At 40.7% G+C, this 144179-nt stretch overlaps 3 protein-coding genes across 3 annotated transcripts; 2 read left to right on the forward strand and 1 right to left on the reverse strand.

Moving 5' to 3' along the window:
• The first annotated feature begins 3726 nt into the window (after positions 1-3726).
• Positions 3727-51865, forward strand: tubgcp6 (tubulin gamma complex component 6). The gene is made up of 25 exons (XM_074634155.1): positions 3727-4034; positions 5693-6499; positions 6680-6843; positions 7465-7678; positions 11539-11697; positions 13084-13205; positions 13353-13416; positions 13519-13628; positions 13762-13853; positions 16024-16163; positions 20406-20555; positions 22003-22084; positions 24474-24562; positions 25971-26086; positions 28146-28284; positions 28403-28501; positions 28602-30780; positions 31885-32046; positions 41021-41189; positions 41977-42118; positions 44330-44524; positions 45079-45211; positions 46334-46547; positions 49216-49409; positions 51334-51865. The coding sequence occupies exons 2-25, from the start codon at positions 5705-5707 to the stop codon at positions 51423-51425; spliced, it is 6015 nt and encodes a 2004-aa protein (XP_074490256.1). The 5' UTR covers positions 3727-4034; positions 5693-5704; the 3' UTR covers positions 51426-51865.
• Positions 51866-51921: 56 nt separating this feature from the next.
• Positions 51922-79952, reverse strand: appl2 (adaptor protein, phosphotyrosine interaction, PH domain and leucine zipper containing 2). The gene is made up of 21 exons (XM_074634216.1): positions 79780-79952; positions 76372-76470; positions 74828-74887; positions 73322-73393; positions 72247-72334; positions 69908-69949; positions 69757-69815; positions 69200-69346; positions 68311-68393; positions 65679-65831; positions 62543-62731; positions 62398-62440; positions 62087-62143; positions 59908-60002; positions 58714-58869; positions 58424-58476; positions 58030-58204; positions 57523-57559; positions 57241-57396; positions 55901-55948; positions 51922-55658 (listed from the first exon to the last, which is right to left on the reverse strand). Exons 1-21 carry the CDS (start codon positions 79834-79836, stop codon positions 55530-55532), a joined length of 1998 nt encoding a protein of 665 aa, XP_074490317.1. The 5' UTR covers positions 79837-79952; the 3' UTR covers positions 51922-55529.
• A 4126-nt stretch (positions 79953-84078) lies between these two features.
• Positions 84079-98548, forward strand: c25h12orf75 (chromosome 25 C12orf75 homolog). Its single transcript, XM_074634294.1, has 6 exons — positions 84079-84522; positions 89901-89925; positions 93747-93782; positions 94658-94737; positions 96307-96337; positions 96419-98548. Exons 1-5 carry the CDS (start codon positions 84480-84482, stop codon positions 96309-96311), a joined length of 189 nt encoding a protein of 62 aa, XP_074490395.1. The 5' UTR covers positions 84079-84479; the 3' UTR covers positions 96312-96337; positions 96419-98548.
• Positions 98549-144179: the final 45631 nt, after the last annotated feature.

Here is a 144179-nt window from a genome sequence, read left to right on the forward strand (position 1 = left end):
AGGGGGCCAAGTGCTCGAACATGACAGCTTTCTTCAGATATTCCTGCATATTATGACCTCAAAGTGCTTTCTTGATAGCATCAGTGCTCGTATGTAGCGTACCCTATGATGATGATGGCTGACGCCTTTTTCCCAAATGCCACATCAGGTTCCTGTCAGAATACAGACTAGAAGCTAAAGGTCTGGCTTCATGAAACGAGTCGGTAATGTAAATAGCCTGCATGGCATCTCTGTCATCGGCACCGAAGGTTGAAAAATTGCTGCAAAAACATTAATTAAGTACTGACAGCTAAAAAATGAAATTGGAGAAAAGAAAGATGAAAGGCAAAATTGCCTCATCTGACTGCTTAACAAACCCCGACGCAGAGGGTTGGGGGATATCAAAGACAGACCAGAGGCCTGCGCAGGCCGTCGTCTAACCGAGCAGATCGTTGATGCAGCAACAGATAGAACAACTTCAAGGGGCTGCTGCCAAAGCAAGAGTGATTACACTTGATTATTGCAAGCACTGCATCTTGTACACTATCCTTGGATCACTGGTGGAAAATCAAAGGCAATACTGTACTTTATATTTCTATTAAGACTCGCAGCTTACATCATTTTGGGAGCAGACGTTATTTGGCGAGCACTCTGCACTTAATGTGATAAGATTTCAGAATGCCCTTGTATGTCTAGAAATCAATGAAATAATGATTTTAAGTCTGCGGGGTCTCTGACAAGAAATTGGGTTAAAATCTGCATGTTGCTGGCTTCTGTTCTCCTGCCTGGGATGCTCGGCACACAGCAGCCAGCCTCTCCTTCAGCAGGAGATGCTTGTGTTTACCAGCAGGTTGCGTTTCCCTCACATGTTTCAAACCATCTAATGAGATTTGGCTTTGATTTCCTCCGCCTCAGGGAGGAAGCGAGGAGGAAGCGAGGAGGAGGAGGAGGAGGAGGACTTGGTGAAAATAAAAACAATGATGGCGTGGTGTCATTTTTAAACAGTTGTTCCGATGAATAATTTAAAAGCTAACAACAACTGATTCTAGGGCTCGCTAAGCTCCGTAATAACCCCGGAGCAAAATGAAACACCCAGTTAGGTTAGCTCGCATTTTTTAACAGACTTGGAGCTACATGATTTGAGAGCGGTGTGAATTTGAAGTTCTTTAAACCGGAGCAGCCAAAGCAGACAGTTAAATCAGCTGAGTTTAATAATGGGCTGGGAGGAGAGAGAGAGCAGGCAGACATGTCGAAAGAAAAACTCTCTGGGAGGTTTCAGAGTTACAAACACAGAACCCCAAATATTAAAATGATAGAATATTCTGTCCATGTGTTGTGATTGTTGTGCTTTGGAAGAACAATATATCTGTCCGCTTTGGCTACAGCTATAGTAAGTAGCCCAAGTAACTTGTCGTACAATAAAAAAAATATCTCCACTATTAATCTGCTGTCTGTTTCCTTTAGTTTCCTTTAGTTCATCATTTATTTTAATAGGTAGAATCACAAGCTCTCTCTTTTCCAAAGAGACCTGTGCGCAAAAAGATTGGTGAGGAAAAACGGTCATGGTCATTTTCAAAGGGGTCCCTTGACCTCTGACCTCCAGATCAGTGAATGTAAATGGGTTCTATGGGTACCCACGAATCTCCCCTTTACAGACATGCCCACTTTATGATAATCACATGCAGTTTGGGGTCAAGTCATAGTCAGGTCAGCACACTGACACACAGACAGCTGTTGTTGCCTGTTGGGCTGCAGTTTGACATGTTATGATTGGAGCATATTGTTTTATGCTAAATGCAGTACCTGTGAGGGTTTCTGGATCAATACCTGTCATTGTTTTGTGTTCATTGATTTCCAATAATAAATATATACATACATTTACCTAAAGCAAGCATATTTGCCCACTCCCATGTTAATAAGAGTATTAAATACTTGACAAATCTCCCTTTAAGGAACATTTTGAACAGATAAAAACCGTGCAATGAATTTGCATGAATTGCGATTAACTATGGACGATCATGCGATTAATCCCGATTAAGTATTTTAATCGATTGACAGCCCTGATATACATATTAGTTCTACATTAAATTACAATCACAAGTTGAATTCGGAATGCTGGAGAGTACCCAATGGTATGAAATATTAAAAAGAAATACTGTTTTTGTAACTGTTCATATTTAAAAATAATTGTATTTAAGGCCAGTTCCTAGCTCGTTTTGAAAATGCAGTATGGTTAAATTAAAATGTGATAAACTATTCATGTATTGGTATTTATTGAGACCATACTCCCCATAATAATCCTGCAGTGACCCCAGAGGAAATAGTGTTTGTATGAGGGGGAAAACAAATTTTTGGTTGAGACTGAGAAAGCCTTTAACTTCACACAATGTATAAATAAACAGCAGGTTGTGTACACAGCTTGTTAGACAATGGTGCTGTGGAAAGATATAAGGATAGGTTAACTTTAAGTCTGTTTTGCAACAATATTCACATGCTGAGCTACACTGAAGAGTTATTGTTTGCCTTAATCATTCCTCCTGTTCCTACCTACTGGCCAGGAGGAGATCCCATACCTGATGCAACTCCAATGTAAGAGATGAAAGACGAAATCCACTTTGAAACTCTTTCATTTTGGCTTCGCCTGAACTTTGTAATAGGGTGCTGTTTTTGCACTGAACAAAGACTATCATGGCCAGTATGGACAGGAGGAACATATACAGCGACCAGTAACTCTTTCAAAGTGCATATGGACATACTGCAGTAAGATAAACTTGAAAAAAGTTGAACCCATCCTCTAATTCAATGTGCCAAACCAATGCTGTATGGAGTGCTGTCATTCCTGCCTGATGATGACTAATTACAGGTATTTAATCAACAGAAATTGAGTGACCATATTCTACGAGCAGGTGTGTATTAGCTTTTAGAGCCACGTGAAACACAGTGTCTGTCTGTTTTTGTGTGTGAACCCCATGACCTTACAGTAGAAAGCAGCAGGTAGGTCTAGTCTATAGGTTTCTCAATACTCTTCTGCTGCATTCAAGTCCACCGAAGCGACGGCGCTCTATATGTTAACAGACTGACTGAGTTCAGTCAATGTTGGTTGTTTTTGTTGATTGTTTTGCCTACTCACAGCTACTCCTATTCCTATGGAATATACTATATATATATATGGAATATACTATATATATATACATATATATATATATATATATAAATATATATATATATATGGAATATACTATATATATATATATATATATATATGGAATATACTATATATATATATATATATATATATATATATATACTATATATATATATATAATTATTATTGTATTTTGACATGGTCATGGAGCATATATACTGTATATTTTTATTCTGGGGGTATCGTTCCTATGCAGAGGGTAGTTTAGTGTATTTATTGTGTTGAGTTGAATGTGCTACTTATTTTGTACTGTAATTACCTTGTGCCTTTTCTACCTTTTTTCTTTTCTTAAAGCTGACTTGGTGTAAACTGCTCATGCTTCACATGTTCTTCTATAAAGGTGGAAATGGCAAATAAAACTCTTGAATCTTGAATCTTGGATATATAATTTTTTTCTTGTAGCACCTGAATGCAGCATAGCACATTAGCAAATGACATCATCAGCCTGTGATTGACTGACACTACTGGCCAATCAGCGTGGCTTTGAAACAGCCAATCAGAGGAGTCTGAACATTCTCTCGTCCAATCACATTCAAGGGGGCGGATCTTAATAGCCCCGCGGTAGCTGAAGGAAGATGAATGGAGCGACTAGCTAACAAGCTAACAACAACATTACAGCTCATTAACATTAACCGGCTCTAATGAGCTCAGAACAAGAAAACACTCAATAATTAACACATTTAGGAGCTTCTGTAGCGGATCCAACTGCTGGGGTTCAGATGATAGTTGGAACAGAAGCTGAGCAGGACAGATAGCTGATGCTAACTGATGCTAACAACAACATTAGCATGCTGGAAGGAGCCTCTCTGCATCTGTGACTCTGAACTCAGGAAACAAACATCTGGAGAAGGTACATGATGTCAAGAAGCACTGTTTTAACTCTGAATGGAAACCTGCTGGTTATTTCAACATGCAGCTTGATATATATGTAGAACTTTAAACATGCAACCATCTTGGACTCTACACTTTACACTTTACATCCTATATACCACTTTATAGACTGCACATATGTACATATTACATTTATTCATTGACGCACTGAACACACTATTTATTTATTTAAAAAGGATCCCCATTAGCTGATACCAATGGCACCAGCTAGTCTTCCTGGGGTCCGAAATCAAGTACATTAAATGTATGACATACATCCTATATATATATACAACATCATATGTGTGTTACACTAATATCATTCAAATATTCCAAACATATATACATTTCACATTCATTCATTCATTTAGCCTCAAGGCCCATCATCAGGGAACAAAAGAAAATCCATACATGACCAACACTGGACTATCGATCAGCTGCTTCAGTAGTTTATTCTTAGATGGTATTTGAATGAGGAATCTTATATATGGTAGTAAACGTTAGCTAGCATTGGTGCATTTCATCTAACACTGTGTATAACTAACGTTACTGTCTAAGATAAGATAAGATATGATGAACCTTTATTAATCCCCAGAGGGAAATTCAGGTGTCAAAGCAGCAACATCAGCAAACAGAGTGAAACACAGGAGAGGTAAAGGTATACACACATTATAAAAACAATAATAGAGATATAAAAGATACAGAGTGAATGGGTGAACATAGTGTGTGCAGTCCATCAATAAATAAATGTAGTATGTGCAATGAATAAATGTAATATGTGCAGTCTATAAAGTCTAGTTTACTAATTTATTTTGGTATAAATTACGAGTTTATTTTGGTTGAAATGTGAGCATGTTTTAGCCTGATATCAGTAAAACTGGTTACACTCCGTTTCCATCAGTCAACACACTGGAGTGAGCAGATTTAAAGGTCTGGACCCAGGAAAAGCAGGTCTGGTTCCTTAAATCTAGCTAAAGATAAGATAAGATCAGATATTCCTTTATTAGTCCCGCAGTGGGGAAATGTGCAGTGTACAGCAGCAAAGGGGATCGTGCAAAAAACAAGATACATCAGCTAACACAGTTAAAAAAAGAGCTAAACAAAGTGTAACAAAAATATAAAAATAGGAGCAGTATATACAGGATTGACAATAAACAGACTATTAACTAAATTGCACAAGTGGAAAATGATATTGCACAGTGAGAATGAATGAATGAATGAATGAAATTCCACCTGAAAATATCAGGTTATGTCAGTTTTTGGTGTGTAAGTGGTCTACTGGGAGCAGTGCTGGTTGTGGAGTCTGACAGCTGCAGGAAGGAAGGACATGCGATACGATCCTTCATACACTTTGGGTGGAGCAGCCTGTCGCTGAAGGAGCTCTCCAGTGCTGAGATGGTGTCCTGCATGGGGTGGGAGTCTTTCTCCATCATGGATGACAGCTTAGCCATCATCCTCCTCTCCTCCACCACCTCCACTGTGTCGAGGGGGCATCCCAGGACAGAGCTGGCCTTCCTAAACGTTTACTATCATATTATTCTCTCAGCTGTGCACTGTGAATCCCTGTTCTGATTTTCTTGTTAACATGAAGCAGAGTAAACTATACCATTTAACCCCATTTTGTTCCCCCTCATACAGGCTGAGTTAACCATGTACTCGAGGCCCAACAACCACATGAAGTCCAGCTGCGACAACAACAACAGCAGCATCACTGGGCTGCTGGGTGCCCTGTGTGACAGCAGCCTGTCCGGGGTGTCGTGGAAGCGCCGTGCCCTGGGTGGAGTCTCCAGAGAAGGTTTCCGCAGAGCTCTCAAGAAGTGTGCCTACGGCGCCCTGCTGTCGAAGCTATTTCAAGATGACACCAAAGGGTCCGCCTCGGGACCGAGTGCCATGGCTAACACGCCGGCCAAAAACAAAGTCCTGATGATATGTTTTGACTTGCGGGTGGCCGGGTGCCGAGAGGAAGCAGAGAGGTTGGAGGAGCAGCTGGGGATGCTGCCGGAGGGAGCATCCCCAGCTGGCCTGAAGGAAGTAGACGCAGTTCTTGAGCTCTTGGTACATCTCGCTGGTTCGGCACCTCCACCTCCTACCTCTTTCAGCCAGGACTACATGAGACGAGAGAGACCCGTGCTGCGGAGTCCTCGGCCCTGGGGCTACCAGAGCGAGGAGCTTCAGAGGCTGGAGGCCCGGGCGTGGGGTCTAGTGTGTGGGGAGGAATGGGGGACTTTAGAGAGTCTGTGTGGAACTCAGAGGCTGATGGATGCCCCTCCAGGCACAGGACTGCTGGCTCTGAGAACTAAATTGGAAACGGAAGAAAGATTTGAGAGGGAGACCAGGATGACGCTGTTTGGCGCACTGCAACACACTCGCACCTCAGACATAGACATAAGACTGGACCTGCCTCCTGTTCCCAGTAATGTTGATGTAACTGGGCTGGCTATAAGGGTATGACATAATGCTTTAGTCTACTATCTAATGCATGTTGTTAAGTTTGAGTTGTTTTGTCATGTGGTCAGTTCAAATTGATTTTATCCCAGTGGGTCAATTTTCCAAAAGTGTTTTATATATGTTTAAACCCCAGTGTTGCAATAGTGTCATCATGAGGATTAATTGTTGTCTGTGCAGGTTCCCTCGTGTTTAGATCAGTCTGAGGATGAGGGCTTCCAGTCAGCTTCCAACATGACCCCAGACTCCCAGTCGGAGACCAGCCCCGTTCCAGACATTGATATATGGGAGGCTCTCCGCACGTTCGTGCCTGGAAGACGTCGCTGCTGGGAGTCTATTGGCTGGTAAGTGACATGTCAGTTGCACCGTTGAAAGTTTGATCATCAGAGAAACTTTTACATAGATGTATCCAATCAACCAAAGTTATTTAACATGACGGGGGCCACAACTCCCAATTATTTTCATGATGTTTTTGGTCAATTATTTTTGATTAACGATTAATCATTTATTCTGTAAAATGTCAGAAAATGGTGAATACCCATCACAAGTTCCAAGAGTTTAAGGTGATGTCTTCAAATTGTTTGTTTTGTCAGACCAACAGTCCAAAACCCAAAGATATTTAATTTACAACAATCTAATATGGAGAAAAGCAAACATTGCATTTTTGTTTGATTGAGATCAAAAAGTTATCAAAGTTGTTGGAGAGAATTTTTTTTGTAGTAAATATGATTAGATGATTATTTTCATTATTAATTAATCTGCCGATTAATTTCTAAATTAATGAATTAGTTGTTTGGTCTAAAGAAATGTCAGAAAATAGTGAAAGAACTAAGGCAAAAGAAGAGCATAACTTACAAAGTCAACAATGTATTACAGAGCTCCACTTCTAATTACTTGTATGTTTTCAGTTTTGCTCTCCCTCTCTGGAACACAACACTAAATTTTACAAAATATTTTCCTGCCAGCCCGCCGGGGACGAGAGAGTCACTCTATCTAACGGAGGGAGGCAGGGAGGCCTTTGACCAGCTCTACCGTCTCTGGGAGGGGGAGATGAGGGTGGTCAGCACGGCTACACCCTCTCCTCTCATCCCGCTGCCCCTGGACTCTCAGGCACAGCTGGTATTTGACCTCCTCAACGTCTTGATCGGAGTGGCGTCCACGACCTTCCCTCTCAACCAGGTGCATTTCATTATCCTTATTTATCAGTCTCTTAAAGGTACAGTGTGTAGGATTTGGTGGCATCTAGTGGTGTGGTTGCAGATTGCAACCAATTGAGTACCCCTCCGCTCACTCCTCCCTTTCCAAGACTGCGGTACCGTGAGCTGCCGAGTGCAAAACCGTGGTAACACCGTTCTCCTCTCTCAGAGGCCATCCTCACCATTATAACACTACTTTAGGAGCAAAGGAAGTCAGACGGCGGCTGGCGGTACCATGGTTTTACACTCTGCAGCTCACGTTACCGCTGTTTCACAAGCGTTGGAGAACTGCGTTGGCTTCGCTAGAGCCAGAGTTTGGTTTGTCCGTTCTGGGCTACTGTAGAAACATGGTGGACTCCGTGAAGAGGGCCCGCTCCATATGTAGATATGAAGGGCTCATTCTAAGCTAACGAATACACAATGATTCTTAGTTTCAGGTGAGTATACACTAATGAAAACATAGTTATGAATATTATATTAAATCTCTACTAATAGATCCCCCGAAATGTTACACACTGTTCCTTTAAATACAATAAAATGCAGTTTCTGTTTTAGGGGTCTGTCAGACTGAAGTGATAAAAGCACTGTGACAGCAGACAATTACTAAAAAACACAGCGAGGAGGGGAAATGAGAGAAATCAATGGGCAATCTGTGCATGTGTGAAATAAACAACAAACCCAGTGGACTTATAAAAGCATATTACCTCAAAACTAGAAAAGAAATAAAGTGACAGTGTCAAGCTCAGTCAGTCGCCTGACAAGATACATTAAATGATGAAGGAATAAATGAAACTATTTCTAACGCCAAAAACAAAACCACAGGAGAGCTCTTCTGTTGCTTTATTGTTTCCCATTAAGTTTTTTTTTATTATATCTCCAGACGATTATAGTTATTTACTACATAAATTGAATCCTTATTCTCTTTTTTTTGCTCCCTTGTGTTCTCGCTCCCGAACAGACTTTATCATTAACATGCAGGCTGGTAGAAGAGGTGACACAGTTATATCACGATGTACAATCTAATGTAATCTAATAGTTTTTAGGGATGGGGCGGTTGACACAGCATGGTATCGCGATATTTTGCATAAATGTATCGACACACGGACGTCAAGTATCGATCTTTTATTACATAAACTATTAATATTGCAAATACAATGTAGACTCTAATACAAACAGTTCAGTTTGTCAGGTGCATGATGCAACATTTATGTTTTTATGACGGTGTGTTCCTATTTTGCTAAAAATTATTTGGCAGAAATGGAATAAAATATTCATAACTATGTTTTCTTTAGTGTTTAATCACCTGAAAATAAGAATAGTTGTGTTTTCGTTACCTTAGAATGAGCCGTTTATATCTACATAGGGAGCGGGTCGTCTCTCTGAGGAGTCCGCCTTGTAGCACCGCCATGTTTCAGCGCGGGCTTTGCTCCAAATGACTCTAGAGAGGGCCATTCGCATTTTTGCGTCGGCCACCGTAGTTCTCCCAACACGCTTGGCACGTGGGAGAGGCTTCAGTTTAGGGCTGGGCGATACAGCCTAAAAATAATATTGCGACATTTTTTGTCTGTATCGCGATACACAACATATATCGTGATAGTTTCAAATATCCTCTAAGCACTTCATAAATGCTCGATTTAACCCTTTGATGCATACAATCAACAATACAATCACACCATTATGATGATTCTTGTAGTCCCTGCAGCATATGTCTGCATTAAAACATTCTTAAGTGTGAAGTAACTTATTGTTATGTTTACCGGGAAGCTGTTATAACATTGCTGATAATAAAAATGATTATTTTCCCACTAGTGTGGAAAGACTCACCAATCGCGAGATGACATGAGAGCATCCTTTAAACCTTGCACGATTATCTCGCCCGTGTGATCAAACGAGAAGAAGCTTGTTTGAAAGCAATTACTCTTCAACTCCCAGTTGGCTGATACTCAGCCAGGTATGGCTCACACGTTCTGCTAGACCACAGATCGGTAGATGTAGAGAAGTGGGTCACCTCTATTAGGTGGTTGGCCAACTTTTCTGTCACTGAAATGTAGAACTCCGGTAGAGCTTTCTCCGCAAAAACATTGCGACCAGGCAGTTCATATTTTGGATCAAGTGTCTGAATGAGTCTTTTGAATCCAAGCTTTTCAACTACGCTAACCGGCGTTGCGATGTAGTTGTTTACAGCGGCCGTGATTTCTTTCCATTTTGCACTTTTTTTGTCTTATGGGGTTGCTTTGGAAAGCGAGGAAGCCTGGTTCTGGTTGCTTTAGTCGTGTCTTTCGCTTTCTCCGGGCCGACTCCTTCTCTCTTCGCTGCGGCTGCTTCCGTCCAGACCAAAACACGCCGGCCGCATACGTCACACACACACATTTGCCCAGGAGAGAAGTCTGGATGGGCGCGGAGTCTGTGACGTATGTGTGTGTGTGTGTGTGTGTGTGTGTGTGTGCAGCCATAGGAGAGAAGGAGATGCCGAAGCGAGTCTCATGCCGGCGGGGTGGCCTAAAAACATTACATGACAATTTGTAGTCGATGTTATAGTCATTTTATACACCGCGCGTGGGACAAGCCGTGATACAGCGACTATATTCGATGTATCGCCCACCCCTACTTCTGTTGGTTGCAATCTCCCACTAGATACTGCCAGATTCTACACACTGCTCCTTTAAGTTGAGCTATATTGTAGACTGTAATACAAACAGTTCAGTTTGTCAGGTGCTTCATGCAACATTTATCTTGGTCAGTCTGTTTGCTTGTCTGACAATCCCATTTTGCTGCAATAAAAATGATTGAAGTGAGACTGAAGTGGAAACTGTATTTTATTGTCATGCACTTTGGTGTAATGTTTCTTCCGTGCTTTCAATTTGTTGGTGACCTGTTTTTGTGTACGAGAGATGCCTCTCTTGTTAAGCAGCCTTGCTATATTCGCATACACTACGCTGTCCCTCACCGTCCCGATCATCTGCCGCTTGATTCTTCCTCTCCGCGGATGGCCAGGAGCTCCCGCACCTCGAAATCTTGCCACATATCCATAATAAAACTGTTAGTTGTTCTCTTCCAGTGTAACGTAGCTGAAAACATTCCTGTCCTGCCCCGTGCACAATTCACATTGAAATCGACCCTGGTCTGACACACCTCTCGACCTGGGTCATGAAGGCGAGTTGATCAACGCGGGTTAACCCTTTCATACACACAATCAACCCTGGTTCAACCCTGGTTGAGTCCTATGTGTGAAAGGGGTATTAGATAAAACAGATGTTGACAAACTGCATAATTTGCAGTTGAAAAAAGGTAATAAATCGCTATATATCTTATCGCAATACTCAGCATATTGCAATAAGATCGTATCTTGACTTAAGTATCGGGATAATATCGTATCATGAGGCCTCTGGTGATTCCCATCCCTTGTAGTTCTGCATCAGATGCAACTTCTGCGAGGCTTATAATGTAAAAAGTTTGGCTGTCAGAGAGGTGTTTATTAAACTCAAAGGTAATCTTTGAGGCTGTGCTTTGTGCTAGTGTTGTGCTATTGTCTGTGTTATTTCTGTCCCCCCAGAAGGATCCTGTCTAGGACATTTGTATCCAGTTCTCATAAAACAACCACGGGAAGGACAACATAACAAACACCTGATTATGTATTGCGGTCTAATATAATAACAGCACAAACCGTGCCTTCAGAAATCACCATGGAGGTGACTCTCCGACAGCCTCCACAAAAATTCGATATTGTAAGCTTTAAAAAGCCGGTCTTTGCTGCAGGGCTATTTTATTGGATGTTATTAGACTGTACAGTTAGTCATTGTATTTTGTCCACCATCTGTAAATATGTAATCTTCTCCTTCGCAGAGCGTTCAGTTTGACGTCAGACCTGGTGTGTGCGTGTCGGGAGCCTCTCCAGAGAGCGTGTCTCGTCTCCTGGGGGAGCTGGCCCAGTACGGCACCCACTACCTGAGGCTCAGTCGCTTTTCTCTGCAGAGCGCTGACAAAAAAGGCCTCGTCTTCCAGGTGTGTTTGCATAATCATCGTTAATGCCGTTGAGACTGCACATTTTACCGTCCCTTCTCAACCCGTACCCTGCATGGGACTTCTGTTGTTACCATTGTTGTGGTCTTCAATTCAGTTTGTTTTATTCGTCCCTCAAGGGGCAATTTGAGACAAGTGAGTTTGCAAACACAAATACACATAAAAAATTCATTCGCACAAACAGTCTAAAAGCACAAATATGATCATAATGATAATGATAATTTTAATAAACGAGGGTTAATGGCAGTGGGAAATCTGTAGCCACAATATCTTAAGGGGCCGTGTCCACCGAAGCGTTTTTTTCCTGAGCATATATTTTTAATGCTTTGCAATAGGAGCGCTGTGTATTTATGCTGTGGTCAAAACACCATCAGCGTGACGAGGCGCTGAGCATCTTTTCTGCGGAGAGTGCTGCACGTTTGCCGTTTTTTTCAGGTCGCTGATGTGTGTTCAACTTTGGGTAAAACGCTGCGCTCGTCACTGTCACTTTTTACTCCGACATCCAATCACAGTAGAGGAGGGGCGGGACAAATATCTTACCACAAATACGTGATCAAATGTGTTATTATGAGTATGTTGTGGTCTTATTGTGTATGTTATGTTTTTATTAGGGCTGTTAATCGATTAAAATATTCAATCACGATTAATCACACAATTTTTATCCATTCAAAATGTACCTTAAAGGGAGTTTTGTCAAGTATTTAATACTCTTATCAACATGGGAATGGGACAATGTACTTTCTTTATTTAAATGTATGTATATATTTATTTCTGTAAATCCATTAACAACACAAAACAATGACAGATATTGATCCAGAAACCCTCACAGGTACTGCATTTAGCATAAATAAATATGCTCAAATCATAACATGGCAAACTGCAGCCCAACAGGCAACAACAGCTGTCAGTGTGTCAGTGTGCTGACTTGACTATGACTTGCCCCAAACTGCATGTGATTATCATAAAGTGGGCATGTCTGTAAAGGGGAGACTCGTGGGTACCCATAGAACCCATTTACATTCACTGATCTGGAGGTCAGAGGTCAAGGGACCCCTTTGAACCAAACGACCTCGCCAAGATGTTTCCTCGCCCAAAAAAATGAACATGACCTACGGATCCATCCTCTCTCCCTATGTGCTTCAGCCTCCCTTCATCCAGAGCAAACACTCTACCTCATGCTGACATGAGTACTTCGGCAGATATTCTGTATCATAGCAACTCAGCTTTGTTGGACACGGGCCCTAACACCGTAAAGGCACATTAAGTCAGAGTGCTAAAGTACAAGTGCATTAAAGTGGCTATTTCTGTGGTTCTACACCTTCATAGATGATGAAATAAAATAAAAAAAACATTGTGTTTCTCTCCAAGGCTTTTACAGGCGGTCTGCGGAAGTATCTGCATTACTACAGAGCCTGTGTTCTCAGCACTCCGCCCACCCTCAGCCTGTTGACTATTGGCTTCCTCTTCCGTAAAGTGGGCCGCCAGCTAAGGTGAGGCCAAACCCACTTTCATGTGTCTGGTGTTGATTTTACACTTTTGAATCTCAACCTCAACCCAGTCGACAGTTTGTTTGTCCGAGAGCACCTTGATGTAAATATCATCAGATCAAAAAGATGTCTGCTTTCTTTTAATCCGAGGTACCTGTCAGAGCTGTGCTGTGTAGACGGGCCTTTGGGTGCAGGCCAGGCTACCTTCCCTGTGGTGAGTGCTCTTTTTATCTGCAAACTGCAATGTGTCATCCATCATGGCTGTGTTTAGCCTATCAGATGGGGTGTCAGCTCAGTGCCATGTGGCTCTCCTCAGGGTGTTAAACTGATGTCCTACCTGTACAATGAAGCCCAGAATAACTGCAGCAACGAGAACTATCCGGTCCTGCTGTCGCTGCTGAAGAGCAGCTGTGAACCGTATACACGGTCAGTCACTGTGCTCCTCATACACACATAGTAATAGAACCCAAGGACATTTCAGTGATATGCAGAACTTGCTATATTGATATTTTTTCCAGGGATTGTCAGGTCTGACTCTTGTTACTGTGCTTCACTTTAGGTTTGTGTCTGACTGGGTGTACAGCGGCGTGTTTCGGGATGTTTATGGAGAATTCATGATCCAGGTCAATCAGGACTATCTCGGCTGCAGAGGTGAGACGACACACGCACTCTCCTGCCGTCTTCAGTCAGCAGGTTCTGAAAATGAAAAGCCTGCCCGACAGATTGTCTTGCAGAAAAAAAAAATAGATTTCATTACAGCCTTTATTGCCTAGTTGGATTTGTCCTTGTGTCTATAAAGGATGTCATGAAGTTATTGGATGATAATCAGTGGGAAACAAAATCAGCTCCCACAGCTTTAGAGACCAGAGCCGTCTCCGCTCTGTAAGCCACAGGGACGGACACAAATAAGTAATGTTTCTTTTATTCTATTCAGCCGGTACTACGTGCTGGCTGGAACATTCTCTTACATTTCTTCTCTTGTATTAATTGCCCTTGACAAATCTGGACAAGCTGACTTATTTAAATCCAATTAATGTCTTTGCGCTTTAGGAGAGCAGAAGAGTAGAGTTGAGACAGGAGGAGATGATCCTCGCAGGGCAGATAAATACAGACCCGTCTGTACTCTGCAGGAACCGGCTGGCTCAAGATTTAAAGGGATAGTTCTGGTGTTTTGAAGTTGGGTTGTATGAGGTACTTATGCATAATAAGAGCAATGCTCAAGGGGGATCTCTTGTTGGGTCTCTAAACTATGGAGTACGGTCTAGACCTGCTCTATATAAAAAGCGTCTCGAGATAACTTCTGTTATGATTTGACGCTATATAGAATTAAATTGAATTGAATAATCAGTGTATTACCTACAGTAGATGACGGTCGGCACGCCCCTAGTTTGGAGAAACAGACAGGGGTATGGACACAGAACAGAAGCAATGGACTGCTGTGCTTCTCTGATTCCAGCTTCTTAAATGTGAATATTTTCTGGTTTCTTTCCTCCTCTATGACAGTAAACTGAATATCTTTGAGTTGTGGACAAAACAAGACATTTGAGGACGTCATCTTTGGCTTTGGGGAACACTAATCGACAATTTTCACCATTTTCTGACATTTTATAGACCAAACAACTAATCAATTAATAATATAAATTAATCGACAGATTAATCGACAATATAAATAATCGTAGGTTGCAGCCTTAAACGGACTGTTTGTAAGAATCAGAAATGTCTTGTTAACAGCGACACCTGTGTCCGTTAAGTCAACTAAAGTCAGCGTCCTGTTGCTGGCGCTTGTGCTCGCTCTACATAGACATGAAGGAGCATCGCTCAACACAGTGAGGAGACACACGTCAGCTAAAAGCACAATATCACTCTATATTTCAGCTGCTTGGCAGTAATGTTAGCTGACCAGACCAAGGTCTCTCCATGAATCAATGCTGATCCTAGTGTTGGCTTTTCCTGCCTCAGAAGAGATTAGATTTTGTGTATTTTGTGAAAACGAGATATGAACATATTATGCTAGAGCTGAAATGATTTATCAATCGGCAGAAAAATAAGAAGCAACTATTTTTTGCTAATCGATTAACCATTTAAAGTAATTTTTTTAATAAAAATGCTCAACTTTCCGCCTTTCGTCACATTAATCGATAGCGTAAAATAATGGTTAGTTGCAGCCCTGTATTAGGGAATTGTTTGTAAGCAAATAATAATTTGATGAAAGCCTGTTCCTTAAACGAGTACACGCTGTAATTGCTTCATTTTGACAGTACTCCATAAATAAGGTTTTATATGAATCATTACAGCCTGTCCAAATATTGTATGTCATGCAACACCCCATTCAAGGTCAGACCATCACCTCGGCTTTGTCTGGCTAAGAGGTTCATTTGCTCATCGGCTACACCTCATCAACTTCTGCAGTGAACCTCTGCACTTCTCGCTCCTGCTTTTTGGAGGACACACAAATGTCATTGTTCTCCTCCAAGTCCGTCGGCCAGGGAAGCAATCAGCGGCTAAGCTTTCTTGGCAAGCCGCGGGCTTTCTGTAAAGAGTCCTGGAAGCTCAGTGCATTCATGTTCTCTTATGCTTTTTGCTTAGGATCACTGAGCTAAGCGCCAACAATTTCCAAGTGTTAATTCAAGCGGCCAGAGTTTTGCCATGCCCCGTAAGTCATACTAATAAGGAAAAAGTTTTAGGCCTAGTGTTACTCCACCACTGTTTTGACTTCAGTTGTGAGGGTGCTGTTCTGTTATCAGAGGCATAATGGAGCAGGAAAACGACTTGGTCTAAACAGTAGAGCAGCATGTAATAGGCATCTTTACATTTTGTGCAGACAAACACTTCTGGGTCCAAGGCTACACGCTGATCACACAGGATGTGGAGGATTGCGTGCCCGTCTTCCTGAGACACATCGGCAATGATGTGTATGTCTGTGGGAAGACTATCAACCTCCTCAAGATCTGCTGCCCGCAGGTTTGTTTTGCACGTTTAACACATTCATATATGCAGACGGGGGGGGATTTCATGCACATGAATGTTGTGTAAAGATATCGGTGCATATAACCTAATTAAATCTTAAATGTATTCAGTACAAAGACAATCTTTGACTGTTGTTTGCTGTGAATAAATTAGGCGTATAAAATGTTAAGATTACCCCACCGTATTTATGTGATCTGTTCTTCTTGCTGTTCAATTGTATTGGCTCTGAGATCGGCTCTGCTGTCCACAAAATCCACATGCACTCCACAATTATCTACCTGCCACAACATGCTTCTACCCATTTGGAAATCCATGCTGCCCAAAGGGGATGGGACAAATAATCAATACTGCAACATATGGGGACACAGGCTTCTGCAAAGCGGTACCAATACACATGCATCAGTAGTATGATGAATTGTCTTGTGGTACTGAGGCAGAGCTGTTTTCATCATCAGCTCTGAACTGTTACGCTCTCATGTCTCTCACTGCAGACTTTTGCCAGTTTTTGTAATAAAAAACCCCAAATATTGCCATTTTAGATATATATACTGTCCTCTTTTGTGTCAGCTGCGCTATCGTGATGTATCCAAGGGTGAAACGATAAGTCGATTAATCCATTAGTCTAGGGGTCAGCAACCTGCGTCTCTTCAGCTCCTCTCCAGTGGCTCCCTGTGGATTTATAAAAATGGAAATGAATAACTGTTTTTTGTTTACATTTGCATTTTTATTAATCATTGTTGTAGGTCTATGGTACGACGGTACGACGGTACGACGGAGTATTAGGGCCACATTGAGGGGAAAAAAATTAAATCTGAGATTTCGAAAATAAAGTCATAAGTTTACGAGAAAAAAGTCGTAATATTATGAGAATTAAGTCATAATATTATAAAGTAGTATCTTACGTGTTATTTTCTTTATTTCTTTTAAAGTTATGACTTTACTCTCCTAATATTCTGACTTTTTTTCTCTTAAAGTTATGACTGCTTTCTGGAAATGTCCGTGGCCTCTCAATGTGGTCCTAATACTCTGTAGTATATTTTCTCTATACTTTATACTTAGACTATAAACTGTGTTACCTTCATCACAATATTTAAATGTTTCTTATTTCCCTAAAATGGCTCTTTAGATAGTAAAGGATGCTGACCCCTGCATTAGTCGATCTACGGAAAAATAAATGGGCTACTATTTTTTTTAACTTAGTTTTTATTGCAGTTTCAGCAACTTATACAATCATCAATTGGCTACTATTTTAAAATGCTTACCATTCCCTATCTCAATTCCTACAATGTGAGCATTTGCTGCGTTTCTCTGTATTATATCAGTGTAAACTGAATATCTTTGGGGGTTTGGACCGTTGGTCAGGCAAAACGAGACATTTGAAGACGTCACATTGGACATTAAGAAGTTATGATGAGCATGTTTCAGTCTTTTTGATATTTTACAGACAAAACAAATAATTATATTAAAAGCAGTGTTGACGATGTTCTCCAGTATACACTATTTGTTATAATGGTTAAAGTGGTCTTTACACCCCGATCCTCACATTTTTGAAGCAGGAAATGTTTGAAATTTTTGTTTTAATAGTTGTCGACACATTTCCTGTCAATGGACTCAATCCAACAAATTGTTCAAATCCAGATGGTATTCTTGATATATCTGAGATATCTCAGAATTGCCTGTATTGTGAAACCGATGCTATTGTGCACTAAATATAGTCAACGTATCATTATGTATTCTCAGCACTACAGCCTTTAGAGCACCTTTATAAAAGCCTCGTCCCTGTATATGAATGGCATGATGACAGGAAGCTTAGCATGTCAGACGAATGGAAAGCTTCAGCGAAGCGTTGGAAGTTTTTATGTAATCTAATTGTATCTAATTTCCTCTCTCCTCTGTGACCCGCCTGCTGATTCCCCAGCTCATGATGTTTTTTCATGACTCGACCTACCTGACCTAAACCGCAGGGCCCGTGCTCCTGACTAATTGGCATTCTGTAACTACAGTGTTTCTCTGTATGCTAATTTCCACCAGTGTTATTTCTGGAAATAAATTACAGGATGGCTTTGGAACACATGTGAAATTATGTGTATCGAGAAAATACAAGTGAAAAGATTGTCTAACTAACGGCTATCCAGTCGGGTTGATGTGGATAAAGATGACATATTATTTTAGGAAAAAAGTACTTTATGGCTACGGATGTTTTGAAGGAGACATCCAATGCACTGCTGTTTTTTCACTGTGTGGGTTCAGCTGGAGACATTACTTAGTCCTCTAGGGACGGCTGTTGTAAATTAGCATTAGCTATAAACCCTGATACATTGCATTGGACAGCTGGTTTCAGTTTGTCTGTGTATTTTGTATCTGTTCCTACCAAATATACCATAATAGTTATTGCAAAGACAAAACACTACAAGCCACATTGCTTTCTTCTGCAGCTGATGGTACATTGTTTGTAACAAAAGCAGTCAACAATGAAAGTAATCGTTAGTTTCAGCCCTATAATTAGTTGATCAACAGAAAATTAATTGGATTATTTGGTTAATTGATTAATTGTAATTTTTCAAGCAGAAAAGCCAACATTTGCTGATCCCAGCTGCTCCACTGTTTCTTTGTCTTATATGATAATAAAGGCACTTTTCACTCCTTCCTGAGGTTTAATAGACCAACCAATTGATCAAAAAAGCAGATTAATGGGCGCCTGGGTTAGCTCAGTTGGTAGAGCGGGCGTCCATGTATTAAGGCTTGGTCCTGACCGCGGCAGCCCGGGTTCGAATCCAGCCTGTGGCCCTTTCCGCATCCACTCTCTCTCTCTCCCCCCTTTCAAGACTCTATCCACTGTCCTGTCATAAAAATGGAAAATGCCCCCAAAAAAATAACTTTAAAAAAAAAAAAAAAAAGCAGATTAATTAACGGTGAAAATAATTGCGAGTCCAAAAAGGAACTTTGTGGTCGAAGATATGAAAACACATGATTTCACTAAGACGTCACGATGAACACTTAAAACAATGAGCCTCCTTTTTAGTACAGTGATCAACCGCTTGGATCAAAAACTGTGGGACAGAATCATTCCTATATAAATGCTGTTTAAATGATTTGTTTATAGTAGTCGAGTAGTCCACTTACAGTGTTCATTTTGGGTCTTTTCATACATGATAAACTACGGTAAATGTTATTTTTCCTTTACTCTCTTGATACTTTGCCTCGCGGTAACCCATCTGCTTCCTGCTCGCTACCTGAGGCTGCTGCACATTGAAATCATGACGGGGAAAAAGTCATTTAGTCTCAAATGAAAAACATAGTCACCTCGAAGCGTATGACAAACTGCCAAAAACGAGATACAGCAGCGAAACCTCCTCAGGCTACCTCGTGTGTAGTCTGCTCAAACAACGAGAAACAGCCACGGCTGCTAGAGATGGAGGCAGAAAACGAATGTGCAAGGGGAAAACACCTGTGGTGGAAACAGTCAACAAAATTCAGTAAACAGTGAAGCTGTCTGTTTCACTACTTTATGTTCATGTAATAAATATACAAATGTCAAGTAGATGGTGATATATTTGATAGACGTGATCAGTATAAGACAGGTGTCTGCAACCTGCGTCTCTTCAGCCCCTCTCCAGTGGCTCCCTGTGGATTTTTTAAAAAAAATTGTTTTTTTGTTTACATTTGTATTTATCATTGTTGTAGTTCTATGGTACGACGGAGTATTAGGGCCACATTGAGGAAAAAAGATTTCAAGGATAAAGTCATAGTATTATACAGTAGTAATTTTACGTGTTATTTTCTCGTAATATGACTTTTTTTTCGTAAAGTTCTGACTTTATTTTTGTAATATTACTTTTTTTCTCGTAACATTACGACTTTATTCTCGTAATATGATTTTTTTCTCGTAAAGTTATGACTTTATTCTCGTTATATTACGACTTTTTTTTTCGTAAAGTTATGACTTTATTCTCGTAATATTACGACTTTTTTTTTCGTAAAGTTATGACTTTATTCTCGTAATATTACTTTTTTTCTCGTAACATTACGACTTTTTTCTCGTAATATTATGACTTTATTCTTATTATCCCTAAATGTGGCCCTAATACTCCGTAGTACATTTCTTTGTCCCACACTGCATTAGACTTATATACTATATACTTAGACTATAAGCTAAAATGGCTCTTTTGATCGTAAAGGTTGCTGACCCCTGGTATAAGAGGTTTACATATTTTCTCTTACCTGTTGTGTCCACAGCACTACATCTGCGGGTCGGAGCTGCCGGTGCCTCGCATCTCCGTCACCTTCTCCCTCCAGGAGGTGGAGGAGATCGAGAGGGACTGCGCTGTGTATCGCGGACGCATGGAGCGGGTTGCTAAGCACAGCGCCATCAGCAGGGAGGAGCAAGTAATGATACTCATGCATATTGTTCCCATGCAGTAGCATCTCGCCTGTGATGTATATGTTTTACAATTATTCTTCTGAAGTCTGAGCTTTTGTTAATAATGCTCCTCCTCCGATGTATCTGACAAGAGCTTTGGTCAAATTAGCATAAAGAAAGATATAAGAATGTGTGTTCCCATGTTAGTAGTAGGGCTGTCAATCGATTAAAATATTTAATCGCATAATTGTCCATAATTAATGGGGATTAATCACAAATCAAACACACGAAAATGTGCCTTAAAGGGAGATTTGTCAAGTATTTAATCCTCTTATCAACATGGGAGTGGGCAAATATGTTGCTTTATGTAAATGTAAATATATATTTATTATTGGAAATCCATTAACAATACAAAACAATGACAGATATTGATCCAGAAACCCTCACAGGTACTGCATTTAGCATAAAACAATATGCTCAAATCATAACATGGCAAACTGCAGCCCAACAGACAACAACAGCTGTCAGTGTGTCAGTGTGCTGACTTGACTATGACTTGCCCCAAACTGCATGTGATTATCATAAAGTGGGCATGTCTGTAAAGGGGAGACTCGTGGGTACCCATAGAACCCATTTACATTCACTGATCTGGAGGTCAGAGGTCAAGGGACCCCTTTGAACATGGACATGCCAGTTTTTCCTTGCCAAAATTGAGTGCAAATTTGGAGCATTATTTAACCTCATTCGCGACAAGTTTGTATGACATGGTTGGTACCGATGGATTCATTAGGTTTTCTAGTTTCATATGATGCCAGTATCTTCACTCTAGCTTTAAAACTGAGCCTGTTACAACCTAAAAATCGCGAGTTGCATTAATGTGTTAAAGAAATTAGTGGTATTAAAACGAATTTGCGTTCTTATCACGTTGATTTTGACAGCCCTAATATTTTTAAACACATTTTCTTCTGAAGTCTGGGGTTTTGTTAATATTGCTCCTCATCAGTTATGTCTGACGAGAGAAAGATATCAGAATGTGTCCCCATGTTACTCGTCAACATGGTGTATTACCTTCATAAAGACACCTTTATGTCTCTGCTAGCTGACTTAAATGGATTCTTAAAAATCAAGGGGAAGCCTCAACTTCAGGGAGAGAAGGCAAACCTGCAGTTAGACAAGTCATTACACAGGTATTGTCCCTTAAGACAGAGAGAGGGTTTTTTACATAACATGATCCATGATGGTGACACTGCCCCTCAAGTACTGAGAGTTTCAGCAGCGAGTCATTATAATGATGCAGCTGAAGTCTGGGGCTTGCACGCTGCTTGATTTAGTGTATCACCCTGGTGTGTGTGACCTATATCGTCTATGTGTGCTGGTGGTGCTGACTGGCAGAGGTGTGGGGGAGGAGAGGTGAGCTACGGGGCAGCCGGATAGATATTTGTTAATGATGATTTCTTGTCTCTCTATTGTAAGGCGCTGCGAACAGAGCAGGCACGCCAGGAGCTGATCAATCAGGTCAGAGAGTCAGCGGCCAAAACCCTGGAGAGCATCCGCGGTCAGTGTTACACACACACACACACACACACACACACACATACACTGCGAGTTTAATTTTATATGCTGCTTGATGTATATGCACACCCCCGTATAACCCACACTCACTTCTTGACTCTTGACTGTGAGAGTTTCCTTCAGCTCCAGTCATTCCTCTCAGGAGAGCAGCAGAGATGCACAGGGGCGCAATAGCAGTGAGGAGTGCTCCAAATGGCTTTCAGCACTATGGGCTGTGAAATCTAATCATCGCTCGCACAGTTTTGCGAACTCCTCACATCATGTATTGCTTCAGAAGATTTGTGGAGGAGAAGAAGTTTGGGAGCACTGGGCATGTCTTCACTTAGGCCTGTTTGTGTTTGTTTGCGTGAGGCTGATGTAGGACTGAACGACTTTATTGCAAATGCGATATGATTTGCAATATTAGAAGGAATGATCGTTTTTACTCTCATTTTCTTTAATTTTCAGTGGACAACTCAGATTGTATAGAAGTCTATGAGAAAATGAGCTTCTACATCTCACTTGATTTATTACCTCTGTAAACATTGTAAACATGAGTTTATGGTCTCAATCACTAGTTTCAAGTCTTCTTCAATACAGCATGATGTTCAGTTAGTAAATGATGGTCCCATTTAGAGTGACATGGACAATAAAGTAGGGGATGCTTTAAAGGTCCCATATTGTAAAAATTTTGATTTTCATGTCTTTTATATTATAAAGCAGGTTTAATTGCTTTATATAAATACTGTGAAAGTATCGAAACGTTCAATATACGGAGAAATACACAGCAGCCAACAGCCCATATTCAGAAATTGTGCGTTTGAAACAAGCCGTCAGGATTTCTGTCCATTTGTGATGTCACAAATATACAATATTTAGACCATCACACGGTTTTAAATGTAAACATTCTAAATGTGTCCCAGTTTATTTCCTGTTGCAGTGTATGTAAATAACATCAGCTGACAGGAAGTAAGCATGGACCCAAACTGTTGCCTAGCAACGCAATTCCGTTGAAATGCACTAAAACGGAGCGTTTCAGACAGAGGGTGAATACAGGTATATTCAGACAGACAGTATGAGGAAAATAAAGATAATTAAAGAAACATTACAGCATGTTCTAGTAGAAACTCAAAATACAAGTTTGAACCTGGAAATGAGCACGATATGGGACCTTTAAGGTCCTGACACACCAAGCCGACAGTCGGCCGTCGGACAGTTTGGGGCCGCCGGTGAGCGTCCGTCGTTCTAGTATTTTCGGTGTGTATCCCGCACCGTCGGATCTAGTCTGCCTGTGTCAGAGTTTTTTCAGCCAATTCAGCATGTTTTTAAATCAGCGGCAGAGCTCGGAGAGGAATCACTCTGATTGGCTGTTAGTTCAGCTTAAACAAATCAGTGCAAGAGAAGAGAAACGGATGTGAGGAAAGCAAGCAAACGCGTAAAGTCAAGAGGAAAACACAGAAGGCTCTTCTCATTTTACATCTTCATCTCATCTGATTGTTCCAACACACGGATAGTTTCACAACGACATGAACATCTGGAATGAGGCTAAGTGGTGAGTGAGAGTGGCGGCGACGTGAGGCGACGCAACAGGCGGCTTTTGTTGCTGCTAGTTCTTCGATGTCGGCTTTGTGTGTCCTCAGCTTCAGGGCGGGGCTATCTTGTGATTGACAGGTCGCTACCACGGTGTTGTCCGGTCTGGGAGTTGTCCGTGTTATTGTCTTACAACTTCAACCCTTTCACAGCGTGTTTTCAGTTCATTATAATCAGTAATTATAACCTTTTTGGTCGCCTCAAAATGTCTGTACTTCTGGTTGGCAAAAACTAAGATGCCGACGGACAAAATGCTGAACTTGAGGCTTCAAAACGTCAGACCACAACCCAGTGGGTGACGTCACGGTGACTACGTTGCTCCACTGAGCATCTCATGTTTTAAATGTTTTCCTAAATCTGTAGAATATGATGTATAGGTCAGGACATCTCTGCAGCACCATAATATTTTATTTAAAATGGTGTTTTGACACATTTCACCTTTAACAAATATTGCGATTTCGGTAATATTTCGATTAATTGTGCAGCCCTAGGCAGATGGTGATGCTGTGTGTGTGTGTGTGTGTGTGTGTGTGTGTGTGTGTGTGTGTGTGTGTGTGTGTGTGTGTGTGTGTGTGTGTGTGTGTGTGTGTGTGTGTGTGTGTGTGTGTGTGTGTGTGTGTGTGTGTGTGTGTGTGTGTGTGTGTGTGTGTGTGTGTGTGTGTGTGTGTGTAAGAGTGAAAGAGTGAAAGAGTGAAAGAGTGAAAGAGTGAAAGAGTGAAAGAGTGAAAGAGAGACAGAGATGTTATGTACTTGTCTATGCGGGGGGGTAAGCAGCCCACTGTTATTTCTCTCGGCTCCTGTAGGGCGCCAGGTGTCACAACGTCTGGCTGAGGAGGCCGAGAAGAGGGAGCGTTTTGAGGAGATGAAGCACGACCTGGACCAGGAGCAAGAGGTAGTAATATGTGTGTGTGTGTGTGTGTGTGTGTGTGTGAGACTTAAATATGTGTGTGAATAAGAGTAACAGATTTAAAAATGTTCATGTGTTGAGAAATGTGTGAGAAAGTAAGATGGTGAGCATGTGTCTGCAAGACGGTAAGAAAAGTGGGTTAGAGGGAGAGCGTCTCTTATTTCTTTTCTTTTTGAATCATGCTTTTTATTGTTTTCTTAAGAAAAATAACCTAAACCATAACAAATAAAATAATATGTACGTACAATAACAGACTGTCACTGTAAATTGAAAAACAAATGGAGAAAAAATGGTAAAATAAAATGATAATAATATTAAAATAAAAAATAAAATAAAAACAAATTAAAACATTTTAAATAAATAGATAAATAATAATAATAAGGAAATATTAATTATTAAAAATAAATGAAAATAAATTCTGATTCTACTTATATCCCTGTGGTCCCGCCTCACGTTACACAGGACAGATACAGAGTACATACTGTGTCTTTAAGGCACGTTTACAAAAGAATAAATAAAACAATATAAAAATACATAAGTAATACAAAAATGATAAATAAAATAAAGAAGCAAAATTCATTAAATAAAGGTTGCACAAGTCTCTTTCTTTATAAGTTAAACCTGCAATAACAGATTTTTTTTGGGCCACTTTGAGGCAGCGGAAACACGTTGTGAGCTCAAAATCACCTTTTAAGTTGCTACCGCGAAGTTGTTGGCAAACACAGCCAGCAGACACAGAGCAACATCATTATTTTGTAGTTGTGTTGTCTCTTCCAACTCCTGGGGGAACTATTTGACTCTTTAGCTGCTAAACTCACCGCTATGTTCACCAGCTTGTCGGTAACAGTGTCTGTCTGCCGTTTGGTGCTGAGTATGTGTTGTACAGTGTGTTTTTACAGCGTTTTTTTTGCGGAAAACAGCTGTCTGCTGTGGCCAACTAATGATGCCATGAGAGTGAACCAAAAGAGTAGAAGTTGCGGGCTGTGTGGCTAAATAATGAGCTGATACTCACTATAAAACTCTGTAAAACAGAGGGGAGCTGCAGGTCATAACTCTCTGTAGGTTCATCACTACGGGGGAGCTCTTTCACATTGTCATAGAGAGGCGAAGTCCCGCCCCTTCCGGTGGACCACCACGGGACCTTATTTTGGAAAATAAGGACCCGTGTTGGCCCACCGAAAGGGGAGGAGCTTCGCCTCTCTATTTGATACGTTGTTATTATAAAAATATTGATTATAGTCGCTTTAAAATCAACACATCTGTCAGATCATAAATGTACGCTTGGGAGAGAATAATGTGAAAAGAAATTTGGCTTCTTACACTCCACCCACAGCTTGTGATGCCCATTATAGAGGCTGAAAGCAATGATGTGTTTGTGTGTGTTTGTCACCAGTGGCGAAGTGTAGCCAAGAAGAGGCAGGAGGAGGATGACTTCGGCTTTGCCAGAGAGCTGAGGGACCGAGAAAAGAGACTACAAGCCCTGGAGGAGCAACTGGAGCAGAGAGCCAGGTCTGAATGCTTTTTACAGCCGCTACTAGACATTTAAATGTTTTATTGATGATTGATTAATCTCCGTTAAGATTTTATTTGATCTAGAATATATTAACGGACTATGTGCAAACATGGTGGGGACATCAAGTCCATCTGTGCGGGATATTTCAGCAGCTGGGCTTGTGCCGAATGCCCATGCAGTTTTGGATAATGGCAGTATGGCGCAGCATGAACAAACGTGATCAGAGGCTGTAATGCGAGCAAGTGGATTTCCATAAGATGGTTAAAAGTTGTTAGACGAGGAGTTTACCTGCGCCTGTCCCCCTGCAGCTTTTCACCTAACCAATTCACACTGGCTTGCACGAGTATTTGATGCAAAGATTCAAGATTTAAGTATCTTGTTATTCGGGATGTGCTGTGAAAATATTCCATATAAGCTGTGAAAATAAATCGTATAGTTCATCTTTTACAGGCCTTTACTGATAAATCAATTATAGGTCATTGAAGTGGCTGATAATTGGTTCAGGAAATTGCTCATAATTGAAGTCAGAGCCATCACAGAGCCTGAAAGCACATATTCACACACGGGCGTATTGCAGACCAATATGCTTATCAGAGTCGCTCATGAGCACATGCACACGAAAGCTTATCATCGCAGAGTAGAAAGAACACTGATTGCTGGATGATATCCACTCATATTTGAATATAAATTACTCACTATTCAAATAAGACATATTATTTATAGTGTGATGGGATATATCAGAACTTGTCTGCAGAAAAAGAAATCAGCCAATCTGTGTTTAGGAAGTGAAGCAAATATTAATATTTTGTTATCCTTATCTGTTAAGTTGAGTACTATGACCCGGTGGAGAAAAAGGACAATCCCATAAATTAGAGTTTGATCCTCAACAGCCATGTTTCACAACATCAGAACATAGCAAAACAGTTTGAAGACATCCCCGTTGACTCTGGGATATTGTAATAGGCATTTTGATAATGAAAATGATAGAAAATAAAGCAGTGAAAAATATTTTAGTAAACTGAAACTAAATAAAAACGATATCCTTTAAGAAAAACTAAACCTGAAAATACAATAAAAATGAATGTAAATCATTTCAGTTTTAGTTTTTAAATATAATATATCACTACAGAAAAAAAGCATTAATTTCGATCAACTCTTGTGACATTGAACCACAAAAAGGAATTGGACGAGACCTTACAGGAGACGGCGCTATGCTGCAATTTGCTTCACATCAGACACTAAAATAACGCGAAGATTAAACATTAAACATTATGGCCATTCCTACACAGTTCTCCAACCATGTACTTTGTGTGTTTATGTAGCTACATACTTCTGAAACATAATACCTGGCCCTAAGAAAAACAAACTAAAACTATATATATAAAAACTAAAACGAAACCTTTCTGAAAAATTTAAACTAAACTAAAACTACAAAACACGCTCTGAAAACGAACTAAAACTAAAATGAAATGAAATTGAAAAGCCAAAACTAAAATAACATAACAAATAATTTAGAATTTAAAACTATTGTAACGCGATAACGCATTAATGCAAATTAATTTTAACACCACTAATTTCTTTAAACGCAATCGATATTTCGGAGGTTGTAACAGGCTCAGTTTTAAAGCTAGAGTGAAGATACTGGCATCATATGAAACTATAAACCCTGATGAATCCATTGGTACCAACCAACTGACAAGCTATGTCATACTAGCTTGTCAGAAAGGAGACTAAATAAAGCTCCAAACTTAAGCTAAAATTTGGCGAGGAAAAACTGTCATGGCCATTTTCAAAGCGGTCCCTTGACCTCTGACCTTCAGATATATGAATGAAAATGGGTTCTATGGGTACCCACGATTAGTTATGGACAATCATGTGATTAATCGCGATTAAATATTTAAATCGATTATAAATCTTATTATAACCTTCCTTGGTTGCGACTCTACATGACATAAACCTTTTCCTAGACATGCGTTTACTTCAACTTGCTCTGGATGAAACCCCTCAGCCACATTATTTACCTGTAACTTGTGTGTTACTACTCTCACATTGTAGGAAGGAGCTGATAGCTCAGTACAGCCGTCTGTCAGAGGAGGCGGCTCGCAGAGAGAGGCGAGCCATGTGGCGAGTGCAGCGAATGAGACTTGACGATGCCCGGGCTCAGTTCTTCATGCACGACAGCCAGCAGACTCAGGTTTGTACTGAATCAACATAGAAAACGCACACAAGAGGATGAGGAGAAGATATTAAAGAGATTATTTAAGGAAAGGGAAGTCATTTTAACCAAAGCTCTTGTGACTTTTTTATTCCAGGCAATGCTAAAGAAATATCCTTTAGGCCAGGAGAGACCTCCCATGGAAGTGTTGCCACCTGTTCCCTCAGCTCAACAGACTGCACCACAACCAGCACCTGTATGACAACACACTGGTTTTTCATACATAAATCCCCATTTAATTATGCTCTCTTTTGGAAGTGTGTGTGTGTGCGCTCATTAGCATCTTCTCTTAACAGGAATCTCCCACTCAGGATCCGTCTGCACAGCAGCCAGCGGAGACTCAAGAACCTGATGCTGTATCACCACCCAGCCTCACCCACCTCACAGTAGACCCCATCCTCATCTCTGAGCACATCGACGTCGATGATTTTCTCCCCAAGTCACCGAATCCTGGCAGTCAGCAGGTGGACGTCGCCCTGCAGGAGATCGGCTCTGACCTACCTGAAGCGTGTCCTACAGCACAACTAGTAGACTATGACTTCAGTGCCCCCTTTAGTCCACTTGAGGGTATCACGGGCCAAACCTTGGTCCAGCCCCGGCCTCGCTGGGGACCTGCAGTCCAGCCTGACATGCTCCAAAACCACCCCTCTTTTTCTCACATCCCCATAGGAGAGAACATGTCTCAAGTCCAGGAAAGTCTCCCAAAAGCCAACCCCTTCAGCCAAGCCTCCAAATCCAGCTTTCCTCTAGGCCAGTACACCCCAGAGGAGTTTCAAAATACATCTAAAGCAAGCGTTTATGGACATCCTTCTCAAGCCTCAGTGCAGCTAGTAGATGGGAGTGGCTCAATGGCGGAAAACAAGCAGACAGAAGTTGCATCTGTGATAGAACAGAAGACTGAAATGGGGAATTTAGAAAGTAAAGTAGAGGCAAAGAGTAAATCTGTTGAGGGTGTAAAAGACAATGATGCCCCGTCCACCACGCCAGAGCAAAGTGCCGGGGATAATCGTCATCACAAAGCAGTGACAAGCCTTTCTGACTGTGGTGGCATTGATCCACCTGATGCACGTACTCAAGATAACGTTGGTGATAATATTTCTTTGCCAAACATTCATGTCTCCAGTGTTCAACTAAAACCCGGAGAGCTGGTTTCAGATGCAGTTGCCCAGCAGCCTTCGCTCAGCGTCCACGGTCATTCCTCTGATGCTCACATAAAGGTCGGACAGCTTGTGTCGGAGATAACTGCTCCTCTTCCATCCCCCAACGTCCACGGCCATGCCTCAGATTCACACATCAAGATTGGAGAGCATGTTTCGGACGTTGACGCTCTTCTACCTTCCTCCGGCGTTCACGGCCACTCTTCCGATGCTCACATTAAAGTCGGGGAAAATGTTTCAGAGTTCGTCGCTCCTCTTCCTGCTCCAAATGTCCACGGTCACAGTGCAGATGCCCACATTAAAGTTGGAGAAAATATCTCAGATGTTGCCTCGACGCTTCCTGCTCCCGGCATCCACGGCCACTCCTCTGACGCTAATATAAAAGTGGGCGAGTTTGTGTCTAACATAGCTGAAGCAAGACCCCGTTGGAGCGAACACGGGCACGCCTCAGACGGCACGCTTCAATCAGGCTGCGTGGTGTCCGGAGCTGAACCCACCTTGTCTGCTCTACCTGGAAGCTCATACGGTCACTCCTCAGACTCGGGGTTGGTTACCGGATGTGTCGTTACGGGAGACGAACCCAAACGTTCTCTTCTACCTGGCAGTGCCCATGGTCACTCCTCAGACTCAGGGATGGTTCCCGGATGTGTCGTATCGGGAGATGAACCCAAACGTTCTCCTCTACCCGGCAGTGCCCACGGTCACTCCTCAGACTCAGGGATGGTTCCCGGATGTGTCGTATCGGGAGACGAACCCAAACGTTCTCCTCTACCCGGCAGTGCCCACGGTCACTCCTCAGACTCAGGGATGGTTCCCGGATGTGTCGTTACAGGAGACGAACCCAAACGTTCTCCTCTACCCGGCAGTGCACACGGTCACTCCTCAGACTCAGGGTTGGTTCTCGGATGTGTCGTATCGGGAGACGAACCCAAACATTCCCCTCTACCCGGCAGTGCCCACGGTCACTCCTCAGACTCAGGGATGGTTCCCGGATGTGTCGTTACAGGAGACGAACCCAAACGTTCTCCTCTACCCGGCAGTGCCCACGGTCACTCCTCAGACTCAGGGATGGTTCCCGGATGTGTCGTTACAGGAGACGAACCCAAACGTTCTCCTCTACCCGGCAGTGCCCACGGTCATTCCTCAGACTCAGGGATGGTTCCCGGATGTGTCGTTACAGGAGACGAACCCAAACGTTCTCCATTACCCGGCAGCGCTTACGGCCACTCATCAGATTCTTCGCTTGCAGTTGGGTGCGTGGTGAAGGGCATAGGCATCTTAAATCAGCAGAAGACAGAAGACAACGAAGATGGTAAAGGTAGGTAGTGAATTGTATTTAAGTAATAAACCTTCTGCAGTTGTAAGGCACGCTTAAGTGCCACTTAGTAAGCTTGAGGTAGTATAAGATGTCTAGATCAATAAACTCACTCTTGTATTTTCACTTTATTTTTAATGCATCAACTCAAGACACAACAGAACAACTCGCATACGTAGAGGAGATGATCTTGACAAGTAGAAATTAAGATAGAAATTAATGAAATTGAAGACAGGGGAAAAAAAGATAGAACTGACCTAGTCCTTCATAAATACTTGCTGTAATCTTCTCCTCGACATAAACTAAATTTATTCTTTCTCTCCACATGCAATATTTTAGAGTTTGTGGCTTTGTCCAGGAGACTGATTTTTTTTTTTCTATTAAAAGCAAATCCTTTCCGAATAGTTTAGGACCTCATGCCTTAAAGGTCCCATATTGTAAAAAGTGAGATTTTCATGTCTTTTATATTATAAAGCAGGTTTAAGTGTTTTATAAATACTGTTAAACTATCAAAACGCTCAATATACGGAGAAATACACACATTTTTGAAACAAGCCGTCAGGATTTCTGTCCGTTTGTGATGTCACAAATATACAATATTTAGACCATTACGCGGTTTTAAATGAAACATTCTAAATGTGTCCCAGTTTATTTCCTGTTGCAGTGGATGTGAATAACATCGGCTGACAGGAAGTAAACATGTACCCAAGCTGTTGCCTAGCAACGCAATTCCATTGAAGTAACAGAGGGTAAATACAGGTATATCCAGGCAGACAGTATGAGGAAAATAAAGTGTTTATTGAACATTACAGCATGTAAACATGTTCTAATAGAAAGACAAAATACAGGTATGAACCTGAATACGAGCACAATAGGCTTCATTATAATACCCTGGCTTCGATTTTCATTCAAAGTTTAGTTTGATATTTACATTTACACTAATAACTGTTTTGTTTTATTGTATCGTTGAATTTGTGTCAGATGTCTGCCTTTGCATTGAAAAGTCTGGAAACATTTATCTAGTCTTGGAAAGAATAATTTTTTTGCTCTGATGCGTTGGTGTTCATTGTGCCATGTTCTATGTTAAAGTTTTACGTCTCTTTTCAGGCTCTAAGTCGGACAGCCCTGGGGAACAGCTGGCTGAGTTCATGGGGCGCTGGGCAGTCGGCTTCTGTCTGTCCCCCGGAGAAAAGTCTGAGCACGATTACCTCTTGGCTTTGTGTGCTCAGTACGATGTGGAACACTACGAAGACTGCTACAACCTAATGGGTTAGTTCAAAACAAATCAATGGTTCCTTTTGTACATAGTTAATGTGGGAAATGTGATGATCAACACGTGAGATACATGACATTTTGGGCAGTAAGGCCACGATTCTCGACGCAATGTAACTACAAATAATTTCCACAACGAAGCATCTGAAATATAAAACAGAAGGGGATCCAGAACAGAACCTTGAGGAACTCCACATTTTAACGGTTTGGGAGAGGAAATGGAGTTATGTAGAATAACAGAAAACGTTTAGATAGGAAATTCAGTTAGTTAAGAACAGTGAGAAACATTTCAAATTTATCCGTTAAAGGGACTATTTGTAACTTTCAGAAATGCTTCTTAACAGCGACACCTGTGGCCGTGAAATCAACGAAAGTCAGCGTCGGGCTTGTGCTTGTGCTCGCTCTAAATAGACATGAACGAGCATCGCTAAAAAACAGTGAGGCAACACACGTCAGCTAAAACCACAATATCACTCTATATTTCAGCTACTTGGCAGTAATGTTAGCTGACCAGACGAAGGTCTCTCCATGAATCCCTGCTGATACTGTGTTTGCTTCTCCTGCCTCAGCGCAGACTGAGGCAGCGGGGCTCTGCAGCGAGAAACTCGTCTCCCTCCGTCCGCAGCCGGAGTGAGCAGGAAGACACCGGCACCCGGTCGGTAACCAGACAACAACGTTTCTCTCTGAAGAGCCCCGTCACTTCCCAAGACATAGGAAACCTCTGTTGGTCTGGAGGAGCTGCAGCAGTTATTTCTGCACAAACGTCCACTGTACATTCACTAGATATTCTCAGAGCTAAACTAACTCTTCTGCAGTGTGGAGTGAGTGCGCGTTCAGGTCTAGAGGTGGAGTGAGTACGCGAGAACGCGCGCGCTGTCTGAGTGAAGGCAAGCAGGCAGAGGAGCGGGGACGCCGGCCAAACGCAAGCACGCATATGCGAGCGCACATGTGTCCCGACACGGTACATTTATACGCTTAGAAAGTTACAAACAGTCCCTTTAATCGGTTAAAATGCTTAATGTCGGTTAACGGTTAAACATTAATTATTGACATCCCTAATAGCAACGGTCTGTTATAGAGAAATTACAGACCGCAGAACGCCGTGATTGACCAATCAGAATCGAGTATTCAACACAGCCGTTTTATACATTTAAATAATTTTGTCTCTTAAAATTGATGCTATTGCTTCTGCTTTTAACAAATGACCATAAAAGGGGTAAGGGATTAAATACAATAATTGTAGTTTAGTTGAGACTAGACACCTAAAAGAAATTCTAACCCATTAATTTATTAACAGTATATGGTTGTAGCCAACAGTACAAATCTAGTAGAAAATGAAATGGGCTCCCCTGATCTTCTGATAGTAGAATATGAGCGTATCTATGTGGTCTAAGGTGAGTTGTTCATTATATGCTGCTTGTTACCTCCCTGATGTCTCTGAAATAACTTAATGAGAAATTAAACATCTTGTGAAATCGGAGCAAAACTTTTATGTCAAAAATTGCAGAGAAATGAAAATGATGCACCTTAAAGCGGCGGAGCGTACTTCATGTAAATTAAAACAAGCTTCTTTTTTTTTTTACATGTTCAGTGATGCATTTCTAGAGGCTGTTAAATATTTACTCCATCAGCGGGTCCACAGAGGTTGTATAAAAAGCAGTGATATTTCACCAGAGTATTAAGTCTGGTTTATGTTCGGGTGAGATGCATCATGGCTCGTTGAAGTAATATCCTGTCTTCTTCACTCTGCGTGTCATGCTGCTATTAGTCATGCCAGCTTCCTTTCAGGGTCTCCGTGAAATCAGTCAGCCGAATGCATCTTCCACACTACTGATCAAAGTCAGGATGCCCTAATTATTTACGGAGAGTTACTATAAATATAGAAGGTGGACAAAATAACTGCAACAACTTACAATATTGTATAGTGCTATTTAATGAAATCACCCTGCAGCAAAGACTATCCATTCTGCAGCTCTTCTGTTTTTATCTCTTTTTAAGAGATGAATCAACACATTTTAAGACCTTAGATTCATTATCGATTAATCATTAAGTTCTTAACCATTTTAGGAAATATTAAAAAGCCCATGTTCACATATTCAAATGTCTTGTTAAATCAAAAACCTGAAGATATTTAGTGAAAAATGTCTGGAAAAAAATTCTGGAAAAAAAATATGTAAAAGGTCTGAAAAAATGTCTGAAGAAAAATGTCTGAAAAAAAATATCTGAAAAATGTCTGAAAAGAATGTCCGAAAAAAAATATCTGAAAAAGATCGGACAAAAAAAGTCTGAAAAAAAGACCTGAAAAACGTCTGAAAAAAAAGTCTGAAAAAATGTCCGAAAAAAAATATCTGAAAAAAAATATCTGGAAAAAAAATATCTGAAAAATGTGGGACAAAAAAATGTCCGAAAAAAAATATCTGAAAAATGTCTGAAAAAAAATATCGGAAAAAAGTCTGAAAAAAAAGTCTGATAAATGTCCGAAAAAAAGAGATTAAAAAAAAGTCTGAAAAATAAGAGCTGAAAATTGTCTGGAAAAAATGTCTGAAAAAATGTCCGAAAAAAAAGATCTGAAAAAAGTCTGAAAAAATGTTCGAAAAAAAATGTCTGAAAAAAAATATCTGAAAAATGTCTGAAAAGAATGTCCGAAAAAAAATATCTGAAAAAGATCGGACAAAAAAAGTCTGAAAAAAAGACCTGAAAAACGTCTGAAAAAAAAGTCTGAAAAAATGTCCGAAAAAAAATATCTGAAAAAAAATATCTGGAAAAAAAATATCTGAAAAATGTCGGACAAAAAAATGTCCGAAAAAAAATATCTGAAAAATGTCTGAAAAAAAATATCGGAAAAAAGTCTGAAAAAAAAGTCTGATAAATGTCCGAAAAAAAATATCTGAAAAAAAATATCTGGAAAAAAAATATCTGAAAAATGTCGGACAAAAAAATGTCCGAAAAAAAATATCTGAAAAATGTCTGAAAAAAAATATCGGAAAAAAGTCTGAAAAAAAAGTCTGATAAATGTCCGAAAAAAAGAGATTAAAAAAAAGTCTGAAAAATAAGAGCTGAAAATTGTCTGGAAAAAATGTCTGAAAAAATGTCCGAAAAAAAAGATCTGAAAAAGATCTGAAAAAAGTCTGAAAAAATGTTCGAAAAAAAATGTCTGAAAAAAAAGATCTGAAAAACGTCAGAAAAAAAAGTCTGAAAAAATGTCCGAAAACAAAATCTGAAAAAAAAGATAGGAAAAATGTCTGAAACAAAAGGTCTGAAAAAAAAGGTTTGAAAAAAAAGTCTGAAAAAATGTCCGAAAAAATTCGATCTGAAAAAAGTCTGAAAAAATGTCCAAAACAAAAGGTCTGAAAAAATGTCTGAAAAAAAGATCTGAAAAATGTCTGAAAAAAAAGTCTGAAAAAATTCGATCTGAAAAAAGTCTGAAAAAATGTCCGAAACAAAAGGTCTGAAAAAATGTCTGAAGAAAAATGTCTGAAAAGAATGTCCGAAAAAAAATATCTGAAAAAGATCGGACAAAAAAAGTCTGAAAAAAAGACCTGAAAAACGTCTGAAAAAAAAGTCTGAAAAAATGTCCGAAAAAAAAGATCTGAAAAATGTCTGAAAAGAATGTCCGAAAAAAAAGATCTGAAAAAGATCGGACAAAAAATTTCTAAAAAAACAGTCTGAAAAAATGCCCGAAAACAAAATCTGAAAAAAAAGATAGGAAAAATGTCTGAAAAAAAAGTCTAAAAAATGTCCGAAACAAAAGGTCTGAAAAAAAAATTCTGAAAAATGTCTGAAAAAAAAGTCTGAAAAAATGTCTGAAAAAAAGATCTGAAAAATGTCCGAAACAAAAGGTCTGAAAAAGATCGGACAAAAAAAGACCTGAAAAACGTCTGAAAAAAAAGTCTGAAAAAATGTCCGAAAAAAAATATCTGAAAAATGTCTGAAAAGAATGTCCGAAAAAAAATATCTGAAAAAGATCGGACAAAAAAAGTCTGAAAAAATGTCCGAAACAAAACGTCTGAAAAAAAAGTCTGAAAAAAATGTCCGAAAAAAAATATCTGAAAAAGATCGGACAAAAAAAGTCTGAAAAAAAGACCTGAAAAACGTCTGAAAAAAAAGTCTGAAAAAATGTCCGAAACAAAAGTTCTGAAAAAATGTCTGAAAAAAAATATCTGAAAAATGTCTGGAAAAAAATTCTGGAAAAAAAATATGTAAAAGGTCTGAAAAAATGTCTGAAGAAAAATGTCTGAAAAAAAATATCTGAAAAATGTCTGAAAAGAATGTCCGAAAAAAAATATCTGAAAAAGATCGGACAAAAAAAGTCTGAAAAAAAGACCTGAAAAACGTCTGAAAAAAAAGTCTGAAAAAATGTCCGAAAAAAAATATCTGAAAAAAAATATCTGGAAAAAAAATATCTGAAAAATGTCGGACAAAAAAATGTCCGAAAAAAAATATCTGAAAAATGTCTGAAAAAAAATATCGGAAAAAAGTCTGAAAAAAAAGTCTGATAAATGTCCGAAAAAAAGAGATTAAAAAAAAGTCTGAAAAATAAGAGCTGAAAATTGTCTGGAAAAAATGTCTGAAAAAATGTCCGAAAAAAAAGATCTGAAAAAGATCTGAAAAAAGTCTGAAAAAATGTTCGAAAAAAAATGTCTGAAAAAAAAGATCTGAAAAACGTCAGAAAAAAAAGTCTGAAAAAATGTCCGAAAACAAAATCTGAAAAAAAAGATAGGAAAAATGTCTGAAACAAAAGGTCTGAAAAAAAAGGTTTGAAAAAAAAGTCTGAAAAAATGTCCGAAAAAATTCGATCTGAAAAAAGTCTGAAAAAATGTCCAAAACAAAAGGTCTGAAAAAATGTCTGAAAAAAAGATCTGAAAAATGTCTGAAAAAAAAGTCTGAAAAAATTCGATCTGAAAAAAGTCTGAAAAAATGTCCGAAACAAAAGGTCTGAAAAAATGTCTGAAGAAAAATGTCTGAAAAGAATGTCCGAAAAAAAATATCTGAAAAAGATCGGACAAAAAAAGTCTGAAAAAAAGACCTGAAAAACGTCTGAAAAAAAAGTCTGAAAAAATGTCCGAAAAAAAAGATCTGAAAAATGTCTGAAAAGAATGTCCGAAAAAAAAGATCTGAAAAAGATCGGACAAAAAATTTCTAAAAAAACAGTCTGAAAAAATGCCCGAAAACAAAATCTGAAAAAAAAGATAGGAAAAATGTCTGAAAAAAAAGTCTAAAAAATGTCCGAAACAAAAGGTCTGAAAAAAAAATTCTGAAAAATGTCTGAAAAAAAAGTCTGAAAAAATGTCTGAAAAAAAGATCTGAAAAATGTCCGAAACAAAAGGTCTGAAAAAGATCGGACAAAAAAAGACCTGAAAAACGTCTGAAAAAAAAGTCTGAAAAAATGTCCGAAAAAAAATATCTGAAAAATGTCTGAAAAGAATGTCCGAAAAAAAATATCTGAAAAAGATCGGACAAAAAAAGTCTGAAAAAATGTCCGAAACAAAACGTCTGAAAAAAAAGTCTGAAAAAAATGTCCGAAAAAAAATATCTGAAAAAGATCGGACAAAAAAAGTCTGAAAAAAAGACCTGAAAAACGTCTGAAAAAAAAGTCTGAAAAAATGTCCGAAACAAAAGTTCTGAAAAAATGTCTGAAAAAAAATATCTGAAAAATGTCTGGAAAAAAATATCTGAAAAATGTCCGAAAAAAAAGTCTGAAAAAATGTCCAAAAAAAATAGATCTGAAAAAAGTCTGAAAAAATGTCCGAAACAAAAGGTCTGAAAAAATGTCTGAAAAAAAGATCTGAAAAATGTCTGAAAAAATTCGATCTGAAAAAATGTCCGAAACAAAAGGTCTGAAAAAGATCGGACAAAAAAAGTCTGAAAAAATATCTGAAAAAAAGATCTGAAAAATGTCTGAAAAAAAAGTCTGAAAAAATGTCCGAAAAAATTCGATCTGGAAAAATGTCCGAAACAAAAGGTCTGAAAAAGATCGGACAAAAAAAGACCTGAAAAACGTCTGAAAAAAGTCTGAAAAAATGTTCGAAAAAAAATGTCTGAAAAAAAAGATCTGAAAAACGTCAGAAAAAAAAGTCTGAAAAAATATCCGAAAACAAAATCTGAAAAAAAGATAGGAAAAATGTCTGAAACAAAAGGTCTGAAAAAAAAGGTTTGAAAAAAAAGTCTGAAAAAATTCGATCTGAAAAAAGTCTGAAAAAATGTCCAAAACAAAAGGTCTGAAAAAATGTCTGAAAAAAAGATCTGAAAAATGTCTGAAAAAAAAGTCTGAAAAAATTCGATCTGAAAAAAGTCTGAAAAAATGTCCGAAACAAAAGGTCTGAAAAAATGTCTGAAGAAAAATGTCTGAAAAGAATGTCCGAAAAAAAAGATCTGAAAAAGATCGGACAAAAAAAGTCTGAAAAAAAGACCTGAAAAACGTCTGAAAAAAAAGTCTGAAAAAATGTCCGAAAAAAAAGATCTGAAAAATGTCTGTAAAAAGAATGTCCGAAAAAAAAGATCTGAAAAAGATCGGACAAAAAATTTCTAAAAAAACAGTCTGAAAAAATGCCCGAAAACAAAATCTGAAAAAAAAGATAGGAAAAATGTCTGAAAAAAAAGTCTAAAAAATGTCCGAAACAAAAGGTCTGAAAAAAAAATTCTGAAAAATGTCTGAAAAAAAAGTCTGAAAAAATGTCTGAAAAAAAGATCTGAAAAATGTCTGAAAAAAAAGGTCTGAAAAAGATCGGACAAAAAAAGACCTGAAAAACGTCTGAAAAAATGTCCGAAAAAAAAGATCTGAAAAATGTCTGAAAAGAATGTCCGAAAAAAAAGATCTGAAAAAGATCGGACAAAAAAAGTCTGAAAAAATGTCCGAAACAAAACGTCTGAAAAAAAAGTCTGAAAAAATGTCCGAAACAAAAGTTCTGAAAAAATGTCTGAAAAAAAATATCTGAAAAATGTCTGGAAAAAAAAATCTGAAAAATGTCCGAAAAAAAAATCTGAAAAAATGTCCAAAAAAATTAGATCTGAAAAAAGTCTGAAAAAATGTCCGAAACAAAAGGTCTGAAAAAATGTCTGAAGAAAAGATCTGAAAAATGTCTGAAAAAAATGTCCGAAAAAAAAGTCTGAAAAGAAATATCTGAAAAATGTCTGAAAAAAGATCTAAAAACATCTCCGAAAAAAAATATCTGAAAATTGTCTGGAAAAAATGTCTGAAAAAAGAGATCTAAAAAAACTTCAGAAAAAAAGATCTGAAAAATGTCTGAAAAAAAAGGTCTGAAAAAGATCGGACAAAAAAAGACCTGAAAAACGTCTGAAAAAAAAGTCTGAAAAAATGTCCGAAAAAAAAGATCTGAAAAATGTCTGAAAAGAATGTCCGAAAAAAAAGATCTGAAAAAGATCGGACAAAAAAAGTCTGAAAAAATGTCCGAAACAAAACGTCTGAAAAAAAAGTCTGAAAAAAATGTCCGAAAAAAAATATCTGAAAAAGATCGGACAAAAAAAGTCTGAAAAAAAGACCTGAAAAACGTCTGAAAAAAAAGTCTGAAAAAATGTCCGAAACAAAAGTTCTGAAAAAATGTCTGAAAAAAAATATCTGAAAAATGTCTGGAAAAAAAAATCTGAAAAATGTCCGAAAAAAAAATCTGAAAAAATGTCCAAAAAAATTAGATCTGAAAAATGTCTGAAAAAAATGTCCGAAAAAAAAGTCTGAAAAGAAATATCTGAAAAATGTCTGAAAAAAGATCTAAAAACATCTCCGAAAAAAAATATCTGAAAATTGTCTGGAAAAAATGTCTGAAAAAAGAGATCTAAAAAAACTTCAGAAAAAAATATCTGAAAAATGTCCGAAAAAAAAGTCTGAAAAAATGTCCGAAAAAAATGTCTGAAAAAAAATATCTGAAAAATGTCTGGAAAAAGAGATCTAAAAAAATGTCCGAAAAAAAAGATCTGAAAAAAGTCTGAAAAAAAGTCTGAAAAAAAAGTCTGAAAAAAAAGATCTGAAAAAAGATCTAAAAAAAGATCTAAAAAAATATCCGAAAAAAATGTCCGAAAAAAAAGTCTGAAAAAAAAGATCTGAAAAATGTCTGAAAAAAAAGATCTGAAAAAATGTCCTAATTAATAACGGACTGAATAACTATGTGCTCGTTGTGATGAACCCACAGAGGCCTTTTCAGTGTCATTTTTAACTCGTTGTTTTGGTTGACTGACCAAATATGTCCCTCAGGAGTTCTAAAGTAGAGTGAATATTGGACTCACCTTATCAGGTGGCCAGAAACAGGACTCAAAATGAATAATAGTGTTGCTCCTTATCTGCTGGATGTGTAAAAACAACTGCTTGCTAAGATGTTCAGCATATCAACTCTGTAGGGGGGGAAATATGTCAATATTTGGTTTACAGCCATGCTGCTTGTGAATAAAACATTGACATATTATCACTTTTTAAGTTGATACAGAAGCAAACTTGTAAAGCAAAGACTCGTTGGTACCCATAGAACCCATTTTCATTCACATATCTTGAGGTCAGAGGTCAAGGGACCCCTTTGAAAATGGACATGCCAGTTTTTCCTTGCCAAAATTTAGCTAAAGTTTGGAGCGTTATTTAGCCTACTTCTAGACAAGCCAATGGCTCTTTTAGTTTTCTAGTTTCATATGATGCCAGTATCTTCACTCTGGCTTTAAAACTGATCCCGCTACAACCTAAAAATCACAAGTTGCGTTAATGTGATAAAAAATGAGTGGCGTTGAAACTAATTTGTGTTAATTTGCTATTGACGCCTTAACTTTGACAGCCCTAATTAAATCATTTAATAAATGTTTCAAACATTTATTTTTCTTGCAAAATTATTACTATGATAATAATTTCATTTCTCTTTTTCATTCGACTCTACATATTTTTTTTTCTTCGCACTATTTAAAAAACTGCGCAGTTTTCTGCGGTTTTTGAGACTGATATTTATTCTGCTTTTTCTGTCATCTCCCTTCCACACAGCTTCGTCCCCTGAGTGCCAGCTGGTGAAGCAGGTAACTCGGGGCCCCTGGGGGCTTCCCATGGACCCCACGCTCCGCAGAGCCACAGACACCACCGCTGTCCAACTCAGCGAGATGGTTTCCCTGCCAGTTCTGATAAAACAGGCCGTCACCACCCCGCTCATCACACAGTGAGTGTCTGACTGAAAGCAAGCTGTAGGGGGAAAGTGTCTGATTTGTGGTATTCAGGGATTTCTGAAGCACATTACAAGTTATTGTTTATAAGTTTTGAATGTTTTTGAGAAAGACATGATTTTTACCTGGAAGCCAAAATACTATGTTTAAGAGAAATTGCAGGTTTGAGGCTTTCACTGATCTCTTGTCATTTCCCTGCTACTTCAGGCCACTTAAAGTGGAGTTGAGTGCACATTCTGCACCGCAGGAATAATTTAAATTCTTATTACTTTCCATCTTTGTAGGATCCTTTTTTTCTGTTTGAAATCCCATCAGAGATCCAGACGGGGCCTGTCAGTCTTTCACCTGCAATGTTTCTGCACACTGTGCAGTTTAGCCTTTTGTGTGTAAAGAAATGGCTTTCTCATCCCTTTCTGCACACGGAGGGGGGTGCAGTATATTTAGCAGCGGAATTCATAGCTCTAAATTTCTATTAACACATTTTGGTCCCGTGCTTAGACGACACAGTGAAGTTCGCTAGAGATTTTTCAACTCTATTTTCATATCTTCCCTGCTGACTTTTCAGTTAAAGAGAGCCTCTGCTAAATCCCACTGTTATATAAATGTGAATTGCTTAGGAATAATTTAAAGCAATGGGATGGAGGAAGTCATCCAAAACACCGGTATATCCCCTGATGTCTATCATCCCGTATCAAATGTGCAACTCAACATTATTTTCAGTCCCGATTCTTGTGTCAAAACTCCTTATCTCGGTCATTGTCTCCTCCAACCTTCCGTCCCCAGTGTGTCTTTGGTGAACAAGGCGGTGGTGGACTACTTCTTTGTGGAGTTGGGGGTGGAGAGACACTTTGAGGCACTGCGCCACTTCCTGCTGATGGAGGACGGCGAGTTCTCTCAGTATCTCAGCGATCTGCTCTTTGAAAAGGTGAAGATCTTTAAGAAGTGTTGCTGTGATCTCTGTGCATGCAGAAAATAAGGGTGATGTATTGTATTGTTTTTAGGAGAGGACAAGAAAGGACATCTTGGAACAAGGCCAAATGTCCTGTCCTCTTGAATGTTTTACATTTATCTGTTTGCAGGCACAGGTAACCTTGTAAATGACTGTATGCATAAAACTGCCAGTTACGAGCTGAATAATACCCCTCGGTGTACACCAAAGGTTGAATACATAGAGTGAGCCGTTGTTTGAAAATGTATGCTACGCCACAGGTGGAGGGCAGTTCCCCGGAGGAAGTTACCCGACTCCCTTGTGTCGTTCCCCGGGGAACGCCTTCTGTGAGCGTTCAGATTTTCTCCTCTAAAATAAGACTCCTAGAGCCGGTGTGTGTATTTTATACCGGCACCCATAGCTTCTCAAAAAGGATTGCAAACCTGACCGTTGTAAAAGCTGCTCTAATCAATATTGTTATATTAATAATAGGGTTGTCATCTATTAAAATTATACAAAATGTACCTTAAAGGGAGATTTGTCAAGTATTTAATACTCTTCTCAGCATGGAAGTGGACAAATATGCTGCTTTATGCAAACTTATGTATATATTTATTATTGGAAATCAATGAACAACACAAAACAATGACAGATATTGTCCAGAAACCCTCACAGGTACTGCATTTAGCATAAAACAATATGCTTAAATCATAACATGGCAAACTGCAGCCCAACAGGCAACAACAGCTGTCAGTGTGTCAGTGTGCTGACTTGACTATGACTTGCCCCAAACTGCATGTGATTATCATAAAGTGGGCATGTCTGTAAAGGGGAGACTCGTGGGTACCCATAGAACCCATTTACATTCACTGATCTGGAGGTCAGAGGTCAAGGGACCCCTTTGAAAATGGCCATGCCAGTTTTTCCTCGCCAAAATGTTTTTTAGTTTGGAGCGTTATTTAACCTCCTTTGTGACAAGTTTCATATGACACCAGTATCTTCACTCTAGCTTTAAAACTGGACTCGCTACAACCTAAAAATCGCAAGTTGCGTTAATGCGTTATCGCGTTTACTTCAACAGCCCTAATTAATAACGGACTGAATAACTATGTGCTCGTTGTGATGAACCCACAGAGGTTGTTTCAGTGTCTTTTTGAACTCATTGTTTTGGTTGACGGACCAAATATGTCCCTCAGGAGTTCTAAAGGAGAGTGAATATTGGACTTACATTCATCGGGTGGCCGGAAACACAACTCCAAATGAATAATAATGTTGCTCCTTATCTGCTGGGTGTGTAAAGAAGCAACTGTTTGCTAAGATGTTCACCATATCAACTCTGTGGGGGGGAAATATGTCAATATTTTATGTCAATATTTGGTTTACAGCAATGCTGCTTGTGAATAAAACATTGACATATTATCACTTTTTAAGTTGATACAGCAGCAAACTTGTTAGCAAACATTTACATATTTACACATCTAGCATGGAGCGACATTGTCATCCATGTAGAGTTGTTGTGTTTCTGGCCTCCTGGCGAGTCCTATATTCACACTACCAACTCCTCAGGGAAACATCTGTAGCTATTTTGCTTTTTCACTGAAAGCGGCTGCCTGCTGCGGCTGAAAACGACGCTATGACAGCGGTGAGAGTGAACTGAAAATAGTAAAGTTGCACCTGGAAACTCACTATGAAACTCTGTAAAGCAGTGGGGGAGCTGCAGCTTCAGGTGATAATTGTCAGTGTGAGAGACACATTTTCTCGTCACGTTGTTTTCACAACTTAATATAACAATATTTTCTATCTGACGTCTCTCTCTGTTCCTGTGTTGCAGCACATGATGTGTGCCTGGCATAGATTCCGAGACTTACTACCCAAGTTTCCTGGCGAGAAATAACAAGCACAGCCTTTTGTTATAACACCTTGGTGCTGCTGCTGCTCTGCAGAAGCATTCATGTACATCTGTCTCTCGAGGCCCGTGAAAGAGACAGAAGGTTTTTGTTCCAGCCAAACACTGCACCAGCTGATCTCGCTGATTAGTAACACCTTCAACCGGAAAACAGCTAATCAGTGTAATCAGCTGCACGCAGAGTTTGTTTGGGATGAAAAGCTGCCAAATCTCGGGCCTTGATGGCACAGTTTGAAAAAGGCCGGTGAACAGGTGTACGGGGTAGTCATCCGTGTTTGACCTTTGTGTTTTTGATTTGACAGCTGGGCAGCGGCCAGACTCCCGGCGAGCTGCTGACCCCCTTGGTCCTGAACTCCATCCTCAGCAAGGCCCTGCAGTACAGCTTACACGGGGACACCCCCTTAGCCGCTAACTTCACCTTCGCCCTGCGCTTCCTCCCGGAGACCTTCCACCCGAACGCCCCCGATTCTCTCAACTGTCTGGAGCTGCGCTACAAGGTGTGTTTTAATGGAGTCAGAGACGGAGTGCGTAACGCTTGCATGAGCGCGCTTGTCTCGGTTATGAGTGGCAGCTTGAATGTGACAACCTGTCATGTTCTTTGACAAACCGTTCCGGGTGTGGAAAATGAGCTTATCACGCACTTAAATGGTTGAACCCTGTAGATTGATTGGAGTTGAGTGTTTTGGAAGACTAATGCTGCTCATGTTGTCCTCTGTGTTCTTCACCTTGCTCACTGTTCCCTCTCCTCCATCTTCTACCTGAATCTCCTCTCTTTCTGTATCTTTATCTCTTGCTTGTGCTTCTCTCTCTCTCTCACCATATATCCTTTTCTCATTCCTCTTCCCCCCCGCCGCCATCTCTCACTGCTCTGTCATCCCTTCACAATTCTCTCACCTTCTTTTTCAACATCTCCGCACTCACACCTCTCCTCCCCTCTCCTCATTCGTCACTCTCCCTTTTACCTGTTTCCCCCCCACTCACTCTCACACCTTCACGCACCGCTTTTTTTCTCGGTGCCTCTGTCTCTTTTCCTTTTCGTGTCGTCTCCCAGGTGGACTGGCCGTTGAACATCATCATCACGGACAGCTGCATGAACAAGTACAACCGTCTGTTCTCGTTCCTGCTGCAGCTCAAACACATGGTGTGGAGCCTCCGCGAGGTCTGGTTCCACCTCAAGAGAACAGGTGAGGAGGCTGTCGGTTCAGACTCCTTTTTACTTTACCTCTGAGAAGGAAGAGTTAAGATTCTTCCTGTTGTGCTTCAACTGTTTATATAAAATATTCATTGAGGGGGAATGCTGCGATTCCTTTATGTTTTATTTATACAAAGCACATCTCCTAGCAGTGGGACTGTTGTAAAACCGTGCGCTTCATTGGGTTGGATGGTATTGATCAGTGAAAGCCTGTGCACAGACTACTTAAATGGATATCCTGAAGGGAAAAAAACAACAAGTATTAAGGTATTAAAGGGATGTAAACTACTACCACTAAAACCATATTATAGCAGATCACCAGGGGGAACTGGATGATTACAGGACTCACAATGCATTTGTTGACCATAAGCAAGACTAACATGATAACATGACCGCACTCTGTACTACACTAGGACTTTTTTGTGACTTTTTTTTTAAATACACTATGACTTATGACATACTATACCATGAATTTTTCAATAAACTATACTATGACTTATTATGACATACTATGACTTTTTCATATTTTATGACATACTATATTATGACTTTAATGACCTACTACCACTTCTACTACTACTACCACTTCTACTACTTCTACTTCTACTACTACTACTTCTACTACTACTACTGCTACTACTACTACTACTACTATTACTACTATTACTACTATTACTACTACTACTACTATTACTACTATTACTACTACTACTACTATTACTACTATTACTACTATTACTACTACTACTACTACTACTACTACTACTACTACTAGTATTAAGGTATTAGAAGGATGTCAACATTTTTGACCATAAGCAAGACTAACATGACCGCTAAAGAAAAATATGTGTGTACAATTAAGCAAAGTCTGTCTGTATCGCAACTATCTAGTTTAAACCATCAGTTATCCTCATTACTAATTCATGTGCCCAAATCGAGCTGAACCTGCTGCCCCACAGGAACAAACAACCCACAGTGGTATTGATCTTTTTCAGTGATGTGATACAGAGAGAAGCAGCAGATCTTCACATTTTAAATGTCCAAATGTTTTATTTTCCGTCCCCCACATTGCTCGCTGATCATGACTTTGTTCTTATCTATGTTTCCCCTCCAGCCCTGGTGAAAGGTGCCGGTCGCTCGGTGCAGTTTCATCAGCTGCAGCTGTACAGACATGAGATGCAGCATTTTGTGAAGGTGATCCAGGGATACATCGCCAACCAGATCCTGCAAGTGTCCTGGAGCGAGTTCACAGCCAAGCTGGCCACCGCCAGCGATCTGGACGCCATCCACCGCACACACGCAGACTACCTCAACAGAGCCATCTTCAGGTGAGGGCTGCAGCTGCACATGTTGTAATATAATGCTCTCTGTTATCTTTATGCACTAAATAGGATATTATTCTTAATTGTTTTGCATGGGAGAAGACATTTTTGGAACAAGACCAAATGTCCTCATCTGCCCTTGAATGCAACACATTTTAAACTTTTCAGCATTTTGAGCGATCACAGCTTTCAGTATTCGGTGTTATCAGCTTTCAGCCTGAGAGCAGACACAGATAACCTTGTAAACTCAAAGATTGCATGAATAAACTACATAAAACAAGAATACGCTGAATGCAACAAAACACAACACCTGACTGAGTACACGGAGTTGATTAACTGTTGATTAAAAATGCATTTGGCCACAGTTAGAAGGCGGTTCTCTACAGGAAGTCACTTCACACACACATGCCTTTTAGCGCAATTTAGTAAAATTAGATTTGTATTTGGTTGATAGAACTTGTCGGTGTAGCTGCCTGAATTAAAATGCATGAAATTTGAATTTTGTGGCTTATCGATGTGTCTACATGTAATAACCCAAATTGGCAAAATGTTTCATAAAAGAATAGATTGAAATGTTTTGAGCTAAAAGCAGTAAAACATGAAATTAAAGTATTTAGCAATGTGTTGAATGAATGTTGTTACACATGCAAAAAGAGACAGATTCTCCACACTGGTGCAGATTTAAGCTTTTCTCATCTCAAATATCGGTCAGGGTGCAACAATCCAGTAGAGGTGATACTAACCGTGTTAAGCCGTCTGGGTATCGACTATGACAATTCACATTAAATACAGTTTCCTTGTCAATGTCATTTAGAAAATTCACTGTTGCCACAGCAATCATCTGCCTTGTGTTATCTTTTGCTTTCATGCAAAATGCCAAATATTTGATGGTTCGAGGTTCTCAAATGGGAGAACTTGGTCTTCTTTCTTGGTCTTACATTATAGTGAATTTAATATTTTGGGAGTTTGAACTGTTTGTAAGACAAAATGAGATATTTAATGACTTCACCTTGGGCTCTAGGATATTGTGATGAGCAGTTTTCTGGTGTTTTATAGATCACTTAAAGTATTTAAGTGGAGATATTAAATTTGGTAATCGGCACATATCCTGAGTCGAGACATCGGAGTCGGTAATTGGCAGAGAAAACATTCCCAAAAAAATATAACTAATTAATTAACTAACTAATTTAATTATAACCATTTTCTGTGGGCTCATTCAGGCTCAGGTCCAGATGCTTTCAGGTTTGTATTTAGTTTTAAATGGTATAAATGATATAGTCATAGTTTAGTTTCTGGCGGGTGCTAGAGCTGAATAAAAAGGTTCATTATTCAATTAGTCGATTGACAATAAAATGAATTCATTATTTGTCGCCGGTTAATTTTCTAAGTATTTTTTTAAAAGGCAAAAAGCTGAAAGATTATCTGGCTCATCATTGTGAATATTTCAGATTTTATTTTTTTTCCACCTTAAATCGAATATCTTTTAGTTTTTGACAGGTGAAAAAAACAAAAGCAATATTAATATTTCATTCTGCTTTGGCTCCTGGCTATTTATGATTAGGCATTTATCACTGCTGCTATATTGTTTCACTGTTTGAGATTTCATTCTTTTCTGATGTTTTATAAACTAATCTTGAGAAGCCCAAGTTGTTGTCATCAAAACCCAAAGATATTAAATTTACTATGACGAAAAAACCAAAACCGAAATGCATTTGTCTTTAATAATTATTTTTTCTTTTGATCGACTAATTAAATTAGGGTTGCAACTAACAGTTATTTTCATTGTCGATTAATCAGTTGCTTATTTTCTCGATTAATCGATTAGTTGTTTGGTTTATAAAATGTCCTCAAACGTCTTGTTTTGTCCACAACTCAAAGATATTCAGTTTACTGTCACAGAGGAGGAAAGAAACCAGAAAATATTCACATTTAAGAAGCTGGAATCAGAGAATTTTGACTTTTATTTCGGGAAAATTACTCAAATCGATTATCAAAATAGTTGGTTATTAATTTAATAGTTGACTAATTGATTCTTCGTTGCAGCTCTAAATTAAATCGACTTTTAATTGCAGCTTTACATCAGTCGATAAAGTCGGATTCAACTTTCAAATACAGAAGGAGTCAATACTGTGTGTTGTTAAAGGTGTTCTGCAAAGTGTTGTGAGCTTTAATAATAGAAAGCAAAAATGTAATTTAACCCAACAACAGCTTTTCAGGCTGCAACATGACGAAATGCAGACAAATTGAGGGGAGTGAAATGATTTCTTCAGGCTCAGCAACCTGGAGTGTCTCTCTCTCTCTCAGCACCCGTCATTTCATACAAAATTAATTCAACCTTCCTCGTAACAAGTTAATTAAAATTCCAGCTGGATGTGAGGCTAACTTTTGAACCCAATGAATGATTTAATCTCATTAGGAGAGGGTTGTCAGTATCACACTTCTCTGTGTCCGTCTGAAAAGTCATCTCAAAGTTCCTTGTCATGTCTCTTAAACTTTGCTCTCTCTCTCTCTCTCTCTCTCTCTCTCTCTCTCTCTCTCTCTCTCTCTCTCTCTCTCTCTCTCTCTCTCTCTCTCTGTCTCTCTGTCTCTCTGTCTCTCTGTCTCTCTCTCTCTCTCTCTCTCTCTCTCTCTCTCTCTCTCTCTGTCTCTCTGTCTCTCTCTCTCATCTCCTCAGGGGTTTGCTGACGGAGAAGGCGGCTCCGGTCATGAACATCATCCACAGCATCTTCAGCCTCATCCTGAAGTTTCGGGCGCAGCTGATCGCACAGCCGTGGGGCAGCCAGCAGGGGGAGGCAGTGCACCCCAGCTTCATTGCCATGCAGCAGTCGTACAACACCTTCAAGTATTACTCTCACTTCCTTTTCAAAGGTAAGGACGCAATATGTTTCTACATTTTTCATCAAGCAGTTTGGTTCAGCTGTTGCTCAGATTACCAATTATAAAGTCATAAAAGTATCCACTTGACATTCAATCAGTAAATTAAAAATGGTAATAAAATAAGATAGATAATCACACCCACCCACATGTCTTGAATATCTTTCAATTAAATTTGTATGATACTTAAAATTATATAAACTGTATATTATCTTCTAATTTCAAGCTGTAATGTGTTTAATTAAGGGTTGCCAAATGATATCCAACCATCTCTAAATGTAAGGGATTCATTAAGTCTTTATAGTTTCCTTTGCACTTAGCAGATGTGAGCATTAGCATGTTTGCTGTAATGAGGAAATATGAAAGAAGTAGTTTCCAAGCTGAAGTCTGGTTCATCTTTGATTAACTAACATGAGCCAAGAGTGATCAGTAAAACATCTGCTTCTAGAAAAACTATCAAGGGCAGACATTTGTGTCACTAGGAACTGAATCTGAATTGCTCGACTTGAATAATTGCATTGAACATAATATGAAATTGAATGTACTGTATTTGACCCTCAACTGTAAACTCAACTCTCTTTACTTCCACATTCAGTTCTCACAATTCAGTTTACTGAGACACACGTCCGGTCTGTGAGGAAGAGCAATTGAGTGCAGATTCACAGAACTGCGGTTTGTGTACGTTTTGATAAGTTTGTTTATTGGATTAAATCCAAATTGGCAGAAACAAGGAAACGACTTGTATATTTGTTTCTTCCTCCCCACTGCTGAAGGACTACTTCTCCGGAAGGAAAGCAGGCGCAGCTATGGAGACGAACCTTCAGTTAGTGGCTCAATTCAAACCCTGCTGGGTCGAACTTGTGTAACGGCAGCAACAGAAAGTTTGCCAGACCGGGATCGGACTTCCGGCACTAACTGAAGGTCCGTCTCCGGAGCGAGGCACGCTCTCCTCCTGGCGAAGCGGTCTCCTAGCGACGGGGAGGACAAAACCAAAAAAAGAGTTGTTTTCTCGTTTCTGTCACTTTGGATTTAATCCAATAAACAAACCAATCAAAACGTACACAGACAAGAGGACGTGTGAATCTGGGCTCGATTGCTCTTCCTAAAAAAACGGAAGTGTGTCTCAGTAAACTGGATTTGAATTGTGAGAACTGAACGTGGAAGTAAAGAGAGTTGATTTTTCAGTGAGGGTCGAATACAGTTTCAGGGCAACTAAATATAATTTCATAATATTACATTCAGTTTATTTGAATTTGGTTCCAAACTAATAAATTCAATTTCAGGTCGTCATTGCAATTCATATTCAAATATAAATTACTCAAATTCAGTTTCTAGTGACACATATCTCTGCCCATAAACACAGCTTAAAGCTGCCTGTTTTATTTTGGAATATCGGAGTCTATGTAGTATTTTGAATTTAATTAAATTAGGGATTTACCGATCCGACTTTTTCAGTACCGATAGTGCTACAGGGGTTTTGGGTATCGGCCGATACCAATCTCTGGATCGGCCCCGTTGTCACCGATATCCGATCCGGTATCAGTGCATCACTAAATTAAACAGTGTCTCGCTTTGTCTGAACTTGTGTGTGTGTGTGTTTGTTAGGATATTCCCCCCTTGGTGTAATTAGATTATGAGTGTTACGCTGTGTGTTATCTTAATTTAATTGAGGTTTGCTGGCTTTAATAGTTCTTCCTGCTAATGCTCGTTGTTAAGAGAGAGATACCTTCCTAAAGCCACACTTCAGTAGTCTGGAAGTATCTGCGTCTTTAAAGTACGTAGTTCCTCTTTTGTATTTCTATAGATAATTTCCCAGCAGCGGAGGGAGATTAAAACAAAGAGGGAACTTCATACTAAAAACACTGGAACTAATAATAACTGTATTTATAGGTTCATAATGTTTCTTTTTTCTTCTCAGTGGTGACCAAGCTGGTGAACAGAGGCTACCAGCCTCATCTGGAAGATTTCCTTCTTCGCATCAACTTCAACAACTACTACAAAGACTCTTGAGCTGTGTACTGCCGTGCATGTTGTACATGCGTAGTGTTACATGACAGACATACTTTGTTGGATACTTATCCAACGCACCATAGTGTACCAGGAGTGTTTACATTTTTAGAATCCCTGATGTTTGTTTATAAGACAGAATACAGATAATCAGACTTTTCAGTGTCTAAAATATAGTCAAAAACCCACCTGTGCTTTATATTGGGGCATGCATTTAACATTTAACCCAGTTTAATCAATCAATGTGCAGGATTCGAGCTACATGTCTGTGTGCTTTACTTCTAAAAACGCAATGCTGCTAAAGTTTGTGATGGAGATGAAGCTGATGTCTGCTGTAAAGTCACGCTCAGGTGGGCTTCCTCCAGCTGTGTAGATTATAAGTGCATATAAATGAAATGTAAATACAAAAGCTAAATGCTTTGTTAAATAAATGCTCTATTCTCTAGTGTTCTTGTTTAAAGTCCTTTTGTGATGTAAAAGAAAAACACATTCACGTGAGTAAGAAAAAAATACTTCCATTTATTGAAGATTGCATGTTAGCACAGGGTTTAGAAAACAAATGAAGTGTAAAGCATTATGGGTGGTGGAATCCGTCAACTGCAGCCATTTACAAAACAGACAGAGGGAGAGGAGAGAAAATGCAGTCCTTGCTATATTACTGACATTTATTTTCTCCACCATAAGTACCCAGATTTTTCCTGACGGTGCATTAACTTGCAAAGCAAAAATATATCAAGACTATGCAGCGCTGCTGTAAGAAGTGTAACGAGCTGCAGCAGGACACAATGAGAGGATTTAGTTTCTGGACTGGACGGTGACGTTGGAAACTCTTCTCACCAACTGAGCCATTAAATCAGAGGAACAACATCAGCTCGTGTAGATCCATCATACAGGAAACTATCTCAGACTCTTGTTGACTGACTGAAGCACGTTTGTATGCATCGCTGTAGTTTTATTAATGGTGTGATTGAAGCATCGACTTGCACCCAAAATGTTCTTTATAGCATCCGAAGACCTCTCAATACGCATTTACATCAGGCAACAGAGAGAGGTTAACCGTTAAAGCAAAAGTTAGATATTTAGGGAAATACGCTTATTCGTTTTCTGGTGGAGAGTTAGAGGAAAAGATGGTTATCTTTATCTGTCTGTTCAACATAAGGCCACAGCTGGCAGTCGGTCAGCTTAGCACAAAGTACAGCTAGCGTGGCTCTGTCAAGTAGTAACAAAATCAGCCTGTCCTAAAGCTTACTAGTTAATATGTTGTTTGTAGTTTGTTTGTTGTTTGTTACATGATGGACTCGAGGAAGTTACTAGTTACAGCCAATAGGTTTGGGATGTTAACATTTTCACCCTTAGCCCAAAAAACCCCACAGATTGCTGATTAATATGTGCAGGAGGTGTGTGCATGCGCGCATCTCCAGCTGCTGTAGTTTACAATGTGAAACCATCCCGGCTCTGCATGTTGTTTCCCCCACCGGGTCTCTCTCTGCATGTTGTTTCCCCCACCGTGTCTCTCTCTGCATGTTGTTTCCCCCACCGGGTCTCTCTCTGCATGTTGTTTCCCCCACCGGGTCTCTCTCTGCATGTTGTTTCCCCCACCGGGTCTCTCTCTGCATGTTGTTTCCCCCACCGTGTCTCTCTCTGCATGTTGTTTCCCCCACCGGGTCTCTCTCTGCATGTTGTTTCCCCCACCGGGTCTCTCTCTGCATGTTGTTTCCCCCACCGTGTCTCTCTCTGCCAGCTGAGTGTCTCTCATTGTTCGGAGGCAAACCAATTAAGAAATAGTCCGCCACAAACATCTGTCAAATGTTAAATTGTTGTTTTTGAACGGATAAATGTCCAACATGGCGACGTGTGCATCGCTCTGAAGGTGTTTATTTCACAACAACGTCCCGCTAGCTCTACATTATCCTGCTTACTATTACACGGCTACTTAATTAAGTAATCAATAATTTGACACAAAACCGGCCCGCCAGACCGTTGTAGAAATAACAGACCGTAGAACGCCGTGATGGACCAATCAGAATCTGTGTAATAAAAAGTGTTAGTGATATTTAGAGGTGGGTTTTCTTACTATTTGACAGAGCCAGGCTAATTGTTTCCACTCTCTATGCTAAGCTAACCAGCTATCAGATGTGAGAATGAGAACGAGAGCAATTTCCCAAAATGTCAAACGAATCCCTTTGATCACGACGAGCGGTGTCACGAGCAATCAAACATAATCATTTCACCATTCATTGAAATCTCCACAGTTAATCCTCGTTTAACATGTGATCCTAGCGAGAGCTCTGATGTTGTGGAGTAGAAAAAGCAAGCAGACAAGCAAACGAACGCAACGGGTCAACGCAACGGAACTTTCACGATCAACGCCAAGTCAGTGGTTTTTGACCTCGTCTGTATTACACAGTACAGAAACAAGTCATAGTCGCGCACAGTAGTGCACCACGGGCTTCCACTGTCCACTGAGATTAGTGTTGCAGCTCAAACTGGCTGAAATGGAATAAAACTGCTCTGGCATCCAGAGGGAAGGCAGAATTTCACGGATCAATCGCTTCCAATACAGTTTTTCTGTTGTGTTTAGTATTCATAATGTATAAGCAAAGAGCGAGTTGCTTTTCAACGAGTTCATAATACCCCACCGTGATCGGCCTGCATGCGTTACTTTAACATTCTAGTCATATTTTATTATTATAGTATTATAGCTCGGCGCTCAGTGTAGAGTTTTTAATCTTCTGCGAAGGGACAGAGAGAATCCCGTTATTTAATCATGCACCGCATCAGTCCGAGCATATTGACTCTGAAAGCTTTTAATGCAGCTAACTCTGATTAAACATCATATAGACACTCGGACGGTTCATATTTACACAGGCTTTCAAGAAACGTGGCGCGGCGTACAAATTTTTACTAAAGAATATTTGCGCTGCTCAAGGAGGACCTTCCATACAGATCATCTTAAGACTCGTTTTGTGCAGGTAGTGGTGGCTAACGTAAAACATGACATTGTTTCCGTTATTTAAAAGTGCTAAATACGAGATTGGGAGCATTTCTATTGTCTCCTCATGGGTGGTACGCTTCCGCGACGGCGCTGTTGGTCAGGATGGTATTATCAGCTGTAATCGCCATATGAGATTAGTGCAGAGCGGCGGCCGTGAGCGAGCCAGTGGGGCACGCTCACACGCACAAACGAATTAAAAGCACGCGTGGCCGACCCGGCTATGTCAACAAAGCACAGAGAAACTCTGTTTACAACACACACCGCGGGAGCACAACTTAATTCTCTGCTCAGGTAGACATTACTTCTCTTTATCTTTACACAGCAAATAGCCGTTTGATGCTATATTAATGCTCTGGATATCGTATAGAGCACCTTTAAGATGAAGAATCACTCGTGCCAATTGTGTTCACCACTTCAGGACACACATGCTCTCACAGAGTAACAATAATAAGACGCAATGCAACAGTCGCTGCTCTGCAGATAAAAGGAACGTACATCATTTTAACCTATTTAAAGTCCTTCAATGTCTTAAGTCTAAGATCCTTCATATGCCTCAATTAGTGCATTCTTACCAAACGGATATTCACCTTGGAAGTGCAATCATTTTAGTACACAAATAAACAAGAAATAAACGCCAAAGTAGTTGCATAAGAGCCTTACGTACGTACAAGTTAAAACAAAGGAATAAACTCTCACAACTATGTAAACCTAAAAATGAATGTAAACCTAAAATGCAGCAAATGATTCACCACCTTCTGCTAGATGGCGGGGAATATTAGACGACAATGAAACACAATCAATATCTATATAGTTTCCCTTTTTGATGTAAGTACCACCCACAGTGGTGTAAAAACGACTCCAAATCCAAAGACCCATGCTACAGTCTGAGCATAGAAAAGCAGATCTAATGGAGCCGCCATGAGATGTGCTTTCATAACAGCAAAAATACTGGAGATCTAGTAACACAGGGTGAGTGGAAGTGAACTCTAATATGGGTGTTACAGTACCAGAGTTAGGGCTAGAGAGTCATGACTCATGATTTCACCTTCATCCAGGTTAAAGCCCCTCTCTCCTGGTCTTGGTTGTATTTGTTTTTTTGGTCCTGACTGGAACTAGGCTTCAGACTCCAGGTCTTCTTCTGCTCCGCTGGTCGTGTCGCCCGTCTCCGGCTCCAGCAGCAGGAACTTTCCGTCGTTAGTTAGAGGCATGTTCTTCATCAGCTGGGCCAGGGCCTCTGGGTCCTTGTAAAAAAATAAATAAAACGGTATTAGTAAGAATTTACTTTTGTGACGATACTTTTTGAAAAATGAGTGGCGTTAAAACAAACTTGATTTAACATGTCAATATCGCGCTAACTTTGACAGCCCTAAATATAATAAAACTTTGATAAAGCACTTTACAAAATATGCAATAAAATCACAAAAGATGAAATGACACATAAAAAGACAGATGAAAGATATTATCATCGCCATGATAATGATACCTTCTTGGCTTCTGTAATGTCCTTCGCCAGGCTTATAGTGTAACATATCTGTGAATAAAGACAAAAAGATAAACTTCAATATACAGGCTATATGCAGGAATCCTGAAGTTCAATTTAATACCTTTTTTAAGACCCTTTCTATATACATGTATTTTAAGACGTCATCACCACTTTGAGTTATAACCGGTTACCTCAGCAACTTCACAACTGGACAAAATTGCAAAGTTCTGCAGGGATTGGGCTCAGGCGTGGTCAGTGGGCTCCATAGCGCCCTAGAGGCATGTGACTATTGAATATCGACACACATGTTTTATGACTTTATGACATACTGTACAACAACTGTACTTTTTTCCAACTATTTTTTTGTTTTTTTCCACAAGCTATGATTTTTTTTTTGACATACTATACTGTATACTATACTTTTTCCAACATACTATATTACAGTATAACTTTTTTCAACATACTATACTTTGACTTTTTCGACACACTATACTATAATTTCTTAAGACTTTTTTTTCGACATGCTATACTTTGACTTTTTTGTTTTGTTTTTTTCAACATATTATACTATGGTTTCATTTTATTCTTTCCACATACTATACTATGACTTTTTTTCACAATTTTTCAACATGACTTTTTTGCGGGAGCAATTTCGGGAAATCTAAATCGGATTTATCTCATAAAATAAAGTTTTAATAAAAAAAAGTTTGTTCAACAAATTCCTTGTCTAATTTTTATGTTTTAGTTTCTTGTATTTGGTGAGCTGAAGATGCAAAAGATATATTTATTCCATGATACAATTACTTTTTTTCACAATTTTTCGACATACTCTTCTATGATTTTTTTTTACATACTATACTATGACTTTTTTTCCGATAAACTATACTATGATTTTTTATATTTTTTTCGACATACTATGCTATGATTTTTTTTCACAAAGTTTTTCGACCAACTAACTGACTTTTTTTCATGGAATTATTCGACAAACTATAATATGACTTTTTTTCGACATACTATACCATGATATTTTTTTGACATACTATATACTACGACTTTTTTTTACGAAAATTGACGACATACTATACTATGATTTGTTTTTACATTCTATAGTATGATTTTTTTAAATATTTTTGACATATTATACCATGACTTTTTTCACGTAATTTTTCGACATACTATACTATGATTTTTTTCCACAAAATGTTTCGACATACTATACTATGATTTGTTGTTGCTAAATTGTTTTATCAACTTTAATACTTTTCAAAGACACCCCGATATATACTTGTTCATTAGTTTCCCCTCCTTTAAAAAAAAATTTCAGTGTTTGGTGCATCAACCTTTTCTCCCTCGGTGTTGCTCTCAAAGACGAAGGCGCTAAACGTGGGATCTCCCTCCTCATCTCCGTCACTCCAGTCTCTGCCCTCAACCACGAACCCCATCAGCCTGCCGTTCTCTTGGTGGGCTGCAAACTGACACACTTCTCCGAGCTGGAACTGAGAAATGAGAAGTGTTGAGAGAAGTGACAGGGAGAGAATACAAATATTTTAAAATGTGGTAGGAGTTGTAATAAAAAAAAAGAGAAAAAGATGAATACTGACGGAATCGTTTTTCATACTTACGCTTATTCTTGTAACTTGAGTCTGAGGGTCAATCAACCTATTGTGGACATAAAATAGAGACTTTTACAAGAACATGAAAACACTGCAGTGCTACAGCCTTGACTTGTCTGTTTCTGTTTTGTTTCCTACAGTCTTCCACTTGAACAATGCTTACACAAGACGAACCTTCTTACAAATGTTTAAATTCAATCTTTGGTTACGCAACAGCTTGACATCGTGTTTTGTTGGACAATGCAAGCGGCGTACAAAAGAGTTGTAATAACTATAGATATTTGTTTCGGCTTCAGAATGTTCTTGCTCCAAGGTCTTCTCTTGTGATATACAGCACATCAACATTTCCAGTGGCGCCCGCTAGTAATGACGAGGCGTTAGGGGTGTAAGGAAATATTTTCTATCTATATTACTGGGAGATCATCACCATCTCCACATGCTGATGTCCAATCAGTTGACTGTCTGTCCTCAGAGGTGGTATTCCTTAAACAGTTCATAAACATGTGATAATTCTACCTGAGGCTACTGCTGGTGACCATGAGGTGGGACTCGGTGGTCCTGAAGATGTTGTGGATGGCTCGGGCAGCCAGCACCTGCCTCATGGCCTCATAGATCACCTCCTGATTGTTGCCACAGCGCACCGCCATTGAGCCCTGGAAGCGCACGGCAAATACTTGCTGAAGGAGGGAGTCTGCAGAAACATACAAACAAAATCACCCACATACAAACGCAAATACGTCAGCAGCAAAAACACTCAAGTCAACAAAAGAAGCACAGGAACACTCATGTAGGAGAGTAAACACCAGGTACACACACACACACAGTGAGGTTAAGCTGAACTCAACCAGCGCTCGACAGAAAGGAAGAGGACCATTAAGTTGCATTTAGAAGGAGGAAGGAAAATGGTTACCGTCACTTTCTGTTGAACAGTCATCGTCCGTTTCTCCAAATGGATTTGTGCGTCTGCCAGGAAGGGAACACACACACACACACACACACACACACACACACACACACATCAGCAAAAAAAAACAATTAAACCCCTGCATTGAGCCATTAAGAAACATCCAGATTCCTGGAAATTATATAATAACCACTATGAGTCCAACTTCCAGGAAATTAGCAGCGTCATCCTCACCCACCAGTACTAGTCGTTCCTGCCTGTCTCTGATAAACATGTACATGCAGTTGTTCCCTCACCTCCCTCCGGCCCTGTTCTGATCCTGAAACTCAGAGGCCGGCAGCATGATGTCAAACTGAATGGGTGTCCCAGGGGCTATCAGGTCTTCTGGTTCCGGAGCAGCCCCCGTCTTCTGGGAACCACCACTGGTAACATGTACTCCTCCTGGCTTCGCTCTGCAGGAACGAGACAGACAGACTGAAGATGAGTTATAAGGAGTAAACTAGGGATGCTCCGATACCACGATATGACGATTGATACCACTCTCTACCGAATACCGATACGAGTACTTCTCTGTGCCAAAAGACCCTCGTTAACAGACAGCTGGAGGGTGTGAGCGACACACGGCAGGCTGAGGAGTCCCGCATACAAGGCGGTGCGGCGCGACTGGCTCTAGGTCGGCTCGGAAAGGCTCGGGGTGAAGGTGCTTCCCGGGGCCGTGGCCAAAGTGTCAACGGGGCAGACTGTCCTTAGCGCGCCCCAACCGTGTCGTGTCGCTGGGTCGGGCACACCAGTGGCCCGTCTCGCCCGCACCGTCGGGGAGGTGGAGCGTGAGTGTGTGCGAATAGGACCCGAAAGATGGTGACGAGAGGTTAAGGTCACGCTATCGTAAAGTGGTATCGGTGCCGTTGTATCGGAGCCGTTTTGCGAGTACGAGTACATGAGCACAGTATCGGACCTGTTACCCGACACTGGTATCGGTATCACTTGATAGCTAGCGTTACCTAAACTAGGCAACCCAGGCAAAAACTACACAGCTAGACACACAGTTGATGAGCGATCTAGACATTTTACTGTAATCTTTAACCCCACAAAATACTCCAGTGTGAAATGTTCATGGACCTTCGAAGTAATGTTGTATTGACCATGATGTGTATGCTGGGTAATAAGCTCGTTAGCCGGACATGCCAACGTGTGCATCACACATTACGTTGGAGCAGACAAAACACGCTGTTTAATCTACTCCTTTATCATTTGCTCTTGTGCTTTTGGTAAGACTGAAAAAAAGAAAACACCATCCAAACTCTTTATGTAAGAAAGAAAAACTAGCATGAGCCAAAAACAAAACAATGCAAAAGCATGTCACATACAAATGAAAAGGACGTTGCAGCTTAGTCCTCAGTTTTCACAAGATTTTCCACTATAAAAACATGTAATTAATAACCTCAGGAGAGGATGCAGTATGTAGTGTTATGACAAGCAGCATGCCTGACCTGTCAGGGTTGGGGGAGCCCTCTGGTCTCTTCTCAAAGCTGGTGATGGGGGTGACTGCCTGGATGGCGGTCTGGTTCAGTCGGATGGCCACAGCCTAACAACAAGAAACGGAGACAATGCAGCATTTCTGTATCAGCGGGTGAGTCATTTATAAAACCAACAACAGTGGAGAATAGAGTGTAAAATATGACTAAAATATCTAAAACATCACAAAGTTTTACCTTTCCTCTTATCTCTCACCAATTCTCTACATTACACGTCGTTGCTCTGTGTATCATGAGGAGGATCTATTCACCAGCCATCACGGCACGCTAGGACTTTTTTATGCCATTGTTATGACATACTATACTATGACTTATGGATAAACAAAACTGACAAAGTAGTCACTGGATACACTCATTTATGTAAACGTCAAATTAATTGTGAAATTGATGAAAAACAATAGTTGATTTATAAAACATTCTTTAAATTTCAAAACAAAAACGGTCCTACATGATAGAGGATGTTAAATGTTAAAACAAGGAATCATTGGAGTGCAAGTTTCCTCTCTTCTTGGTTTAATCCAATTAGTGGCAACAACAAAAAGGCTGTTTAATAAAACAATAAACACTGAGTCACAAAGAGAAGATATGAGACAATGACGTGACAACAGAATACAGATCACTAACTAGTAGGGGTGTCACGATACGTTTTTACAACGATACGATTTCGATACCATTCAAGGACGATATATGGCTCATCTAGAGCGATATGATACGATTCAGGGATAAGTTAATTATGGATATAAACAAGTAAACAACGATTAATGGCAAATACATACAGCTTCTATTAGAAAACAACAAAAAAGTGCAACTTCAGGACCCGCTGATTCAGTTCTCAAGATACAAGGCAGAGCAATATTTAACACAAAACATATAATAAACCAACTTCTATTCAAGTTAAATGAACAGTGGTTTAACCTGCTGCTTCTGTCCTCATTTTCAATATAAACAGTAGAGCAATAATTCAGTGATCAAAAAGCTAACACTAATCATTCCTGTACAAACGCTGTTTAAATATATTGCTTATAGTAATTGATTTGATATCGATATACGTCTCCCGTGAAGGACAACTTGCTGAGTACCTATCGATGTAGTTGGATCGTAGGAATATAAATCGATACATCGATGTAGTAGATGAATCATTACACACCTAACTAACTAGATATTTGTTTGTATACAAATGAGGAGGAGTGCATGGTGTTTTGCACAAACTAAATTTTCTCAAAACAACTAAACAAGCTGCATCTGAAATCATTCTCTATTTGCTGCTTGATGCACCTTAAATGCTTCCCAGCTTTTGTCTGGATTCCATGTAGCATCATTACAAGTTCCCACAATGGAACAGAAAATATATACAGTATTTTCAATAGTGTGTAAAAATACAGGTACAGAACTATTTGCTAAAAATCCTGAGATGACAAGCATGCGATTTCCAACACTACACCCGTCTGTGGTAACACAGCATGATGATTTCCTGAAATCTCTCATTATGACTCACTCTACTACCAAGTGATTATCATGTAGGGGGGAAATAAATAAGTGAAAGAGTGATTCAGACACAGCGATAGTCTGTTTGTCTCTGAAGAATAAACATTTTCATAGAGACAAATCTCCTGCTAACATGCAAGATTCTGGGATTGAAAAGCAGTTAAGGCAACAACAGCTGTGAGACACTTCAGAGAAAAGGATGAGTCGACGAGACAGCACTGGAACAACGCCATTAAACATTTTATGTCTCTTTAACAGAGAATAAGTTCCCCGTATTATGTGTCACTGATTAAAGACTGCACAAATTATGTACAAAGATTTCAGATTCAGATTTCATCACCATGCTGTGTTAACAGGTTATTGTCGCATTAACTCTGACAGCCCTAGTTTTCTTATGATTTGTTACATGTTAGAAATAAATCTATTTTAAAAAGAAGTTGTAAAACACCAAATAGATGTCTCACTGCCTGATCAAATCAGAACAACTTGGGTGATGGTCTAAAATGTTGTCTAATGCCCTATCTAATTCTTAAATATTTGGTTTAGTTGGTGTCTTTTTATCTTGCAGTGTGTGTGTGTGTGTGTGTGTGTGTGTGTGTGTGTGTGTGTGTGTGTGTGTGGTATGAAGCTGTGTGGGAGTGTGCGTTACCTCTGGGTTGTCAGTCAGGTAGATCTGTCTGGAGATGTTGTTCACAGTACAAATCCACTGAGAAAGAAACAGAGATCCACATTAGGACTTGTTGTAGCTCAGACGCGAGCCGCCTGAAATCACTTGACTGATAGCAGCTGTGACAGGCCAGTCAGATGTGTCAAAGCACCAAAAAACAAATATGAAGACCACACAAATAAGTCTCGACAGCTCCTGTTATATATGACTCATACTTCCACCAGCAGATGTCTTTGGGATGAAGACATCAAACAATAAAACACAGCTGTTTGAACAAACTCTTTCACACTTACTTCTTCATATTCTCTTTTGCTCTCAGCTTGTAGAATCATTGACCTGGAGGCATTAATGACAATACAGCGAATTAAATAAAATGCATCTAAAATCTCATACGTGTTTGTGCGTTACTCTCATTGTTGGATAGAATAGTGTACACACGTTTTGCCTGAGGGGGACGTTATCTGAAAACAGTAGCGTCTGTCCTCACACTCCACGGCCATGACGGAGCTGTTGTCCAGGTCGAGCACCATGCCGCCCGCCACCGCCCCGCGCGGCTGGCACATGAGGTTCCCTCCCTGGGTGAAGAAGTACAATCGGTCCCAGGCTGTGGTCACTAGGCCTGTTTTACTGGAGCACAGAAGAGAAGGGGCAGAAAGAGTGAATAAAAGGACAGCACTAAAAGAGGAGATTTTGAAAAACCTAATGGTGGCATCATAGAAAGTTTAATAAGTGACGAGAGTAAGAATGTATTAAAAGGATTTAAGGCTGGATGTGATGGAACATTCCTGGCTCTCATCTGGCTTACGAATGAGTTCAAAATGAAGAAATGCAACAAGTATCTTTTATGTCCTCCTCCCAAGTTTTTTTATAATAAAAATAAATATTAATTATTTAAAATAAATAATAATAAAATAAATATTTTAAACAATTTTAAATAAAATAAACAAGTATACCGTTAATTAGAATAGATATTTAAAATGTAAAAAAAAAAAAAGAAAAGGAAAAAACTGTACATTTATTAACCGGATTGTGAACTGAGATGAAATTGCCACATCTTGTCCATCATAAATGATACCATGGTTGTTGAAATGTTTTCTGAATTCATTTGTTTCTTTCTTCAAGGAGGCGTTTTATATTTTAAAAGAAACTGATTATTTTTATTCGTACACTAAAACCCTCTGCTGCAGGTCATTACGATGTTAGCATTAGTCCTTTTAAATCAAAACAGTTTGCTCTTCTTATATTTCTATAGAGAGGTGTTTCTATTTAAAGACTTAGGGTGCTTTAACACCTGTAGTTCGGTTTCATTTGGTCCAGATCAAGGGGAAAAAATCATGCATTGTCGCATTTTAGTTCTGGACGGTTCCTGTTCACACTGACTTTTTTTACAAACGAACCGGAGGAGTAAACAGGAAGTTATACAGACTGACAGGAAACACGTTGATTGGACAGTTTTGGCAATTGTCATCCTGCATCATCAGGAGGACCCACGTGGGGAAAATCAAATCCCGGTGACTGACAGAAGTTTAGGCAGAACTCAACACTCCCAGATGACTGGTGCGAACGCAGAGATCACACAAATGATCGGCGTACTGTAGGATCGCTGTCACACTTAATAATGGAGTTGATGAAAGCAGCACAGCAGTTTTAACAGGACATAAATATACATGTCCTTACATAGATCGCTTCCTGAACAGATTTCACATTCAGCAGATGGATTTATTAGTAATTAAGCTTGTGAAATCATGCTAGAATCACATATCTGCTATTATAAAATCCTGTTTTTTCTCTGTTTGGTCCACACCATGGTTCTATTGACAGCTTTCACAGCAGCCCAAACAAACCGGACTAACTGGGCAGACAGAGTTCGTTTTAACCAAACCAAACAGGTTAGATGTGAAAGCACCCTTAGAAACAGACAGATATTTTCATTTTTCAAGTCTGGCATTTCCATAACAACGTAAATTCTCTTTCACGTCAATCCCTTTTTTTAAATTCGTCATTGGATTTCAAAGTGCTCTTTGGAAATAATCTGTTTCAGCCTCCCTTTTTTCTGTCCTATCCTTGAACAGCTGTTTTGTTTTGGTTTTGAATTTGCCTTGGCTATTAGTTTCTGTGCTTATAAATAAAAAAAAACTAAACTAAAAAGTGATCTAACTCTGACTCACTCAGTTTCACAACAAGGCGTCACGTGTATGACTCATTTCAATTGCTCGTCTTGTTGTTCCTCTCGTTCTGTTTGAAAAATATTCCTAGATAAATTTCCTTTGATTAATGTCAGTGAATGGGTGACTCAGACCCTTAAAGGTCCCATATTGTGCTCAATTTCAGGGTTCATACTTGTATTTCATGTTTCTACTAAAGCAGGGGTCTGCAACCTGCGGCTCCGGAGCCACATGCAGCTCTTCAGCTCCTCTCCAGTGGCTCCCTGTGGATTTTTAAAAATAGTAAAGGTAGTAAAGGTTGCTGACCCCTTGTACTAGAATGTTTACATGCTGTTATGTTAAAAATAAAAGAACTTTATTCTCCTCATACTGTCTGTCTGAGTATACCTGTATTTACTCTCTGTCTGAAACCCTCCGTTTTAGTGGATTTCAACGGAATTGCGTTGCTAGGCAACAGCTTGGGTCCATGTTTCCTTCCTGTCAACAGATGTCATTCACATAAACTGCAACGGGTAACAAACTGGGACACATTTATTATGTTTAAAACTGTGAAATGTCTAAACATTTGTGACATCACAAATGGACAGAAATCCTGACAGCTTGTTTTAAAAGGCACAGTTTCTGAATACTTGTAACGAGTGCATGTCTCTGTGGATTGAGCGTTTCAATACTTTCACAGTATTTATATAGCACTTAAAACCTGCTTTAGAATATAAAAGCCATGAAAATCTCACTTTTTACAGTATGGGACCTTTAATGTTGAGGAAACCATTCGAAATAGCAAAATGTTCCCTGGACTCACAGCATTTTGACAAGCGTTTGAGGCTGCTGGCGGTGTGTGTGTCATTAAACAGAATGGCATTCTGTGGAAACCTTTTCGCTGGTGTCACAGACATTTGTCAAAGACTTTGGATGCATGTGAGCGAGAGTTTGACAGCTCTGACATTTCTACTAAATCACATTGCAGGGCTACGCTGCAGTTCTGCCCCCCGAAGCCATTAAGGAAGTTTCCCTTCTCATACATCCACTCTGCAATAAGCTGACAGCGCACACTGTCAACATGTTAACTGACCCACCTTGTCTGCTGTGACAGACGTGTTGTTTACTGCGTTCATTCTCAACACCTTTAGCAAGACAAGCAAAAATCTGTATTCTGTTGTGTTTGGTTATTTAGAGATTCACAATTTATTGTAACCGCCGTATACTGATTGCACCATCTATTGCGCCAGACTTAGCAAATTATTGAATTGTCACATATTGTAAATGAGGTCAGATTCAAAGAGTGTTCCTCAGCTGTTTTTTTTCCCCCCCTAGACAGCCTTTAACATATCGACAAGCAAGGAACGCCACGTTAATAGGAAACGTCCTTAGATTTAAGATAGGGGCTTAATGAGTGCAATTAATCTTACTTCCTAATGTTGAGGTAGCCAGCCTTCTGGATAAGCGTGCGATTGACAGGCTCAATGTCCTTATCTGGCATATAGACAGTGTCCTCCACAGACAGAAGCTCCCTCTGGGCCGCACGCATGGCCTCCGCCTCCGTGTCCAGCTGGGCCTGGATACTACACAGGAAAAAAAGTTTTAATACAGGCAATATCCATACAAAAGTGACATTCAGAAATGTACTTTTTGCTACAAAATTGAGCATTAAAATGCAGGATTTTCAGATATGGATGCTTAAAATTATTATTGTTAAGTATTATTCTGTAAAATCAAAGTTGCATTGCCGGAAAAGGCTGGAATGAACCGGGAGAATGAACATCACTGTAAAACTATTTCTGTTTAGGCTCATACACAACAAACCACAGTACTATATATCAGTGTTTCTCAAACACGTTTCCTGGGGACCCACTTTTTCAAAATGACAAACCATCGCGACCCAATACACAACAGGCCTTATCTATAAATTATAAGAGGAGCAAATTTGTGCGTAAATGAACATTCCTGACCATTTTTACTGCCATTTCCACATCACCTTATATTATCTTGAATTACTAAAATGCATTTAGGCGGCGTTAACAGCCTCTAGTTGTTTTTCCTCTCATCAGTTAAACAAACAGAATGTACGCTAGCCTTTCATATTGGATTCAATGTTAGAAGAAGGCTACAATTATCAGAACAATACGAACATTCAGGCTCCCTCATGTGGCTCAATGGTGTACTGCAGATATAAATGTTATATAAAAGGTTTGAAAAAAGTCTGGAAAAAAAGGTCTGAAAAATGTCGGAAGAAATAAAGTCTGAAAGAAAATGTCAGAAAAAAAAGTCAGAAAAATGTCTGAAAAGAAAAGTCTGAAAAAAAAGTCAGAAAAATGTCTGAAGAAATAAAGTTTGAAAAATATCAGAAAAAAGTAATAAAAAAGTTTAAAAAAAAAAAAAAATCTGAAAAAAGTCTTGAAAAAAAGGTCTGAAAAATGTCGGAAGAAATAAAGTATGAAGAAAGAAAATTCTGAAAAATGTAAAAAAAAAAAAAGTCTGAAAAATGTCGGAGGAAATAAAGTCTGAAAAAAAATGTCGGGAAAAAAAAGTCAGAAAAATGTCTGAAAAGAAAGTCAGAAAAAAGTTAAAAAAAAAAAATCTGAAAAAAGTCTTGAAAAAAAAGTCTGAAAAATGTCGGAAGAAATAAAGTCTGAAAGAAAATGTCAGAAAAATGTCGGGAAAAAAGTCAGAAAAATGTCTGAAAAGAAAAGTCAGAAAAATGTCGGGAAAAGAAAGTCAGAAAAATGTCTGAAGAAATAAAGTTTGAAAAATATCAGAAAAACGTAATAAAAAAGTAAAAAAAAAAAAAATCAGAAAAAAGTCTGGAAAAAAAGTCTGAAAAATGTCGGAAGAAATAAAGTATGAAGAAAAAAAAATCAGAAAAATGTAAAAAAAGAAAAAAGTCTGAAAAATGTCGGAGGAAATAAAGTCTGAAAAATGTCTGAAAAGAAAAGTCAGAAACATGTCGGGAAAAAAAAGTCAGAAAAATGTCTGAAGAAATAAAGTTTGAAAAATATCAGAAAAAAAGTAATAAAAAAAAAAATCTGAAAAAAGTCTGGAAAAAAAAGTCTGAAAAATGTCTGAAAAGAAAGTCAGAAAAATGTCGGAAGAAATAAAGTATGAAGAAAAAAAATTCGGAAAATGTAAAAAAAAAAAAAGTCTGAAGAATGTCGTAGGAAATAAAGTCTGAAAAAAAATGTCGGGGAAAAAAAAGTCAGAAAAAAGTCTGGAAAAAAAGGTCTGAAAAATGTCGGAAGAAATAAAGTCTGAAAGAAAATGTCAGAAAAAAAATTCTGAAAAATGTCTGAAAAGAAAAGTCAAAAAAATGTCGGGGAAAAAAAAGTCTGAAAAATGTCGGAAGAAATAAAGTATGAAGAAAAAAAATTCGGAAAATGTAAAAAAAAAAAAAGTCTGAAGAATGTCGTAGGAAATAAAGTCTGAAAAAAAATGTCGGGGAAAAAAAAGTCAGAAAAAAGTCTGGAAAAAAAGGTCTGAAAAATGTCGGAAGAAATAAAGTCTGAAAGAAAATGTCAGAAAAAAAATTCTGAAAAATGTCTGAAAAGAAAAGTCAAAAAAATGTCGGGGAAAAAAAAGTCTGAAAAATGTCGGAAGAAATAAAGTATGAAGAAAAAAAATTCTGAAAAATGTAAAAAAAAAAAAAAAAGTCTGAAGAATGTCGTAGGAAATAAAGTCTGAAAAAAAATGTCGGGAAAAAAAAGTCAGAAAAATGTCTGAAAAGAAAAGTTTGAAAAATATACGAAAAAGTAATAAAAAAGTAAAAAAAAAAGTCTGAAAAATGTCGGAAGAAATAAAGTCTGGAAAAAAAGTCTGAAGAAAACAAATTCTGAAAAATGACTGAAAAAATGTCTGAAAAAAAAGTCTGAAAAATGTCAGACAGAAGAAGAAATTCTGCAAATTTATTTGGCGACCCTAATAAAATCTCCTGTGACCCACCTGTGGGTCCCCACCCAGTCTTTGGGAATCACTGCTTTATATACTAAAGCTATGGTTCATCCCATTTACTGCACACATGAAAATGAATGTTTATGAGATAGTATTTACCTTTGAGTCATGTTGGACACGGAGGAGAGAAAGTTGTCCATCTTCTTTGACACCAGCTCAATGCCTTTCTTGAAGAAGAAGATCTGAGGGATCAGAGATAATAATGAGCAATTCATCTTGTATCATCTATTTTAAAGCTTTTAATGCAATAGAAACTTCTAGAAACAGATATTCTTGTATTTATTGTTTTTATTTCAAATATTTTTATTCTTGTACTTTTATTGATCTTGCACCTCCCCATATGCCACCTACTGGGTTCCCTCTGTCATTGATGATTGTGCAGTATGAATGTGTAGATGTCTTGGTGGACTGCAGAAACTGAATTGCCCTTCGGGGATAAATAAAGCTATCTGTATATAGAGAATCACTTGGTTAGACATGTGGAGCTGCAACTATCAATTATTTTCATTATCGATTAATCTGCCCTGTTTTTCTTGATTAAAGGGACTGTAACCGTAAATCGGAGGAATCAAAACTCCGGGAGAACAGCAGGGAGAGAGGGGGAGGGGGGTTAAAGGCGTTCGTGGGATGTATATTTTATCATTTTACCAGAATCAGATCATTTATATCACATATAATATATAATTTACATTGTTTATAGTGGATTCTCAGTGTGTTTTCTTGCCAGATTCACTCACGGCACACAGAGATAATAGACCAGATGTCGAAACTATCGCTGAAGATTGCAGCGCTTCTGCGAACTATGTGAACCCGGGGTTAGGCCTTTGGTTACAAGGATAAAATGTTTTTTCCCCCTCCAGTAATCTAAATTGCATGGACACAGTGCTCACTAACAACTGTCCTTTGTAAACTAAATCAGTTCCAATGAGGAAACTGCTTCTCATTTTTAAATACCGATATGATAATGTGGTCGACAGCTGCTCAGTACCTGTGCCTGTGTGTAGCCTAGCATAGGCTCGAGCATAGCCACCCTCTTGCGATACTGCAGGGCGTTGAGGGCGCAGTAATACTGCAGTGAGGCCTGGTGCTGCTTCCTTCTGGTGTAGGCGACTTCCTTCACCAAGTCTGACTTCAGCTGTCCAGACAGGAGAGGGTTAAACATGCAAATATATATTTAGAAACGTGTCCAGCATAAAGTCACTATCAAGCTCTGCACACTCACACACATATGCAAACACTTGTCCTACTCTCACACACGTACAAATAAGCAACACAGTCGTATTATCTTGTCTAAGTAGACATGCTGACACATTCATTGGAAGCAAATACCAGAAGAATCTTATCTTCGCAGCCATTATAGTGCATGGTGTTGTTATAGTCTTACTAAAATAGTGCAGTCCGGCAGAAGAGGAAGACTCAATTCTGTCTATTTGTATTTCAAATGCTAATAAAACACTCCCACTGCATTACCAGAGTGAGTATTACTGCCCTGTAAGGCCTTTTACAGCTTGAGATCAATGAGAAGCACCTCGCAGTCACTCTTACCTTCTCATTCTCCTTCTTCTTGGGCAATCGGCTGTATTTGACCATCGCTGCTTCATGCTCTGCAGGAGAAGAGAGAGAAAAGACATGAGGATCAGATAGTTACTGCAAACTATAATTGTTTTCTTAAATATATATTAGGTTTTCTACTTACCATCAGTGGCGATGCCAAATATTTCCTTCAGTGTGCTTATCTCTGGAACATACAATGTATAGTACGTTTTGTTAGAATATCTAAAATAGATCCACATCTTTAAAAAAAAATTGCTTTAAGGAGATAACTCAAGCTGTGGTTGACAAAATTGTTGTACAATTTATATTTTAGAAATGTTGATGATTAGTGCAACTTCTTTACACAGATGCAAAACCAGAAAATTACACAATATTATTCTAATCTAATTTGACATTCAGTAATCCCAGTAGACCACATACACACCACAAACTGACAATAACTGCACTATACTGTATACTGACTGTGCAATATCATTACTACTCAGGTGTAATTCATACTGTGCAATATTTTCAGGTGGAATTTCATTTAATTCTCACTGTGCAATATAATTTTTCCACTTGTGCAATTGTGTTAATAGTCTGTTTATTGTCAATTCTGTATATACTGCTCCTATTTTTATACTTCCTTCTATTTAAATGGTTCATATTTTGTTTCACTTCTTTTTTTACTGTGTTAGCTGATGCATCTTGTTTTCTGCACTATCCCCTTTGCTGCTGTACACTGTACATTTCTAATAAAGGAATATCTTATTTTATCTTAATGCGCTATCTCACATTTCCTTACACAGTTTAACAGAGGTGATAATCTGACTGCCCGCTCCTCAACTAGTTGTTATACTGCTCAATTCATCGTTTGTATGCCCAGTCAATTTGGGTAACACAGTTATGTTTAGCCCAATTTTACTGCATTGTCCTGCTACTTTCATGTTTGGTAATCCTCTCAGAAAGATGCTTGACATCCTGAGATCCTGAGATCTTCTTCCTGGCCAGTTGCATCCGAATCCGAATGACACAAACAGGAAGCAAAACAGCTTCTCCTCTGACAAGCTAGCAGTAACCAGTTAGCCATTTCCTCCTGGAGGACCATTGCTTAAATCTTATTATTTTGCCAGCGATATTGAGAGCGTTAATATAGCATCAAACAACTTTTGTATATTTAAAGATATAGAGCAGTAATGTCTACCTGAGTAGAGAATGAAGTCGCTCTATCTCCCTGTGTGTGTTGTAATCACAGCTTCTCCGTGCCGTATTGACAGACGGGCAGCCACCTGTGTCAGCATGTTCGCGCATGTTAGCATGCCAGTTAGCTTACTATTGGCTCAATTTTGCCTCTGTCACATGTGCACATACTTTATACATTTCTGATAATGAACGATTGACAGATGACAAATGAATAGGCCGGTGACAGATAATGACAGTCTACCGTAGTTCCGTACACTACCCTCCAGAAATGGCGGCGCAACCCAGAATGTTCCACGATTCCCATTCCTTATTGTTGTTTTCCTGCACTCAGGGGACTTTTTTTCACATTTTAGTATCCCCACATAGCGGCCTCTCGAGTTAAGCATATTTAAACCTGCAGTAGTCAGTATATTTCTGGCATCATTGGGCAAAAATCCCATAATAACCTTTCAGCATATTGAAAACTAGACTTCTGCTCCTCCTCATGGCTCTGTTTTCAGGCTTTAGAACATCTAGCCCGTGACAGGAGACTTTGACCAATCACAGGTCATTTCATTGAGAGAGCGTTCCTATTGGCTGTGCTCCGGTCATGTGACCAGAACTTGGCATTCCTTCACCAGATTTCACAATAGCGGCGGCGTCACAAACTTTCTCATTTAACAGCGAAACCGTGCACTACAAGATGATTCTGACAACATCTGAGGAGAGAAATAGACATTAACGTAACAGAGTATTGATTCATATTTGATCAACGCTGCCTAGTTTCACCGTTTGGTCGCAGTTCGCGAGTGATTGATAGCCGGCTCTCATAGACGGCAGCTGGACAGCAGACCTCAGATCAGCTCTGACTGCTTGTTTTCCTCCGGTCTGTGAAATCTTGCAGATGCCGTTAGAAGCACCGGAGGACACAGAGGAACATGATTTTTTTCAGGTTACCTGTTTCATGTATTACTGTCACCATATAGCGACCGTTTTATAAAAATAACTTTATTTAATCATTTTTGCTCCAATCTCGCCTACTTCATTAACTTATTCTCTGTCGCATCTCACTATTATAGGGGACAGATTTAGATCTAGTGACCTATAGGGGTTAAGGCGTTGACCATGAACCACAACATCCCCGGTTTGAGTGTCGCTGGGGTCCTTTGTCATTCCCTCTCCTCATTTTGTGTCATGTCTCGACTATTAACTTGGTAATAAAGGCATAAAATACTTTCTGATAGTATTCTGATACGTTTTCAGTGTGTGTGTGTGTGCGTGTGCGTGTGCGTGTGCGTGTGCGTGTGCGTGTATCCCTACCTGTAAGGTCTTTCTCTCGGAACTGGATCAAGGGGAAAACCATGCTGTCGGCCATCTGGTTGGCGAGCTCAGAGTGGAGCGAGTTCAGCTGAACCACACAAAACAGATTATACAAAAATAATCAAGCACTGCACAAGGACACAAATGGAAGATGTACCCCTCGCCAAACATCTTGAAGGGATTTCAATTTATTTTTATACGTACAGTACAGTGACATTTGCTGTTCATTATTCTTGCAGCAAGCTGGAAAGTAACATTTTCAGTGAAATGGGTGCAGAACTGCAGACAATGCCTCTGCTACATCATAAAAAAATCCCATATTGGGGGGGGGACAGTACATTTCTTGAAGAGCGTAATAAAACCTTCTGTTTACTCTGATATTGGGAAAACAGGGCACACATATCGCACACACACACACACACAAGCAAATCCTGCTATAATTCTCTCTGCTTATCAACACACTCCAGCAGCTAACAAGATGACATACAGGTTAATCTGAGCGATTTAGCAGGTGCTAAAGTTCACAGGATTAGGTGCAGCATTAGGTCTAATTCTCATTGTGAAATGAGTTCCCCCTCTGTAAATCATGAGGTAAAGGTCAAGCAAACAATCAACCTGCGTCCTCTGAGCATATGCGTGTGTGGACTGATGTGGTCTAAATCCTGTTGAGTGCTGACTGGGCAGGCTTGTGGACCCCCGCCATGTCTGACAGAGAGAAGCCCATCTGTTTTGTCTATATACCTTCACACCCCTCCTTCATCCATCCATCCATTCACCCACGCTGCCTCCCTCCAGCCATCCATCCGGGGCGATAGTAATCACATCCACCTCACCGTTTCCCCTCTTAGCGTTGGTATAGAATCAGTACTGGTCTTACAGCGAGGAGAATACTCAGGTCATTTCATTGAGGTCATTTTCAGCAGCGTGCTCGGGGAGCGCAGGTGCAATTTCCTTTGTAACATGATAAAGAACCAACAAATGACCGTGCAGTAGTTTATCATCCCCTCGCTTCTGCCGTGAGTGCACACACACACACACACACATACACACACAAAACAACTAAACTGCAACTCACCTCCACTACAGTTTTGGCAAAGTTCTGCAGCGTGGTGATTACCTCTTCATCACCTTTTCCAAGGGCAAAATTCTTGACGGAAGAAGAAAAAGAAGAAGAAGAAGAAGAAGAAGGGAGGGGGAACGAGTTTAAACCATGAAACTGCATCATGTAGCATAGATCTAGCCTGTACTAAAAAAATAGCCTTTTCTGCCAGGGTTTCTGGCACATCCCTTTCATGGAATAAGGCCAAAGATGCTAATAAACTCCATGCTGGGATGCTGAGTTTTAAGCCTTGATTAAAGGAGCTAACAGTGCATCCATTACAGGTCACTGCATTTTTTTACCACCCAACATCCACTGACTTCAGCAACTAAGTTGTTGTTGGCTGCATAAAACAAGACCCCATGATAGATTCCCAACAGAGAGGCCTGTCTACTTCAAGGTTATTCCATGCACAGAGATTTCATTAAGACACCCCTGCTTAGACGAGGTGTGGCAAGCAGACACAATGCAAACTCACACATGTAAAGAAAGTTCAAATGAAAATCTGATGTGAACATTTTTTGAGGGAATATCGTTTGAAGATTGCGGTTTTGTTTTCACTTCACACTTTACATGTCCAATGCGATTAACAAACAAGACTCCAACTGGCAACCTTCCAGTCACAAGCTTCTCCAACCTTTAAACTCCATTACCCCAGAATACAATACAGCTCAGGACAAGATTCTCTCTGCAGAATAATGGTGGGGAATAACGTGTAAAAGGTCCACTTGGAACCCAAGTTGTGAGTAGTGTCTTCCAACAGCAGTGTGCAGGATTTTCTCCATTCAATCAGCTGTCTTGTTCAACTCCTGCGTGCCTACACCCAAGAATTCTGCTAATGGGACTATCCAAGTAGTTAAATCAAAATACTGTCTTAATCTGATTACTCTGTATTTGTGTGCATGCATGTAAACATAGTCAGTGTATAGCTGGAAATATTCATATTTCATTAATTTTTCTCTATAATTTCACTTGAAACTGTTGTGTTAATTTTGTACTAAAGTTCTTAATTAAATGAGAAAATAATTTTCATTTGTCCAGTATTTAATTATTCAAAAAGGAGTATACATAAACAGGCTTTATACCATGTGATTATTTCATATTTATTTATTGAATTACCAGAAAACACGCTATACATATATCATTATGAAGATATGAAAAGACCTATAACGGGACAGAAGATTTTGGCCATATCGCCCAGCCCTAACTAATAGATGTGTCTCTCTTTGTTTGTTTTGTAGCACATTAGCAGAGTTACTTTAATTATTTCACCCACGATAGTTATGGTAATACGAGTTTGCAAAAAAAGGCCGCAAAACACTTGACGCACTACTCACTGCTGCTTGTTAAGCTAATTGCTTTGAGAAAATGGTAACAACTGATATCATATCTGGACTATGGTGGCTGGCCAGTCAGAGAAAAATGTTCAGAGAAGCTGCAGTAGGAAAATCCTGAAACAATAAAAGCTACCCATACACTTACTTTCTTCTCATAATCCAGAAGTTGCTTTGAGAGCTGCTCTGTGGCCAATCCCATCTCACTCTGTAGGAGACAGATAGAGGAGAAAAAAAGCAAATTAACAGACTGGCTTACTCAGGATTTGTCCGTGTAGCTTCTACATTTTGTCATTCTCTTTTTAACCCTTAAAGAAATAAAAGGAAAATAAATGGACAACAGGTGAATCAGGGTTCACATAAAAACTGTTATTCCTTTGAAAAAAGCACAAGGTGATGGGTTATATAAATGCCAACTCAACCGGTGAAGAATTATTGGTTCAGAAAAGGTCTGACGTCACGTTACATAAGCTATGTATGTTTTCAGGGAGAAACATGAAGCATTTATTGTGCACGTTGCTCAATTTGGCATCATCTTCTACAGAGAACAAAGAACAGCAAAGTCAAAACTATCTACACCCTGACAGCACGAGAAGAGTTTCACACTACTCACTGCACATCACACTTTACTGACTAAATTGTACAGAAAAATGGTTTTACAGTAAGGCACAATGTAACACGACTTGAGCTGCACAACTGAAGGTTTCTCTGCTCTTCTTACAAGAGACTTCAGTACATAATGTTTCATTCATCAGTTTGCATTTTTGAGGTTGCACATATAATATCCTACTTTGGTATTTGTCTATCCCTGGGGTCAGCAACCTTTACTAACAAAAGAGCCATATTAGGCAAACAAAATAAATAATAATAATCTGTCTGGAGCCGCAAAACATGTGATCATTGTGATGAAGGTAACACAGTTTATAGTCTAAGTATATAGTATATAAGTCTACTGCAGTGAATGCATTATTTTGGCCACATTGAGGGGGGAAAAAAATCAGAGATTTCCAGAATAAAGTCATAATATTATGAGAATAAAGTCATAACTTAACGAGAAAAAAAAGTTGTAATATTACGAGAATAAAGACATAACTTTATGAGAAAAAAAGAAAATAACACGTAAAATTACTACTTTATAATATTATGACTTTATTTTCATAATATTACGATTTTTTTCTCGTAAACTTATGACCTTTTTCTCGTGGTATTATGACTTTATTCTCGAAATCACAGATTTATTTTTTTCCCTCAATGTGGCCCTAATACTCCGTCGTACCGTCGTACCATAGACCTACAACAATGATAAATAAAAATGAAAATGTAAACAAAAAACAGTTATTCATTTCCATTTTTAAAAATCCACAGGGAGCCACTGGAGAGGGGCTAAAGAGCCTCATGTGGCTCCGGAGCCGCATGTTGCTAACCCCTGCTCTATTGAAAAGCACCATCTTCTCTTCAGTTCAAACCAAATCACTGCTCTACTGTAGTTCCATAATGCAAATGTTTAACCCCAAATCATCTTCAAACCAGGCAAATAAAGTTATGAATCCTGTTCAGATGTCAAGAAAAAAAAGCCTCCACATTTTATTGTGTTAGAACAGAACACGTGTGGCTGATTAACAGAGCCACACACTACTAAAGGGAACAGAGTGTGCTGCGTATGTGCATCTGTTTGAGTTTTGTTTTTAGTACCTGGGCTCCGAACACACGCTGCATCGATTGTAGCAGCTGGTTGGTGTAGTCTGTAAGCATCCCAGCATCTTCCTCAAACACACTGAGCAAGGAGCGAGTCTGTGAAACAAAACGTTCATTTGATGAATATGACAACAGGACGACCAGTCTGTCTTACTTTATAACAATAGTCAGGTGCCCCAATGAACACTGAAACAGGTTTTACTTACTGGAATCATTCCTACTGTTTAAAAGTCCTGTTAAAAGATTTTCAGGTCTTTTACAGAAATAGGCATTAACGTAACAGAATATTGATTCATATTTGATCAGCGCTGCCTAGTTTGACCGTTTGGTCAGAGTTTGCGAGTGATTGACAGCCGGCTCTCATTAACGGCAGCTGGACAGCAGACCTCAGATCAGCTCTGACTGCTTGTTTTCCTCCGGTCTGTGAAATCTTGCAGATGCCGTTAGGAGCACCGGAGGACACCGCGGAACATGATTTTTTTTCAGGTTATCTGTTTCATGTACTACTGTCACCATATAGCAACCATTTTATAAGAATAACTTTTTTTAATCACATTTGCTCCAATATTGCCTACTTCAGCTTTAAATGAATAATCAGGAAAAAATAATCAGCAGATTAATTCAAAATGAAAATAACTGTTAGTTGCATCACTAAATCATACTGAGGTGTGTATTAGTCTTGGGCCAACAACTCATTATCCAAATGAGTTTATGTTTTAAACCATAATTGATAATCAAATGGGTGTGTTTATCACATCATGACAATTCAGGTGGAGCTGGGCATATTGTAATTGTGTCAAATGTTCCTTTTTGTACACTAGATGTATATACTGTAGTACCTAAGTTAAAAAACAAACACAATCTGAGGTTTGTTGGCTATAAAGAAGAAAGAAAAGAGGACATACTGAGTGAAAGAAATGAGAGTATCTGCAGTACGCAGAGGCACATTATGAAAGTAGAGCTTTCAAGTGAAACTAAAAGGCATAATGATTTTACTACAGGCTGGCTATGCAAACATGGGAAAATCCTGTCTGGGTGTAGTTTTATTTCCATAAACAGGTGCAGCAAGGCAGGCAGGGCAGATACGGCAGAGGAGGAACACACCCATCGGCTTAAAAAGTCTGTTTACACTTCACTCCAGTTGACTTTCGCCACACAGTAGGATTGAGAGCCATTTCACACTAGAATATAGAATATTGTCAACCTCGGTTGAGTTTACATTTCACTGTAGCAAGACATATTTCTTGTTAGGTGAAACTGCATTTTGAAACAGTAAAGAGAGAAATACCCCTCCAGCATGGGGTGCACTTAAAGCAGAACCATCAAAGAGGTCAGCCCTATTTGGGGGGGAAAGAATGATGCAACAGACAACAGCAGTAAATACAGGCTGCATTAGATGTGCATGCATGATAGCAAAGACTGTATTCTACTTCTCCATCACTGATATCCATGCATGAGGCCTAACTATCATACTGCTGCACTCCAGACCTATAAGCATCAAACAACATATGGTATTCACTACTGACAGCTTCCCACTGCTGCTGCTGCCCTGTTGCAGAGCTATTGACTGCAATTCCAGCATCCAGATAGTCCGATAATGGAAACCCCTCCCACATTATGTGAACCAGGCCCAGTTCGGCTCCAGGACTGGGTCTGAGCCCCAAAATCTAACTACATACGACATTGGAACATAAAATAGATTGCAGGAGAGTGCTTGTGGTTGAGCTATGGTCGAGACATCTTCCACAGTGATGTGGCTAGCCCTGTTTGGGGGGGGAAAGAGTGATGCAACAGACAACAGCAGTAAATACAGGCTGCATTATAGATGTTCATGCATGATAGCAAAGACTGTATTCTACTTCTTCATTGCTGATATCCATGCATGAGGCCTAACTTTCATACTGCTGCACTCCAGACCTATAAGCATCAAACAACAAGGCAGGCAGGCAGGGCAGATACAGCAGAAGAGGAACACACCCATCAGCTTAAAGTCTGTTTACACTTCACTCCAGTTGACTTTCGCCTGCCACAGTAGGATTGAGAGCCATTTCACACCAAAAAATAAATCATCTGGAATATTGTCAACCTTGGTTGTGTTTGCATTTCACTGTAGCAAGACATATTTCTTGTTAGGTGAAACTGCATTTTGAAGCAGTAAAAGAGAGAAATAACCCTCCAGCATGGGGTGCACTTCAGCAGAACCATCAAAGAGGTCAGCAGTAATAATAAGCACTATGCAATAATGCATTATACTCATTTTTAACAGTCTCTTCTGCACTATATTCACTTTTTTTTAATAGTCCTGTATCACAGCTGTTACCCTGCACTATATTCAGTTTTAACAGTTTTCTTCATCTCCTTGTATTTTTATATCTGGTATATTTTTTTTGTACTTTGTACTTTGCACTACTAACTTTTTTACTGCCTTTTTACTAACATGTTTTGCACTATGGAACTGTGATGCTGGAAACTTTAATTTCCCTAGGGATCAATAAAGTTAATATCTATCCATCTATCCATCTATCTATCTATCTATCTATCTATCTATCTATCTAGCCCTGTTTGGGGGGGAAAGAGTGATGCAACAGACAGAAGTAAATACAGGCTGCATTAATGATGTGCATGCATTCTTCTCCATCACTCCATATCCGTGCATGAGGCCTAACTTTCATACTGCTGCATCTCAGCCCTATAAGCATCAAACAACATATGGTATTAACTGCTGACAGCTTCCCACTGTTGCTGCCCTGTTGCAAAGCTATTGACTAATACATACAGGCTGCATTATAGATGTGCATGCATGATAGCAAAGACTATATTCTACTTCTCCATCACTGATATCCATGCATGAGGCCTAACTATCATACTGCTGCACTCCAGACCTATAAGCATCAAACAACATATGGTATTCACTACTGACAGCTCCCCACTGCTGCCCTGTTGCAAGTCCGATAATGGAAACACCCTCCCACATTATGTGAATCAGGCCCAGTTCGGCTCCAGGACCGGGTCTAAGCCCCCAAAATCTAACTTCATACGACATTGGAACATAAAGATTGCATGAGAGTGCTTGTAGTTGAGCTATGGTGGAGACATCTTCCACAGTGATCACAGCTAGCTCAGTGCAGCAGTATATGAGGAGGGAGGAGCCCAGCTGTGACACAACAAACACAACACAGACTCATAAACGCAGATAATTATGATTAGCAGTATAAACTAGAGCTTTGTTTATAGCCACTCCTGTCTGATGACTACATTCACATCACAATGTGTTAATTTAAGACTACAACAACAACAGGATATTGTTTTGTGTTGCTAGTAAGCTAACTTCAGAGCTCCTAACGTCTTATTTTAGTGACAGTTTGTGTCTTTAAATGTGATTAAAACCCCCAAACACAGGCCTACCTGAGGACTGTCCTGCAGAGCGTCCTCCAGGAGCAGTTTGTGATGAACGGCCGGCATCTTGTTAGCGGTGTTAGAAGAGAAGAGGAGGAAGAAGAGGAGGAAGAAGAGGAGGAAGAAGAGGAGGAATGGGAGCTTGAATTATTTAGACTCTGTTTCCCAGAGGCCTTTGCGCGGGTGAGATGGAACACGTAGGAGCTGGAGGCGGGGCCAGTGTGACGTCATCATCCACAGCAGCTGTTGAGAGCAGAGCGACTATAGTAAAACAGCTGCATACACACTTTAAATCAGAATCAGAATCAGAATCAGAATGGTGTTTATTGCCAGGTGTATCAGGTATACACTAGGAATTTGCTTTGGTTTTGTTGGTGCAAGTAAACAGTATAATAACAAAAGAATAGCTAAAAACGTTAGAATAAAATAAAGAATAAAAAAAATGAAATTCTTCCAATATACAAAATAAGCTACAAACAAAAATAAACATGGTATGAACTAGATATTTGTACGGTTTTATATTTAATTAAATTATTTTCTGATGATTTGTTTTATAGCAAAGCTTGTGATGAGCAGTAAGCGGCTGCATTATACTATTAAAGTAGATGTAAACTAGGTCGTTTATCATTTCAGTATCAACAGTGACCCCATGTGGACATTATGTAGAACTGCAGTTTAATTTCAAAATAAGATATTCATCCCTTTATGACAATACAATATTATTTCAAGGTCAAAAGATACCACATATCAAGAATATGAGGTTGACCAAAGGTTGAACAGTAAATATACTCCATTGCAATTAAAAGTTCTACTTTATAAATGTTATGTAAAAGTTGCACATGTAAATGTGCAATAACACGTTGGTCACTTTTGTGTCACTTTTGCAATGTAAATACTGTAAATCTACTGTTACGAATATGTGCAATAACATGCTGATCACTCTGTGCAATAATTATATGATGCTGTGCTTATGTGATGCTTGTTTTGTAGTTTTATTTATTTCTGTCCACGTGCAGTATATAATACATATCCGAGAAGTACTATAAGCCTTTTAAAATCACATCTATTTACTAAGTCCTGGAGTTAGTCATCATCCAGCTCTCGTCTTGTTTTGTCTAATTATAAGCAGAGCATGTGATGCACTGAATATTGTCGGAGCTACTGGCTCTCTAATGGCTTCACACTTTTTACAGAGGCTGCACACATCCGGGGAAAAAAAAAAAATACCTTCCTTGACTGATCACATCCTGGATGATAAATTGAGCTGTTGTGTGCTCCAAATGTCAGACAATTCTAACGGACTGTGTTCTTTAAAGGTCCCACATCCTGCAATAAAACCTCGTTGTTAGGGAGATAACTTTATTATCTCAGCATAATGTCACTTAAAAGATGTAACATTGAAATCGTCTCAGTTATTTGACTTTATCCAAGACATTTTAGGTTTCAATAATAATCTAATTGTTGTGTTAAGACGGGCGTGTCTTGTTTGTGTTGTGTCTTGATAATGTAGGCAAGCCGTGACAAGCAGCGCGTCCTCATCAAGCTCCCAGGCAGCCGTAGCAGGAGCACATTCCTTCCTCCCCAATGGACTTGTGTTGTTTAATTGGCTAAGTTCATGGCTCTAAATTAGATAAGGCAATTCAGTCGTGGCTTTGTTTGCTGGCTCGGCTATAAGTCTGGCCTATAAAAAGAGATGCTTGATGTCAGTGGAACTAACCTGGATTTAACAAAGCAGTGATTCAGCTGACAGAGGAAACACACCTTCACGAGAAAGTGGAGAAGAATTGTTAGAGTGCAAAAGCTCATGTGAGTGGGACAGTATAGGCCGACATCTTACAAGTACACGACATTACAAGTCAATTATTGTACACTTTGTAGAAAAGCTGCTATACAGCTGCTGCTGGGGGTAATGTCATTAGTTTTGCAGGTATTTAGTCATAAACCAAAGTAAAAACAAACTACAAATTTGACCTGATGATGGCACCAAATGAAAAGTGAATGTGTAGTTTCAAATTTCACTGCAGTCCATCTAACAGTTTAGACATTTTACAAAAAAAAACAAATGTGAATCTCATAGTGGTGCTACAAAAAAGTCACAAAAGTCAGTAGGATTCATCCTATGGAGTCCATAAATGTCTTTAGAAACTTCAAATAATCTGAATCTGAATCTGAAAAAGTAGTTGACAGATTACAAAAATGTATCCTAAATGTGAAGACATCAATTTGCCGTTTGCCGAGATGGAAGAGTCTGAGGTGTAGGACATCCCGCCTCAGGAACAGCACGTACCCTGATGCTACTAGGCACCTAAACTCTAATGCACAGGCTCTTTGCAGGAGGTAATTAAGCTCCAGCTAACATGCACTTTAGGAATGCTTTGCACTAGACACTTTAGGGGAAATTGCAATAGCACAAGGCTCTTCACAGTATTTTAGCATTTTAGGATTTTATAGGTTTGAATGATTGTATAAATGTATGTGGTTGTCTCCTATGTACACTATGTTTTTTTATATGTATGTGCTTTTGTCTGTTTTTAATGAGCACTGCACCGAAACAAATTCTAATCAACTGTGGGTTGACATGGCAATAAAAAGTATTGCGTATTGAGGTCGTTGGGCAGCGTGTCTCGTGAGAGTTTTGCAAGTTTTTGCAGATCAGATTTCACAATTTATTTAATTTAATTTATACAACAGGGCCTACGTGTCAAACAATGCCCTCTAGCGTCAGTTTTGCACGTGTAGGGCTGCCTCTAGTGGCCAACACGAGCTTAAGATATTTTAACGTTTTGTTCTACGACATGAAATAGGCCAGGATCCGAAATGTCCCACTCGTGAATTTTGAAGCTTTTACATATCTTAAAAAGGGCAGTTGCTAGCAAGTGGCTAAATGATACTATTAAACGCCATCACGCCGAACACTAGTCTGCCGTCTGGTGGTGATGTGAAGTCATGTAACCGTGGTGAAGTTCGTTTATAACCTAACGTTAGCTTACTTCTGCTCATTGTATTTGCGCTTCATTTGTGGAGATCATCTTGCTGAACAAAACGTGTAAGTATCATAAACGTTTGTTTGCCACAGAGTTTATTTTCTGCAATAATCCCAAAACCCAATGGAAATATTCCATCGACTTTTTGTCGAGGGAACCAGGGCGATGCTAACTTCCTGGTTGGCCTATAAAAACACGCCATCCCTGGAGCGCTCTATTATGACGGGAGTAAAGGAGGAAGTCAGGTGACGACGAGAGCGAGATCGTCTGCATAGGGAGGAGGTTGTGGTAGATGGATGGATCAAACAAACACAGGACTTTCACCTATAAACAAAAAGTCAACGTGGACTTATTTTAAGATACGTAGATAAGTAACATACTTACGTCATGTACATAATGTACTTTCGTAAGTTATGTAACAAACATATAACCATGATCGTTTCCTAAAGTTGACCAAGTAGTTTTGTTTGAATTCACATTAACCACGTGTTGAAGGCTATCAGACTACCCTGCACGTTGAATGACGCGTAAGGGTTGTGTTAAAAAGTGATGCAAAGGGGTCGTGACCGATCGTCAGTAGCGTGACGAGTTGTGAGTGAGAACGTGTCGGTATATGAGTCGTTCCAGGATTTTAGCTACAGAACATGATTTAATTTACTAGTAAACAGCATCTCGTGAGAGCCTGCACGGGGACCTGTGGAAACCACAATTAGCCGCTCTTTGTTTTTCCACAAGAAAACAAGGACGGGGAAATTCAGATACTTGCTTGGAGGCTTTGTCAGAGACGGACCATGTATCACTGAAAACTTCTCATAAGAATTTTAAAATCAAAAAACAACATCATAAGATTACACCACTGTCTGAATGTCATCCTGCCATCTAAACTCTCCTCATATGACTCGCCCTAATCTCGTCACAGCGTACGATGGCGTGACAGAGGAAGAGGAAGAGATTGAACCGGGGTTTATTGGGGTCTTTACACTGACCTACGCGTGACCCCTCGTGGTTTCATTACAAGGCTTTTCAACTTCTCACTCAGTGACTGTCAAGAGCTCAAACAAGTGTGTGTGTGTGTGTGTAGCATGAATAAAGGTCTTCTTTGTTTCAGCGCACAAAGACTATTTGAGGATTTTACAAACACGAACACGCACTGATATATTGATGCCCCTTAAATGTATTTCCTTTTTTTCTCCCCACCTTTATATATATATATACATATATATATGAAAAGGAAGCTCGCTATTGGTTGAGTGTCACCTCATCCACCGCCTCCTTTCCCCTGGTTTCCCGGGCAACCATGTCAGGGTGGAGGAAAAGAGCAAATCATGTGAGGGCACAGCATCCTTCTCTCCCCTCTCTCCCCCCTCTCTCTTTCTCTCTCTCTCTCATCCTCTCTCCTAGTGTGTGTGTGTGTGTGTGTGTGTGTGTGTGTGTGTGTGTGTGTGTGTGTATAAAAGCCTCTCTTTCCATGCTTTCACTTCACTCTCAGCTCCCCGTTGCTTTGCAAAGAGGATATAGGCGCGAGACTGAGGAGAAGGGAGGGACACACACACACAACCAAAAGGAGATCCCTGCGTTACAGTGGGAGAGACATTTCTTTCTTTGACCTTCTTCCTCTCCCAACGTCTTCTGGGTTGCCCTTCTTCTTCTTCTTCTTCTTCTTCATCATCTTCTTCTTTTTTAAGCGTCTCCACTCTGCTTGGACGGTGGCTGCATCGATGCAAAATGGGTTGTGGCAATTCCTCAGCCACCAACACCTCAGGAGGGGGTGAGTGTTTTTAAGGAATATATATGTATGTGTGCGTGTGTGCGTGTGTGTGTGTGTGTGTGTGTGTGTGTGTGTGTGTGTGTGTGTGTGTGTGTGTGTGATAATGAATGAGAATATGAGGGAGAGCTGTCACTGTATCTGCATCAAGGGAGAGATGGTGTTTTGAATGTAAATGAAGTGAGTCGGGGTTACCCTTGCATTCAGTGTGTGTCCTCCGATGTGTGTGTGTGCATTTCATTCATAAATAAATAGACAGCCTAGCTGTATATCATGCATGTTTGTGTCTCAAAATGACAGTAGAAATGATTTGTTTTACCCCCCCAGTGTTCATCAGTTTGTCCGACTCAGTAGTGTGTGTATGCATGCAGTGGTCTCCTAAAGCTATGGTTGGTGGGTCGATCATGAAGGGTCTCCCATGTCCTAATATAAGACTAGAGAGTATAGTAGCCTCAGGAATGAACCACTTTGACTTCTACATTGACACAAAAGCTCACAGTTGTTGTTTTTCTTTCTCTTGTGTTGGTGTTTGTTCTGGTTTCAGTGGATATTGAGTATGAAAAACAAGCAGTGACATTCACCCGCCTTTAATCAATGAGCATGTTTCATTCATAAAGCCCCGGAGGACACATCGGAGCGGTGAAAACACTGCATCTCGTGGTTATACTAACGCTCCAACAGATATTTATTTGTGGCTGTCCTCAGATAACACACACACACACACACACACACACACACACACACACACACACACACACACACACACACACACACACACACACACACACACACATCTCAGTTAGTTTTATCCTGATACAATACCTAATTTTAAATTATACCCAACAATTGAGGTTACTAATTAGATTGAAGTATCTGCAGGATTACCTCACCACCACCGCTGCCCATTAAGGCAGTATGGTGTGTGTGTGCTTGTGTAAATGTGTGTGTGCTTGCAGGTATCTAATCAGTGCTTGCCAGGCGTGTTAACAGAGCCACAGACAGCCACTGGGAAGACCCAGTGTTGTCTTTAAATTTGATCTACTTTGAGGTTACAATGTCTGTAAAACAACAGTTTGTTGTGAGCGCGTCTGTGAAAACCAGCAGCTGGTTTCATCCCTGTGCAGCAGGTCTTGTCCATTTTTTTCCGCTCCTTCTTAGAGGTCAGTGTTCAGCACAATGTCAAGGACGCGTGACAGCCTGTCACTTTGACAAATGTCGACTAATGGTCGCACTTGTTTGTCCACGCCAGCTGACACCAGGCCAGAGTCACTGTAGAATTAAAATAGAAGCACCCCACTGCTCCTATATGATATTATTTTAACCCAGGATGTATAATTGTGTCACTACACACTTGTGTTTTTAAATGTTTATGTGGTAACAGTATTTTTAGCCCTCCTTATTATCCTCTATATGCAATATATACACATTTAATAATGGCTTATTATAACACGTCATAATGTAGATGTAAGCAGACATAAATGTCTATTAACTCCTCCTATGGGCACCCGTAAGTGCAGGCTGATGTTTAAACTTGGGCTTTGTATTGGCAAGAATCTGGCGATATGATATGTATCATGATACAAGGGTTATCACACATTTTTTTATCTGCTCAAAATGTACATTAAAGGGAGATTTGTCAAGTATTTAATACTCTTATCAACATGGGAGTGGGCAAATATGCTGCTTTATGCAAATATATGTTATTTGTATTATTGTAAATCAATTAACAACACAAAACAACGACAGATATTGATCCAGAAACCCTCACAGGTACTGCATTTAGCATAAAACAATATGCTCCAATCATAACATGGCAAACTGCAGCCCAACAGGCAACAACAGCTGTCAATGTGTCAGTGTGCTGACTTGACTATGACTTGCCCCAAACTGCATGTGATTATCATAAAGTGTGCATGTCTGTAAAGGGGAGACTCGTGGGTACCCATAGAACCCATTTACATTCACTGATCTGGAGGTCAGAGGTCAAGGGAGCCCTTTGAAAATGGCCATGCCAGTTTTTCCTCGCCAAAATTTAGCGTACGTTTGGAGTGTTACTTAACCTCCTTTGCGACAAGCTAGTATGACATGGTTGGTACCGATGGATTCATTAGGTTTTTTGAGTTTCATATATCTTCACTTTAGCATTGAAACAGCCTTCTACAACCTCTGAAAGATCGATTGCGTTAATGCGTTAAAGAAATTAGTGGCGTTAAAACTAATTTGCATTAACGCGTTATCATCGCGTTAACTTTGACAGCCTGAAATTGCGATAGGAAAGGCAATATATTGTGATTTTTAAATTTTTTTTTAGAGAAAACTGTCATAGTATAAAGAACACACTTCCATATGCATAACAAAAAGTTGACTTTTTTATGCGATCAGAACAAAAGGGTCTGCATTTGCATTTATCCCAGTCACTGTGTGTGTTTTTAAGAATCAATACAGTATCACAAAAACATAATATCAGGATACTCAATATTTTTTACACCCCCAGTATAAACAGATTTAATGATAATACAGTTAAAAAAACTGTTGTGATAATATATAATATGTCTTCATGGGAGAAATTATAGTATAATTAAATTATACTTGTTCTTATATGTGCTTACAACTAAACCATTTAATACATGTTTATTAATAGCAATGCTAAATATATAAGAATCTTTCAATTTCAAGCTCAAATGACCGCCTCAATGCGCTTTATACTTCACACTGCTCATCCCTCGACTTATGCACCCAGATGTGCACCCTTGCGGGTATGAATGAGCTTTTGTCCGGCTACTGAATGGGCCCCTGTGTCATGTCAGCAGACTCAAACATTTACCGTGAAAAAGAGCACTCTATTCCTTTTTACAAGAATGAAATTCGCTGTCTTTATTGTGTAATGTAGATTCTCCAGTTTCCTGCTCTTACATTGTATTCATGCAGTGCTCTTTTCTGAAGGTACATTTCTACCTTAATGGAACGGAGAATGGCATGAATACCCAATTGAAGGGCAGAAATTAGACTTTTGTTTCGCTGTTTTCAATGACGTGATACTGTACGTTGAAGCAGGATGTTACATTATCCTCCAACTGAATGCACTGTGATCTCATTTTGATTCAAATCAAGTTTAGTGGACCGCATGTGGTGGTTCTAGCGGAGGTTCTTGTTCCCACAATGCAATGCGTATTTAAAAATACAGGAAAAACTCCGATACAGAAAATGCCGTCATATTAACGCGGTACATTGGCTCGTATTTTTACGGACTTTTCTTAGAGTGTGTTATTTAATTTCCAGTTCTTCTTTGATTCTATAAACATGACACCTTCGGACCACATATGGTCTTCCTCAGGTAAAACAGGTCAATCTTTTACCTAAAAAAAGGCCATTTAGATACAACTTCAGTATCAGACTGATGGGTATGTGGTTCTCAACCTTTTTGAGTTTTGTTTGGTTTGAACAGCACTTATAGGCGTTGTCCAATGTGCTCCAGGCTCTGTGAATGTTTGATGCGTTCCGGGACTTTTTCTCTCCCCCCCCCATCCCCTCATCCCCCTTGACCCTCTTAACCCGTGGGAAATCCCCCGTCAGAAATTCATGTGCACACACACTTTGACTCTCACAAACACTCAATAAAATCTACTCTGACGCAAATGATATCACTGGAACAGGAGATGTAATTTAAAAAAAAAAAAACATCCCCCCGGGTCTAAAAATGTTAATTTATTTTTGTCTTCACCACTATCTGGCATCCCGCAGAAACTATATTGTGACCCCACTGGTTTAAACTGTAGCCCTGTATTGTATTGTATGCAATCTAATATGCAAAATAACATGTAAATGTTGTGCAGAAAAATTACAAATATTTCCCTCTGAAATATTATAAAGAAAGGTAAAAGTAGATTTGAGTGCTTGTGTTAATGTACTTACTCATTTCCCGCATTTAAATCTACACATACTGTTAAAATACTGCATCCAAGTCACAACAGCAGGGTGTGCATCTTAATTTGGCCCATCCAGTTGTCAGTACTGACTACGTTATTATACTGCACAGAAGTTGTATAGAGTTTGTCAGGGTGGATTATGGGGGGATATAAAGCTGAACTTTGACACCGCAGAAGAGAGTTTGCATCTTGAATCCTGTGTGTGGTTAAGTTTAGGCAAAAAAAACACTTTGGTTAAAGGGACTGTTTGTAACTTCTTACCCGTATAAATCATTGCGGGTCGGTGTCCCATGCGCGCTCGCCTGTGGCTACGTTGTTCAGACTCAGACTTCAACACAAACTACACGGAAGCACCAAAACCACAAAGTTGTATCTAGTGAAGCCCGTCTGTTAAACAGTGTTGGCCGCGGTCGGAGGACGCGGGGGAGACCTTAGCTTTGGTCTCCAGGACCGGAGTCTCTGCTGTACTCTGCTCCTCTGCCTGCCTTCACTCACACACCGCGCTCGTTCCCGCTCTTTCGCACCACTCTCACGTGCAGGCTGCTCACTCCACACTGCAGAAGAGTTAGTTTAGCTCTGAGAATATCTAGTGAATGTTCAGTGGACGTTTGTGCAGAAATAACTGCTGCAGCTCCTCCAGACCAACAGAGGTTTCCCGTGTCTTGTGAAGTGACGGGGCTCCGCAGAGAGAAACGTTATCGTCTCCGACCAAAACTCCGTTGTCTCCCCTGTTCCCTCCGGCCGCGGTCGAGAGGCTGAGGCAGGAAATACAGCTGAAATATAGAGTGATACTGTATTGTGCTTTTAGCTGACGTGTGTCTCCTCACTGTGTTGAGCGATGCTCGTTCATGTCTATGTAGAGCGAGCACAAACGGGAGCAACAGGATGCTGACTTTTGTTGACCTAACGGCCACAGGTGTCGCTGTTAACAAGCAATTTCTGATTCTTACAAACAGTCCCTTTAAGTTTGCAAGCCTGTAAGTGAATTCAGTATTTGCTACATCAGGTACATGAAAAAACACAAACTATACGATAATTTTTTTGGATGAATTACATTCAGCCTGAAAAAAATACAGGCGGTCTGCTGTAGATTGTCCACACGTCCCCGTCTCTGCTGCCCTGATTAGGACCAGGAGGAGGTCCAGGGAGGTGGTCTCATGGAGAGCTCTCCTATAGATGAGGGACCGCACCTTCACTGTTGTCACTCTGAGCCATTAAAGGAGTGTTACCAGTTTAAGTGACATGTTCTGAAATAGAGAGCAGGGAGCTGTTAGATACGTGTGATATATTATATATATATATATATATATAAAGGAAGCTGTTAGTTGTCTTTGTTTATGCATAATGGTTCACATCTCAGGCTGTTGAATGATGGCCTTCATTAGTGAGGTAACTCTTTAATACTTCTCATAATGAAGATGAATTCAATCGGATCTTTTCTGTATCTGTTTTCAGGGCCAGCAGAAGTCTCCAAAGATGTGTAAGTACTTCAGTCATTTTCTAACTTCTTAAATTATTTATGAAGCTCATCATCCGTGGCCTTTGTACATTCAGATCACTTAATAAAAGAGCTTCGTTTATCTACCCATGTACTGCAGTATTCATGAAGTATACGCTGTGGCAAAGTATGTGTGGTACGCTGACATTACACTGATGTTATACAAGTAGGCCAATACAATAATACATGTGAATCTAAAAGTATTTTACAGTTAAAGTGAAACTAAAAGCATTCAATTAAAACATTGGGAAAAAACAAAACAATCTATGATCCAAAATAAAAATTCAAAACACAGAGCTGGAAACGTCTTTTCACGTTCACACTGATTAATAAGTATTTCAGTGCCCATACTTAAACCATCATTGCTGGTTATACACAGCAATAAAAAACATGTTTTTTTATCAGTAGGACAAAGTCCTTATTATGTATATGCATTTAGATATAATTTATATAGTACAATAAGTAAACTAAATGAGGATTGGGCCTTTGAGGATTTTTCAAAGGTCCCATATTGTAAAAAGTGTGATTTTCAGGTCTTTTACATTATAAAGCAGGTTTAAGTACTTTATAAATACTGTTAAACTATCAAAAACGCTCAATATATGGAGAAATACACAGAAATTGCGTGTTTGAAACAAGCCGTTAGGATTTCTGTCCATTTGTGATGTCACAAATATACAATATTTAGACCATTACACGGTTTTAAACGTAAACATTCTAAATGTGTCCCAGTTTATTTCCTGTTGCAGTGTATGTGAATGACATCAGCTGACAGGAAGTAAACATGGACCCAAACTGTTGCCTAGCAACGCAATTCTGTTGAAATGCACTAACGTTTCAGACAGAGCATGAATACAGGTATATTCAGACAGACAGTATGAGAAAAATAATGTGTTGTTTGAACATTACAGCATGTAAACATGTTCTAGTAGAAACACAAAATACAAGTATGAACCTGAAAATGAGCACGATATGGGACCTTTAAAACAAAGGTTGGCCACTCAACACTTTTTGTTTTTGTTTTTTTGCATTTTATAATTGTGCACTGGCTTTTGCATTTTAACATTGATGGAAAAGCTTTAATATCTTAATTCAGATCCATTTTAAACCTAAATATAATTGAGAATACCATTTAATGTTTATATTGTAATATTATTTCAGCTCTTTGGAGAAGTGGAGAGATTTTGCTGCAAGATTGTGTATAATTATTATTACAATATATTGCGAGATATAAATGTTTGTGATGTCTGCGGTGACTAAATATTGTTGGTATATTGAAGATAGACAGTTGACAAAAACTCAGAGGGGGCACAGTGTATGCAAACATCTTAAAAGCATTGCTTTAATTTTATGTATTTTGCTTTATGTGTGATATTGAATGATTTAGTTCTTTTCTTTATAACGAGCAATACAAATCTGATTTTGGAAATAAATTATATTTGTGTGAGAGCTTGAATGTGTGTTGTTTAGATACTGTACGCTGGCAGAATGAAGACTTCAAGTCTGATAAATGCAGTAAAAACGTCATCTCTGCTTAACAAAACACAAAAAATACCAGAACTGAATAACACAGCCTTTGCTGTGAAAAAAAAGAAAAAAGAGAGAGAGATTGGCAATAAAAGAAATGAAAAGATACTTGACCGTGAAAGCAGTTCCCTACTGGCTCTTGTTGTTTAACCACTCTCTTGGTAAGAAAAAAAAAGAGTTTCTTCAGGCTTTAGAAAATTCAATTCAGACATTTTTCTGAGAAGTGTCGTGAGGAGGAGGAGGACAGGTTGTCCTTTGCCGTCAACAGTTAGCGTCTATCAAAGCTTTGGAAGGGGCAGCATTTCCAAAGCATTTCCTGGAATCAGTGAGTGTGTGTGTGTGTGTGTGTGTGTACGTAGTGCACATATATGTCTCTCTCTCTCTGTATGGGTGTGTGTGTGTGTGTGTGTGTGCTCCTTGATAACCATCTGAGCAGCCAGCAGAGGACCCATGAGAGCTGACAGCAGCACACCACCGACTCACTGAAGCTAATCACAGCTCACTGGGACTCTATGACACAACAGGAATCTCTTCTTAATGACTCACCTGCTTAAAGCCGCAGTAGGCAAAATGTTTTTGGCATCATTGGGCAAAAATTCCATAATAACCTTTCAGCATGTTGTAATTCAAGTGCTCTGAGTAGGGATGCACCGATACCAGTATCACACTCGCAAAATGGCTCCGATACAACGGCACCGATACCACTTTACGGCAGTGTGAGGTTAACCTCTCGTCACCATCTTTCAGGTCCTATGGCACGCGCTCACGCTCCACCTCCCCGAAGGTGGGGGCGCGATGGCCCGATGGCCCGATGGTGCGCCCGACCCCGCCGGGCCCCACCTCAACAGGCACGCGCCGGCCCTCACTTTCCACAGGGTTTTGCTTGCACCCTCTGACTCGTGCATGCATTAGACTCCTTGGTATGTGTTTCAGGATGGGTCGGGTGTGGGCGCACTGAAGACAGTTTTCCCCGGTCGACAGTCACACCGGGAGCAGGGAGCTCCGTCACGGTGCGGCGAGGTCCGGGTTGGGAGCGCTGTAAAGCTGCAGCCGCGAGCAACCTTCGCCCGGAACCTTTCCAAGCTGACCTAGAGCCGGTCGCAGCGCACCGCCTTGTATGTGGGACTCCCCAGCCTGTGGTAGTCCCTCCCACCCTCCAGCTGGCTGTTAACGAGGGTCTTTTGGCACAGAGAAGTACTCGTACTCGTACTTGTACTCGGTCTGAAAAAAAGTGGTATCGGTGCATCCCTAGTTCTGAGAGAAAACTAGACTTCTGCTCCTCCTCATGGCTCTGTTTTCAGGCTTTAGAACATCGAGCCCGTGACGGGAGACTTTGACCAATTACAGGTCATTTCAGAGAAGGAGAGCGTTCCCATTGGCTGTGCTCCGGTCATGTGACTGGAATTTGGCGTCCCTTCACCAGATTTCACAATGGCGGCGGCGTCACAAACTTTCTAATTTTCCAGCTAAACCGTGCACTACATGATGATTCTGAAAACATGTGAGGAGAGAAATAGACATTAACGTAACAGAATATTGATTCATATTTGATCAGCGCTGCCTAGTTTGACCGTTTGGTCGGAGTTCACCAGTGATTGACAACCGGCTCTCATAGACGGCAGCTGGACAGCAGACCTCAGATCAGCTCTTACTGCTTGTTTTCCTCCGGTCTGTGAAATCTTACAGATGCCGTTAGGAGCACCGGAGGACACAGAGGAACATGATTTTTTCAGGTTACCTGTTTCATGTACTATTGTCACGATATAGCGACCGTTTTATAAAAAACAACTTTATTTAATCACATTTGCTCCAATCTCGCCTACTTCAGCTTTAAATAAAGGTTAAATAAAATAACACAAACAAGAGATTACCGGTACGTGAACACAAAGGGAATAATAATACAAACCCCCAAAAGAGAAATCAATGTCGTTATTTTGCTCGCACTGCTTGAAAAGTAACACACAGTGTATTAGGCGATGCAGCTTCACGTCAGCCCTTAAAAAATAAAAAATAAACAACAACAAAAACTCTTAAAAACTGAGGAAATTGGTTGTTCAGCAGCCTGGTTCCAGACCTCAAACAAAAATTGCCAATTCAGTCTGATCATCAGTTGTTCAGAGCTAATGATGCAGCATACTTCGAATGTTGGTATGCTGGCAAAAGCACTTCCACAGTCCAGTTCTTAATGCTTCCCATCAATGTGTTTGTTGTTGAGTTTGTTCGTCCTCTGTGCTCCAATAAGAGCTGACCTGACCTGTGCTTCATCTCTCAATCAGGACAGAAGAACCCTCGCCAGACGATGAGAAAAGAAGGTATTTTTGTTAATTTTCTCCAAATTATTTTCATCTTCAGTGCAGTGTTTAATTGCAAAATGCTGTTCCTTTCTTTTATAGTTTACATATTATGGAATGTGAATATTAATAGGCCTTTTTTAAAAGAGGACATTTTGATATAATAAGATAAATAATGGCTGAGTTTTATTTTAACTTTCAGTTTTATCAAATTAAATTGTATCTGCATACCAAGCATCTTAATGTAATTATGTAATAGGTGCTGGGGTGTCTGGCGTTGGTACGGTAGGTAGGTAGCCTAGGGCCCTTTGCTTTGTCCATCGCTATAACAGCCAAAAACTTCCACTATCACAGATCACATTTAAACCAGCAACTATTTCCTAGCCTTCAAATGGGGTCGTGTTTACCGTGTTCACGAGAAGAGTCCATATGAACGCCGCCCCCCACTCTTGTCGTATTCACGACCTCGTAAGCGGAAAGTTTCTGAACGTTTCTGAGTTCTTGCGTTTGCTGACGTCGTCAGAAATGGTGAATACCGTGGAAATACATTTTTCGGTACATAAGTTATTTCCCTTCCTCCGTTCATGTGAATGAGACCCAGACCGAGTCGAGCCATTTAGGCTTCATGCGCCACTGAGCAACTCTCATAGGAATAAACGAGGCATCCAGTTCTTTTAATACATCCATGGCTTCTAGACGCTGACAATAACGTTCATTTTGCCGTTGCTTAGCAGCGGTGTTCTCACGCCGAACCACTTGAACTTCCCATATTGTAAACGCTCACGAGTTTCATGGTCGATAAAAAGCTAATGCTTCACTGAAAGGAGAAACTGTACTGAACTGAGAAACACCACAATATCTTTTAATCGCTGCCTTCCTCTCGTCTCCCCTCTCAGGAACTATGGTGGCGTATATGTCGGTCTTCCAGCAGACCTGACCACCGTGGCTGCCAGTCAGTCCAAGTCCACATGTAAAGGTAAACATCTGTAACACTGTACTGTACCTTTCATATTCTGTAAAAATTGAGGAGCTTCTTGTAGTGAAGCAGCTCAGAGAGAAATATTCCCCAGTGGCTGAGCCACCACCCCATGAAACCATGTGCCTGTCTGCCTACAGCATTTTTGGTTTAATTTGACCTTTACTTTTCCTGAATCTTAATGAGAAGCATTCCCCTTACTATTACAGTTTGGGTACGCAGCTGGGAAGATAAATATAGTCCACAGCATTTATTTTGACAATGACGAAGTACAATAAAGGATTTTTAACATGCGCCTCTCTGTTACTATCAGGGTTATTCTCAAGTGATGCATGTTACTGATATCCACAACAGTTTGTTCTCTCATTCTAATACCAGCCGTTCTCATTCCCAGGGCATAAAACACCAACGTTTTATCACGCCCCTCGGCGTGTGATGCCAACGCCCCTTTTAGCCTATGTATGAGAAGTACTGGGTTTTCCATTAACTACAATGTAAACCCATCCGTGGCAATATCAAACGTTCAGAGAAAGTGCTTTGGGAGTGTTACATGCCGTGCTGTGTTGCAAGATGTCCCGAGTTCATATCCCGGACGAGCCCCCATTTGTTACGTTCCCCTCCGTTTAAGTTCCAGGGGCTGGAGGGAGTAACAAAATAAATTTGTAAACCCGGGAATGAGAGTACTGGCAACAAGATTGTGTGAAAATTAATCATACAATTTATTAACAAAAAATATGATAAAAAGAAAGCAGGAGGTAAGTACACAACTAAATAAATATGGCAATAACCAATAATAAAACGCTCAAATTAAAGCTACTGCTTAAAAAGTGCAGCGCAAAATAACCCGAAGGTACTCAACCTAAATCTACTGGAGTGTGATGATGTAGTTTAAAGAGCGAAAATACACAACCAGGGCGGGTAGGTGGAGAGGTGGATGGGCCCCACAAACAGTTTCATATTCACTTTACAAATGTAGTAATTTTAAGCTCAACCATGATGTTTTTTCCTAAATCTAAGCAAGTGTTTTTGTTTGAATTCACCACGTTAAGTACGTGTTTACTGCGACTGTAAAGTGACAGCAAGGGGTCTAACAGAGCGTCAGTATGTGACGAGTTGGGATGAGGACATGTTGCCAATACGGTGTACAGTGTTATTGACCACCATTTATATAAGTGCCTCTCTCTGACAGAGTTATGGAACCATTATAAAACATGACATTATGTTCTGTCATCTGACCAGTATGTAAACAAACTGTAAACCTTGCTGTTGCATTCTGCAGTCCTGAAGGCTTCCCTCTTGTGTGTTGTCTCCTCTCATGTTTGTCCTCATCGAGGTTAAACATGATAATGAATTGATTCGTTTTCATGTCCTCTGGCACAACAAGTACCGTCTCTTTTTTTTTTTTCCCACTGAGGTCTCCCAGTTCAAACTGCTTAGTAGAGTGCGTGGGTGTCTTTTGAGCACAGGCTTGACATTGAAACACAGAAACACAAGAACAAAAAGAATTGTCAAATTATTGTCCTATAAATATCTGGGCACTGATTGTTTCTCCCCCCCTTCTTCTTGCAGACTAGCAGCTCCTGAAGGGATAACAACACAGGTACTTTTAAAAAAAAAAAATGCTCTTCTGTATTTCATCTCTTAAAAATGAAGCCAATGACCCTGTTCTTTGTTTCGGCAGGATCCTGCATATTCATTCACCTAGAGACACTCACATTACAAGCAGAGAGCATGCAAGTGCTCCTATTCTGGCTCACCACACACTGAATAAGTCTCAGGCTTCGACACTAAGGATGTGGACAGCTTGCCGGGGATCTGAGGACGCTGCCTCACGGAGTCATGGGTGGCACAGTAATGCAGGGACGCACAGCAGAGGTCTGCATACGCTATTCATCATCACCCTTCACTTTGCAAAAAAAAAAAAGATGGGCATCGGAGCGGACAAGCGCCCGCCCTGGGACTGGCTGTGGGCGGCGGCGACGGGCATTGTGACAGCCATCTTGGCTTCTCGGTCACGGCCCTGGAACGTTCTCTTTCATTCTCAGGAGGAGACGGCTACACAGGGGACCCAGCCTACTAACTAACTAACCTTCCCAATAGCCCTCTGCAATAATAATCACTGCTCAGTTATTTCTCTAAGAAGCCATCAATGATTCATTGTGTGGCGGAGACAGAGAGTTAGAGAGACATAGGAGTTACACATTCCTGTTAGTGCGTCACAGAGCATCAACGCGTTTTTGAAAAATAATTGATTTCTATCAGGCACCTGCTGCAACAGAAGAAAAGTCTGAAGATGACACTGATTTGAATGGTCTGTCTAAATGCTAATGACGACACCTTAAAGAGTGCATTAATCAGCGTCACCGAATGTCTTGGTTGCGTCAACCAGGTGGTGTCGTCACTTAACTTGTGCCCCTGACTGATTATGTAGAGAGCATATGACTCATGATACTAAGAGGATCTCTCTCTCTCTCTCTCTCTCTCTCTCTGTATATATATATCTCATGCTCTCTCTGCAGCATGTTGGGTTTTTACCCTGAAGAGCTCTGATTGTAGTACTTCTGGGTAATTCACACAGCTCTTACAATCTTTCTCAGAAGCAGAATTGTGTCACACAGTTTGTTCTTATCTCACATCATAAAATGTGATCTAATGTGTAACAGCAAAAGAGAACAAAAAAAACATTAAATCATTAAATTATGTTCAGTTGCAAAAAATTGTGAAACATTTAAAGAGAGGCAGAGGTGGTGATTTTGTTTCATCGTCCCCTCGTTTTTCTTACAGTTTATTGAAGTTTGCTTTGTAACTGATTAATCTATTTTATACTATCATGTTTCACACTTAATTGTGAATGTTGTTCTCCTGTATGTACAGTAATCCTTGAAGGATAAAGCCGGCGCTATGCTGCATTTTTCTTATTGTCAACAAATCCCATGAAAAGACGAAAAACAACCAATCTTGTGTTTCTTTCAGTAGTTGATGGAGTTGTCGAGTACGACATTTTTCTTCACATAACAGCAGCTATTGTGTTTGTTTGCTACTTCAAAGGTCACGAATGAATCTTCAAGCTCAACAAAGTTTTAGTCCAGCTCTCAATACTTTCCAACTTGTCCATCTTGTCTGTGGTACTCAGCCTCAAGCCCATCTGGGTATCACTTCACTTTACAGGTCCGCAAATTTAATGGTAATTACGTGATAATTAGCAAGTAATCTATAATTTCTTTGGAATTACTGCCAAATTACCCCAATATTTACCTCAAAATGTATCAAAAATTATTTTATTATAAACATTGTTTAATAATTATATTGCGCTATTTCCCAATAGCTGATAATTTATTTAATACATTTAATAATAAGATAAGATAAGATAGAACTTTATTAATCCCGAAGGAAATTCCTGTGCCAGAGATTGCTCAAAATTACAATAAAATTACAACAAGTTCAAGGGTATAAAATTAAAAGTACTATTTCTAGCACTAGTGCCTAATATAGAATAACAATTAAGTAAGATACATTTAGTTAAATGAGTAAATAAGATAAGTAAAATAAAAAAGGTAAAGTAAGCTAAAAAAAAACAGGAAAGGAAGTAATATTGCATATAATGAGAAATAATAATAATAATAATAATAATAATAATAATAATAATAATAATAATAATAATAATAATAATAATAATACATTTAATTTATTAGCAAATATCTTCTTTCAAATTTCTTAAAAAACTCCCTGAATCATGACATTAGCTACCAGGTTACATTTGTGTAGACAATAAGTCACACAATAGTAATCAGAAGAGTCTTCTATTAGTTTCCCTCCTGCGATGAAGAGCAGCGCACACCCGATTACATGCTATTTTAGCATATAATTATTAAACAATGTTTATAATAAAGTAATTTTCCATACATTTTTAGGTAAATATTGGGGTAATTTGGCAGTAATTCCAAAGAAAATTTGAAATAGGTTATTTGCTAATTATCACCTAATTACCATGACATTTGCAGAGCTGTAAAATGAGGTGTTATCCCCATTTGTTCCCACTGAAGACGTAAATCCAGGTAAAAACAGATTAAATATATAGTTGTTTATAAGACTCAGTAATTTCCTAAAACACCTGGGCATTGTAGTTTTCTTTTTAGAAAATGTTACTTAAACAGTTGCATTTTTGAGGGACTATTTTCAGTTGCGGATTAACACACATTCGGTGCTCTAGTGAGTATTTACAGCAGCAGGACGGTGCACGTGGGGCTAAAAATAATCTATAATGCATATGTTCACCATAATGAAGGAACATGTCACCCAGTACAATGTTTTTAATTGTTTTTAAACAACATTTAAGAGGAAAAAGCTCTGGATTTGGTTATTTTATGGCCATATATTTGTTAGAATAATCCATTTTTATTAATTTGTTTTCTTATGGGATTTGTTGACAATAAGAAAAATATAGAATATCACCAGCACAGTGTCCCCATAAAAAACACACACACATTACAGCTGGGCGGGCATTAGGGGCCAAGGTCATTCGTCAGCCAGGCTCTTGACGGCTCTCTCTTCTAATGAATGTACAACATCCTCCACTCACCATGGACCCTAGAGGAGGGTGGAAATAGGCCAACTTTAAACACTTGAGATTCAAGAGATGTTCTTTCCGCATTACACAAAACGCTTTATACGCCTATGTGTGTGTGTGTGTGTGTGTAGCCTCGACTGCCTCGACTGACCGGTCGCATAAAAATAGGGACTCATTTCACCATGCCTGAACACAAGCTCACTGTTTACTGTTCGTGTCTGTTTTCTCCAGAATGACGCCCACTAGCTGCCGAGCCGTGTCGCCGGTTATCAGCCACATCGATACCAAGGGATTTCATGTAGTGTCTTTTAATTGCGAGCCATTTGTCAGCTCGCATTGTCACAGCGTTTACACTGTTCGCCGGTGGTAGAGGCAGAATATACTGCAGATACAAAGAGCTGTTTTATGTACTGTGTAGTTTACAGCGTAATATAAAAAGAGCTGCAGTGTGACCACAGCACCGATTTGATTTAGAAAGATATTTTTGGTGTCCCTTTTTCCTCGATGTCTACATTTCCTCCCTCAGTTTCCCTGCGTCTGTCCCCAACCAGAGGCCTTTGGCTTTTACAGCGTGACGTGCCGCCTGTCTCTCCCTCTTTTATCAGCCCCTCTTTGCCCTTTATGGTTGTTCCTCCTGTATATGATGGATGTCATTGCCTTTGACCTATTCAATTAGTCTAACAAAGGGGGATAAAGGGGGTGGGGGGCAGAATGTGGATGAATAACACAGTCTGAAGCGAAGCCCTCTCGACGTTTAAAATGCCGTCGTGGCACATTGTGGTATAGATGTAAAAAGCTGTGCAGCACAGCATGTTGTTTGAATGTTATAGAGGTTTGCTGGTGTGCTTAGAGAAGTAACATACGTTGTGAAGGAGTAGTTAGACATTTGGGGGGGAAATATGTTTATTTGCTTTCTTACCAAGAGTTAGATGAAAAAATTTATACCAATGTACGCTGGTAGTGGCTAGAAGGGAGCGGGATAAGGTTGGTTAAGGTTAGGCATTGACCTCGAATAGTTAAGGTTAGGCATTGACCTTGAATGGTTAAGGTTAGGCATTGACCTTGAATGGTTAAGGTTAGACATTGACCTCAAATGTTTAAGGTTAGGCATTGACCTCAAATGGTTAAGGTTAGGCATTGACCTCGAATGGTTAAGGTTAGGCATTGACCTTGAATGGTTAAAGTTAGGCATTGACCTTGAATGGTTAAGGTTAGCCGTTGACCTCGAATGGTTAAAGTTAGGCATTGACCTCGAATGATTAAGGTTAGGCATTGGCTTTGAATAGTTAAGGTTAGGCATTGACCTTGAATGGTTAAGGTTAGGCATTGATCTCGAATGGTTAAGGTTAGGCATTGACCTCAAATGGTTAAGGTTAGGCATTGACCTTGAATGGTTAAGGTTAGACATTGACCTCAAATTGTTAAGGTTAAGCATTGACCTTGAATGGTTAAGGTTAGGCATTGATCTCAAATGGTTAAGGTTAGGCATTGACCTTGAATGGTTAAGGTTAGGCATTGACCTCGAATGGTTAAGGTTAGGCATTGACCTCGAATGGTTAAGGTTAGGCGTTGACCTTGAATGGTTAAGGTTAGGCATTGACCTTGAATGGTTAAAGTTAGGCATTGACCTTGAATGGTTAAGGTTAGCCGTTGACCTCGAATGGTTAAAGTTAGGCATTGACCTCGAATGATTAAGGTTAGGCATTGGCTTTGAATAGTTAAGGTTAGGCATTGACCTTGAATGGTTAAGGTTAGGCATTGATCTCGAATGGTTAAGGTTAGGCATTGACCTCAAATGGTTAAGGTTAGGCATTGACCTTGAATGGTTAAGGTTAGACATTGACCTCAAATTGTTAAGGTTAAGCATTGACCTTGAATGGTTAAGGTTAGGCATTGATCTCAAATGGTTAAGGTTAGGCATTGACCTTGAATGGTTAAGGTTAGGCATTGACCTCGAATGGTTAAGGTTAGGCATTGACCTCGAATGGTTAAGGTTAGGCGTTGACCTTGAATGGTTAAGGTTAGGCATTGACCTCGAATGGTTAAGGTGAGGCATTGACCTCGATTGGTTAAGGTTAGACATTGACCTTGAATGGTTAAGGTTAGGCATTGATCTCGAATGGTCAAGGTTAGGCATTGACCTCGAATGGTTGAGGTTAGGCATTGACCTTGAATGGTTAAGGTTAGGCGTTGACCTTGAATGGTTAAGGTTAGGCATTGACATCGATTGGTTAAGGTTAGATATTGACCTTAAATGGTTAAGGTTAGGCATCAGATCTCAGATCAGATTTTGTGGTTTGCGGGCTCCCTTCTAGACACGACCCTCTACGCTAAATATGAGGTTACCGCCAGCAGCCGGTTAATGTAGCTTAGCGCAAACACTGGAAACGAAGGAGCACATTTTTGTACAGAAAAGTTGTTTTCTCCACGATGTATGAGAAGATGTAGCCTATATCATCAGATGTATACCAATCGATCCACCTTAAAGGAGCAGGGAGGCCCGTCAAGGTGCGGCAAGGTCCGGGCGGGGAGCACTGTAAAGCTGCGGCCGCCTCGTATGCGGGACTCCTCAGCCTGTCGTGTGTCACTTACACCCTCCAGCTGGCTGTTAACGAGGGTCTTTTGGCACAGAGAAGTACTCGTATCGGTACTTGGTATCGGCGAGTACCCAAATGTAAGTACTTGTACTCGTACTCGGTCTGAAAAAAAGTGGTATCTATGCATCCCTAGAAACAACGTAACATAAGTACGGAAAACGCGTCACAAACGTCACTAAAAAACACTGCGGATAGTACAGACTACAAATGGCACGACAAAAGCAAGCGTTCTTATTGCACGCTTTTGCCTTGCGCACTATCGTGTCATTCACAGCATTTTTTGGTGCAACCGGCCTGGACAGACATGAGAGTGGTATCAATCGTCTCATCTAACTCTCGGCAAGAAAGAAAATATTTCTCCAAAATGTCAAACTATATATATTTTCTTTTTTACTATATTTGGAAATATAAGATTCTTCAGGTTTTGTGGCACATTAATGCTGAAAAATACAGAAACCACTTGAGGTCGAAGCAGCTGTGAAGTGTTTCAGTTATTTACATGTTCACACACTGGAACAGACCTGGAGCGGTCATTAAAACCCACCAGTGTCTCTTTATGCTGACGACTGTATGATATTATGATGATAATGACTGAGGTGATCGGGTTTATTCGGTGAACATCATACTTTACAGGCTATTTTCTCTCTCTTTCTCTCTCTCACATGTTCTGTGTGTCTTTCACTTCACAAGTACTCTTCATCATTTGTGCACAAATTACCTGCTTGTCATAAATGTCGACGCACTTCAGTCAAATCCTCCTAATTCATCATCAACGATGCTGACATGAGGAGAAAAAAACAAACTCTGTGAAAGTCATCCATGATCATCTGATGCAGTTATTTATGATTAAAGACTTTTATATTGTCCGTGCACTGCTGTGGTTATTGATTGTGGTCCTTTGTTGAAATGTATCTGCCCTTTTGTAGTCAATAAGCCAGAGACTTGAGGGATTACATGTGTTCTTAGCGAGTCTCACAGACAGACTGCCTGAAAAAAAAAAATCAAGTGAGGATTGCCGAGGACATTTGTCATTATTGAACAGGGGGCTTTTGTACACCTGAAACCAGATCAATCATGGCTCCATCTCGGTAATTGACTGCGTTGGGAGTGCTTGGAGGAGACGGAGGGGAGGAGGAGCAGGAGGTGGCGGTGATGGTAGCAGCAGCAGTCTGAGCCCCCTCCAGTGATCCCACATCACATTATGCAAGAAGGTGCACGACTGAAAAATATAAGCTGCTCGTGTCATACTGAGCAAGATAAATCAGAGCTTCGCTAATAAGTCACTGAGGGACAGGGAGCTGTGGAGAATGGACCTATATCACCACAACCAGTCTATATGCGGTATGCACTAACAGTATCATAACAAAAACTGGATGGTACAGTTATCCCACATTAAAATGAGATGTATTGTTATCTCTATTCACAAGTCATATTTTCTAATTGACCTCTAATGGTTTCATGCAGGTTTTGACATATCTGTCTCTCACATTTCTGCTTCCACCTGCAGCCCAGTGTCCCTAATTACATGCATAATGGACAAATCTGCACCCGACTATGTTTTCTAACGCTCAAGGCCAATGCAGGAAGTGGCGTGCGATATATCTAGCAAAACAGACAGCGAGGTTTAAAGGTCAGGGTGGCTAACAGTGCCTCTTTATCAACTGTAAAGACCATTTTTTCCCTAACCACAACCAAGTGGTGTAGTTGCCTCTCTCTAACCACACCTCAACCATAATTTATTTGTCATAACCACGACCTTTTCCTAATGTAACCGAGCGGTGTTTAATGTGCGTTTATACTTATTTATTATGTGAAATAAGGACACGATGAGACGGAGGCTTGAACTTGCTGGCGTCTTTACTCGTTCCCATCTTCAGACTCCCCTTATAGTCACAGTAGCATCACGTTATACACATTACACTTCCTCTTTCCCTTCACAATAAAAGCTCAGCACTTCCTTGTATTTGCTAACAGGAAGGAAGTCCAACCTGAGGTGTTTCATAAACAGTACTCTCCATAATAAAGGTTACACTAACCTTAACCATACCGCAGTTTGCCATGCTCAGATACATAATATATGTTGCACTGGATGTAAAAAAATAAAATAAACCGTCATTGCACATAATCCATTTTGCCATCCTCCATGGACTATAAAAAAACATACTTATTTTTTAATGTATATTTTAATATACATAAAACCAGAACAAATGTTTAAGAAAAAGTATGAGTGATTGACAGCCGGCTCTCATAGACAGCAGCTGGACAGCAGACCTCAGATCAGCTCTGACTGCTTGTTTTCCTCCGGTCTGTGAAATCTTGCAGATGCCGTTAGGAGCACCGGAGGACACAGAGGAACATGAATTTTTTTCAGGTTACCTGTTTCATGTACTACTGTCACGATATAGCGACCGTTTTATAAACATACCTTTATTTAAATCATATTTGCTCCAATCTCACCTACTTCAGCTTTAAGTATGTGTGTAGAGAGTGATATCTCACTCAACAGCATGAATGCAAACTAAGTCAAACTAAAGTTTCCACAACATGGAACACTCACGTAGACAGATAAAAATCTGTCTGTGTGTGTGTGTGTGTGTGTGCGTGCGTGTGTGTGTGTGTGTGTGTGTGTGAACTGTGAGAGCTACGTGATTGAGAACACGTCCTTAATCAGATCATCTGAGCATCTGGCCCCGCCGCGACACCACAGCTGCTCTTTCTCCAGCTGACAACTTCAGTCAACGTTGGCGTTTCCCCTGATCTGCTCCTCTCTGCTGTCGTTGTCTCTGCTTCACCCTAAAGTTCACTTATCCAAAATAGTAAGAAAGAAAAATGTATTTACTTACCCATGTCCACTTTTCTTCTTTGAAACTGGTTGATCTACTGTCCAGTTTCTTTCTTCTTTCACTTGAATTTGTTTCATGCAGTCACCACTGAATAAGAAGCATAAAGAAAAACATGTATTTAATGTGGTAGAAAACAGTCCTGGTCCACCAATTATTTATGCATTGTGTCCAAATTCTGGTAGAGAAAACAAATTGTCCTATGCAGCATATAAACGCAATATATCAAATAAATACTGCAGGACAGTTAATGCACACAGTGCACTTTAATAGACTGAGCTACTTTTTAATTCTGCACACTACAAACAGCTCTACTCTGCACCGTTATAGACTGGTTTTACTGTATTCTACAAATAATGCACAGCTTTATTCATCATATTCTTCCATATTTGACATTTCTTAATATCTATATCTCCTATATTTTATTATCCAGCACTATATCACTTTCTGCATTATATTCACATTTTGAATAGTCCCGTATCTCAGTTGTTACCCTGCACTATATTCATCTTTATATCCATCTCCTGTTATTTTTATATCTGGTATATTTTTTTATACTCTGTATTACTTACTTGTGCTGTTTTTACTAATATGCTTGCACTATGGAACTGTGATGCTGGAAACTCGAATTTCCCTCGGGATCAATAAAGTTACTATCTATCTATCTATCTATCTATTTATCTATCTATCTGTCTATCTATCTGTCTATCTATCTATCTGTCTATCTATCTATCTATCTATCTATCTATCTATCTATCTATTTATCTATCTATCTGTCTATCTATCTGTCTACCTACCTGTCTATCTATCTATCTATCTATCTATCTGTCTATCTATCTGTCTATCTATCTATCTGTCTATCTATCTATCTATCTATCTATCTAAAACTAAGCTCCCCTCATAAACTTGTAGCTGTAACTCTCAACTATCACCGTTAGATGTCACTGCAGCACAGCTCAAGCTTCAACCCTGCAGCTGGAGAGACAGATTCAGGACACCCAAACACCTCGTTAGGTTGATATCTACTTTGTGTTATCCATGAAAAGTGAGAAGCATGTCCTTCTCGGCAGCAGCTGCTTTAACAGTACACACACACACACACACACACACACACACACACACACACACACACACACACACACACACACACACACACACACACACACACAGTGATTATAAACGGTGAAACCAGCCAGCAGCTCTCACTATCTTCTCCAGTTGACTTGTGAAGCCAGAAGTATTGCACTATAATCTCTGGCGCCAGAGTCACTAATCTAGCCCAATAACTGTAACAGGGTGCTAATCACTGTTTTGGTGGAGGGAAAAAAAAAACCTGCCATCCAACCATTCCCCGGCAATCAAGCCACTTAGAGGCCCACGTGAGCTGATGAGTTTACAGCCGATGTCAGGCTCAATCACGGCCGCTGCTTTATGCTTTTCACAATAATGAGGCTGAAACCTGAAAAAAGGGGGTGTTTGTTTCGCGGGCCCAATATTCCTGGTAATGACTTATCTGGCCTTTTAGCCTCGTCCTGAGACAAACGGGAAAAGAAGGGGCTTTGCTGCCAAGCGAATTTACTAAAATATTTACAGACATACCGACCCCTGACTTCATTAATTCACATTTCAAACCTGCATGCTTTACGTTCTCATCTGTTCCAAACTGGCTCAGAGAGAAGAGGGCATAAAAACCTCTCTGCCTCGCTGATGATCAAATTCACCATTATTTCTGTGGACATACCAACATAGCTAACATAGATTTACTATTTTTTCTTGGAATTTTTGGGGGTTTTAGGAACATGGAGCGAGTTTACGGTCTACATTGGTGGACCCATATATATTTAAAATCCCCTCCAGACATGTTTTATGACGTATAAAAATACTGTGAATACTAACTTATAATTTGTTTCTGATGTTTTTTCCACAAAAAAACTCCTTAAAATTACATATATTAATTTTCACTCATTGAAAAAAAATCCAGAATTGATTATGCAAATATTTAAATATTTAAATATTTATTTAACTTTTGGAGATGAGATGTTTCTTAAGTCAATTTCTAGAGGTTTGAAGTTTCCACAACCCACTCAGTGGTGGAGGAGGTACCAAGACCTTTTACTTAAGTCTAAAAATACTCCATTACAAGTAAAAGTCCTGAATTCAGAATGTTACTTAAGTAAAAGTACAGAAGTATTATCAGCAAAATGTACTTAAAGTATAAAAGTATGCATTATGCAGAACGGATCCTTTTATATATTATAATATTATATCATTCTGTTTTGGTCTTTAACACACATTTTAATGTTGTAGTTTTTCAATTTGGAGTTATTTTATATACTACTGTGTAGATTAGTCGTACATTGCTGCATCGTATCACAAAAGCAACATGTTTTTTATGTTAAAAGTAACTAGTGTCAAATAAATGTAGTAAAAAGTACAATATTTCCTTCTGAGATGTAGTAGAAGTTAGCAGGAAATGGAAATACTCAAGTAAAGTACAAGTAGTTAAAAATTCTACTTAAGTACAGTACTTGAGTAAATGTACTTGGTTAAAGGTCCCATATTGTAAAAAGTGAGATTTTCATGTCTTTTATATTATAAAGCAGGTTTAAGTGCTTTATAAATACTGTTAAACTATCAAAACACTCAATCCGTGGAGAAATACACACAGCCCGTATTCAGAAATTGTGCATTTGAAACAAGCCGTCAAGATTTCTGTCCATTTGTGATGTCACAAATATACAATATATAGATCATTACATGGTTTTAAACATAAACATTCTAAATGTGTCCCAGTTTATTTCCTGTTGCAGTGTATATGAATGACATCAGCTGACAGGAAGTAAACATGGACCCAAACTGTTGCCTAGCAATGCAATTCCGTTGAAATGCACTAAAACGGAGCGTTTCAGACAGAGGGTGAATACAGGTATATTCAGGCAGACAGTACGAGGAAAATAAAGTGTTTTTTGAACATTACAGCATGTAAACATGTTCTAGTAAAAACACAAAATACAAGTATGAACCTGAAAATGAGCACGATATGGGACCTTTAAAACCTCCTTCTAGTGTCAAACGATACATCATACATACATACATAGATCACTTTGACAGGACAGTAACAATAATCACATTTTTGAGTGGAGAGGGACTTTAAATTTGGTCATTTTTAGGTCAACAAATGTGCAGAAACTATTCAGCTCTTCATGTTGGGAAATAAAACAAACAGAAAATGATGTTACCGTTAATAGATCAAATGTTTAACCTGCCAACAAGCCTTGAGCCGTTTCGTTGAATATAGAGAGAGTTGTGTTTCTCTCCCTCTGGCTTTCACCGAATGATTCCCCCCATACATCATTAACGTGACCGATGAGGTTAATAAATATCATACATTCTTCCCTTATGCAATCTCACAGTGATGTAAGAGACGGTGATACATCTGCCCCTGGATCTGTGGCCTGTCCCCGTCCAGACATATCACAGACCGTGGCGAATGAACAGTACAGTACTGCTTGTGTTCTCAAAGCATGTCAGACTCGATGTCAAGGCCTCCTTCCTCAGCAGACTCCCAACCGTCACTCAGATTTCAGTCCGAGGGGCTTGAAAGACTCGCAGGGACACCCGATACAGTCGTCCCATTGAACTGAATTTGACGTGTAACGCCAGGTCAGTTAGTTCAATAAATATCTTTCTGGCTCTGCACAGCGGCCCTGCCACTTGGCTCGGACCAAAATGCGGCACCCCCCGACCCCGCGGGAGGTGGAGATGGAGGGGGGAGGGTGGGCCTGTCGGTTTGTGGCGGCTCCGCTTTACTCTCGGCTTCACTGTGCATGTGCTTCCAATTACAGACAAAGGAGAGGCGGTCCTGTGCAGCATGTGGTTCCATTTAGAGCAGGTGAAACAATGTAGGAAAATAGATCCGTCATCCGTCGCATTCCAGAGGCCAGCACCGAGAAACAGCGCTAAATCATAGCAAAGCTAATCCTGAGAGGAACGGGTGGGGTTAAGGCAGTTTGAGGGTCCTGGCGGCATCTTCAACAGGGGCCTGATGTGCTTCAGAGGATTCAGAGGATCAAGGACCTGATAGAAACATCCCCCTTCATTTCACCTTTATCTTACATTTCTATTGTTTCCCCCCCATGATTTGTAGCCATGCGAGCAGCGTGGCTCTATGGATGGCAATGTCTGTCAGTCTGAAATAACTATTATGGATAACCATGAAATTATGCACAGACATTCATGGTCCCCAGAGGATGAATCCTACTGATTTTGGTGATCCTCGACCCTTTCTCTAGCGCAACCAGCAACTTTACATTTGTGGTTTTGAGTGAAATTTATCAACAACTATCGAAGAGATCTTTTTTGGTGTTACGTCCACCTCATAGATTGTACATATAAGAAGTGGATGCAGTCACCGTGATGGTTTGTGGACTGCCGTTTTGAAACGAAGGTCTTGTGCACAGATTATTTTTTTTTAATATCTGTTAGGGATGCACCGATATCCAATACCAGTATCGGGTCCGTTACTGTGTACTCGTTTACTCATGTACTCAACTCGCAAAACGGCACCGATACCACTTTACGGCAGCGTGACGTTAACCTCTCGTCGCCATCTTTCGGGTCCTATCGCACGCGCTCACGTTCCACCTCCCCGACGGAGCGGGCAAGACGGGCCGGTGGTGCGCCCGACCCCGCGGGGCCGGGATCCCACCTCAGCCAGCGCACGCTGGCCCTCACTTTCATTGCGCCACGGGGTTTTGCTTCACCCTCTGACTCGCTCATGTGTTAGACTCCTTGGTATGTGTTTGAAGACGGGTCGGGTGGGTTGCAGACATCGCCGCAGACCCCTGGCGCCTTTTACGTGGGCCGAGCCCCGCCCTGGGGGCACGACGTGATTGGGGCGCACTGAGGACAGTCGCACCGGGAGCGGGGGCCCCGTCCCTCCAAGCGGGGAGAGAGGGCACAGCGAGCACTTTGTCCACGGCTCCGGGAAGCAACTTCGCCCCGAGCCTTTCCAAGCCGACCTAGAGCCGGTCGCGGCACACCGCCTCGTATGCGGGACTCCCCAGCCTGCCGTGTGTCGCTCACACCCTCCAGCTGGCTGTTAACGATGGTCTTTTGGCACAGAGAAGTACTCGTATCGGTACTCGGTATCGGCGAGTACCCAAATGTAAGTACTTGTACTCGGTCTGAAAAGAAGTGGTATCGGTGCATCCCTAATATCTGTATATGTGTAGATGGGGCCTAAGAACAGAACGGCCTCACAGAGCTGCTAGCATGGCTGTAGACTCTCGTTCATATTGGGTCCTGAACATGGATCCTCTCTTTTTGGCTTCTTTGGCGTCACTCAGGTGCCCAGGTGTTCCTGCCTTAATCACCTGAGGAAATACTTGTATGATACTAATACTAATATGATTTGAGGCCAGACAAGACTGTGGAACCAGTGTTGTGTAGCAGAAAAGGAATGTTATTGACTGCTCTATACACAGTATGCAGGTCAGCAGCTGATTTTATCACACCGCTATCCCAACCCTCCATCTGCCCTTCACGTGAGCGCTCTGTCGGGTGCCTGGGAGCTTTGCCTCTTTCCACCATGTGGTTATAGTCAGTTCATGCAGCCATTCTACTCCGCTGGAAAGAATGTAGGTTAATATAGCAAGCGGGGATCTGGACATCTCGCTCTCATTTGCCTTTTATAGCCCATATAGGAGCTAAGGCATAGCGTGTGCTCCAAGCTGTAAATCAGAGGATGTTTGGCATCCCACTACTTTACAGGAGGGAGGGGGCTTTAGGCCTCAGTTCGGCCACGGACCAGCAGCACCCAGTAAAGCTCTCACATGCAGAATGAAAAAGGGAGGAGAGATGAAAGCAAAGGAGACATATTTTTAGCTTGGGTAGAAGCCCGGCGGGTGTCAACTGGACGCGGGGCTAACAAGGACGTATTTGGGTGATTACTTCACAGCTATAGCGTGGTTTCACAGGGATACCTTTTTTCTGTGTGCTTCCGCCAGTAGTACGCACATTATGGGAAATAATAAAAAAGGTATAGATTCCAGGGTGGCGTTAAGAGAGCCACGCCAAAACCAATCCAATCAACACTGTTAGAAATGTGGCAGCTGGTTTTCCATCATGTGTGCACGAACACCTCCGTCTCCACCTCACACTCTTTAGGTTCCACAGTCTGGTTTTAGGTTTTTCACGTGTTAAAAACAGTAAAGTAAAGTTGACGTTCATTTGTTCTTCAGCCCATTTTAGGCTAATGAGCAGGAGGGAGTCCAGAAATCTGTCAATTTAGTTTAAATCCATTTCGAAATAAGTGAAAAAATAGAACGTGTGTTATAGTTTCTAGTCTGAAATGTGTTTTTATAAAGGTCATGACTGGCAGTGCAGGTTGATTGCTGATTGTAGTTAATATCAGGAAACAGAAGATTGCAGTCCATTAGCTTTATGTCCCGTGACTGATTATACCAACTCTTATTCTGCTGTCTATCCGGGCCTGTCGCTTCTCTCTCTCTCTCTCTCTCTCTCTCTCTCTCTCTCTCTCTCTCCGTCTCATTTTGAACTACACAAAGTCTCTCATATTCTGTTTCTGTTGAAGGGTTACAAGAAGAGAGCCTCAGGTGGTATAGTCATGTGGATAGATTTCGTTTTATGTGCTGAGGTTTTTAAGATATTTGTCTCTGAAATTTCATCTTTTTTAGTGTGTGTTCAGAGAAAATGATCTTAGAGAGGTTTGTGGATTTCCATTGTTGTTTAAAGATCTAGATTTTTACACACAGATGGTGTAATTACTTTGCAGTTTCAGCTCTTAAAGTGGCAGTAGGCACAATATTATTGGCATCGTTGGGCAAAAATCCCATAATAACCTTTCAGCATATTGTAATTCAAGTGTTCTGAGAGATAACTCGACTTCTGCTCCTCCTCATGGCTCTGTTTTCAGGCTTTAGAACATCTAGTCCGTTACGGGAGACTTTGATCAATCACAGTTCATTTCATTGAGAGAGCGTTCCTATTGGCTGTGCTCCGGTCATGTCACCGGTACTTGACGTTCCTTCAACAGATTTTACATGCATTTTAATGGCAGCGGCGTCACAAACTTTAAATTTTTACAGCTAAACCGTGCACTGCAAGATGATTCTGAGAACATGTGAGGAGAGAAATAGGCATTAACGTAACAGAATATTGATTCATATTTGATCAGCGCTGCCTAGTTTCACCGTTTGGTTGGAGTCTGTGAGTGATAAACAGCCGGCTCTCATAGACAGCAGACCTCAGATCAGCTCTGACTGCTTGTTTTCCTCTGGTCTGTGAAATCTTGCAGATACCGTTAGGAGCACCGGAGGACACAGAGGAACATGATTTTTTTCAGGTTACCTACTGTCACGATATAGCGACCATTTTATAAAAATAACTTTTTTTAATCATATTTGCTCCAATCTCGCCTACTGATGCTTTAAGATTTGCTGACGGAGATCAGTACAGTAAAATGCAAAATGTATAATTGTATAAATATGACCCTTAGGCCAATAGACTAGACCTTTATTTCTGCTTTCTTACATTTCTTTATGTTTATATAAGAGCAACTGTAATGTCAATAAAATATTTCTGATTCAGATTCTTAGTAATAAGAAATATTTTTCCTGGAGAGCTGTTTTGATTTCAGAACTTTTAGTTTTCAGCTGCACAAACAAAATTCCAGTCACCTCATTCTTTTGGGGTTGCAGCAGAAAAGACTAAAAAACCTCAATCACCTTCAAGCACATAAAAAACCAAACTATTCGCACCGCTGAAAAACCACAAGGGTAAATAAGGTTCTTTAGACCACATGAGAGACAGAATGACAGGGTCACAGTCATCAGAAGGCTGTTGATCTTTGCAGCTTTATGGTGGACAGACACACCACGCAGCTGGTCAGAACAGGAAGTCCAAAACAAATGACCCCTTAATTACTGCAATAGAGCAGCACCCCCCCTCTATTACCTGGACTCTGACCTCTCCCTCCACGGCCCCTCGGTCCACCACGGAGACTATACCGCTAATGAACTGTGTGCTACAATCTGATAGCAGGTGAACCCGTAATCAAACCAGAGCTACAGCAGCCTGTGGGTACAATTCCCGTTCACCCAACAATTAACCCGGCAATAAATCACTCCACAGCTGCGCCATCACATGGGGTCTGCAGCCCCCTTGCTCTGAGATAGGGGTCGGTGAGAGAGGGGATAGCACCCAGAGGTTGGGGTTACAGATGTGAGCGTTTGAAGTTTGAGATGTTGTGGTTGGTGTAGGAGGGAAGGGCCCCCCTACAGAGCCTGTTTGGGGTTTGGGATGAGAGACTTGAACCGTGTTTTAGATTAGGCCTCTAATCCCTCTAATGAAGGCCAACTTTAGTGCTCCATTGTTGTGTAAACTGTCGTGCATGTAACGCCCCGTGCGGCAGCGACAGATCAAGCTCCTTGTCTTTCATCAGCAGAGCGGCTTCAACACACCGCAACGGCTAATCAAGTCAAGCTGACGGCGGTGGTGGCGGTGTTGGTATGTGTGAACACACACACATGCATGTATGCAATTAGCTCACAGTGTGTGTTAGAGCGTGTTTGTGCACTTGTGAGCGTTTAATCTGCTCTTTGTTAAGCGGGAACGGCGGAGCACTAAATGTGGAAGCGGTGTACGCTTTTGTTTTTTCCGAGGAGAAAATCAATTTGCCGTTCACAGCTGCAGCTGAGCGTTCACTTCCTATTTCCTGAACGCAGCCTTGATGTGCGTTTAACCGCTATCACATGCACATTTTCATGATGAGATGTGATGATTAAAGCTACCTCATCAGTCTGGCGTTTACATAATGGACTACTTTCAATCGAGGCTCATTGAATCTTTGTTTGAGAGACGTTGATAAAATGTTTCCTGCGTTTCCAGACAGAAGCACTAATAGGACAGACGTAAAGATCTTAATTAGTCATTAGTATATCAACTCAAGAGAATGGCTTGACTATTTTGAGTTTAACAAAATAAACCTGAATGGTCAATTCACTCACATAAAAAGAAAAAAAACACAGTCAATAGGTTGGCTTTCTCTTAGATTTTTGTGGGATAAATAGGATTCAGTTTGTGCTACTCAAAGCGTTAAAAATTACTTTTAAAAATTCAACAACTCTTCTCAGAGTCAGTTTCCCATCACTCTGTATTATTCTACAACCTATTAACAGCTTTCACAGGAACTATTTCCTCAACATAAAGTACTTCTGTAGTACGAAAAAGTATCTGCACAGCTTAATAGTACGAGAAGTAATAAGTGAAAAAATACTGTGTGTTGTATTGTAGTATTAATGTAAGCAGCTATCCATCTAGCTAGTTACAGTATATACACTTTACACTATACCAGGCGTCAGCAACCTGCGGCTCTTCAGCTCCTCTCCAGTGGCTCCCTGTGGATTTATAAAAATGGAAATGAATAACTGTTTTTTGTTTACATTTTCATTTTTATTAATCATTGTTGTAGGTCTATGGTACGACGGAGTATTAGGGCCACATTGAGGAAAAAAAATACATCTGAGATTTCCAGGATAAAGTCGTAATATTATGAGAATAAAGTCATAATAATATAAAGTTGTTATTTAACGTGTTAATTTCTTTCTTATGACTTTATTCTCGCAATATTCCGACTTTATTCTGGAAATCTCCGATGTTTTTTCCCTCAATGTGGCCCTAATACTCCGTAGTACATCTTCTCTTTGGCCCTCACTGCATTAGACTTATATACTATATACTTAGATTATAAACTGTGTTACCTTCATCACAATGATCACATGTTTTGCGGCTCCAGACAGATTTCTTTTTTCTTTTTTTTTCTTTTTTGTGCCTAAAATGTCTCTTTTGATAGTAAAGGTTGCTGACACCTTCACTATACTGTTTGAAAATGTTACTCCGTGTCTGCTGGATTTGTAAATAGGAAATGGCCCTGCATCTCTTTAAAGTGTAAGATATTTCTCATGGTACACTTATACATACACCTACAGTATAGGCCTATACACAGTAGACTTGGTCTCAACCCCTCAAAGTCTCGGTCTCGTCTTGGTCTCGATACACTCTGGTCTTGGTCTTGACTCGGTCCCGGTGTAGGTTGTCTTGACGACAACACTGCCTGGGATGCTATATCGTGTTGTATTCCCCAGAGGAAGAGAAAAACAACACTCACACACACACAAACACGGAGAGAGGGACACCGAGACACCGAGACAGCGAGGCCTTTCTCTCTAATTATGCTATTCCAGGAGCCATAATGATCACTCTCTCCCTCTTTCACTCTCACTCTATAAAAACCCTCAAATGCAGGACTGTATAGCACGATGTTCTCCCATCAGCCAGCCAGCGAGGGCTGACGCTCACCCACAGCGGCTTGTGCCAAGCCACCACTGTCCTCCCCACATCCTCTCACCTCTCTCCTCCTCCTCCTGCCACCCATAGCTTCCTTTCAGCGGAACCCACAGCCATACAAACACAACTGCCCTGGCAACCCGACTGCTCTTCTCTGCTGCGCTGTAGGTCATTAAGCCTCCCCGGTTCGTGCTCGGTATCGATGTAAAAGGATCAAATAAATGAGTGTTTCTGACAGATGTGGCGTTTTGTCTTTGTTCGGAGACAAAAGGTTTCTTTCTGAGCACTGAACTCTGCAGCGGAGGAGGTGGCGGTGGCGGTGGCGGTAGCGGTGGAAGTTAAGGAGGTTATGTAAGAGCAAAGATGCCAATCTGACATGTGGAGTGTTAGCTGTGGCCGTGAGGGCTGCTGAGAACCTGTCAGTGTGGAGGTGTGGAGTGGAGGGCAGCCTCTCGGCCGATATACGTACATTAAAGATTACACATTACACATTCTCCACTCGCCCGCCATGAGCACTTTTTCTTGCTTTTTATTCTACGTCACTAGTGTGACATATTTACGTCGATGCGTACAAATGACACGACAAAAGAAGGAAGGGCATTGCACGCTAAATGCCTTGCGCATTATCGTGACATTAATAGTGTAAACAGGATGGTCCACTACGATCAACTCATTATTTCCTCATGTTAAAGGGTCCTGTTTGCTCTGCCAGCTTACTGAGGCTCAGAAGATTGGGCCTGGTGTGTGTTTACAGTCAGCAGGGTCACAGAGGACGGCCACTGTGGTCGTACCTCCACATCGAGAGCTCCACGAGCATCTCAGGGACGAGAGCTTTCCGCTGCAGCGCTGTTGAATAAGCTCTGACTGGGCCTGTAATCAGCAGACGTATATATGAGATGTGTCTGAGACAAGCTGCTAGACAGTTCCTCCCCCTCCTGATACGTAACCAACTTCGACTTTAGGGTGACACGGACGTACACAAACATTCACATGAAGCCTGGCTTGCTGGCTGCGACTGTGGTGTAACCGGGGAAGGACAGAGTTATAAATAGCATGCGGTGACGCTGGTATCTCATAATGACATCCTGGCTAGACCGGAGGCCAGATCCGCTTCGCTTCACTACACTTCTGACATCGTCGTGAGGGAAATTTTGAGGGGGAAAAAAAGTGCACCGCCAGTCGAGAGGTATTCGATGCTGGTGCTAAGTATGGGGTGGTTTCTCTCTGAACTGAGGACACGATGTGCCAGCGCCTTTACCACACCCTGCTGAAGGGAAAGCAGGGGCTGCGTGTCCTGACATACCTGCAGTCCGTGACAGACGGGGACTCAGATTAACAGCAGCTCCAGATAAAAGCACACAGGTGGCAAATGATCATTTCATCTGTCAGTAGGTCTGGAGTTGACTTTAGGCTGCTTTTGATTCACAAATCTCCTACATCAATCTTCTCTTTGACAGAACACAAACACACACACACACCTCTCATAGCAGCTAATCGTGCTGACAGAGTGAACAGTGTTTACCTGGGGGGGGGACCGGAGGGTGGGCGTCGTCGGTCAGGACGGCGTCATCAGCAGTACCGTATGAGCGCAGTAGCTAGCCAGTGGAACACGACGACTAACATGCACACTCAGCCGGCAAGGCTACGTACTGTAAACAAAGCGAGAAGAAGCTCGGATTACAACACACACAGAGGGAGAGTGACTTCATTCTCTGCTCAGGTAGACATTACTCCTCTACAGTATATCTTTACATAGTAAATAGTTGTTAGCTGCTATATTAATGCTCTGAATATTGTATTGAGAACCTTTAAAGTGACTGTTTGTAAGAATTCGAAATTGCTTGTTAACAGCAACACCTGTGGCCGTTAAGTCAACGAAAGTCAGCGTCCTGTTGCTGGCGCTTGTGCTCGCTCTACATAGACATGAAGGAGCATTGCTCAAAACAGTGAGGCGACACACGTCAGCTAAAAGCACAATATCACTCTATATTTCAGCTGCTTGGCAGTAATGTTAGCTGACCAGACGAAGGTCTCTCCATGAATCAATGCTGATCCTAGTGTTTCCTGCTTCAGACTGCCGTCTTCTGCAGTTTGTAGTGTGCGCGCATGCACGTGAGAGGTGGAGCGAGTGAGAACGAGCGCGGTGTGTGAGTGAAGGCGGTTAAGTCGGTTAAATACCGATAAATAAACTGTACACACACTGCTATACCTACGTTCACAGCTATAACGCCACCAACATCCTCACACTCACCGCCCACAAACACGTGCGGCCTGTCGGACTCTTGCTAAGGTTACGCAGACTGTACGTGTGTGTGGCGGCGGCGGAAACGAAGCCTCCGGCAATGCTAGATAACTAACTAACTATGGACCCGCTCCCTATGTAGACATGAAGGACTCATTCTAAGCTAACGAAGACACAATGATTCTTAGTTTCAGGTGATTATACACTAATGAAAACAGAGTTATGAATATTATATTCCATTTTTGCTAATAGAACTGCTACACACTGTATCTTTAACTGTTTTATCCTCTTTGAAAATAAGAAAATATGCCCAGTAGCCACATCAGTCTATCATAGTCTATATTTCCTTCCACCAAACATGATTCAAACTACAATAACAGAGGCGCTGTGCTAATGTCCCACTTCATCAAAAACACAATATGGTTTGCAATCTTCTGTTTTGAAGTATTGGTTGACCTTTGATCTGACCCGAACGGCTGCAGGTCACCAGGTTTGGAGAGCCGCTTATATAACCGCACAGCTGCTGTTTGAGTTTACTGCGTATGTGTTGACCTGTGAGATAGTAGGTGAGAGAGGCGAGCGGAGGTGTGAAAATGTCTGAGTGGTCTGACAAGGGAGAGGCACACGGAGGGTTGAGAAAGCAAAATGCTTTTGTGATGTTGTGATAAAAGTTCGACTGTGTGCGTGCAAGTGTCCCTCTGAGTTATAACTGTTTGTGCTCCTGTGTGTGTGCATTCAGCACCCTGTCATTACCACCCTTGACTGCTGATTACTGGTACTGCATGGCCTGTGGAGGTACACCTGGGACGCTGCTCACACCTGTCCCGGCCCCTCTCACGTATTAAATTGATTTAAGGGCTCCTGATTCGCTCCCCTCGTCCAAGTCGCCCTCAGCAGACTACTCATTGCCGTGTTTTATAATGTTTTTTACACTTGTGAATCAGCTTGTAAGAATGCTTTACTCCCCGTCTGAAAACTCTTATGTAACGGCACAGCGTCAGCATGTGTAATACCCCCGGGTGTACAGGATCCACACCTGTCGGGACATGCTGCTGCTGCTGCTGTAGGTTACGGTGTATGTTTCTGTATGTGTGTGTAATGGCTGATAACCATCATCGCTTCTAATCCACAGCTCGGAGAGTGACGGCTGTGGTTGAAGATGAGCGATTACACGCTCTGATGTTGACAGCGTGTTGCGTTACATGACCACGTTTCTATGATACATGATACACATACATATAACCTACAGGACGCACATCGAAAGCTGAATACAAATTAATAATACACAGGTAAATAAACGGACAAAATGCACACAAAAAAAATACAATTTTAAAGCCACAATGTGTACAATATCAAAATGTCTGACTTTCAAAAAGTCATAACTTTACGAGAAAAAAGAAAACAACACGTTAAATTACTACTTTATAATATTATGACTTTATTCTCATAATACTACAACTTTTTTCTTGTAAACTTTTACAATACTTATTATCTTAAATCAATTAACAACACAAAACAATGACAGATATTGTCCAGAAACCCTCACAGGTACTGCATTTAGCATAAAACAATATGCTCAAATCATAACATGGCAAACTGCAGCCCAACAGGAAACAACAGCTGTCAGTGTGTCAGTGTGCTGACTTGACTATGACTTGCCCCAAACTGCATGTGATTATCATAAAGTGGGCATGTCTGTAAAGGGGAGACTCGTGGGTACCCATAGAACCCATTTACATTCATTGATCTGGAGGTCAGAGGTCAAGGGACCTCTTTGAAAATGGACATGCTGGTTTAGAACGTTATTTAGCCTCCTTCTCGACAAGCTACTACGACATAGTCGGTACGGAAGATCGATTGCGATAAAGCCTTAAAGAAATTAGTGGCGTTAAAACCAATTTGCGTTAACATGTTATTATCTCGTTAACTTTGACAGCCCTGATATTTATAATTCGAATGTGTTGTTGGTCTCATTAGTTTGTCACTCACATGGAAAGCATTGCACTAACTTGTATGGAAACAAATTGTTTTTCTAACTTCTAAAGCCTGGAGGCAGTATCAGCTAACATGAGTCCGTCTCCGCAGCTCAGACAGCACTCTCCTGTCTTCTGTCGACAATTAAAAGAATTGCAAGTCAGTCGTTTTTTGACACTGTGGTGAAAAAAGGTCAGAGGTCAAGACCATAAGAGAAAGCCCCTTTAACTCTGCACCTTTGTGTGACTAAACAGTAGATGATGCCGGAGGCTTTTCTTTTAAAAGGTTGGACTTCCACACATTCTTTGTCCTGACGACTCCTGTCCCTGTTTTCCTTCTGCAGAGCTGATAAGCCTGAGAAAGAGCCTGGATCGCTCTCTTCTTCTCTCCTCTTTGCTTTATCTTTGTCTCGTGCTCCCGTCTCCTATAGCTGCCCGCCGGACTCGTGAACATGTTGTAGATTCAACATAAATCCTGCCTCCGCGCTCACATACATGTGGGGGTGGAAGAAGAGGGGATTGTGAATTGGCTCTCACTCTCAGAATGAATCTCTCGGTTTCAGCAACCGAACACAATCTTTCTGCAGGACTTGTACCTCTCCGCTCACTTCGGCTCAGTCCTCCTCTTTCGGTATTCATTTAGAGCTTTTTGGTGACTGTTGATTCCTGTGCTGGTGATTTATGTCCTCCTCTGCAAAGACAAAGGCAGCACAGAGCTGGAGAGGTGAAAGGCTACTCCTTGTACATACACAGAGGTATGCAGCGCTGCAGCCCCCCACACCCCCGCAGCCCCCACCACTTGGCTGGCCCTGTTCTCCAAAAAGGCCTGCTCCATATATCATCTGCACACCACCTAAAAAAGTAGGTCAATAAAAGAGTTCGGACTGCAGTTCTCAGGAACTAGAAGAGGACAAAGTCTCCGAGGCAGCTGAGTGTGTGATGGGCCAGTGAGGATGACCTAATCTAGTGTGGCATAAACGTTTTTAGGCCATCCTCTGCATGAAGGAAGAAGGAAACATACTTCACCTGGAGGACTTCTTATCACAAGTATCACTTTTATTGTACTGTCAGTTGTGAAACTCTGCATAACAGCTGTAGAGAAATCTATAGAAGTTGATCGTATAGTTGCAGTTAATGTGTGACTTGCCATTTTGATTTTGGCAATTTGGACACTTGCAGAGACTAAACATCTTTTCACATTTGCTGCCACTTCTCTAGCATGCATACCAGGCTGTTCTCATACACCGATCCGTAGCTACGAAAAGTAATGCACTGTAATTCATATATAATGCACGAAATCAGTTCTTATGTAATCCACGTACAGTAATTGTGAACCAGGAAGTATAAAGAGTGACGGTGTGGTCGGTGGATGGGTGCGGTCCACAAACACTACAACAACATTTTGCCCAGGAGACTGCTGTTCATACCCCGTGTGAAACCAGAAGTCAATGTTGATTTATGTGTCTCGTAACTTCCGTACTTAAAGTTGAAGTAGGCGAATTGATACAAATTGATGTTGTGGGATTACAGTGCATTCATTTGCGTAGGTATAGCTACGAATGGTGAATGAGAACAGCCTGAACAACATGTAGGACCTTCTCAGGCGACGTGAATATCATTACAAAAGTCTTCTTTAAAGAGCTTTGTTTTTACACCAACCTGTTTCTGGTATTTTGATTACTAGTTAAAGAAAAGATCATAATCTCTTCGCCTTTTCTCATTTAGCAAAGCCATTTCAGTGCTTTGTTGTTGCTCTTTATAATAAAATGAATCTGAAACATAACCAATTACCTCATATACAGTTAAATGAATGCAGTACACTGACAAAAGTCCAAAACGTCCATGTAGTTTAAAACCATCAAAGCTACAGCTGTTGATCTGAGACATGAAACTTTAAGTCAGACTTCAGTCACGAAACTGAAATTGACGTACTTCTCTCCCTAGACTTGACTTCAGACTTGAAGGTTCAACATTGAGAGACATAAAAGATTTCATCTTGACTATGAATCGTTGTGACTTGACTTGGACATGCCTGAAAGAAGTGGTTCCCAACGTGGAGATTGTGGATCGGGGGCGTATGCACCAGTATATTACAGGTATATAATGCAGCTCAGCAGAGCTCAGTTTGACCTTGTTGACTCCGTCTCATGCAGCTCAGTTCAAAGCTCTCCAGCCTGGAAGGGAAGAACGCTCCATCAGCTCTCACACGTCTGAAGGTCTGCAGGATCAGATGCCTTGGAAGCGAGGAATTAAAACAAAAAACGAAGGAGGGATGAAAGAGGGAGGAACATTGGAACGACATGGACATAGACATAGACATCACACATGCAGACATGCTTCCACCCATACATTCCTATTAAATGAAGGCCAAGCGGGAGTGTCCGCCTCACACAGGGAGAGCTGTCAATCTGTTGTTCTTTGGCGGCAGTTTGAAGAAGCATATAGACGGATCTGCTTTTACTAAAAATGTAAAATATATAAAGTTAACCCCCACTCGCTCCTGGCTCTATCAGCCCCAACATAATAACGTTCAGTGAAACTGATTTAATAAAGAGAGAAAGAGGGAGAAGAAGGCTGCTTTTTGCAAATGAACATCGCTGAAAACTTCACTCAAACGTGGGAGGAAAGGGCACGATAATAAAACCAACAATGTTGATTCTTTACAACCACTGGACATTAATTACGAGCATTATCTCAGCACTCTGTGTTTCACATACTGTACGTCTTTGCATCCCACCCCGAGCGTTGACAAGGAGGAAAGAGAGGCTTTCGCAGAGTTGTTGTTTTAGGCTCAAACCTGATTGGTGCTCCTTAATGCGGTGTGGAGGAGATGAGGAAAGGATGGAGGGGGGTAGGAAGTCAGGGAAGGGAGGAAAGGGGGGGAGGCACGCAGGTCCCGTTGGGCTTTTGTTTTTTAAAACACGCCATCATCTTCCATCTGGGCCTCATCGGTCAGAGAAACCGGAGTATCATCCCAGTTATGCAACTCAGTTAAACCAGCTTCGACCTCCGTGAATCACCAGACACATCTTTATACGAGGTTATCATCTAAGAGGTCACGTATCGGAGACGTTTTTCGGGGATGGGTGGGAGATTTAGTGTCCCGGTCGGCTCTGTGGGTGAGCCGAAGGTCAATAGCAAAACGTTCGAGGTCTCCAACGTGTGAACGCGGGTACAAGGTCTTAAATTTTGGGTCAAGGGGTTGATGTTTACAGGTCAGAGAAAGTGTTTAGTGTTTAGAGACCGACTCTACGGCAGCAGACTGTACGTTAGGATCCCTCTCCACAGGCTCCAGGAAGCGACAGAAGAGGTAGTTGTGTTTCTGGGTCTGAAATGAGTTCTTCCTTTAGTGGCAGCGGGTTTATTGTTCTAGCGAAAGGGGAGAGGATTGATGCCTATAGGTAGCAGGGGGAGAAAGCCGTGTGCGGCCCGAGTGTCTGGAATGCATTACACATCCGTCTCCCAGTCGAAAAATACCTCACCTCACAACATCGCACTCCCCATGTGGTCCGGCTCGCTACACGGGCTTCATGTTACAGAAGGATCAAGGAATCGCACGCTAACAGGCAGCGGAGCAACAGGCGTTCGGTTTCCGACCTCTTAAGAGTTAAAATGGTGGGAAACATTTCTGATGCTGATGGAGATGGAGAGTTGTTTTCTTCTGACTAGACTGAGTCTAAGAGCCTTTTGTTATCAATATTCAAAGAACCACAACTCACTGAGCAGAACAAATATTTTGAGCAAAAATGTATCCTAGTTTTTATTATTAGTAGTCGTAGTCTTTTATTTAGGTCCTTATTAGCAATTTTAAATAAGGAATACACAGAATAGATAACAATAAGGCATTAAATTAAATAGGAAAAAACAAAGTTTTGAACGATAGGTGTAGGCTGAAGCTTAAGCTTATTATACCCTTTTTTATTTTGCATATCCTAATAGGCAACTCATTCACTACTTAGTTCAGGCTGAACAAGACAAAACTATTCTTTCTATTTGTCTTACATATTCCCCTTAATTCATACTAGTTCTCTCTAATTTCAAACACCCTCTGCATACAGTTTGTTTGTGCTTTGTATATTTTCTGCATGTGTGTAAATATCATACTATTTATATATATTTGTATGCATTCAAACATACTTATACAATCTTGCGTATGTTAGGGCTGTCAATTAATTAATTGCAAATTAATCACACATATTTTATCAGTTCAAAATGACCCTTAAAGGGACTCTTATCAACATGGGAGTGGGCAAATATGCTTACTTTATGCAAGTCTATCTATGTATTTGTTATTGGAAATCAATGATTAACACAAAACAATGACAAATATTGTCCAGAAACCCTCACAGGTATTGCTTTGACTATGACTTGCCCCAAACTGCATGTGATTATCATAAAGTGGGCATGTCTGTAAAGGGGAGACTCGTGGGTACCCATAGAACACATTTAGATTCACATATCTGGAGGTCAGAGGTCAAGGGACCCCTTTGAAAATGGCCATGTCCGTTTTTCCTCGCCAAAATGTAGCATATGTTTGGAGTGTCATTTAACCTCCTTCATGACAAGCTAGTACGACATGGTTGGTACCGATGGATTCATTAGGTTTTCTAGTTTCATATGATACCAATATCTTCACTATCTCTCTTAGCTTTAAAAGTGAGAAGCTTAGCTTTAACTGGAAGTTAATACATCTCGAGAGTGTTGTCAGAAACTGAAGCCCGCTAAAACCTCCGAAAGATCAGCAGCCTGTCGCATTTTTAAGAGGTTCATTAAAAATCGCAAGTTGTGTTAATGTGTTAAAGAAATTAGTGGCGTTAAAATTAATTTTTGTTAACACAGCCCTAGTGTTTGTTAATGAATGTTACTTTTTTTTGCATCTAAATTTTCTTACTGTTGCAGAAAAGTGAAATATTTAAAAAAAATCCTCACTTGCCAGCTCCTTGTACAACATAATAATTATATTGATGTGTTTCTAAGATAACAAGCTTTTCCCTCTAAACACGCACCCATTTACAAAGTGAAGCGGCTGCTGCATCGTAAAGAAAACTGTCTCTTCATCCATTTACTGCGGTTGCCTCGTACAGCCTATCAGCAGTGGGTGATAAAAAGGCATTTAAGATAAAAAAAAAAGCAGAAAAGAAGTTTCAGATGTGTCTTCGCTGTTATCTGTTAGCCCCCCCCACCCCCCGCTCATACATTTTATATTAGACTGTATACTGTAAGTACCGGTGCCAGCGGGTTTAAGACAAAGCGGTGCAGAGAATCAGCTGTATGCCAGCTGTGATCGGCTCCACCGTGATAAGGAAGGAAGGAAGGAGGATGTTCTTTGAGCTACCTGGCCCGTGGGGCAGTCTCCATCTCCTTTGGCATTTCTGGAATTTCACAAGCACTTCATCTCAAGCCAGTGAAGACGCTCTGTTGCCTCTATTTGCCTTTTCCGAACAGATTTTATGGCAGCTCATCTAATCTGGGCTAAAAACTTCCAGCTACGCATGCAGGTGATCTCAGTTGAGCCTTTAAGCCGTTCATCATCATTCAATGCCACTGCGTGCACGTGCTGCCTGCTCCGCCGCTATTTGACGCTGTGCAGTATCTTACAAATACTGCATTTATGTGAACACACACGTACATACACACTTAGGCTGAGCCCCATCTGTGTAATGTATAGGCTCATTCTAATCCAAACACCCTCTCAGTGGCTCAATCAGTGCTCACGTTGAGTGCCAATCCATTCTTCAAAACATGGGGCCCAACATGATCTAAAGGCTCCCAGCCTCTTTTGATTTATTATTGTGGTAGTGATCAACCTATACACACACAGACACACACAATAACCACAATGCAGCTGCACATACGCCATGTCAAAGGAGGTCTCAAATGAATTGGTCAAATTGTTGGTAATCATGAGATCTATATTTCCCCCAAAGCACCAACAATCTGGCTCGCATTAGGCTGTCCAGGGGTAAAAAAAAAAGAGCCATGAATTGCAGGAGGACATACCTTAAAATGTCTTTCCCCTACGTCCCCACATGTTGCCTGGAAGTCTGTCAAGAATACGAGACAAAAGCTCCCTCTGTTGTCTTTTGAAAGGCCGTGTTGGTGAGACTATCTGAAGAGCATCCAGATGTCAGAAGAACTCGAGTCGGACCGGAGCGGCCGCCATCGACTGTGCGGGCATTGAGTTATTATTACACAGCTTTTGGAAATTGCTCCGTTATTAAAGCTGCAGGCTTATTTCGAGCTTCAGCAGAACTCAGAAGTCTTTGCCACAACAGAGCAGAGTGTGCGTGAGAGTGAGGGAACTGCAGACTACATCAAAAGAACAATGGAGGCTGTTTTCAGCCTTGCAGATTCAAAGTGGAAGCTAATGGAAGAAAAGGTGAGGAACAGGTGAAACGGTTTGGTGATGGAGACGAGGTAACGCTCGAGCATATAAAAACATTTTCAAATCTGTCATTCATTCATTTGAGCACTGTGCAACATTGTCTCCCTGATTGCGTCCACGGTCTGGACATCCTGTTTCACGCATTCATCTCTCCAGTGTCATGTTACAGGACCCGTCTCAGGAGCCCATCGGGAGTTTCCTAACAGCCTTTTAATTGGCTTTAATTTCTCCAGTGTTGTGGCCTAATGAGCCGTGCGTTCAGCCGAGCTCTGCGCTCACCAACACAGAGATCTGGAACCGTATCAAGCACATAAAAGGTGCTGTGTCCTGAAAACTGGACGAACCGGAGATCAAGCTGTGCAGAGAATTGTACACCAGAGGTGTTAAATATTTGTTACAGCAGATGAGGTCATGTTCAACATGGACGAGCAGTACCTCAGCATGTTGGCTGACATATCGAGCATATTAAGGGATGATTTGAAGTTAATTTCAGCCAATTACGGAGGCCAAGTTTTACAGAAGAAGAACAGATCTGGATTTGGACATAGACGTAGTCACCGTGACATCACCCATTGGTTTGTAAACTATGGTTTTGAAACCTTGACATTTTGGCCATCGCCATCTTGGTTTTTTGCAACCAGAAGTGACACGAGAGGGTGGAGCTAAGCAACAACCGAAAGTTGAATTAAGGAATTTTTTAGGAAACTGAAAAGGTTATAAATAATTTTCATGATGTGAAAACCCACAGGGAAAGAGTTAAAGTTGTAAGACGTAAACACAGACAACATCAAGACTGGAAAACGCTGTGGTAGCGACCTGTCAATCATGAGGTAGCCCCGCCCTTAAGCATCCCCTGCTTTATGGTCTATCTGACTCTAAATGGGACCATCATTTACTAAATGAACATCATGCTGTATTGAAGAAGACTTGAAACTAGTGATTGAGACCATAAACTCATGTTTACAATGTTTACTGAGGTAATGAATCAAGAGAGAAGTAGGCTCATCTTCTCATAGACTTCTATACAACCAGAGGAGTCGCCCCCTGCTGGCTTCACTTTTCAGACCCCGGAGGTCGTCCACTGGATTTGGATCAATCTGAGAGGCTGAAGATGATGAACAAGAAACATTTTAATCTGCCTTTTCTCTTATATTGGCCAAAAATCATTTATTTAATTTATCCAGAGATATATCTCATCAAAATCTACTTAATGAATTGGTGCACAACTTTGTACAGACATTCCTGGTTCCCAGAGGATAAATCCTACGACTTTGGTGATCCCCTGACTTTTCCTCTAGTCTTCCATCAGGTACACATTTGTGGTTTTGAGTGAAATATCTCAACAACTATTGGATTGAGTGCCATGAAATTTGGTACGGACATTCATGTTCCCCTCAGGATGAATTGTAATAACTTCTTTTGGTCCCCTGACTTCCTGTAGCCACCTAGGGGCAACCTCCGGGTCTGAGAAGTGAAGCCAATGCGGAAGTGCCTTAAACTTGCATTCTTTCTAACAGCCAGCAGGGGGCGACTCCTCTGGTTGCTAAAAGAAGTCAGATTGTATAGAAGTCTATGAGAAAATGAGCCTACTTCTCTCTTGATTTATTACCTCAGTAAACATTATAAACATGAGTTTATGGTCTCAATCTCTAGTTTCAAGTCTTCTTCAATACAGCATGATATTCATTTAGTAAATTATGGTCCCATTTGGAGTCAGATAGACCATAAAGTCTGGGAGTTGTCTGTGTTTTTGAACCATGTTTGGTCGCCTAAAAATGACTTATTCAGTGTTCGGTTGTACTTATCTCCACCTTCTTGAGTCACTTCAGCTGGTTGCAAATAACCAAGATGACGACCGCCAAGATGGCGAACTCGAGGCTTCAAAACAGCAGTCCACAAACCAATGGGTGACGTCACGGTGACTACGTCCACTTCTTATAAATCTATGCTTGTAGCGCCATTATCAGGTCAGAAAGGCTTGTTGTCTCATAAAACACTGGACAGTTTTACCTTTTTAAAAAACAAAAAAATCTTTTACATTTTCAGCCTTTTACAATTATTTAAATGAAACAATCTTCGAAGAGTTTCACAGCTCATACATTCATCAAACATATCCAACCTGTGACGGGGGGGTCGCGGGGTAGTCGTTGCTTTTAGAGGGGCTGCTGTTGTTCACATTGTTTGTAGAACATTTCCTTCTTTGCAGCACGTAGGAAAGAACATTTTGTTCCCCGTGTTTGAAAAGCATGTTTTTTTTTTGTTTTTTTAACCGCATATCTGCTATCTGCTTCTGATCTGTAGAGCGGCCTGTGTTTGGCCAATGCCTTAACCAGCACGCTGGAAAAGGTTTCTAAACCCAAACAAATGTGGAGATATCATACCAACGTGACATCCAGGGTCGCCACTATGAACATGTACAATAACAATATGACAGCGTGTTGGCAGCAACGCACTACAGGAATCAGAACCATTTGACAGAAATGTTTGATATACATTCGCTCAGCACAACGTTGGAGCGAAACCACTCAGGTCTTGTTAAACCAATTCAGCTGCTTGTGGGAGAGTGAACTGGGGCAAAGAGTGTGTAATATATGCTGTACTTTTCAGGGCATGATTGTCTATTTCTGAGTCAAAATTGGAGCACAACCTAGTTAATGTTGGTCTGACCACAAAATAGGGCCCAAGTCCTCACTCCTAATCTTTCCCCACGTTTCACCTAAAGCAGTGTCAGCACCTCTCAACCATCCTAAACCTTCTCAGCTGCCCAGGTATCACTCAACACACCCCCGGCTTTATCCCCCACCTTCAATTTGGCTTTATTGCCAACGTGGAATGCCTGGTATGTCCACAGACTCACCCATCCTCTCCGTCCACACAATCAACAATGCGAGCACATGTCTGGGCTCGTACTTTTCCACAGCAGAGCGAGTTCCAGTGGCAGGCCTAGCTGGCACTGACACATGCAGACATGGTCAGATAGGGTTTAACCAAACCTCCGTCACGGCACCAGCTCCGTACAGGGCCTCGTCTGTCACTGCCAGCAGGTGGTGGCCTGGAAGCTCCAACCTGAGATTTCACCTCTGCTTGAGCTCACACGGAGACCTCTCCTTTGTGTCGGGTGGCACCGAGGAATCATGTTGCCTGTTTGAAATATTCATGCAGCGCCAGTCTTGATGAAAAGACACATTCTTTTAGCTCCCACCTTTTTTTTCTGCTGAGGAAGTGTGGAAACGGGCTCCGCCGAGGGGCAGAAACAGATCCAGCCTGTGGATGCTGGGAAAGTGTGTCAGGATCGGAGAGTCAGATATCCCAAAGAGAGAGAAAGGGAATGCATACCTTTAGATACCCACCCACACACACACACACACACACACACACACATGAATGCAAAGAAAAAGTATAATTTTCTGCATACACACGTGCACACATATGCTTTTCTTGCTGGAAATGATGGATGATGTGCATGAAATTCTCCTACACTTTGCAGACCTTTACCTCCCCTACATCACCTCTTGTGGGAATAGGTGGAGGTCCTCTTACATTTTAGTTGTCTCGTGGGAAACGTAAAAAAAAAAAAAAGAGGCCCAACATGTGGTGCACATACCGACACAGCTCGGAAGTTTACTGTCCTAATAACAATACGGCTAAACAAATGCCAGGCTAAACAAATGCCAAGTTAAACAAAGCGCTCCGGCCCTCCAGACAAACAAACGACACACACTCGCTCTCGTCTCTGTTCGGTGAAGGTGTGAAACTCAGCCAGGAGTTGTTGTATCTCATGAGTCGGGGAGGTTTACTTTTAGTTCTTTCTAATTTTGTAGACAAATATCTCAGTAAGATAAACAGAATATGTGAGAGTTCATTTTGGGACACTTTGACTTCACCGTAAACAACAAGACGATCAGGATGCAGAGGTCAACTTTTGGTGTTTTTTAATGGTTTAAAAGAGACTCTATGTAAGAATCAGAAATTAACAGCTTCACCTGTGGCCGTTAAGTCAACGAAAGTCAGCATCCTGTTGCTCGCGCTCGTGCTCGTTCTACATAGACATGAACGAGCATCGCTCAAAACAGTGAGGCGACACACGTCAGCTAAAAGCACAATATCACTCTATATTTCAGCTGCTTGGCAGTAATGTTAGCTGACCAGACGAAGGTCTCTCCATGAATCACTGCTGATCCTAGTGTTGGCTTTTCCCGCCTCAGCCTCCCGACCGCGGCCGGAGGGAACAGGGGAGACACCGGAGTTTTGGTCGGAGACGATAACATTTCTCTCTGCGGAGCCCCGTCACTTCACAAGACATGGGAAATCTCTGTTGTGCGCACATGCACGTGAGAGTGGAGCGAAAGAGCGAGAACGAGCGCGGTTTGTGAGTGAAGGCAGGCAGAGGAGCAGAGTACAGCAGAGACTCCGGCCCTGGAGACCAAAGCTACGGTCTCCTCCGCGTCCTCTGACCGCGGCCAACACTGTTTAACAGACGGGCTTCACTAGATACAACCAAGAGGTTTTGGTGCCTCCGTGTAGTTTGTGTTGGAGTCTGAGTCTGAACAGCGTAGTCATACGCGAGCGCGCATGAGACACCGACCGGCAATGATTTATACGTGTAAGAAGTTACAAACAGTCCCTTTAAACTAGGGCTGTCAATCGATTAAAATATTTAATCGCGATTAATCGCATGATTGTCCATAGTTAATCGAGAATAATTGCAAATTAATTGCATATTTTTTATCTGTTCAAACCTTAAAGGGAAATGTTATGTATTAGCATTTTAGCTCTCCTGCTCTTTAGGTTCCCTCGTCTGGAAGTCAATAAGGTCTGTGGTTAACACAAGCTGAAGAGATTTTAACGTTTTGTTCTACGATATAAAATACGTCAGTAAATACTCCACTCGTGAATTTTGAAGCCTTAATGTGTCTTAAAAAAGTCAGTTGCTAACAAGGGGTTGAATTAGACTAACGTCATCATGCCGACTCTTTTCAGCGTTGTTGTATACACTGGTGCTCATGTGACCGCGGTGTAGTTCGTTTATAGCCTAACGTTAGCTATTTACTTCTGGCGATGCATTCACACTTCAAAAGTTATAAAAGTGGTGTTCAGTCATGGAGATTATCTTGCTGAACAAAACGTGTAAGTATCATAAACGTTTGTTTGCCACAGAGCTTATTATCTTAAAAATACGCCATCCCTGTAGCACTCTATTTAATAATCTTATCAACATGGGAGTGGGCAAATATGCTGCTTTATGCAAATGTATGTATATATTTATTATTGTAAATCAATTAACAACACAAAACAATGACAGATATTGTCCAGAAACCCTCACAGGTACTGCATTTAGCATAAAACAATATGCTCCATTCATAATATAGCAAACTGCAGCCCAACAGGCAACAACAGCTGTCAGTGTGTCAGTGTGCTGACTTGACTATGACTTGCCCCAAACTGCATGTGATTATCATAGCGTTATTATGGCGTTAACTTTGGCAGCCCTAATTTAAACTAAAGCAGATCAATGCTCTCAAAATGAGAAAGATACATGATGAACAGAAAGTGATTCAAAGCTGGAAGTTAATACATCTCCAGGTGGTTATCAGAGAGAGAGATCTCTGAGGAACTGTTGGAAGATAAATGCTGTAAACAAAAATCTGAGGCTTCGTGCGTGTTCCCGTCCACATCCATCAGTCACCCCGGAAATCTGTGTAAGCAGACACTTTCTCTTGTTGCAACAGCCTCATTTGTTAATACGTGTGCATTCTCGTGCGTGTAGACCGTTGTCCTCACGGCACCTCAGCAGCTTTGGGAGGTGCTCGGTAGGCCTCTTTGTGCACCGTTGACTCTGAAAAAAGCGCCACTTCAGTTGGAGTAAGCCTAGCCTGTCATTAGCGAGCATGGCACGGGCACGCTGTTTAACCATTAGAGAAGAAGAGTGGAGCTAGAGCACCGGGCGCTGCCAACAACAGCAGCAGGGCTGTGCCACGAGGACAGAGAGGAGGAGAAAGGCCTTCTGTATGTGGCAGAGATATGCAGTGCAACAGATTTTACACTCATTTTGCTTTCACATGGGAAGTTCGAAGCTTGCCCCACAAAAATCGGTCAAACTGTAATTCCTTTTTCTCCGTAACCATCCTCCCCATTCTCCCCATTTTCAAACCACACACTCCAAAACTGATTGACGGCCCGTTGGACCCCGCTCTCTCCTACAGCAGCCGTTCAACATGTTTCACGGGGTTGTGGGCAACATGGCGAATACGGACGAACGCACTTGTGACGCAGGCTGGCCGGGGGAAACTGTCGAGTCGGTGTCTCTGAATTACAGAGTGCGGCTGATGGCGCGCTGTTGCAGCTTAACCACCTCATTAGGTCGCGGTGACTGCATTTAGCCGGCATTTCCCCCCCTCACACGTCCAGAGAGGCCGCATCAGACATGGTGATTAACTGCAGAGTAAACACGTCCATCTTCCGAGGTCTCGGGTCTCCGCCATGCAGCACAGATGGCAACAGAGTTTACTGTAACAACCGACCGAGAAACACTGGAGGCCCCCCCCATAAGTAATAAACCATGCTTCCCAAGATTCATAACATTTGGTCAACACTGTGTGGCAAAACGTTTGAGTTCACTCACAGTTTAGTACGATGTTGCTTCAAGTGTTTTAGGCTCCAATAATCGAACTCTTCCTTTGTCGGAGCAGAGAGGAATGTTGTTTTTGACCGATCTCGACAATTACCCTGGAACGCGAACAAAAAAACAGAGACACAGCTATGTAAACTTTTCAGACCAAAATAAGGACTCATATAAGGAAATATGCATGAAGGTACTGTTTGAAATTTCCCTCTTTGAGTCCCTTGTCTTGAGATTGACTTGGCCAACGGAGCAGAATACCACAGCAGAAAAAGCGTGCAAGGGCTGGATTAATTATTACAATATCTGCAGCAACGCAGGGCTAATTTGCTGCACACTTCATTTGGTTTTACTACCCCTTGTCTCACGGGGTGTTGTAACAGAGTTTAGCCATGTCTGGGGAAATGTTTTACCCATTTACTGAATGTCTGTAGTCAGTGGTTTGATTTTTACTCGGGGCAATGCAAAGCCTCTGCCAAGGCTTCGCTGTTGCTGGGCGGAGGGGGGAATGAAAAAAGAAAGAGAAAGGCTGCCTTTTTTTTCATTTGGTGTGTGTTTACTGTACAATAAATGCTACAGCCTCAAAGCTACGCTTCATTTTATAGAGCTTTTTTTGCAGCGCTACCTCCTCAAGAGTTCCTCTGAGCAGTGTGTGTGGGGGCGTGGGGTGGTGTTGGAGAAAACATGTAGTTGCGGTGTCAAGGTCATGCTCAGGTCACGGACGCTGCGAAGAGAGGAGACGGAGGTGTTGGGAAAGAGCTCCACGCCGCAGGCAACGCGACCTACCTCTGGAGCTGAAACTCAGCTTCGCACAGACAGCTGTAGACACCCTGTCTGGATGAACAGCTGGCCAGGATGTCTGGGAGAAAAAGGAGGGGGAAGATATACCAAGATGGAGGAAAAAGAGGAAGGAGAAAGATAGATGGACATAAAAAAAAAGAGGAATGGGAAAGTGGAGAGGAAGGAGAGGTAGACGGAGGTGACAAAAAGTAATAGACAGGGTCCAATACATCCAGAAGCTCCAGAGAGGGGCCTCTGTGTGGGAAAAGAAGGGTGGGGAGTCATAAATCTGGCTGGACCCGGCAGGTCCTGGTTCCACACTGGGTTTGTTCAGGTGGCCCTCTCCATCAGCCTCCTCCTCCTCCTCCTGCTGCTGCCGCTGCCTCCCGCTCAGTGGGCTAAAAAAGCACCGCCGAAAGAGAAATGTGTCGGAGGGAAGGAAAAGAAGCACTTCACGGTTTTATTGCTTCCTTGTCTCTGCAGGCACGCTCGCAGACTGAGTGACACGGGCTCAGAAGCATGACCCGGGAACACAAAGAGAGTTATGGGGTTGAACTTTGTACCGTGAACTTTCTTAACCTTTATTGTTTCGGGAGAAGCTCACACTACCTACCGTCTGCATAAAGCTGAACTGGAGAATAAAAATGGCATGAATTCTCATAAAGAGCAAACTGTCCAAACTTGTCATTTGGAGTTCACGTTCTCCAAATACTTCAGTTCGCCACAAACCACGATTTAAACATCTTTGTTCAAACGGATTTTAGATTTCTGGAGTAGGATGAGGACGTTTCTTAAGACTACAAACATGTTATTTTATACATTTTTAGCCAGCAGTTGAGACCTTTGGAGATCGCTAATGAGTGCCATTTAATAGTGAAACAAAAACGTGTGTCGTTTGGGGGTCATAACTGATCAGATTTGGTTAAAGCTGAAGTAGACCGGAGCAAATATGATTTAAAAAAGCAATTTTTATAAAACGGTCGCTATATGGTGACAGTAGTGCATGAAACAGGTAACCTGACAAAAATCATGTTCCTCTGTGTCCTCCGGTGCTCCTAACGGCATCTGCAAGATTTCACAGACCGGAGGAAAACAAGCAGTAAGAGCTGATCTGAGGTCTGCTGTCCAGATGCTGTCTATGAGAGCCGGCTGTCAATCACTCTGAACTCCGACCAAACGGTGAAACTAGGCAGCGCTGATCAAATATGAATCAATATTATGTTACCTTAATGTCTATTTCTCTCCTCAGATGTTCTCAGAATCATCTTGTAGTGCACGGTTTAGCTGTAACATGAGAAAGTTTGTGACGCCGCCGCCATTGTGAAATCTGGTGAAGGAACGCCAAGTTCTGGTCACATGACCGGAGCTCAGCCAATAGGAACGCTCTCTCTCTCTGAAATGACCTGTGATTGGTCAAAGTCTCCCGTCACGGGCTAGATGTTCTAAAGCCTGAAAACAGAGCCATGAGGAGAGCAGAAGTCTAGTTATCTCTCAGAACACATGAATTACAATATGCTGAAAGGTTATTATTGAATTTTTGCCCAATGTTGCCAAACATATACTGACTACTGCCACTTATAGACTTTTAGATAATCAAATTCGAGTCCCAATAACATTCACCGGAAATAAAGAGTCAATAAAAACAAAACACCACTTTTCAGAGATTTAGTAATAAACAACAAAAGATAGAAATTTTGTTTGTTAAGTTCAGTTTTTTCCCACACGAGTGAATCCTCTTCTCGAACATAAAGGATCTCTGGATCTCTGGATCTCGCTGCTGCATGGCGCTGTTGTGTGTGTGTGTGTCAAACTCCGAGAGAGAGAGCAGAGGGCAGAAGCAGCCGCATTTGGTGCTTGACGGGTGTTAATATCGGAACCTGAAGGCATCGTATGGTACCTTCGGTACTGTAGAAAACGAGTAACGTCACGTTTTTTTAATTTTGGCATCAACTTGGTATAAGTATCAGTTCTCGTGACATCCCTACTCACTGCTAGATACCTCCAGATTATACACACTGGACCTTTAATATTGTGATCCATAGTGCTCCATGACACATATTGCCCCCTTTTTCTGTGCTTTAATACATGTTGTTGCTCCTCTACCAGCCAGCGTTTGGATTCAAACATGTAACCCCTTCAGCCAGAAGGCTGGATTCTCATGAAGCTCGAGGGTCTGCCGAGTTCAAGTAGGGATTTTTTTCAGAACACGTTACCGGAGCCAGAAAGTGGCCTCCTTTGTGGCTGAGGTCCAGCGACGCTGGCCTAGTGGGCAGACTGACAGTAGGGAGACGATACAGAGAACAAGAGGCGAGAGGGGAGTAGAAAATGGAGAAAACAGACATTCTGCACATTTCACACACACACATGGGAGTATTACTGTACAACTGGTCTTTCAGTGGATCAGTTAGCACACATGCTGAAGATTCACATACAATATGCACTGAAAATGTGGATATTTCACACACACAAAAACAACATGCAACACAATGAGAGCACATACTTTTCCACTTTGTCTCACGTGCTGGTGAGAGAGCGAGCGAGTGGGCCGTGTAGACAGGGCCCATTTTTCTCCTTTCCTGTGGTCGGAGTGTGTGACTGGGGATTTATTTTCGCAGATCTCTGGAGGGAGGTCAGTGTTTTGCTGAATTTGAAACATCTGAAGTATCCGAGGCCCCCCCCCCCCCAACCCCCACATCCCTGTTCCACATTAGAGAAATGGCCCATTCATTTGGACCTGTCAGAGTGCATAATGGTTCTCAGATCGTGTCTGCTTACTACTCGTCAAACTGGGTCACACAAACACTCTGCCCCCTTGATCTCATTATGTAATTTATTTCTCTCTCTCTCTCTCTCTCTCTCTCTCTCTCTCTCTCCGTAAAGGTAAGATCTTCACTGGCAAAAAGTGCGAGTGATTCACTGAAAGATTGCATGTTTGCATGTGGGAGAGGTTCCTTGTGTCAGACGAACAGCGAGCGGATATCACCACGGGCCGGGCTGTTTGACACACGGCTGTCTGGACTTCCTTTGCCTCCTGCAGGAAATAGTTTACTGTAATGGCTACTGAAAGATCTGGCTGAAGTCTTTCTGTCGCTGCAGGACAACGACCAGCGCATTGTTCTGGAGTTCAAAGTGAAACGTTATCCAATAAGACACAGCGATCGCAAGAAATCCCGACCCTCCAGAAAGCGTAGCATTCGGTGACAGTCGGTGATAATTTGCCATCTTCAGTGTCGCCGCTGTGTTGAGTTTTAAACATTAACTGCTGATAGCCTCCTTTTTGTCTGTAAAAGTCTTAATCTCGGTGGCACTGACTGTGAGCTCGTGTTACATTCGGTGAAGTAAAATGGGTGTTTTGTGAGTTGAAAACGGGCCCAATTTGAAACAGACCCGCTCATTTTGAGTCTGGTCCACTTAAGGTAATTGAATTTGACTCTGGCTGGCTCGCTATATAGCTGCTACATCATTCACAAACTGAGAAGAAGCAAAGTCTTCTTCCTCTTGCTTCCTCACTATAATATCTGTTTCAAAGTCATGTGGACAACTACAAGGGTGCAAACACACTCTCAAACACACTCAAACACACTCACACAAACACATTTGTCTCTAAAAAGACCAATAAACATTGAGGCCAGCTGCCCTTGAGAGAAGTGTACCAGTTTAGAGAGGACTAGTTCAGAACTAGGCCAGATATTTTCAGCCTCACGCACACTTCCTCTCCTCTGGCCACTAGTTGTTTTGTACTTATGTGACCTCTAAAAGACAGACGAGTCCGAACTTTTCCAGCTAAAGAGGATAATTATTTTTTTTTAGCCACGCCAGTGGTGCGGCCCGAGGTCCATTTTTGCCCAGGCTGAAATATCTCGACAACTAGATTAGATACTAGATTAATGGGCACAAAACTTGGTACAGAATCAGCCAGTTCTCATTCCTAGGGCGTCAAATACCAACGCGCTGTCACGGCCGTCAGCCACACAAGGCACCGGTATGAGACGCACCGGGCTCTCCATTAAAGGGACTGTTTGTAACTTCTTGCACGTATAAATCATTGTGGGGTGGTGTCGCTCGTGCGCGGCTACACTGTTCAGACTCAGACTCCAACACAAACTACAGTGAAGCACCAAAACCTCTTGGTTGTATCTAGTGAAGCCCGTCTGTTAAACAGTGTTGGCCGCGGTCGGAGGACGCGGGGGAGACCGTAGCTTTGGTCTCCAGGGCCGGAGTCTCTGCTGTACTCTGCTCCTCTGCCTGCCTTCACTCACGCACTGCGCTCGTTCTCGCTCTTTCGCTCCACTCTCACGTGCATGCTGCTCACTCCACACTGCAGAAGAGTTAGTTTAGCTCTGAGAATATCTAGTGAATGTACAGTGGACGTTTGTGCAGAAATAACTGCTGCAGCTCCTCCAGACCAACAGAGGTTTCCCGTGTCTTGTGAAGTGACGGGGCTCCGATATCTGTTGGCCTACAGATTCAATTGTATAATGAGAAGGAATAACAAAGGCATTTTCTCAGCATTAATCTAGCTATGCATTTACACAGAGACACAGTTATGCAGGTTTTTAGGGGCGCGCACCTATAGACTCACCAGGATGTGGCGGGATATCTATCAGTCCAAACATGTTTGTGCAGTGGATTGGCAGAGTTGTATTAACAAAATTCAGAAATAAACTTTGTTAAAAAAGAAAAGAAAAAAAGAAGTAAGGGTCAGAAAGGCTGCAATCTGTGGCGTCCATATTTCAATAGAAGATATACGAGGAGCCGTTCATATATACAGATAAAAAGGAGTGGTTAACAAACATAAAGGTATCTGCATCAGTGGTAAAATACAGAGTTAATGTTGAGAGGATAATTCAATAATAATTTGTTCTTGTGCTGTTTTCATGACACCTATCACCAAGTAATCCTCAGATACGCATCTCTGGCGTTGACAGCGACCCCATCATTTACCCAGAACAAGTGGTGACAGAGTCCATTATGTTAAGTTAACGGGGGGTTTTGCTTCACTTGAAGTGGGGGTAATTAACAGCACACTAAGTGCATTGGCCCTTTTTATTGAGCCATGGCTAAGTGGAAACCCCTTTTTACAGGAGTCAATGGTTCATCCCCGAGCTTTTTGGGGGTTGGCCAGACAACACAAGGCTACTGACAATGATGAATGGAGGCTTTGCACGCATAGAGCCTCTCGCTTCCCATCCTCAGCCGGACTTGTTCACCTCCTCACTGTGTTCGTCTCCGTAGAAAGGCTCCCTGTGTGTGTGCGTCTGATGGCCACTAAGTCAAACGCTATTGGTAGGAGGAGGACCAGAGGAGATGATAAAGTGGAAAGAGCTGGTACCGTGATGTGTGCAGGTGTGCAGCTGACCTTTTCTGCCTCTCTAAAGCTCTGACCCTTCAACCAGCATATGCGTCAACACATGCGCTGCGTGTGTGAGTCACCTATTTGCCGACAGCGCCGTGTATAGAACTCTGTCACTTGTTTCTTGTGCCGACATGTGGTCCGTGTGCGTCTCTGTGTTTATGTACAAGTGCAGCATGTGTGAGGATTTATGTTTGCAGCTGCTGAAGGTGCCTCACTCTGTGACATGAAGCTTTTTTCACACACGGAGCCGCTTGTTTTACTCATTAACACAACATTACGGCACATGAAAGTCCCACTTGTCAATGCACATGCATGTTTTTTCTGTCCCCCCCCCCCCCTTTATGTAAACACAGCTTTTCTGGCTGCCTGTAAAAGACGAAAGTCATGCAGGCCCACGCCTAGAACCTCCCCCCATCTTCCCCGGCTTAATTAATTTCCCAGTCGGGCTGCTTGTATGCGGGGACAGACCATTTCATCACTGGTATGATCGTCAGGTCTGGCCATCATAGGCTGGTGGCGAAAGACATAGATCCAGGGTATGTGGGATACAGTAGATGGAGCAGTTCAGTGAAAGCTATGCAAGGTCGCCTTCGTGATTTACCTGTCAGAGGCGCCTAACACAGGTGTCAGAGTTAAGGAGGAAGCCGCGGGGTTGGGAGGGGGAAGCGGAGGACCAGCTGTGAGGGAGTTAGAAGAGGATGGCGGCAGACAGCTACCACATGAACCCCGCTCCATCAGTTACATCAAAAACGGCTATCAAAGGCAGGATAGATGGCTCCTCCACACGAGAGGCAACGCCAAACAGACTCACATCAAAGACTGAATGACCTCATGTGGGCACACGGGTGGTAGCCAAATCAAGGAGGAGAGGATAAGCCGAGGCGTCAAGGACACAGGGGGGTGGAGGAGCTGAAGTTGGGAAATGAAAGAGTGACCATATGCCGACGAAGACGTTACACATGTGCCAGTTATCTATGGCCTTTATTTGTTGATGCGGCATAACTGATGAATTCCTTATACTAATTAATAATTAATAATTAGGATGCAACTGTTGTAATATGTGATAGTTTCATGATGATTTCATTATTACAACACATTTAATATAATGGAATGCATTTTTCATACAGTCGCAGGTTCTCTCACACAATGTTTACTGTAAAAAAAAAGAGAGGCAGATGCTATTAGCACCCAGGAGTCCGTAGCCAACAATACTATTTGCACCCGACCGGGCACACTAGATACTGTATGTGTATATGTACTATATGTATATTTTCCTAAACCTTACCATATAGTTTTAGTACCTAAACCTAATCAAACTGCAACTGAAAATAATACATAATAATAACAAAGAGAAAATAATAAGTCAGTAAGTCAGTACTTTTACTTTAATACTTTAAGTATATTTTGCTTATAATATTTAAGTACTTTTACTTTGATACTTTAAGTATATTTTGCTTATAATATTTAAGTACTTTTACTTTGAAACTTTAAGTATATTTTGCTTATAATATTTCAGTACTTTTACTTTGAAACTTTAAGTATATTTTGCTCATAATATTTCAGTACTTTTACTTTGAAACTTTATGTATATTTTGCTCATAATATTTCAGTACTTTTACTTTGAAACTTTAAGTATATTTTGCTCATAATATTTCAGTACTTTTACTTTGAAACTTTATGTATATTTTGCTCATAATATTTCAGTACTTTTACTTTGATACTTTAAGTATATTTTACTTTTAATATTTCAGTACGTTTACTTTACAGTTGCTGGCTGAGGTTGGTTACCACTGTTAGTGTACAAAGTTTAGCTGCTAGTCTGTGTTTTATGGAAACCTACAGTAGCTGGTGTGGCCAGTGCAGACAACATAAATTATATTCCACGACCTAAAGAATTGGTATCAACTAAAATTGTGGGGTTGTAGTGGAGGTGGTGACGTGACATCTGGCGGTGACGTTTAACTACATCTGTTGTTGCACCGGTCTATTTTTTACTCTGTGGTTAATAGCTCTCATCTCTATGAGAAAATGTTTATAATTTTAGTCTAAAAGTTACAGAATGGTTATGCAAACTAGCTGTAAGAAGCCCCATTATGTGACCACGTACGATACCACTGGTGGAGGTTTCTTGCCAGCTCCTTTCTCCTGGCACAGCGAGGAGGCCGGTCTGGCAACGTGAGACTATAGTGTGGGTCTGGCTCAAGGGTGCAGCCACCACCACCACAGAGAATTCCCATCCCTAATTCTTCACAAACTCCGCATTAAATTGCTTCAGCATCTGTTTTTTTCCCCAGACTTCTTACACAGCCTAAACAAGGGAGGTGACTTCTATGGAAAAGGGATGAGATCAGTCTCTCCCCTTTTTGTCGTCCCTTGGGTGTCACATCATCACATGATCTTGGTTATACGGACCCCGTTATATCTATACCCATCTGGAGGCCTCGGGGAGAGACATCTGACGTCACGACGCAACACGCAGACCCGACCGCATGGAGAACAAGGGTGAGGAGCTGGTACATTTGGAAGAAGATAAAACGTGCATTCAGAGGAAGGCAGTATATTAAAAAAAAGGAAGACAGGGGTCACATATGCTTGTGGAAAAGGGAAGAATGCTGCCCTGAAGATCACAAGCAGAGAAATAATTTATCACTGCTCCCTCTATCATTTCTTCTGGCAGAGACAGATGGTCTGGAGTCAGATTGGATCACTTCTGGCTCTCTCTCTGTGTGCACATACGCACATACATTTACAAACACACACAGGAGGATGAGACTGGTAATTAGCAGCGTCAGCTAAATGAACATCTGCCTTCAATAATGAACCGACTTCATTTGAACACATGATAATTGTAGTGACAAAACTCAACAGCATGAACTCATACAAGGTAGTTAATCTTTCAGTGAATCGATTAAAGGGTGTATTTAAACCAGTTTTCTTAGAGACCCTTGGAGATAAATGGTAATTAATCATCTTTAACGCTGGAAAAACATTATTATTTGTCTGTTTCCAGTTTCCTGTCAGTGTTAAGAAGACAACACTTGAAACTAGCTAGCAGCACTGATTAAAATGCTGCTTCAGTAACGGTGAGAAGTAATTATTATTATTAATAATAATAATAATAAACTTTATTTTTATAGCACCTTTCATACAAGAAATTCAGCTCAAAGTGCTTAACAATAAAGACATGAAAATGAACAACTCAGTCTCACAGCAGTTTGTGAAATAGTCACGAAATTTAATCTATTTGATTCGTGTAAATAGACACGAATTTCCCTTTTTTTCGTGACGATCAGCTACGACTTTCAACAACGTATTTTTTTGTGCGTTTTCCTACGAATGTTCATTAACACGTGACGCACGTGTCAATTTCCCCTCCAGTCTTTTCAAAATAAAACTATTTGGTTTAGGAATAGATCGACTTGGTTAGGTTTAGGCAACAAAACTACTCAGTTCGTGGTTTGGGTTAAAATAACACCGGAAGTACTGTAACTTAAGTACAGACATTACGTGAAGAAAAACTACTTAGTTAGGTTTAGGAAAAGATCGCATAACTTATGTACGGACATTATGTGACAAATACTACTTAGGTTTAGGAAAAGATTGCGGTTTAGGTTAAAATAACTCTGGAATTGGCGTAACTTAAGTACGGATGTTACGTGACAAATAAATCAACGTTGACTTCTGGTTTCACACGCGGTACGAACAGCGGACTCCTGGGCAAAAAGTCTGGTATTTTTTTGACAAACCCATCCCCCCAACCTCCTCCGTATGTGGCGTTCACTGTTCTTTATACTGGTATTAGTTAGTTAGTTAGTTACTGGTTCACAATTATGTGGATTACATACGAATTGATTTCGTGCTGACCATCACAAAAAATATTCAAAATTTGTGTGTATGTACACAAATACATACTTTCAGTTTCGTGACTATTTCACAAACTGCAGTTTAAAAACATCAAGACGAAAAATAAAACCAGAAAAAAAAACATATTACAAAAGATAAGGCCCACCTACTGTATATATCTGCTTCATGTAGGTTTCAACTTTTTAATTTCTTTTAATCATTAGCATAGTGTTGTCCGTATGTCAGTTGGAGTCGGTTATTTCTTCACACTGAAAGTAGAAACAGAGACTTGAAGGGGGCCGATTGCTATAACAGTCCTTCAGGAATCTTATCTTATTGGACTACACCAGTAACAGAACAGCGATACAATCTTGCTCAAGGGCACTTCAACAAGCTTGAATCTAGGTAAAAACAACTCTCAACTCAAACAACCTCTTTTCACTGCTCGCTGTGGTAGTAAAACTATGAATACAGTAAAAAGTCACTTTTACTCTGTAGCTTCAGTTTAAAGGAACAGTGTGAAACATTTTTGGGGATCTATATATATAATATTCATAACTATGTTTTCATTAGGTATAATCACCTGAAACTATCGTTTTGTGTTTCGTATAGTGTTTTCGTTATCTTAGAATGAGTTCTTCATAACTACGTAGTAGGGACGCACCGGTACCACTTTTTTCAGACGAGTACAAGTACTTACATTTGGGTACTCGCCGATACCGAGTACCGATACGAGTACCTCTCTGTGCCAAAAGACCCCCTGCTTTATGGTCTATCTGACTCTAAATGGGACCATAATTTACTAAATGAACATCATACTGTATTGAAGAAGACTTGAAACTAGTGATTGAGACCATAAACTCATGTTTACAATGTTTACTGAGGTAATAAATCAAGTGAGAAGTAAACTAATTTTCTCATAGACTTCTATACAATCAGACTTCTTTTAGCAACCAGAGGAGTCGCCCCCTGCTGGCTGTTAGAAAGAATGCAAGTTTGAGACACTTCACTGCATTGGCTTCATTTATCAGACCCAGTGGTTGCCCCCACTGTGCTGGATGCTTGTAAAATGTGAGTGTGCTGTGACGCTCTGACAAGTTGATGTTTGCTTATCCAACAAATTTAATGCTGACAAATGTTTCTTACAGGTGTAACTGATCACAATAATTACGGCCGCATTCCACTCAGATATTCCAGTGCCAGCTTGCTGGCACAGCTAAATGGAATGCAGCCATCATTAATGTTATTAGTTACACCTGTGCTTATCCTGTGATGACAAGTCAAAATATATGCTGTGTTTGCAAGATTATTGGTGCCTGAACCATGGTCCAATATCTTGTAAAAAAGTTTAGTCCAAGAGGCCTGGGAGTGTCTCTGTGCAGCAAGAAACAAATGGTATTGATCAGCAAAATGTACCTGCTGATATATTGGTAGTTATGCTGAGCAAAGAGCCAATAAAATATTAAATCACTACCTTTAAATGCTAAACTATCTCCTTTAAGACAGTTGCCAATTAGAAGTTGCCCTAAAAGTTACCCTGCATGTCCCTTTATGAAAGGCAAATGATAAAAAAAAAAAGACTTCCGCCTTCATCTATCTTTAATCCAGTGTGCGATCACAGCCAGCGTCTCGTAAACATGAAAACACCACAGGGTATAAACATTCACAAGGTCAGTTTCACCCACATAATCATTGCGTAAGCATGCAAACAAAGCAGACAGGCATGCGGCAGTGACGGGACGGTGTTATGTAACTTAAATTAAACCAGAGAGGAGGACGATGACGACGACGATGATGCCAAAGCACAGGAATGAGCTAATTGCGGATTTGTTGTGCAACACGAGTTGAAGCAGCGGTGCACCTGACGCACTT

The sequence above is a fragment of the Sebastes fasciatus genome, chromosome 4 (assembly GCF_043250625.1).
Source record: "Sebastes fasciatus isolate fSebFas1 chromosome 4, fSebFas1.pri, whole genome shotgun sequence".
In the NCBI taxonomy this organism is placed as follows: domain Eukaryota; kingdom Metazoa; phylum Chordata; class Actinopteri; order Perciformes; family Sebastidae; genus Sebastes; species Sebastes fasciatus.

What these genes read in the sequence shown, in the direction of transcription:
- tubgcp6 (XM_074634155.1), top strand. Translation starts at nt 5,705, where the DNA reads ATGTACTCGAGGCCCAACAACCACATGAAGTCCAGCTGCGACAACAAC. An exon ending in TAACTGGGCTGGCTATAAGG is followed by an intron (nt 6,500 to 6,679) that starts GTATGACATAAT and finishes TTGTCTGTGCAG; the next exon opens with GTTCCCTCGTGTTTAGATCA. An exon ending in TCAAGATCTGCTGCCCGCAG is followed by an intron (nt 16,164 to 20,405) that starts GTTTGTTTTGCA and finishes TTGTGTCCACAG; the next exon opens with CACTACATCTGCGGGTCGGA.
- appl2 (XM_074634216.1), bottom strand. Translation starts at nt 79,836, where the DNA reads ATGCCGGCCGTTCATCACAAACTGCTCCTGGAGGACGCTCTGCAGGAC. An exon ending in ACCTGACTGACAACCCAGAG is followed by an intron (nt 60,003 to 62,086) that starts GTAACGCACACT and finishes TCTTGTTGTTAG; the next exon opens with GCTGTGGCCATCCGACTGAA. An exon ending in ACATTACAGAAGCCAAGAAG is followed by an intron (nt 55,659 to 55,900) that starts GTATCATTATCA and finishes TTTTTTTACAAG; the next exon opens with GACCCAGAGGCCCTGGCCCA.
- c25h12orf75 (XM_074634294.1), top strand. Translation starts at nt 84,480, where the DNA reads ATGGGTTGTGGCAATTCCTCAGCCACCAACACCTCAGGAGGGG. An exon ending in GCAGAAGTCTCCAAAGATGT is followed by an intron (nt 89,926 to 93,746) that starts GTAAGTACTTCA and finishes TCTCTCAATCAG; the next exon opens with GACAGAAGAACCCTCGCCAG. An exon ending in CCAGACGATGAGAAAAGAAG is followed by an intron (nt 93,783 to 94,657) that starts GTATTTTTGTTA and finishes CTCCCCTCTCAG; the next exon opens with GAACTATGGTGGCGTATATG.